This window comes from Lissotriton helveticus, chromosome 2_1 (assembly GCF_964261635.1).
Source record: "Lissotriton helveticus chromosome 2_1, aLisHel1.1, whole genome shotgun sequence".
In the NCBI taxonomy this organism is placed as follows: domain Eukaryota; kingdom Metazoa; phylum Chordata; class Amphibia; order Caudata; family Salamandridae; genus Lissotriton; species Lissotriton helveticus.
Genome location: NC_136059.1, coordinates 1,784,388,468 through 1,784,532,646, shown reverse-complemented (window position 1 = coordinate 1,784,532,646; position 144,179 = coordinate 1,784,388,468).

Here is a 144,179-nt window from a genome sequence, read left to right as displayed (position 1 = left end):
CCCTATGGTAGGCCTGAGGGCAGGGTGCATTGTAAGTGTAAGGTAGGACAAGCCCTGATGTGTGTGGCATGTCCTAATAGTGAATTACTGCCAAATTCGTTTTTCACTATTGTAAGGCTACCTGTTCCCTTTAGGCCAGATGGGCTGCTGGAATTATTACACTCTATAATCCCAGCAGGCTCAGGGAACATGGTAGAAATTAATGTTTAGTATGCCTGAACTCAGAATAATAAAATACTTCTTTTAGTAAAGTTTATTTTAATATCCTGTGTTTGCAAATGCTACTTTTAGAAAGATAGCGTTTGCTTGCCTAACCATTTCAGCCCGCCTCTGCTTTGTGTATATCTGACTGTCTGAGTTGTATGAGTGACAGGGCTGGGAGGTGACAGGTGGTGAATGGCAGGATGACACCTTAGTGGGAGGTGGGAGTTTCCCTGAACTATGCATCAGGCTGTGCTCTGCCACCACAATGCTGGCTCCGCCCCCCTGGGGAGCGACTGATGACTCAGCCTGCACCTGGCCCAGGAAGGACCGAAGCTTGTCAACAAAGTGCTCCTGGCTGCCCCTGTCCACACAATGCTGGCTCCGCCCACCTGGGGAGCGGCTGATGTGCCTGTCCTCACACTGAATGCAGAAGCCAGAAGTACCCACCACAAGTGCTCAGAGGCTGGGAGCAGTTATGCAAAGGCCCCCCTGGCCTGTAAGAACAAAAGAAACTGTGTATAAAAGTAGGAGCCCTGCTCCTTGTGAATTAGAATCCTGTTTTACCACGAAGGACCTCTACCCGACTAGAAGGAGAAGAGACGCTGGAAGGACTGGCCTGCTGCTTGCCTTGCTGAGAAAGGAGAGGAGAACACTTGTTGAGAAAAGACTTTGCTTCTTTGTGCTTTAAACATTCTCCAAGGGCTTGATTGAGCTTGCCCCCTGACCTTGACCCCAGGACTAGTGGGTCCTTGGTGCTTTTGCTCGTCTTGATTTTCGAGCCGTGTGTGCTTCCCTGCTGGAGCCAGACTGCGCCCCTCATCGCCCCCTCCTAGGGCTGTGGCACTCGGGAGCTTGCCAGCCTCTGCCCTGTGAGAGCCTCGCTCCAACCGGAGTCGCTCTCTGCCCCCAGGCTTGGCTTCCTGCTCCTCTGCCCCTTGCCTGCTACTGGAGTGCCTTGAAACGCTCTCACCCCTCCCGCCGGAATTTCCTTTGTGGATTGTGATCCACGCCGGGTCGACAGTTGCACAGTCCGTGCCCTGTGACCCCGCTTCGCAATCCCCGAGGTTTTGCCAGGCCGCGCCGCCCCCGCTGAGGAGACCCCCGCACCGTCGTGCCAAGGGTCGCGGGCCGCGCCTGCCTGTCTGCATACGCCCGCTGGCGTCAAGATCCGAGAGTGTCCCATCGTTGGAGTCGCACAAGCCTGTGCCAACTCTGATCCAAGTGACTGAGGTATTCTTCAAAGTCTCCCTCGGGCTCGGGGCCCGCAACGCTTTTCTTCCCCGTCCTCCAGCTGTTGCTCGACTGAGAGCCGAGCCGAGACGCCTCCGTGTGCCCGGAGCCCCCACGGGTGAGTCAGAGCTGAGTGCTCCGCCAGTACTCCCCGTCAGGGACCCCGAGCTGCCTCCTGCCTGCTGCACTGCTTGCAGAGCCCTCCCGCACCGCTGGGCCGGCCCGCCTTTAACTCTGTCCTCGAGCTGAGAGGAAGAGCCGGGGCCGGCACAGGCGTGCTCACGCCCGATGCGTGAGAGTTGGTAGGGGCTGTGTCAGTTTCACCCTTGAAGGCAGGAGAGGCGCTGCAAGGCACACTGAAGGCCCAGGGAGGGTCCCAAAGCCCCAGAACCGAGAGAGACATTCTTTGGAAAGGAAAGAACAGTGAGAGAACTATTGACTTTAAGACACCAAGAGAGATAAAAATGTAACAGAACTATTATTGGAACATTGAAGTTAAGAAATCCACAGTAGAAGCAAATTACTAAAGAACTTTCCCTTTTTGAACTGAAACTAAGAATAGTGCCTATTTACAACCTGTGGTGCAACAAAAACGTTATTTGGTCTTGTGATAAGTCTGTTGAGTTACATATATATATTTTTACATAAAGAAGCGTATTTTTATATATTTACAGCCTGGTGTCCCTTTGTGGGGGGGATTGGTATATGTTACTGTGTGTGTGATTACAAATGCTTAACTGAATAACGCCTGAAGAATAGCCTTGGCTGCTCACGCCACGCACCTAGAGGGTGAGCAAGGGTAATTCTAAGGGGTCATCCTTCGCCCTGACTTAGAGGAGAGGGTCCCTGCTTGTCACAAGTGCAGACTTGCGCCAACCAGAGACCCCCAATTCTAACATACTTTGTTCTATGTATGCCCAGAATGATAGCTTTAATATATTTTTTGTGTTTTGGGTTAATGTTGATGGATCATCCCAAAAGTGTGACAGACCGATCTTTAATAATATCTAGTTGTAGGATTGAGAAGCTACCCCGTGTTATTTCAGATCATAACCCCCTAGTGTTATCGGTTGAGATGGCAAAGGGAGGAAGACCAGAGCGGGTATGGACTTTCGAGAGAAGGTTGTTGAAAGATCAAGGATATGTAGAACATATGAAAGGATGGGTTGTGGGCTCCTGGGATATTAATAGAAGAAGTACCATGCCAGGGATAGTCTGGGACGCGTTTAAAGCTGGGGTGCGTGGGGAAACGCTGAGCTACAGCTTGCAGAGACAGAAACAAGAGGCACAGATAGAGAAAAGGCTATGCAAGGTAATAACGGATATAGAAGAGGAGCTGAATGTGGCAACTGCTACGGGAGCAGTGCTAGATGACATCCAGCTCAGATTGGCCCTTGCTAAATCTGAAGTTCAGAATATTATAGCTGCCAAGGCAGCAGTAACTTTCCTGGCGAGGAAAGAGCAATGCTACAAGCTTAGTGAATGGGTTGGGCACCCACTGGCGGTCCGCTTGAGACAGAAAAGCGCTGCAGGAGAGATTAGGGAAAACAGGAAGGAACAGGGAATATAACTGATGATCCAGTAGGGATCTGAGAGATATTCAGGCAATTTTATGGTAACCTATGCAATGCAGAGCGGGTGCAGGATCCCCTTGCAATCCAAGAGTATTTTGATGGTATATTTATGCAATCCCTCACTGATGAAGATAGGGAGGCATTGGAAACTCCATTGACTATGGAGGAGGTCTTTACTGCCCTAGGCAGCCTCACTTCAGGCAAAGCAGCAGGGCCAGATCAAATTCCTATAGAATTTTATAATACCTTTCTGGAGGTAATTGAACATGACCTAGTTATAACAGTGCTTTAAGCGCAAGCAGGTAGTTCTGTCCCAGAGTCGTGGGCAGGTGCAGATATAGTAATCTTCCTGAAAAAGGGGAAACCACCTAGAAAACCAGGGTCGTATAGACCAATAACACTTATGAATTGTGATGCTAAAATCTTTTCCAAAACCCTGGCGATCAGGCTAAGCAATATAATTGGTAAGATGGTCAGCTCTACGCAACATGGTTTTATTCCAGGGAGACGAACAATGTAGCATGTACGTAGAGTTATAATGCTCTTTGATGCTGCTGAAGTCTCAGGGGACCCTATTGCGGTCATGTTAGTGGTTGCTGAAAAGGCATTCGACCGGGTCTCCTGGGACTATCTCTGGGGAGCTATGAAGCAGTATGGCATTGGGGAGGGCTATGTCACTTCAATTTAGGCCCCATATAGAAACCCAACAACCCGTCTTAGAGTGAATGGAGGATATACGGCACTCTTAACAATTCAGCGGGGCACACAGCAGGGCTATATTGACCCCCATATTCGGAGGCTGGAGGCAAATTGAGGCATTACCTCTATAAGATATCATGACCTAGAATATAAAACCTTGGCATATGCCGATGACATCGCACTGGTCACTTCAAGACCGGAAGACGTCCTAGTAGAAATGGAGATAGAAGCTCAAATATTTGGTATCGGGCTATGCTTTAAATAGATCTAAGATCCAGATAATTAAGAATCAGCAGGCCGTGTGTGATGATATACGGGTAACTGACTCAGCTGTCTACTTGGGGATAAATATATCAGCAGATCTGGACAAGACAGTAGAAAGAAATATCGACCCAATAATTGTTCAAGCAAAAAAGGTTTTCGAAAGAATGCACAATCTACATATGTCACTAGTCGGACGATGTAATGTGGTGAAAATGGGTTTCTTACCAAAAATGTTGTACCTTTTTAGGTCTGTTCCGCTGGAATTTTAGAAAAAATGGTTTACTGCACTGGAGCATATGGTTAATTGGTTTATTTGGGCACATGAGAAAACCAGGAGGGCACTTAAGTTTATGTCTCTTCCAAAGGAATGAGGAGGATGGGCTATCCCTGATTTCAGTATATGAGTGAGCTAATTGGGCGAGATGCGTCTGATCCCTGAGTTGTCTGGATCAATTGAAATGTATTCAATTTCAGTGGGGGAAGATTCTGAGAACTGCTTTTTGAAATTCACGGAGCCCAGCTACTTTAAAAGAACCAGATTTAAGACCTTGATGGCTGCATATAATATCTAAGCAGCATTTCGCAAAAAAATTGATCTTGGTAAACTAATCGGTTATACCCAGCTCTTTAGGAAGCCCAGCTTTCCTGGGGAAATCTTTTCAGATACTATAATGGCGGAATAGGAGAGATGTGGGATTCGGAGACTGGGGCCCCATGGTATTCGGCAGTTCGTGGATATACTGAATAGCTACGGCATTAGTAAAAGAAACTTTTTTAAGTATCTTCAAATTCGCAGCTTTATTGGTGGGAGTTTAGTGAAAACAAGATTATGGATGTTATCAGAGGGGGAAAGATTGTACTATTCGGAGGATATATTCTGAACTCTCTTCATTCAAACATGTTGATTTGGGAAAATACGAAAAGAAATGGATGGATACACTTGGTGTAGACTTGGATAGTTTTAAAGTTGCATTAGAATTAGGCCAAACCCTACTTTGCTCTGCAGGCCTTCAAAAGCATAAAACAATCTTCTCTTTGTACTATACCCCTGCAAGGATAGCACAATGGGGGGACAGACGGGAATTAGATGTCCACGGTGTGATAGTTCGGAGGCTGACATAGTACATATGTTCACGTCATGTCCTCAATTGGAAACCTTGCGGAATGCAATTGAATTCTATTTGGATAAAACACTTGAAATTAAAGTTGGTCGTAGTCCATCTCTAATACTGCTGGGGATAAATAATGACAGACAAGATCTATCACAAAGTTTTCTCTTCCTGGCTGTGTCAGTATTACTCATATGTATCGCGAGAGCCTGGTTGGATAAAGTAGCCCCAGTGTTTCAGCAATGGCTTGCCAGGTTGCTCTCCACTTATAATCTTGAGTAGGGGATTTACGAGAGAAAGGGAAAAGAGGAGATTGCTCGGCAAACGTATTTGGGGGCCTATTTATAGATGGAAGGAAAATCAGCAGTAATGAGTATTTCCAAAGAAGGGCCTTTTTTCTTATTGGTGCCCTGGCATCATCTTGGCATCATCTTCTTCTTTTGCTTTGTTCTCGTTGTATTTCATTTTTCCTTTCGAGGTATCTGAATGAACTAATAACGCTTGATATTATAGATGTAAATTCTCTCTTTGCTTCTATCTCTTTTATTTATGGTTTATTGATATGGTACAAGGAAGTATGTGCAAGTCTCAGATATTCGATATTATCTGTATGTTTTTGGACACGTTGCTGTGGTAAAATAAGAAAAAAGAATAATAATGAAAATAAATTATTTACACAATTTACATAATTATCAATTTAATAATTAATAATATTTTTAAAATATATTTACTACCCACCCCATACCCCTAAAAATCCACAACCCACATCTCAAATCTTGACAAAAAATGATAGCACAATTAACATAGTTATGAATTAAACAAATATTATTATTAAAAACTAAATATAAATTCATTCAAATTAATCCACTTCCCACCCTTTACCACTATGAACCCCAGAACCCACACCAAAAATTAAACATAAAAAATATATTGAACAATTAAAATATATAATTGTTAATTAATTATTTAATTAAAAGTATTTAAAACTTAAATAATAATTAATTTAAATGACTTACTCCCCAACCTTTACCCTTATAAACCCCACAACCCATACCTAATTTTTGTTTTACAAAATTAACAGAATTACTTATCAATTAATTTATATCAGTTAACAACTAATTATTTTATTAATAAAACATAAAGTGCAGCACACCTTTTACCCCTATAAAAACCCCAACCCACCCCTAAAAACGAATTACTCAATTAACATATTTATTTATCAATTCATTAATTAATATTAATTAACAAATTAATTATTAATCAATTAAATATAAATTACTTCCATCCTTTACCTCATAAAACCTACAACCTGCACATAAAAGTTACAGTAAAAAAATAATAGCTCAATTAATATAACAAAATAAAATATCATTAAATAATAATATTAAATAAAAAAATTATCATTAATGTTTTATAATTAAATTACTTCCCACTCTATCCCCCTATAAACCCACAATCCGCTATAGCACAAAAATGACAAAAATGTATTACATTGAATTTAATAACTACTAAAAATAAAAATATTTAACAATATTTTAAACAACTATATTTTTACAAACCATATTAATGACTTCAATGTTTTAAAAATCAAAATTACTTACCTTAAAATTTATATTCTTGAGAACAATATTTTTGCTGATGATATTTCCATATCATGATATTTTGGACATGATATTTTGGTAGCGCGATATTTTGGTATGGTCTGAATACCATCTGTAACTATATATTGAGACTCATGAATGAATTTCCTAAAACTGATTATTGCCTTGAATGGTGAATTTCTTTAATGCAATAACTAATTCAACTTCAATTGTCTGAGTCATTTATAGATCTATTACTAATGTCCTTTCCTGCACATACAATATTTGGGTTTCTAATGCATACCGAATAATGTCATAGATTATTTTCAGAAAATCAAATTCTTCTATTATTGTTCTGCAAAGGAACAGCAGATCTATTGGTCTGTATGATCTTGGTATGGTTAAACTTCTTCAGAAGGTTTGGACTTCCTGTTGCTATCTTATAGATCTACAGCATGGTCTTGAGGGTAGTGCATTTGAATTTCACTTCTAATTTGTAAAGTTGGTTATCAATTATTGGTCCTCATTGGGTAACCAACATCAGACACCCTGGTTCCTCACCTCTCAAAGCGAAGAGCAACGTCCATCAGAGGACCAAAGCTCTATGGGTGTGCTTAGGTACTGAAACCCAGAACAAGCTATTAATTTAGTGTTTGAGCCAAGGTAAATGCTGGATCAATAGAATGCCTTTATGAAAGCACATTTTGGTGTGAAGGAGTCCATGGAGCAGAGCATTTCCCCGATCCAGATGTGAGACTACAGGTCTGAGTAGCAGTTCTGAAGTTGCTTTAGTTACCTTGATGATGTGTTCCCTGAGGATCAGATGGAATCTAAGTGACTTGGCATTTGGTGAGAGAAAGGGACCAAACTCATGCAGATACATATTGTTGGGCCAATTTTGACAGTTATTGCTTGTTTTTCTTAACAAATTGAAAGATTCCTGTTTTGATGGAATTAAGATTCCTGTCGGAGCTGGATATCCAGGTCTGGGTTAGTTGCAAGCAATGCTTGAGGCACTGCTTCAAGTTTATTTATGTTTCATATTGTGCCAATCGGCCTAAACAAACATTTATTGTATATCAGGGACATTCTGCCACATATATCTGCATATATCTGCACCAAACCTGGCACTTCTTCCACCACAAGATCAGGCAGATCTACAACACCATTGACACCCAAAGACTTACCCACCACACCTGACACCACTGCGTCCAACAACGCTGCACCCCAACAGATCCTGCTCAACTGGACCCCACTTACCACAGATGACACACTCAGGACCATGAAGAGCATCCACTCCGGAGTCCCCTTGGACCCTTGCCGGCACTGCATCTTCAATAGAGCAGCCACCTCCGTTGCACCATTTACTGCTCCATCGAGACCTCCACCTTCCTCGGTGCTTGGAAACAAGCCGAGATCTCTCCCTCCCAAGAAGCCACCCTCAGACCCGACAGACCTCAAGAACTTCAGACCCATCTCCCTGCTCATCTTCCCAACCAAGCAAGGTCACAAGAGGGCCATCAATGCGCTTTTCTCTGAGTTCATCAAAGTCAACCACGTCCTGGACATCTCTAAATCTGGCTTCTGATGCAACCACGGTGCAGAGACTGCCATTCTCACTGCAAACGATGACATCTGCTCCCTCCTCCACTGGGGAAAACAGCAACCCACTTCCTTTTTGACCTCTTGGCTGCCTTGACACCATATCCCACTGCACCCTAATCACAAGACTCCATGACACCAGCATCCGTGACAAGGCTCTGGACCAGATATACTCCTTCCTCACAGTCAAACACAGCAAGTCAGACTACCTCCGTTCCTCTAAGAATCTACAGTGATCAGATGCAGAATGCCTCTGGGCTCCTCCCTGAGCCCCACCTGCTTCAATGTCTATATGGCCTCGTTTGCAGCCATCAGCAGGAACCACAGACTCAACATTGTCTCCTATGCTGATGACACCCAGCCAATCCACTCCCTCACCAACAAACCCACAGCTGGCAGAAACAACTTTTACATCTGAATGAAGGACATCGCCACTTTTCTGAAAGTCTGTTGCCTCAAACTCAACTCAGACAAGACCAAAGTCCTAATCCTGGGACTCACCCACACAGCCTAGGACAACTCCTGGTGGCAAGCTGTGGCAGGAACCTCCCCACCCCCACAGACCATGCATGAAACCTCAGCATCATACTGGACTCCTCACTCACATTGAACCAACAGATCAATGTCGTATCCTCATCATGCTTCCGCATGCTTCACCTGCTTCAAAAGATATTCAGATGGATCCCAACCAAATCCAGACAGATAGTCACGCATCCACTCATCAGCAGCAGACTCGACTACGGCAACGCACTCTATGCCAGCGTCGCTCAGAAGATTCTCAGGAAACTACAGAAAGTTCAAAATGCCATAGCCAGAATGGTCCTCAACAACCCTGCCTCAGCCACTTCACTGAACATCTTCAAGATCTCCACTGGCTCCCACTCAACAAAAGAATCTCTTTCAAGCTCCTAAAACATGCCTACAAAGTCTTCTGTGATGCAGGACCAGCATATCTGAACAACCGCCTCTCATTCCATGTCCTCACCAGACCCCTCTGCTCTGCCCATCTGGCACTGGCCACTGTCCAACAAATACGCAAGACCAGAACTGGAGGAAGATACTTCTCATACCTCACCGTCAAAACCTGGAACACCCTGCCCCTCCACCTCAGGCAAGCCCCGTCAATGACAAAATTCAGGAAGGATCTAAAGACCTGACTCTTTGACTGAACCCCAGAGCCAAGATGGATCAGCCCTCCAATTTTCCCCCTCAGAGCCTTGAGACCATCAAGGTTGAGTAGCCATGCTTTACAAACCCTGGTTGATTGATTGATTGATTGATTCAAAATAATTTGTTTACACTAAAACACCCATTCCATTATGCCCTCTAATCTATTAAAAATCCTCAACATGTCACATGGTGCCAACTTTTACAATTCATAATGAGGAAAGACAGTTCAATGATTTTCCATATCTGGAGATATCTAAAACTTGGAAGCAATAATTATTTTTGCACCTGAAAAAAAAAGAGCACAACATATAATCAAGTGTGAATGCCCACAGATCTGTTGTTGTTAATTGTCCGGCTTCATGATGACAGTTTTTGAATGGAGTGTCTCACTTTTTAGCTACAAATCCATCAGATGCCCCAGTCTTAGCAGGAACTAAGATTCCCATCTTGATGTTTGCAGACAACACACTTATTATCTCTAAAACTCTGTGTGGACTGCAAGGTGCATTACCACGTTTTGAGGACTTCTGTAGTATGCAAGGGCTAGAAATTAACACTGCTAAATCTAAATGTATGGTATTTAACCAGCATCAACCATTTAGTGGCATCATTAACTTTGGCTGGGGGCCCCTGGAACCGACAGATATATTCAGTTATCTAGGAGTCACATTAGCAAGAAAAATGAGCTGGAGGCCCTAAGTTGAAATTATGACCATAAAGCATCTCCAGTTAGCAGGTATATTACCAAAACAATTTAAATCTCCCTGACAAAGCCAATTAGCCCGGTTCTGCAGATCTATGATACCAAAGTACTGACCTCATAAATTAAGTTATTTCATCAATACCTTCTAGTATTTCATCACCAACCGTTCTTGAGAAAAGTTCAGTGGTTTCAATGGGCTAACCTGAAAAAACATAGGTTTCAGGGATGTTATAGTTAGTTGGACATTTCATTTGTATAAAACCATGGAAATTCCCCCGTTATAGTTAGTTCAGCTACTACATATTACGTCATTCATGACATGGTCAGTAACATCACTGATGACATCTCAAATGACATCACTGATGACATCATCCAGTGACTGTGAGTTTCTGTAAAGTTTAAATATGTTTTTTATATATATATAGAGAGGCCGTCAATTATTTATACAGGAGGGGGGCCACTTGGCCCCCCTCCTGGGCTACTTCTGGCCCCAGGGACCCCATCCCCCGGAGCCTGGCCACATTGTTGGGGACCGTGGGGGGAGCCTCAATGCCCCCACGGTCCCTGCTGGCTCCCCGCTTCCTACGGGAGCCGGTATTGTTTTTCCACAATGGAGAGCTGCTGACATGCAGCTCCCGGTGTGAAAAAGCAATGTGGTTTGATTTTTGAAAGCTAAAACCCAAACTATAGTTTGCAACCACCCTGTCAAAGCAAACATCAGTGTCGCGGGGGTGGACACCCCGGCACATGCAGGACCCGGGCCTGGGGGGTGGTGGTCCCCAGGGCCATGAAGGGTTCCAGGAGGAGGGAACTTTACGATTCTGTTATCCTGAAATTGCTCTGAACCAGGCTTTGTAACACCTGTTTTTACCTACAGGTATTAAATATTTCTCACTGTATTGTATTAGGAAAGAGGATTTACTATTTTTATGATCTAGGTTTCTAAATCAGATCGAATAAAGTTTCATGAATTCTATGGCAGGAGGGAGGCGAGGATTATGCATATCTTTCCTGACTTTATTTGCATAGGATTTCAAAGAAAACGTAACACAACAATCCTTAAACGAAAGACTACACAAGCCATAAAACATTGGTGGGGTAGTCTCCAAGGCAACTATAGTCCAATCATATCACAGTCCATCGTATATAATATCGCGACGTCCCTTCTGCTTTCTTCACTGCTCGTCAGTTAAGTGCATTCCTTACATTCTTGGCTTAATCTGATGTTGCTGCTGTTTGTATAGCGGTTTCTTGTGCACGTTATTCTCATTATTGCCTTGGTATTGTGTCATATTCCCTGTGCAGCAGGCTCTTGCCGGAGCGCTTTCTCCCCCTTGCAGTTTCTCCCGCTGTGCGCTCTGCGCGTGGTGAGATCCTTTCAGACACGTCTGGTCCGAGCAATGCAGCTCCGTCGAGTGCTCCCGCTGGTCTTTGCGCGCGTTTGGGAATGTGGTCAATCCTTTAGTGTCCGCTTGATTCCCGACCAACCCTCGCCTAATTTTTACACCGTTATGCGGTGATTTCCCCACATGGCCACGTTAGTGGCCAGCGCAACTGGTGGTGGTAATTGGTGTTGCGCATAGTCTATTGTTATAACAGCTTCGAGGAAAGCCTAGCTGTTGGAGCTCCGGCGAGGGGGCTTCCTTAAGGTTTTTAAGGGCATTTGTTCTGTGCTCACACCCTCTGCTATCATGTCTTCTCCAGAAGACCATTTTTACTCATCCTACCAGGAAGTTGAGGAGGAATGCCCCCCCAACTTCTCCCTCCAGTAGTGGACCAAGCCCTCTCTCTGGCTATTTCTAGGGCGCTGGTTCCTCTTAGGGAACAGGTTGCTAAGCTGGCGAAAAGCAGATCTAGTGGTGGCGGGTCCCAGTACCTCCCAGATGGGGAATAAAAGGGCCGTTAAGCATAACGCGGGGCACTTGGAAGGATTTGATAAATTTACGGAGACCTTCCTAAACGCTAAAACATGCACCCTGCCCGGAGAAAATTGCGACACTGTTAACACTATTGTAGACCCCAACAGCGGCTGTCCCTTAGAGGGAGAGGGTGCATCAGAGGACGATTTCTCCTCCGATGAGGATAAGGACTCAGGGCGTCCCTGGCATCTCAGTCCTCTCAGTCTCTGGTCGGGTATGGGGTCCACTCGAACATGTTTGAGCCTATCCTAATTTACCATCCTAGGTCAGCGGAGTTGACCCCTGATGCCAAAGTGGCAGAGTATGTGGTGGGGGAAATCAAATCCATCAACCCCTTGAAAGGGAGGTCAGTAATATGATGAGGGGAGAATGCCCCAGGTCCCCACAGAAGGGGAAGGTGGCACAAATGCCTGAAATTGATGAGAAACTATGTACCTTTTTTTCCAAGTGTATGAGGGATCCCAAGAAAGGACGTGGTAGGGCCCTTGACCCAAATTATTCAATTGGCGGAGCGTTCAAAAGAGTCAGGATCCCCTATGCCCACGAATTGTGGCTGGTTGGGGGCGCTACCTTAAAACCTAAAACACTACCCCTCCACTACCCAAACACCACTGCTTACCCTAAACCCTAAAACACTACCCCCAGCACGACACCCTACACTACCCAAACATAACCTACTGGACCTCTCCACCGCCTTCGATACCGTCTGCCATCACACACTATGCACACAGCTCCACGACGCAGGGATTAGAGACAAGGCCCTGGACTGGACCTCCTCCTTCCTCTCCCGCAGAACCCAGAGAGTGCGCCTCCTCCCGTTCTAATCTGAAGCCTCCGAGATCATCTGCGGCATCCCACAGGGATCCTCCCTCAGCCCGACGCTGTTCAACGTCTACATGGCGCCTCTCGCACGCATCGCCCGACATCACGGCCTCAACATAATCTCCTATGCTGACGACACGCAACTGATCCTCTCCCTCACCAAGGACACCCTCACTGCCAAATCAAACCTACACCAGGGAATGAAGGTCGTCGCCGACTGGATGAAGGATAGCCCCCTTAAACTGAACACAGACAAGACAGAGATCCTCATCCTCGTGCCCAACCACTCAGCGTGGGACGATTCCTGGTGGCTCACATCACTGGGAACCCCCCCGCACCCACCAACCACGCACGCAACCTGGGAGTCATCCTCGACTCGAAACTCACCATGAACAAAAAAGTCAATGCTGTCTTCTCCTCCTGCTTCAACACCCTCCGGATGCTCCGCAAAATCTACAAATGGATCCCGACAGGCACAAGAAAAACAGTCACCCAGGCCCTAGTCAAGAGCAGATTAGTCTACCGAAACGCACTCTACGACCAAGCTCATCAACAGACTGCAAAGAATCCAGAATGCCTCTGCACGCCTGATCCTCGACGTCCCGCGCTGCGACCACATCCCCCCCACCTGAGGAACCTGCACTGGCTTCCTGTCAACAGAAGAATCTCCTTCAAGCTCCTGATCCACGCACAGAAGGCACTCCAGAAGAGCAGCCCAGCCTATCTTAACAGCTGACTCTCCTTCTACGTACCCAACAGGAATCTTCGCTCCGCAGACCTCTCCCTGGCTAACTTCCCACGCATCCGTTGAACCACAGCCAGAGGCAAATCCTTCTCCCACCACGCCGCCAAGACCTGGAACACCCCCCCCCCTCATCCTACGACAAACCGAAGACCTTCTAACCTTCAGGAGACAACTCAAGACCTGGTTGTTCGTAAAGAAGCAACAGCACCCCCTTCCTCCCCACCCCTCAGCGCCTTGAAACCCTTGCGGGTATGTAGTGCGCTTTACAAATTATATGATTGATTGATTGATTGAACAGGTGTGCCTCCCACCGCTGTACGACCATACCTCGTGACCCATGTGCCGCCGCCAGGGTACGGGAGGCAGAAGCGGCATCGCAGGACCTCTTGAAGACCGATGTAGCACTAATTCTACATTTTGATACTAAGGTGTTTTAACTTTGTTGTTTCTGCCAGATACAAAGAGAATATCCTGTGTTATTCAGTGACCTTGTTACCTTTTTTGTGGGTTGTGGTGCTTGTCACTTCGCTGCCCCGCCGGTGCACACGACTGGGCACCTCACCTTGTGTGCTATCTGCAGGGCCTCTGCCCTTGGATCAATAGTTTCGGTTTCTGGTGTGGAAACATAAACAGTTGCTCCCAAAGGATTAGCCTGAACACTTAGGTGAATATACCCTGCACCAGCCTTCCACAGAAATTCTTTCCTAGCTCAGCCTCTTCCACGAGGACGTCATAATAGCACGACTCCACTCGCGACACCAAATGACATCATCGGAGCCATAAGAGGACCTCGTCAGCATGCTGATGTCAATTCCACCCATTTTTTCCATGGCACCGAGGCAAACAGGTGGACCGAGACATTTTCACATGTATTCATAGTATAATAGATATGAGAGGAACTCCGTCTAGTCCAAAAAGCAATTTCGGAACAAAAAACGAATCCGGACCCAAATGGACAATTGCAAAATTATTTATTCATCCCAGTGCAAAAAACACACGCCGCCATGACGCGTTTCGGGACCTCGGCCCCTTGATCACATGACATGGTCTGGCAACCCACCAATGAATTTAAAGTGCAAGTGCATCGTCTGCTGACCCTTCAGCCTGTGGAAATAAAAAACAGACTTCAGCCTAGTTTCAGGAAGAAATACTCCATTGCATCGTGAATCACTTTTTCGTGAAAAAACAATTAATAATCATTGTCCACTTGTGTTAATCAGAAACATGTATAAATAAAATTTCCAACATTTGAGAAATTATTATTTTTTCTACACTTGTTGACTAATTTTCCTCAAATCGTGCCTGTCGTGTATTCCAATTGATTAAATTGACTCAAGTAAAATCAATTAAGAAAATAAATTACTATTGTATAATGCATGTTAAAATCATGACTAAAAATTATACATTCTCTTATATAAAGTGCAAATTCGCTATATAAAGTGCAAATATTGCCAATCGGAAAAATCACAGGTATCTTGATGAGGAATACATGTTAAGGGACCTATATAGTATAATAGATATATATATATATTCACTGAAAAAAACATAGGTTTCAGGCACGTTATAGTTAGAAATTAGCATTTAAAAAACCTTAGAAATTCACTGAAAAAAACATAGGTTTCAGGGGCGTTATAGTTAGTTGGACATTTCACTCGTACAAAACCATAGAAATCCCCCCGTTATAGTTAGTTCAGCTAACTATAACTCCCGCGCCCGCAATGCACGGTGGATGACATCACATATTACATCACTCATGACATGGTCAGTGACATCACTCATGACATCACTGATGACACACCATACTGGAATGCAAACAACTCAAGGCAGGTTTCATCCTGATTGGGCCTCTTCAGTGGGGTGTAGTTTGGCTCCTATAACACAATGACCAGTGGCCCATACTTAGGCCTACCCATGGCCACTAAGGCCCCAATTCCAGGTTTTCTTTGGAGCGTTGGCGCGGCATTGCCAACCAGTTAACTACCGCTCCGAGGAAATTATCCCTTCCCGTCCACCCTATTATGACTACACAGTATTCATCCAGGCAGGCGGAGGTCCCTCTGTTAAAGACAGCGCCACTATTAAAATAGGCCCAGCAAAGGGCCCATACTAAGAGGTTCCTGCACGGCATGGACTCGTAAGACCAATCAGGAACCTGTGTGCATCCACTTATGTATGAAACACAGAGGGGGACAAGGGGGGGCCCACATGTTTCCTCTCCGCTGAGCACTTCATGATATTGGAACTGCCATGAAATGCCTGGCATATAGGAAACTTGTAATATACTTGACAGGACCCTGGCGGTCTCGGCTAGCATATTTTGGCCTCTCACCACTGCTTCTACAACAGGGAACTACGGTTGGTCTTCTGGTGCACCTACTGACTGAGTCATAATAGTGAAATGAATGAGGCTTGGTGGCAGTCCTACAACGTAGAAGGAGCAATATCTTTTTCATTTGGTGTCAGAAATTGAAGTATACAAATCTGTACACTTCTATGATAGATTACAGTTAGGCGCAAACTGCGGTTTGAGGTGGAATCGGGAATTGCACCGGCTGCCACATGCTCACTCTCCTGTTTTATGAAAAGGATCATATCTTTAGGAATCCAGAATCAAGTTCTCTGTTGTTTTCCTGATGTGTCTGTGTTCTCTAGATTATTAGGTAGGCATATTATGGCCATAGGGCCGTTATAAGGCTATAAGAATGGTGAAAAGTGAGGTCTATTAGCTTTCATACACTATCAGTGATGGAAAGCAGAGAAATCCATTTGATGATTTACCTAATAACCTCTAAATTATGAAGAAATGCATGTAATATGTGCCATACTTTCTAAACAGAGTAAAACGTACTGTTCCACCGGAGTTCATTCCGGGCAATATAAATGTTCTTTAGTAACTAGTTTGAACAAAAACCTTTTTTCAGCATTAAATCTCTGCAGAGAAGAGAAATCACAGTAAATGTCAGAAAACTACAATCCGTGGAGGTTTTACCGCCAAGCGTCAACAGATAACGATCAAAGTAGCTGTTGTTACAAATAGGTCAGTTAAGGACAGATGCATTGTTAAGAACTGTGTTCTTGTTAATTATCTTAGCAGTGTGAAAACAGGACAGCATCCTCAGGGGTCTTTCAAGTGCAACCTAAAGAAAAGCAACGGAAGTTGCGCAACAAGACTCGGTACAGAATGAGGTAGAATTAGGTAGTATTTTTTGGCACCACTGTGTTTTTTAAAGCCAGTAAACGCAGTGTTATAACTAGATAGGTAATTGACGCACTAATGTGTCATGCCGATCATGTGTAAGTAAGTCTTATTTTAAAATAATGGTATCTAAATTTCTAGAACCGAGCAAGTTTTATGAAAAAACTCAGTAAATAATGTGTAGACAGGCTAATAACATTTGCTAAAAACATTTCAAAAGAAAGTTATTTGCATGCATGCATCTGATTCATACAACTCTGTAGCTGGTCTGATTCTGGTCAGTCATTCCTACAGTGAGGATAGGTTATCATCCTGAAAACTGACATGCCTATGTACTTTCGGCAGCAATATTTTTTTTTTCATTTTGTTTGAATTAGGGTATCAGAAGGAAGGGGAAGGGGGTGCAATATTCTAAAAGGCCAGTACTTTTTCAGGACACCCGCTCGTGATGAAGCATTTATAGATTTCAAAAGCCTGTCTTGTTTATTGATGAGGAAGCCGCTAATACGGTTAATACTACAAGATGTTGGCCACATCTGCATTGTCTTTTCTTTCCCTGAAGGACTTTTTTTAGGTGAAAAATCTAAGGGACAGAAGCATGTCTTATGGGCCCCTCCTTGAAGATTCTGACCTGTGCTCCGCTAAACCTTCTGCTATGCCTGCTGCAATGTAAGGTTTCCCCTTCTTTGTCTAAAAGGAACTTGGGTGTGTCCTAGTCATCAATCTGCTGGCACTGGGTTATGCATAAACTGTAACAAGAAAGATCACTCACTATAACGAAGACAACTAGTAGGAAAATTAACTCCTAGTCAGTTGTACTACTCATATCCCTTTTCTACACCTCGTTAAGGGCCCAATCTGCGACCGTTTTTTAGAGGTTGCAAATGGAGATTAGGGCTGTTTGCAACCAATAAAAAGGTTTGTAGTATGTATCAACCCTATTTTGTGAGTCAGTAACTTGTTACCCACTCGCAAAATAGAGTTTGCGAGTCGTTATTAGGAAGAAACATGACAAGGGCGTCCCTTCCAAATAGCGAGTCGCAAGGGTAATTTGAGTGGTGGATATTAGTTATTTGGAGTGAGAAGGGTAGCCGAGGGATAAAATGGAAGAAAGGTTTGCATCCATGTAGCACCTGTTACCCCTGATGGGTGTTGAAGCGCTTTTCTGGCAAGTAGGACGCTACTCTGGAACCCATAAAGGATTAGTGTTGAAAAAATTAGTATAGTGAAGTATGAAGTAATTTGAGTGGTGGATATGTTATTCAGTTATTTGGATAGAAGAGGAAAAGAGGTTTGTATTTATATAGCACTTGCTACCCCTTGATGGGGTTTTGAGGCGCTTCATTGGCGAGTAGCACGCTACTCTGGAACCCATAAAGGATTAGTAGTGAATTAGTATAGTGGAATACGGAACTTGAGAAGTGAACATGTTAATTTGTTATTTTGATTGCAAAGGATATTGGAGGGACAGAAGAGGGGGATATTGGAGGTCATAGCAGTAGGAGGAGGCTTTTGGATATGTAAAAGGGTTTTTTGAAGGGAAGAGTCAGAGGGAAGTGTTTATAAAGGTTTGTTTTGGGGGATGGGTATAGTAAAAAGGGGTGTCAGATGAAGCAAGGAGGGGTAGAGTAGGAGAGAGTCTAGAAAGGGTTATTTTGGGGATCATAGTAGTGGTATGCGGTTTGGGAAAAATGAGAGAGTGGATGTAGAAGATAAAATGATAGATGTATAGAGTGAGATATAGGGTAGTGCTTTGGAAATAGTAGTAGAAAGAAGATTGAGATGAGTCAGAAGGTTGGGCCAGAGGATATATTGAGAGAGGTGTAGGCTGAGAAATAGGGTAGTGCATTTGAAATGCTAAATTAGAAGAAAGTGATAAATATATAGAGCCATAAGTACATTGAAAGTATATAGATGCATAGAGGAGGTAAGTACATATACATTAAAGATATTGATAGAGATACAGGATGAGAAATAGGTAGTGCATTGGATATGCTTTTTCAGGAGAAAGGTAACACGCACACAGATCCAAGTACATGGAAGGTACATAGATGCACAATGGAGGTAAGTACATATTGACCAAAGATGATTTGTATATATTTATTTATTTATTTACAACAACATACTTATTCTACATGTTTATACAAAGCAATACACGAAGATAGGTACATATCTATAGTGAAAATAAATGCTTATATACAGAGGCATGTGCTGTAATTTTCTGTTTCCTTATGATGCTTATGTGGGAAAGAGCCAATTCTCGAGTAGTTTTCTGAAGATAAGGTGGTTGTTAGTTTGTGGTTAGTAGTTTGTGGTTAATTTAAGTGATGCACTCTCAATTTGGTTTCCTTTCATCTCAGGGGATGTGGTGAAGCATTGTTCAGTTCAGCTCAGTAATTCTTTATTCAATGATTAAAAAACATCAGAAAAGCACACATATATACAGAGTTAAAAAGAATTATTAAATTACATCTGAACATCTTAAATGCATCTAAAATCAGATTAAAAATATATATTCTTCCGAGATCCAAACGTTAACCCTCTCCTCTTGTATTTCTTAAGCTCACTGACATCTTAATAAAATTCATAATACAGCACAGTGTCCATGGGTCATTTGCTCTCTGCAAAAAAAGTAAGGTAATTTTAGCTTGACAAAACTTCTCTTTTTTTAAAATCTCCACCAGAAATTTACGCCTGGGATACTTATAAAAGGGACACAAAAGTACAAAATGAACGGTGTCCTGCGGAGACCGATTGTCGCAGCCGCAGGCACCCTTCTGCTCAATTGTCAAAGTAAAACCTGGTGGCACAGCCAGTATGTGAGGTAATAAATTGAGCCTAAAATGACACATTAAAAACCTATCCTGTGCGTTGTGCATCAGGTACAAATCTGGCTCCATTTCCTCGCTATTCTTTATAAGGTTGTGTGCAACTACAGAGTGTTTAGTCATCTCCCCTTCTGCTGTGCGTGAGGAGAACTGGTCGTACAGTATTCTTTTAATTTTCAGCTTGTCCGACGGTAAGATACTGCTGGGATTAGTAAAAATGATATTTGTAACCCTTTGTCCCTCTGCAGACAGTCTCTCACGATTTGTCTACTTAGGTCCGCCTCAGGGTTTACCCAGATTTTGAACTAGGCCATAATGGTTCTTAACTTGATCTGGTCTTCTATGAACGGTCTCCCCAGTTCTCTATGTGCAATTGCGGCCGGGGTACTCTGAGGGACTTTTAAAGTCCTTTGCATGAATTTGTTTTCCTCCAGTTGCAATTGATCCACATTAACATAGCCCCACACTTCTGAGCCGTATAAAACTTTTGAGCAGCCTATCGAACTATATAGGTTAATGACCTATTCTGGGGACCAGCGACCCAACCTTCTGCCAAAATTCGCTATGGCTCTATTTGCCGCTATTAGTTATGTACAATGGTGCTCCACTAGGGATCTAAATGTTAGTGCTTCATCAAGTAACAACCCTAGGTAGGAAAAAGACTGGACCTTTTCTAGTGTGTGGTTCCCTATTTTATATGTGAACCTCTTACAGGGTTTGGTTCCAGCCAACATCACGAAGGATTTGGTCAAGTTCACCAACAGATCCATGGTAGCCATGAACTTAACAAATCCGTCGATTAAGCATTGCAGACCCCTCGAGGTGCGGGCAAGCAGGACCGTGTCATCCGCGTATAAGAGCACCGGTATGTGGCGCAGTTCGACTCTGGGGCAATCTGTATTTAAATTAATCAGACCCTGCTCTAAGTTGTTAATGTAGAGCGAAAACAAAAAAGGGGCAAGAATGCAGCCCTGTCTCACTCCGCTCATGCAGGGGAATGGTTCTGTATTCCCCCCTCTGTGTTATAACGAACTTTGGCTGTCGTGTCTCAATGCAACTCTCTCAGGATGTTAATCAGACCTGGGTCAATTCCCATATCCCTCATCAGGCACCATAACTTTTTCCTGTTGACGTGGTCAAAAGAGGCTGCTAAGTCCATGAACCCTAGATACATAGCTTCCTTGCTGGCTTTGGTGTATTTTGCGACCAGCAAATATAGGTTTAGACATTGGTCGCTTGTGGACCTTCCTGTTCTAAATCCATACTGGATGTCCGTTATTATATGGTGGTCGTCAGTCCATTCCATAAGCCGCTGCAGAATTACCCGACCCAGGATTTTGGCTGAGACGTCAATCAAGGAAATTGGTCTATACCATTGGGGGTTGTCCCTATTACCCTTCTTGAAGATGGGGACAATAACCGCAGTCGACCAGGAGCGAGGTAAACCATGTTGTACAGCCACGTTCAGGACTCTGGTAAGAATGGGTGCCCAGAAATCTATATTGCTCAGATACAGGTCAGGTGGCGAGCCATCGGGTCCTGGTGCTTTATTACGTGTTAGGCCCTGGATCCCCTGTGTTATTTCAGCTAAAGAGAACTCAATGGCTGGGCCCTCTTGATCAGCCCGCCCCCTCTCCAGATCTGTATCTTGGTTATAGTTATATAGTCCCTCAAAATGTGAAACCCATTGCTCTGGTAGAATGTTCGTCCCGATCTCAGGGGTGTTACTATCCTGAAAGCATGGGTTATCTACAATCCTCCAAAAATGAGTCATGTCCCCTCTTTCCCCCGCCTCTCTTAGGTCAGCCCAAGCTTCGTTTTGGAGAGTGCTCTTTCTTTGTTTCTGCGCCTGTTTGTATGTCCGACGGCACTGCCCTATTCTTAAGTTATCCCTGTGCTTAGATTTTAGACTAGATTTTAATTCTCTCAAGGCTCGCTGGTGAAGCATTGAAATAAACTCAATGGGAAGTATTTTTTGACTTTTCTTTCTGAATGCTTCTGTAGAGTCACATTCTTGTCTCCAATGCCCTGGCCTTCAGCTTTCATACCAGGGTTATGGTATCAGGACCTAGTCTCCTGCCAAAACCTGCACCTAACACTCATGAACAGCGAACACCCACAGTGCACATCCTTTGGCCATGCACAGCAGGGTTAGCTGCAGGCCCTACCCTTTGGCCAGGCCCTGTACCCATCTCTCAGTGAGAGGCCAACACCTGCAGCACACAGATTTTGGCTGTGCACAACAGGAGTTTACTGCGGGCCTGGACTCTATTTAAACACTTCACCCAACACTTCAAGTGTGGTCAGCCCCTGTTGTGTATGGCCTTTCACTCTCCATAGCCCTTGGTGAAGTGCAGCAGTAATGCATTGATTTTTTTTTCCATTTTGTTAACAGGATTCACAAATTCTAAGCTGGCTCCACAAATGAGGCGCCGCTGGATCCAGGGAGGGTCCCTGAGGATTTGTGAATCCTGCTATAAAAATACATCTTAATAGGTATTTTATTTATTTTATTGTTAGGGGGTCCTGTTAGGGCCCCAAACATAGACCTGAGAGTTAGGTTAGGTTCATCCATGTTCAGACTCATTCACTTTTCAATATGTAACTATGAACCCCATAAACATTTTTCTGGTCTGTTGTCATGCAGCCATGACTTTATAAACACTGTGACTTCCATCAGGGTTCAGAGAAGAACACTATGTACCCCATTTTTAATCTATCTATCTATCTATCTATCTATCTATCTATCTATCTATCTATCTATCTATCTATCTATCTATCTATCTATCTATCTATCTATCTATCTATCTATCTATCTATCTATCTATCTATCTATCTATCTATCTATCTATCTATCTATCTATCTATCTATCTATCTATCTATCTCTCTATCTCTCTCTCTATCTATCTAGCTATCTAGCTATCTATCTATCTATCTATCTATCTATCTATCTATCTATCTATCTATCTATCTATCTATCTATCTATCTATCTATCTATCTATCTATCTATCTATCTATCTATCTATCTATCTATCTATCTATCTATCTATCTATCTATCTATCTATCTATCTATCTATCTATCTCTCTATCTATCTATCTCTCTATCTATCTATCTATCTAGTTATCTGTCTATCTATCTATCTATCTATCTATCTACATAGAAATGTCAAGAAAAGCGTTAAATAATATGTAATGCTGCCACATGACTCATGAAATAACGGTTGAAGCAACACATGCCTTCTGGGACAAAGGATGTAGCCAAAGCAATTGGTCTCCCCAACTCAGCTTAAATTTACATTTAACTAGCATCTCTAGATATGTTTTTAGAAATAAACAATATTGTGTACATGTTTTTCTATCAAATACGTCTTCCATTTTGGGGACACAAGCTCAATTTCTCCAATTTGTTTTCTGGAAGAAAAAAGTTTCCTTTAAAATACCAGTTTTCATTTTTAATAAATACAGATTCACTAAACTTCAAGTTGTCATGTTAATCAAATTTTAATTCTAAAAAGTACAGATTTTAAAATCATATGCCGTGAATGCTTCCAAAAAAACCAAGAATGCATCCAATAGGCAAACAATGCACCCTATTACACCAGAAGTACCACCGTGCCAAGGCTGGACATCATAATGCCAGGAGGCTCACAATACATCAGCCATGGCCGTTATTATGCCAGGGATGGTCTCAATTAGGTGAGCAATTTTCCCAAATGTCTCAATAATGATTGCCAGTGTGCACAACTAGATCAAGAATGCCCATAATATGTCAAGGATGACAATAATTACGTTTGGACCATTCCTATGCCAAGAAAGCACACAATTGTTCCAGAGACGAATCCCCATTTGATGGGAGCCACATACTTTTTGTGATCCTTGAAGCAAATCATGTCTCACAGGCTGCAACCATGCTTTTTGTGAAACGCAAAATGCCAACCAATCACTCAGACAGATGAAATGAAATGAAATGAAATGAAAGAGACATTTATAAATCGCATGGCTACCCGTAGGCCTCCCAGCGCCAAGAAAAGAGCGTTCAGGTATGAACTGATTATCTGGCTGGGAATAGATGAGTCTTCAACTTTTTTCGGAAGGAAAGGTGATCTTTTACCAAACAGATACACAGTTAAATGTGCACACATGCATAGGCAAATAACTGAATGCACAGTGAGGCTTGGATTTAGATCTCTGATCTGAATCTAGCCCCACTCTCCTCAGCTCCTGGCCTGGTCATGCATACAACTCACACACTTTCTTTCTAGCTCCTGCTGACCTGCTTTTACATACCTTTGCTCTTCTTTCCTGAACTATTGTTTACACACTTAGGGCCTCATTATAATGTTAGGTGGAAAGTTGCTGCCCGGCTAGTTCTTGGAATCGGTTCTGACTGACACGCGGTCAGCGATGGACAGCGACTTCAAGGGTGCTGGTGAGCTTTGAGTTACTCCTGAACCTCTCATTTGATACCCATTCTATAGAGATTGTAAAGCATTATAAAAAAGACAACCTTAGTGGCTATTCACGACAGCAGAAAACCCATATGTTCTCTGACATCACTCGTTAGCTGTCTTTTGTGAGAGCTGATTTTTTTGAAAACATGGTATGTTCTCTGCCTCAAAGCCTGACCTCTCCCCACTTGCACGCTCGTAAGGTTACTTCATCCTTACACCATAAGGTATCATCCCCAAGGATCCCAGCAATCCCAAGACCCCTCCAATCTTTCTCCCAGTTCCCAATTCCAGATGTAGGATATTCCACATATGATATTGAAGAACATATTTGGTTAGAAACAGAATAAGTCCAGTTATAGATACAGATAAACGTTGCCTCTGTGGAGTTGGGAAACTTCACCTGCCTTTACCGATGCAAAGCTTTTTGACCTCGCAGGTGAATGTTCTCTCTTTGTCCACGCATACAAATCAACGCAAGCAACTGTAACTCAAATAGATTAGCATTTATGGCAGGGCATAAAATAAGGACGCCAACCACCATCTTCCAGAGACTAAGCGCCACATGTACAACTATTGCCTTTTGCAAATCACAAAAGCAAATGTACTAATGTGTCCCAGACACATCTACTCCCAATGGGGTCACAAATACCCTGCCTTATCAATATTCATGAGGAAGGTTGCAATTTGCGACCCATTGGTAATGGGCTATACAGAGGTATGTTGGCCTGCTGGCACAGATTTTTTTAATGCAGTCCGTTTTCCTTAAAGCAAAATGGGAAGCATTTCAAAAACAAAAATGAAACATTTCAGTTTCATTTTTCAAGAGTAGGCCCCACTCTCCCAATTTTATTTTTACTGGCAATGACAAAGGGGATGTAGTCCCCTGAGGACCGCTTCCTGTTTGGGACTGGCTTGCCACCTACTTTAAGTAGGCGATAAACTGCAATTGTTTTTTTTGCCGCATAAATGTTTACCACCATGATTCTGAAAAGGGTTTCACTTAAAACAGTGCCTTTACTCATTGGTAATATGAAATTGTCTTTCAAAATTGTTGCCTATGCTCATATTAAGGTTACCACTCAGTAAAAGTCAAAGTCCAGTAACCTCAAGCATTTTGTTTTAATGGCTAAGATGTAGTCCAGGATTTAAATCCTGACCTAGACATCTGACTGGAATTTGTGCATCTACAAAGAAAATATGCAGTCTGCAACCCACAATATGAAAAAGCTTAAGATAAGCAAATTGTGCCAAAGCACTTAGGGCCACATGTATGACGGAAACATTTTGCAAGTTACCAATTGTAACTTTTTGTGACTTGCAATTAGGAACTCACGAAATGCGATGCACTGTGTCTCAGGCACATTTAGTGATTCCCAATGGGGTCGCTATTGACCATGAGGCAGGTCACAATTTGCAACCCCTTGGGAATGGCCTGTAATCTCAGACATGGTGGCCTGTTGGGGTAAGATACTATGCTGAGCCCATGCTGTCTGACGATGGCGGTGAGGGGGGCCATGATTACGTTAAAGAGCGTGGGACTGAGCAAGGATCCTTGGGGTACTCCACAGTTCATCTCTGTAAGTTCGGAGAGGAAGGGGGAAATCTGATCCTTTGGGCTCTGCAAGAGAGAAAGGAGCTTATCCAGTCGAGGACGGTTCCTTGTATGTTGGCGTCATGGAGTCTGGCTGCAGGAGTGTGGTGTGAGACTGTGTGGAAGGCAGTGGAGAGGTATTGTAGGATGATGGCCGCAGTGTGGCCCAGGTTGAGTAGCATGCAGATGTCATCGGTGGCTGTGAGGAGGGCGGTCTCGGTGATGTGGTTGCTGCAAAATCCTGACTGGGAGGAGTCGAGGATGGCGTTCTTTTCGATGAAGGTGGTCAACTGGGCGTTGATGAATCTCTCAGTGACTTTGGCTTCGAAGGGAAGGAGAGAGATGGGCCGGTAATTTTTCAGGTCGGTCAGGTCGGCCGAGGGTTTCTTGAGGAGGGGCTAGACCTCTGCTTGCTTCCAGTCATCAGAGAAGATGCCGGATTTGAGGGAGGTGTTGATGGTCCGGCCTAGTTTGGAAGCTATGGCGGGGGTGGCTCTGTTCTAGATGTGCAGCGGGCAGGGGTCTGTGGGGGCTCCTTAGTTGGTGTTCTTCATGTTTGAAGTGGTGTCTTCGGTAGTAGTGGTTTTTACAGGTGGTGATGGTCGGTTGGTTGTCGGTGATGTGGAGGAGGGTGGTGATCGGAGTCTGTTCGCTCAAGTTGTCATAGAGGGCCTTAATTTTCAGGTAGAAGTAAGAACTGAGCTTGTTGCAGAGGTCCTGGGAAGGTGTGATGTCTGTTCCTTCACTGGGAGGGTTTGGTGAACTGTTGTATCACATTGAAGAGTTCTTTGGTGTTACTAGCGTTTGTGTGGATTTTGTTTATGATGAAGGTCCTCTTGGTGGCTCTTATGCGCTGGTGGTGTTTGTCAATTGCGTTCCTGTAGTTATTCTGGTCTTCAGTGGTTTTCCTGAACCGCCATAGTTTCTTGAGGCATCTGCAGAAGCACCAGGCTTCTTGGAGTTCGGTGGCAAACCAGGTGGCCTTCAGGGGGCATTGTTCGATGGGTGGGGGAGCAGTGTGAGCTTGTCAGCGCAGCTGGAGATCCAACGGTGTACTTCTTTGACTGCAGTATCGGCGTCTGTCATGGTGGAGGGGTGGTGTTGAGGTGTTCCTCTGTGATATTGCTCCAGCTCCTACGGGGTGGGCGCGGTGCATGTTTGCGTGCGGTGGTGGTGTCTGTCCAGAGGGGCTATGTGGTGTGGCTGGAGGGGATTTTTGTCCCTCCTGCGAAGATGGGGTCGAAGGTGTGTTCTGCTCTGTGGGTAGGGGTGGTGACGAGCTGCTTCAGTTTGAGGTTTGTGAGGTTGTCAAGGAGGGTGGAGGAGTCAGGGTCGCAGTGGTTGCCAAGGTGGAAGTTTAGGTCTCCGATGAGAATGTAGTCCGTGGAGGCAATGGTGTGGGGTGCGACGGCGTCGGCGATGGTGGTGGCAGAGGAGGCGCGAGGCCCAGGGGGACCCATAGACGAGGTTCCCATGCCGTGTGGTCCTGGGGGTAGTTTGGATCTTAAAGTGGAGGTGCTCAGTGATGGAGAGGGGGTCGCTCGTGTTGGAGGTGGGGAGTCAGAGGGAGCTCTTGTGTGCAATGGCGAGTCCTACTCCTCGGCAGTTGGGGCGGTCCTTTATTTGGATCTATTATCCATTGGATATGGCAGTGGCGATGTCAGGGGCGGAGGTGGCATTGGTCATGTTTTGTAAAAAAGGCGACGTCTGCAGAGAGGGTGTCGAGCAGTTCCAAGATCTTTGCTGCGTGTTTGTGGAGGGAGCGTATGTTGAGTAGTATGCAGGTCAGGGCTTCGTTGGTGCGGGCATCCATTGTGGGTTCGGCGGTTGGGGAGGATGTTGATTGTGAAGGATTGTCGACAGTATTGGCAGGTGAGCTGGCCATGGGTGGTGAGGTTGTCAAGGAGGGTGGTGGAGTCAGGGTCGCAGTGGTTGTCAAGGTGGAAGTTTAGGTCTCCGATGAGAATGTAGTCCGTGGAGGCAAGGGTGTGGGGAGCGATGTGGTCGGCGATGGTGGTGGCAGAGGAGGCGCGAGGCCCAGGGGGACCCGTAGATGAGGTTCCCGTGCTGTGTGGTCCTGGGGGTAGTTTGGATCTTAAAGTGGAGGTGCTCAGTGATGGAGAGAGGGTCGCTCGTGTTGGAGGTGGGGAGTCAGAGGGAGCTCTTGTGTGCAATGGCGAGTCCTACTCCTCGGCAGTTGGGGCGGTGGGGCGGTCCTTTATTTGGATCTATTATCCATTGGATATGGCAGTGGCGATGTCAAGGGCGGAGGTGGGATTGGTCAAGTTTCGTAAAAAAGGCGACGTCTGCAGAGAGGGTGTCGAGCAGTTCCAGGATCTTTGCTGCATGTTTGTGGAGGGAGCCTAAGTTGAGTAGTATGCAGGTCAGGGCTTCGTTGGTGCGGGCATCCATTGTGGGTTCGGCGGTTGGGGAGGCTGTTGATTGTGAAGGATTGTCGACAGTGTTGGCAGGTGAGCTGGCCATGGGTGGTGTTCGGCATCGATCTATGGCAGTTGTTGTTTCTTCTGTGTTGAGTGCAAGAAGGGTAGTGGAGTTGTAACGGTGGACGGTCATAGAACCAGGGTTTCTGGATTGCCACGGTTGGGTAGGGGATGGGTACAGATGGGCTTGCCTTTGGCGCTCCTTTGGAGGCAGGAATCGGCGATCAGGAGTTGGGCGTGGTCTAACAAGCATCGAAAACAGAGTAAGGGAGAGAGAGGCAAAAAACAATAAAACAATAAGGCAAAAACTAGGACTTTACTTAACTAAAACCAAAAAAAACAATACCAAGGCAGTCAGGCAATGCAGGCAATCAGGTCGGGCACAGAGAGCGGTTTAAGAGCGGGTCTCAAACCCTGCTCTACTAGGTCAGCGGTGGTGACAGCCAGGCGGAGCTACGTGGAGGGAGAGCGATTCCCAGGCCAGAAGGTCATATACATCAAGAGTCTCTATCCGGGAAAGTGTACAGTGGACTTTTAAGGATTTGGCCAGTTGCATTGTAAGAATTGAAGTACAGATATACCAAGGACCTTCTAGGTTATTCCAAACCCTTGAATGTGTGCTTTGGACACGTTGCACCCTCAAAGAGAGCTTCTGGAAGAAGATACAGAAGTTTGGTGAAGTTTTCTGCACAGTAAATAACATACTAACCTTCACACAATGTACTTACTGGTTAGTGGACAGCAAATTTAAATCTTGTCCATCACTTGTTACCCAGATATACACAAGTAACACGCAGCACCACATCACTATTGTAACACAGATTTGCCCAATAGAAAAATAACAATATCAGGCATTGTTAACAACAATATAGGAGAAAAGCAAAGTATACTATCCCAAAAAAATGGTTATCAAACAATTTATGATTCAAACAGTATGTAATAAATATACTCTCAAAGCAAAAAAAAGGTTGTGCATTTGAGCCGGGCTCCACAAATGCAGATTAAGGGGCAGATTACGATCAGGTTAGGAAACTCTTTCCACAGAATCGGTTTTGGAATAATTTCTGAACTAATCGGGTTCGTCAAGTATGACCGACAGATTACAATGCATCCGGATGCTTGGGGATACAATTCGGTCAGACTTCACATTGACTTCAATGGAAGCCTATGTTCCAACCAAATACACAGGCTCCCATTGAAGAAAGGGGTGCTGGAGAAAATTGTGCACCATGTGGCGGGCACCTCTTAGTGCCTGCCACACTGTTCATGGTTAGGACCGATTCGGAAGGCCCAGGGTGAAGAGGGGTCTGCTACAGGCCCCCAGGGACAGATTCCAACAGCCGTTTTGTTTCAGGCAGACGAATCTGAAAGGCTGTCCGAGCCGGTCATTATTATCGCTCACTCAGAAACCGTGTCCAAAGAGCTGTATGATTCGGCTCTGAATGCCTTTTGGAACCGAATCGGACAGCCTGTATGGGTTCTGGGCATCGTAATTGATTGTTGGAAAATGTGTACGATTCATTCAGAAACAAGGGTTCTAAATCGGATTCTGCAAACCCAAATGCAATTTAGAGCCCTTCAAATTGGCATCATAATTGACCCCTAAGCATTGACCACTTTCCCAATGCTTAAATTTGCCTTCAATCTAAAATAATATAATTGTCCTAGCATAAGCATCACCAACAGAAGTGACATTATATTGTGATTTACTGCTAGAATACTTGTGTTAGATGCATGCATGATGCACGTTCCAGGATACAGATGCAAAAAAGTTCCTACATACCTTGGTGGCATTTGTACAGTGGTATACTATTTGAGAGAACCTAAATTAATAGTGTTTTAGAAGGGTGGCATTTTTTTATCGGGGGCTCTCTTGAAGGAGCCAGCCTACCCCATACTAATCATGGAAATCCTATAAACAAGGAAAGATTTATCAAGATCAATGCCAAAGCAATGGCCTTGTGTAACAGTTATGGTCAAAGTATCTAAACAGGATCAGCAAACGCATAACATGCTAGCTAGCAAAGTCCATCTATTCCAAAACAATGAAAGACAACACTACCTAGAAAATGTTGTTAATACACCACTGTACTCTTTTTGACTATACACACATCAAGCTACAACACAATGCAAACAAACAAAACAGCCATATAAAAATTCCTATATAGTTAAATATGTTTGAACTACTACAATAAACTTTATGTGTTATCATGCGGAAAGAATAAGTAGTTAAATAAGAGCCTAACTAAAAATCAGAATGGGATAACATAAATAATATTTATTGATTTATAGATGCTGATTCCCAAACCGCATTTCTAGTACACTTTAGGGTCTCATTACGATGTTTGTCGTAAAGCATTCCAAATGAATCGGTCTTGGAAAGGTTTCCGACCAAATTAGATTTTGGAAGTCCGACCGACTGCTTACGATGGTTCTGAACATCATTTGGCTGAACTCCTATTGAATGAAATCCGACCAAATACAAAAGACTCCCATTGAAGATGGGGTTGGTTGGGAAAACCTGGCACCCTGTGGCCTGCACCACATGGTGCCTGCCACAATTCACATGGTCTGAAAAAGGGGACCCTTGGATATCCCCATGGGCCATATTAAGCATGGGCGTAAAATCCGCTCCGCTCGCGGATTTTTCGGATTTTCGGCAAATTCGCAATCCGAGAACTTGCGCGAATTTGATGAAAATCCGTGAATCCGCTCGCGGCGGATTTTTTGCTTGGTTGCGGCGCGCGGCGTGGTGCACGGCGTTCACTTTCCGTCATTAAGCGTTTGCCGAGTTGTTTTTCTCGATCATATTTTGCGAGTGCCGCGCCATTTTAGATCTTGCTGCATGATCCCGTGGGAGTTTGGCGCCCGCGAATACGTAATCGCGGCTTGCCACCTTGCACAGCACACCTCGCGAGAGTTCGCAATTGCGAACACGTAGTTGCGGCGGAAAGGAACAATCTCGCACTCGCGAAATAGAGATTTTGCAATTCTGCACAAGAAAATCACCGGCAAACAGGATAAACCTTCAGAAAATTATGATTTTTATCAGAATCACTCCTTAGGTTGACATTTGCATGGCCTTTTTTTTGCAAGGAGTCCATTTTTGGGGGGGGGGGAGGAAGGAAGTGCCCCACAGTCTCCAACTTCCTGTTCCTGTCCAGCAGGCTCCTCCCAGTGCTTTGTCCATCTCCTGGTCACTTTCATTTGGATCTGGAGCTGGAAGGATTACTTTTTGTGGGTGCTGCTGGATATTTGGATTTGAGGCCTTTTTGACTGTCTTTGGATCACTTTTGGATTAGAAATCAACTTTCACAAGTAAGTTTGTTTGGGGCATTACAGTTGCTGCAAGTACAATTTTGGAACTTTTTCAGAGCATTAAATAAATTATATTGTGGGTAGCCACAGTATCCAGTAGGACCAGGGTTGGTTAGGGGTGCATGATACAACTGTTTTGTTGAATTTAAACACCATTGAGGCCATGGATGGGCTGGGATTGTGCTGATTTTTGTCGTTTTTTTGGGCCTGCTGGTGTGGCCCTTTGCCCAGGGGTGGTGAGTGTTGCATGGGCCTAGTCTTTCTGTGGGGTGTCTTCTTGAATTTAAACATCATTGAGGCCATGGATGGGCTGGGATTGTGCTGATTTTATTGTTTTTTGTCATTTCTTTGGGGCTGCTGGTGTGGCCTTTTGCCCAGGGGTGGTGGTGCATGGACTGAGTGTGCCTGTGGTGTGGTCTCACTCTCTTTAATGTAAACATCATGGATGGCATTGGATTGTGGTGATTTCTGGCTGGTTTACTGTTTTTTGGGGGTGTACTGTTGATGTGGACTGGCCATGTGGGTGGTGGTGGTGGCCATCTTGAGTGCTGGCTGGTACAGGCAACATGTGCTTGCGGTGTAAGGGGCCATTTTGAAGAGAGGCAGTGTCTGAGGCCTGCACTTATTTTGCCTACTTTTCATCCATTATGCCCAGGGGTAGTGAGTGTTGCATGGGCCTAGTGTTTCTGAGGGGTGTCTTCTTGAATTTCAACACCATTGAGGCCATGGACGGGCTGGGTTTGTGCTGATTTTATTGTTTTTTGTCGGTTTTTTGGGGCTGCTGGTGGGGCCCTTTGCCCAGGGGTGGTGACTTGCATGGGCCTAGTCTTTCTGTGGGGTGTCCTCTTGAATTTAAACACCATTGAGGCCATGGATGGGCTGGGATTGTGCTGTTTTTGTTGTTTTTGTCGTTTTTTTGGGGCTGCTGGTGTGCCCTTTTGCCCACGGGTAGTGGTGCATGGACTGAGTGTGCCTGTAGTGTGGTCTCACTCTCTTTAATGTAAACATCCTGGATGGCATTGGATTGTGCTGATTTTTGGCTGTTTGTCTGTTTTTTTGGGGTGTACTGTTGATGTGGACTGGCTTGGGGTGTAAGTGGCCATTTTGAAGAGAGGCAGTGTCTGAGGCCGGCACTTATTTTGCCTACTTTTCATCCATTATGCCCAGGGGTAGTGAGTGTTGCATGGGCCTAGTCTTTCTGAGGGGTGTCTTCTTGAATTTAAACACCATTGAGGCCATGGATGGGCTGGGATTGTGCTGAATTTTGTGTTTTTGTCGTTTTTTTGGGGCTGCTGGTGGGGCCTTTTGCCAAGGGGTAGTGGTGCATGGACTGAGTGTGCCTGTAGTGTGGTCTCACTCTCTTTAATGTAAACATCCTGGATGGCATTGGTTTGTGGTGATTTTTGGCTGTTTTTCAGTTTTTTTGGGGTGTACTGTTGATGTGGACTGGCCATGTGGGTGGTGGTGGTGGCCATCTTGAGTGCTGGCTGGTACAGGCAACATGTGCTTGGGGTGCAAGGGGCCATTTTGAAGAGAGGCAGTGTCTGAGGCCTGCACTTATTTTGCCTACCTTTCATCCATTATGCACAGGGGTAGTGAGTGTTGCATGGGCCTAGTGTTTCTGATGGGTGTCTTCTTGAATTTCAACACCATTGAGGCCATGGATGGGCTGGGATTGTGCTGATTTTATTGTTTTTTGTCGTTTTTTTGGGGCTGCTGGTGGGGCCCTTTGCCCAGGGGTGGTGACTTGTATGGGCCTAGTCTTTCTGTGGGGTGTCCTCTTGAATTTAAACACCATTGAGGCCATGGATGGGCTGGGATTGTGCTGTTTTTTGTTGTTTTTGTCGTTTTTTTGGGGCTGCTGGTGTGGCCTTTTGCCCAGGGGTAGTGGTGCATGGACTGAGTGTGCATGTAGTGTGGTCTCACTCTCTTTAATGTAAACATCCTGGATGGCATTGGATTGTGCTGATTTTTGGCTGTTTTTCTGTTTTTTTGGGGTGTACTGTTGATGTGGACTGGCTTGGGGTGTAAGGGGCCATTTTGAAGAGAGGCAGTGTCTGAGGCCTGCACTTATTTTGCCTACTTTTCATCCATTATGCCCAGGGGTAGTGAGTGTTGCATGGGCCTAGTCTTTCTGAGGGGTGTCTTCTTGAATTTAAACACCATTGAGGCCATGGATGGGCTGGGATTGTGCTGATTTTATTGTTTTTTGTCGTTTTTTTGGGGCTGCTGGTGGGGCCTTTTGCCCAGGGGTAGTGGTGCATGGACTGAGTGTGCATGTAGTGTGGTCTCACTCTCTTTAATGTAAACATCCTGGATGGCATTGGATTGTGGTGATTTTTGGCTGGTTTTCTGTTTTTTTGGGGTGTACTGTTGATGTGGACTGGCTTGGGGTGTAAGGGGCCATTTTGAAGAGAGGCAGTGTCTGAGGCCTGCACTTATTTTGCCTACTTTTCATCCATTATGCCCAGGGGTAGTGAGTGTTGCATACTTGCATGGCCCTAGTCTTTCTGTGGGGTGTCTTCAATGTAAACATCATGGATGGCATGGGATTGTGCTGATTTTTCTGTGTTTTGTCGATTTTTTGGGGTGTATAACTGAACTGATGTTCCTCTGTCTTCCATTGCTTTTAGGTGCACAAGACTCAAGAGAACCACCAGTGCCAGGAAGAAGTCCTGCAGCGGTGTGTGTGTGCAGCATAACGTCATGCGACGTCACGTCTGGACACAGACAACTCTGCAACTCGTGCAACTGCTGCCTGCTGTTCTGCCCTGCTCTGAAGAAGATGGCACCAAAAAAAGTTACCCGTAGCTCCTCTAGCAAGAAAGGTGCCAGTAAGGAGCAGAAGAAGCAAGTTACCAAGGAGACTGGTGTGCCGCCCGCCCCTTTTTTTGGGAGTAAAAAAAAAAGTATGCCTGTAGCAGCAGCGGGATCTGCTGGGGACCAAGCTGGCATCAGCACCCCCGCTCCATTGGGCTCAGTGCCACCACCACCACCACGCCAACTTAAGTCCAAGCCCTTGAGTGCTGCAGAGGCAGCCAGTATAGTTCTTCAATCACCATCGACCAGTGATGTTGGCTCATCGCAAGAAAGCAGCAGCAATGTCCCTCAATCAACACAGGTTGTTGTAGCTCATCTGACGAGTGTTGAACAACCACAGCCGCAACAACAATCACATGTGCAAGTACAAGCCCAAGTACATGTGGAAGGAGAGGCAGCGCAAGGAGATGCGCAAGCAGAGGTGCATGGAGGGTCACAAGTGCCCACAATAGTTGTTCCTCCCGAAGTAGGGGCACATCAGGAAATCGACAATCAAGGCGAGGTATCATTTGAGGAAGCCACTCCTCCTGATGATCCTTCATTGTCTTCCACAGCAAGGAAGAGATCAAGGGTGGTGTCTACATCTTCTTCAAGCACACCTCCTTCTGATGATACGGATCAAACTTGGGAACCAGCACCACTGCCGTCTGAGAGTGAGGCACACCATGATCCGACAAAGGTAGTTAAGCGTAAAAGGAAGCTCGTCCAAAGTCTCAGAGCTATGGAGTGTGATGAGGCTCAACAAGAAGTGGCGGATACTGCTGCTGATGAAGACTCTGCCAACGACGACCCAGTCATCATAAAGGTCACTGCAGCCCCAGCGGGCATGCAGCAAACAGACATTTTGACCCTAGCCCGAAGAGCTGCTGAGCGTGATGATGATGATGATGTTGTCGATGAGGAGGCAGTGGAAACACCACAATCATTGGAGTTAAGTAGTACACCAACTCGTCCCGCTTCCATATTACTTTCTGGCAAGAAGAGACCTCCATCCACCTCGACCTTAATTAGTGGCGGTGAAAGTGCACAACGTACAAAAGTTGGGCAATCCAGATCCTCCACTTCATCTGGCATTAGCTTCATGACCACCACCACCCACCAGTATCGCCGCCTCCTCCAGGTCCCACAGACACTTCAAGTCCCCAGTTTGGGACTTCTTTACTGTTTGTCAAAAAAATCCAAAGTTTGCCATTTGTACCATTTGTAAGCAAGCAGTTAGTCGTGGTAAGTCAGGTACCAACTATGGTACCGGAGGCCAGAGAGGTCATCTTAGGAGACAGCACACTGTCCAATGGTTTGCTCACCTAGATGCGATCAAGGAAGCCCGAATTCAAGAAAACGTTGATGTTGCATCTGATGATGATGACGAGGAGGAAGAAGACGTGTCAAACACTTCCCTTACACCCAGTACCCCTGTCAGCAGCACACCCAATGTGAGGCACACTAAGAGTGTTGGAGCGAGTGAGACACCAACGCACAAAAGTTCACCAGCGAGCAAAATTGGGTCAACGAAGTCATTATCAGCCCGTAAATGCTTGGTCCAGGGCAACATTAGAACCATGTTTTCTTCAGACGTGCCATATGAACGCAACCACCCACTGACGCGTCTGTATAACACTAAGCTGGCTAAAATGCTAGCTGTGGACCTTCTCCCTTTTTCTTTTGTAGAAGCGGTAGGTTTTCTAGAATTAGTGGCAACGCTCTGCCCTAAATGGAAGGTTCCTAGCCGGTTCTATTTTGCCAGAGTTGCGGTTCCAGCACTACATGAAGATGTGCTGGAGGCGATTGGGGCAGCTTTGCAGAAGAGTGCTGTTCACACAATACATCTGACAACAGACATGTGGACCAGTGGCGCAGGCGCTGATTACATGTGCATCACTGCACACTGGGTCTCTTTTTCAGGTGTTAAAGCAAAGCTAAACGCAGGTGTTGACCCGGACCAAGTTTTCAAAGTTGCTCGGAAACATGCAACACTAGCCATGTTTGGCTTGGAGAAAAGTCACACATCCGAAAACATTTTGGACGAGTTTAACAAAAAGGTCTCGAAAATGCTATCCCCAAAAAAACGCCAGATTGGTTATGTTTCCACGGATAACGGCGCCAATGTAGTTAAGGCCATGTCGCTGGGTGGCTATTTCAGAGTGCCGTGTTTGGCGCACTGTATCAACCTGGTAGTTCAAAAATTCTTGAGTGATAGAGACAGTGCAGCGTTCGCGGTAATGGCCACCTGCCACAAAATGTGCAACCATTTCAGCCATTCTTTTAAGGCCCGGAAGCATCTGAGGAGGCTGCTACTTCAAAGTCGAATACCAGTGAAAGCACTCATCCAGGAGGTGGCAACACGTTGGAACTCAACCTTCTACATGCTTGAGCGTCTGTTTGAGCAGTATACGGTACTCGATCACTATTTCTTAACAGAGGGTACATCTCAGAAGGATGACCTGCGGATGGGTGCGGCGCAATGGGACATAGTTAAAAGCCTGACAGACATGCTTCGTCCTTTTGAGTTCTTCACGCGTGCAGTCAGCCATGAGGACTGTAATTTGGGAAAAGCTATCCCATTGTTGTGCATGCTGGAGCACCAACTGATGGCGGTGTCTTCTGAGTTTGAAAAAGATGTAAAAAAAAAGACCATTTTATTTTGTCTGAGAAATTATTAGAGCGCCTACGTGGTGATGAACGTCTTCAAAAGATCAAGTCAGAACAGCATTACATTTGTGCTACTATTCTGGATCCACGCTACAAAAAGGCGCTGGCAGGCGAAGCATTCTTTCCTTTTGCTGATGAAGATGTTAAAAATTACAAACATTGGCTAGCCTGGTCAGCCAAGAGGTTTGAAAAAGAACGGCAGGTTATTGAAGGAGAAGGCAGTACATCAGCATCAGCAGGCCATCCCCAGTCACAAGAATCCACTTCTGCACCTGTGGCTGGGGCACAAGTGACCTCTCAGCCATTAAAGACACCGGCAAGTGAATCATCTGCTCCACACACAACACTAACAGTGGTTGCGGAGGAGGATTGGCTAAGTTTGATGGGGTATGGTTCTCGAAAAAATGTCACAGGCACAGCAAAAAGTAAGCAAAGTGGAGGAACCGTTGATGACCTTGAGTCGATGGTGCAGGACTATCTGAATGACTCAACAGAGGTCTTTCTTAATGATGAGCCATTGCAGTATTGGCATGGCAAAAAACAATTGTGGCCACAGCTCTCCAACCTGGCTATAAACTATTTGTCTTGCCCACTCGCAAGTGTGTCTTCTGAACGTGTTTTCAGTGCTGCTGGTGGCATTGTAACTCCCAAACGAAGCCGCCTCTCGCCCAAAAATGTTGAGCGGCTGACAATGATCAAGATGAATCAGCACCTCATACCACCAGATTACAAAGTACGAGAAAGCACGCCGCATGAAGACGAGGAGGACGGCAACGTAGATGAGGGGATTTGTTCTCTGTTCGGTGGCACTGACCTAATCCTGCCTGAATTCGCAGAGTATGATGACGAAATCTTCTTCTTATTCCCTGACACCGAGCCCTGAAAATGAGACAATGAATCAATAACTTTCATTTTCGTCCTTATTCACTTTTATTCCTGTGTGTCTCTCTTTCTTTGTTTTGCACAGTTAATTTAATTCAAACTTTAATCACCTAATCCCAAAAACAAGACCATCAGCAGAACTGTCTTCACTTGTTTGCTTATTGATTTGAAGGTGCCGCAGTCTACATTCCTCACGTTCACAAGTTCTGAAGAACATGCTCCTCTTTCCTCCTCCTCCAGACTGCGATTTCCCTCAAAGCAGAGTGCTGGATTACGCCCAATGAAGAAAGACTCAGCACTTGTGGGGGTGTTCTACTTCTTTGCGGGTGAGTTGACGGCTTTGGGCCCATTGCTGTCAAGCTCTAATAATGGATAAAAGTGTTTTGGACCAAATATGAGGTGGAAATTTCTTGCAGTTTTTGCTGACTTGCTTGCCTTTGAGGGGCTCTTTGGTGGGGTTCCGGGTGTTTGTGGGTGAGTTTTGGGGTCTGGGAGCACTGCTGTGACAGTCTCATCTTGATTGCATTTGCTTTTCAGGAAATCCGTGGTGGAAAACAGGAGTTATGATGATTGGTGAGTGGTGACCTAGCTGCACAGCGCGTTTGGACCGAAGGCCGAGAGATATAGTAAGTATGAGATTTAGCTTTTTCGCTGTTTGGGGGTGTTGTCGCGTGCTTTTTTGCAGGTGGGTTGGCGGGTCTTGGCTGGGGCATTCCTGGGAAGGTCTAATACCGGATAGAAGTGTTTTGGACAAAATCCTTAAGGAAAAGCCTTTTTTTTGCTATTTCTTCTGACATCTTGCTCAATGTAGCGTTTTGGGGGGCTTCCTGCTGTTCGTGGGTGGGTTGCGGCCGGGGTCTCTGTCGAAGCACTGCTCCGACAGTCTAATCTTGATTGCATTTGCTTTTCAGGAAATCCGTGGTGGAAAACAGGAGTTATGATGATGACCTAGCTGCACAGCGCGTTTGGACCGAAGGCCGAGAGATATAGTAAGTATGAGATTTAGCTTTTTCGCTGTTTGGGGGTGTTGTTGCGTGCTTTTTTGCGGGTGGGTTGGCGGGTCTTGGCTGGGGCATTCCTGGGAAGGTCTAATACCGGATAGAAGTGTTTTGGACAAAATCCTTAAGGAAAAGCCTTTTTTTTGCTATTTCTTCTGACATCTTGCTCAATGTAGCGTTTTGGGGGGCTTCCTGCTGTTCGTGGGTGGGTTGCGGCCGGGGTCTCTGTCGAAGCACTGCTGCGACAGTCTAATCTTGATTGCATTTGCTTTTCAGGAAATCCGTGGTGGAAAACAGGAGTTATGATGATGACCTAGCTGCACAGCGCGTTTGGACCGAAGGCCAAGAGATATAGTAAGTATGAGATTTAGCTTTTTCGCTGTTTGGGGGTGTTGTCGCGTGCTTTTTTGCGGGTGGGTTGGCGGGTCTTGGCTGGGGCATTCCTGGGAAGGTCTAATACCGGATAGAAGTGTTTTGGACAAAATCCTTAAGGAAAAGCCTTTTTTTTGCTATTTCTTCTGACATCTTGCTCAATGTAGCGTTTTGGGGGGCTTCCTGCTGTTCGTGGGTGGGTTGCGGCCGGGGTCTCTGTCGAAGCACTGCTGCGACAGTCTAATCTTGATTGCATTTGCTTTTCAGGAAATCCGTGGTGGAAAACAGGAGTTATGATGATGACCTACCTGCACAGCGCGTTTGGACCGAAGGCCGAGAGATATAGTAAGTATGAGATTTAGCTTTTTCGCGGTTTGGGGGTGTTGTCGCGTGCTTTTTTGCGGGTGGGTTGGCGGGTCTTGGCTGGGGCATTCCTGGGAAGGTCTAATACCGGATAGAAGTGTTTTGGACATACAGCATACATACACACAGCGTACATACGTTTTATTTATTTATCAGTTGTATTGTAATAGCACTTCCTGTTTTCCGTTCAATCATTACAGGCCGGGTTTCAGTCAACATCCGCCAGGCAGGCAGTGGACACAGGGTGTCTTCTGTCAGTGGTCACCAACATTGATGGACGAAGCGTCAGCTGGAATGGAGGAGTGCCGCTAATAAGAGGAATTGTTTGCTGCATGCAACTTACTTACCAAATTCAACAGGACAACTCCAACAACATACAGAATACAGATACAGTATCCATTGTTTTCTTCTATGAGTGTGACTGCATGTGCTTAGCTTTAGTTTGTACCCAAAGATTTCTTTATCTTCAATTATTGTTTGTCCAGGCTGTGCATTCTTTTTCTTCTCTCAACAAAACCTACCCAAAAAGAAACCCCCATTCCCATCCATTTTCCAAACCCTAACCCTCTTCCCCCGGGCTGTGTTGTTTTGCTTGATGTCTGACTAAAATGACATCAATAATTCCACACACTTGCTGGGGAGGATAAGGTCATAGCAACAGGCTGGTGAAGGAATACGAGGATATCTTCTAGACTTACTCAGCTTCAGTACTATTTCTTCTAGTAGTAGGAGCCAATGTCAAATAAATTCAACGCAAGTACTAGTTATACTTGCAAGCAAATACTTTACCATTTGTTAGGCTACATTATGGCCCTGTTCTAGTGTACTGTCACCTGCTATATTCTCGATCGTACCGTAACTGTCGTAATGCTACAGTAAGGACAAACCAGGAAACGTTTTATTTTTTTCCATAGGCATGCAACTGCCACTGTGTCACACCACTAGTACCACCGCAATGAGGAAATTTCACCCGCCCAGGATTGCCAACGTTAATCCCCATTTCACGTGGAGCCAGCCCTGGGCCTAGCCCTAATTTCTAACACAAATTACAGGTAAGATAAGCGTTTGGTGGGAGGTAGTATAATGGAGTATTAGGACTAGACGAGAGATTGACGGTAGTACTACTAAAGTCCTACGACTGTTCAGGAAAACAAACTTACTGTTACACCCCCGTCCCCCACCCACCAGACTGAAAAGCAGTAAAAAACAGGTATGGTCAGATAAAGTGCAAAAAAGTATATTTATGTAGCCCTAACAAAATAATCTCCCTCAAGACCCTCCCTAACCCCAACGATTGTCTTTGAAAAGTCCCAAAAAGAACCCAACTCCCAAATCCCACCCCCCAAAAGTCTCTAAAAAAAGGGCAAGGGACACTCCACTATTGGAGGGTGCTGGTGAATTTTGCGGCCAGGGCATCATACTCCTTGCGGAGGGTGGCAAGGTCGAAGCGGAGGCCCTCCACCAAGTTCTTGTACCTAAGGACCTCCTGCTCCAGGTAGGACATTCGGACTCCTAGGCGGCGCTGGCGTGCCTTGCAGCTCCTGTGGGGGGCAGCTGGTCTTTCTGCTGCTTGGCGGTGGCGGTTGGCTTTCTTAGCCCGGCTCCGTACCGCTGGAGCACTGCGCATGCTGGCGGCCCGTGGGGTCACGGAGGAGGATGCAGCTGTCCCAGTCGAGGATGTTGTGGTTGCACCGGTCGACTGCGTGTCCTCCTCCTCCTCCAGGGCCACCAGCCGCCGATATTCGGCGACAGTGGCATCCAGCCTCCGTTGCCGGGCCATTCGAGCCTGCTCCCTCCGTGATGTCGATTTTGAAGGAGCAACTATATGAAGAAAGAAAGACATAGTCTGTAACCAATGCTCCTTAGCATTAATAACACAAAGTGATTGAGCCGAAAGTTGGGTCACAGTACAAGTAGCAAATTGAAAGCACAGTACATAACTATTGAGGACAGTATCTATTTAAACCTCCCACTTCTGCATCCTTGCTCTAACATTAGTGGTAGTTTAATGAACAAATTCTACGACCACTATGGACTTCCATTACAGTCGACTATGACAGTACACCAGTCTTATTCTTCTTCTTCTCTCTTGTTTAGGAAAATTGGTACGTTATCTTATGCAAGCCGGCAGAATGGCAGCACAGTGAACTTGCACCCGAGAAAAACAGTTGCACACCATGATGAGTGAGACAGACTGGCGTTACTGTACCGGTCCAGTACATGCAGGTGGTGAAGCTATTACTTTTCTATTACGGGTGGCACTGAGAATACTCTGTTACAAGGGCTACTGCTTAATTAATTTACCTTTCACCCTACAGTGCAAATGAGTACTAGAAAAGGAAAATGAAGAAGCTAAATAATTTGATTATCTATCACTTCACATGGGACATATTTGATGACATATGGGATGACTTTAGGTGCTTTGCTTAATATTGAGTGAACAGTGATACACCCACACATGAATGACGTACTACAACTAAACTAAAGTTATTAAGAGAGGTACGGAGTGTCCACCGTAATAACCGGATATATGCTGTGCTTGCAGTTGCAATACAAAGTACTGCTACTATTCATGGTAGTATTGGACACATTTACAATTTATTTTCCTTGCCTTCCCTATACTGGAACGGACGTGCGGGTGCGGTGGTACATGCTCTTCAAGGTAACACTTAGTTCATCCAGCGACCATCTACTCTCTCTAGATACACATGTGCTATCTAAGAGTCAGAGAATACCATGCTCCAGGCATCCATTCATTCAAAGTATACGCACACATACAGTTTCTGTTTCACCCACCCAGGCTGCTGTCCTTCCACCCATCCTTGCTTCATCATTGACCCAGCCATGCACCATACCATATTCTTTCCTTCCCAGCCACCTCGGGGGCCAAGCAAACACATATCGTTCTTCTTTGCCAGCCATCATAAAATTTCGCGTCCCACTTACTTACACGTACACCCTTCTTTCGTTTTTCGTTCATCCCATCCATCACGTTCATCTAAGATCTTATTGGGATTCTTCTCACCAAAAACTTCACAGCTAAGTCGGAGTACATTTCGAGGAGGCTACTACCTGGTTGATTTGTAATACACCCGTGCAGAAAGCACACTATGCAGTCTTCAATCTCAATAAGTAAGGAATATATAGCTTACCTGTTCCCGCCACCACCGTGCGAACCCCCACAGGACCGTCCGCCGGCTCTTGCACCGCTTCCTCCCCAGAGTCCTCCGAGTCCTCGCCCAACACCGCCACCTCCGCGCTGGCCCCGCCACCAGATGTTCCACCTACAAAGTACATTTAAGAATGTTAGAATACACCACTCACTACTATATAATATTTGGTCTAGGAGTAATAAAGAAATGTTAAAATAACAGAATACAATGTAATAATTTGTGACTGTCTACTCTAAAGTAAAAATGTCCCTTTTTCCAGGGAAGGCTGTTGTCTTGCTGCACTTTTATGCACAACTGATGAATGCTTGCTTTTTATTTTTAACACGCACCACTTTTTCTCCTAACAGACAGAAGCTTGACTTCTAAGAACACGAGTCCAGGATCAAGTTCAAACCAGGTGGGAGCTCGGCTCGACCACAAGAAATGTGTCCAATTAATCGTCAGCACTAAGCACTTTTCCGTTTTCAGTTAAATAGTTTTATGACAAAGTTGATTTTAATAAATGTGTTTACTTTTAATAAAGCTTTTAAACTTAATTAGACTCTGTGGTTTTTGGTCCTCCAGACTAGAGTGGATGAGCTAAAGGTTTTGGAATTTTTGCAAGCATGAGTGCCTCTGACACTTCTTGACTGTGACTCCGTACTCTTGTCCTGCGTAGGATAATCTAAAGATCATTGTGGATCAATCATCGGTGACTTCGGGAGCTAAATGACTCTGCCACACTATCTAGTCAGTAAGGAGACAGTGCATAGAGCTATTGCTGAATAGAATGGGAGTCCAATGGAATTGCCAAATGTCCAATCTTAGTTAGCTACACAGACAGACTAATAAGAATAATCTAGTCATGGAGTCATATTCGAGGCAGGATAAGAATTTATATCCAGTGTACAAGAAGATGAAAGACGATTTAGAAAAAATCGAATGAGGAACGCTAGGAAAAAATAGGTACTCTTTATTAAAATTTAAACTTACTGGGGCCAGCAAAGGAGCCCTCGCCTGCCCGATCCTGGCCTGCATCCTCCTGAACAGCACCCTCCTCCTGTGTCCTCTTGCCCTTGGGGGGAGCTGATGTACAACATGAAAGAAAGAAAGACCAGAAAACATGGATGAGATTTGTCAACCAAATCAAACATTTCAAAAGAACAATAACAAAATATTTTGGAGAAATAGCAAATAGATAGACAACTATTCCACGGGATCTATCTCATGTGGTATACTACGTTATTCGTATTGCCTGATTTGCGGACCGTTGACTTAGAAAGTTCCTATGTAACTCAATAAACAGACTACTAAAGAGGTTTGCCTAGGCCTGGCAGGCAGCAGTCCGCAGCACGCGAAGTGACAGACAAAGTCCATCCTGCTTGCAGATCAGTGAATACTCAAACTATCAATCCACCGACCACCGACACTATTTCTTCTTATAGCCATGTGTCTAAAGGAAGGACTGGACTTCAGTCTGTTGGGGCTGATTTAGAAGTCCCTTGCGGCTCATTTCCTCCATTGTTGCGTGACTTTTGTGACGCAGCGGCAGAAAAAAAGACTCGCCATGGTGTTGGTGTGGCGTATATATGCATCACGTTGTAAAGCCCTGCGCCATCAGGGGGCGTTCCGGCGCAAGGGAGGGCGTACCTGCGCAGGAAAGAATCCTAAAAGTGGCTGAGGGAAATCTACAAGTTGTCAATCAGTCACTTTTAGGACAATGATGCATGACTCAAACCCTGCGCGCTTGAAGCCGACGTACGGCTTGATGCAGCATTGGGGAGATAGGGTACCCCAGAGCATTGCTGGAGCTGCGCCATCGTTGGCACGCAACTCCAGCAATGCGCCGCCTTTACGGCACAGATGCGTAAGGCTTCTGTGACGTTTTGGGCCAATGGGTGGTGGTGGCATGGCACACAATTACTGCCGCACCCCTGCTACTTTGCAGGGATGCGCCGGTAATTGAAAATATGACCCTTAGTGTCTAGCATTACGCAGTTCTTATCTTTACACTACACTCATACATAATTTCTCAGGCCAATGAAATTAACACAAAATACAAAACAAATAAGCATAGTAGCAAGCAAGGCTACTGAGAAGGAGAGCAGTGCACCTGAAATGCATAGACGATTTTGAAATATAATTTACCTACAATGTAATCGGCAGCATTATTGCTCTTGGTAAAGAACAAAGATTTGCAAATGACAGAGCCGGATAAAACAGAGTAGTGATGAATAGCTACTACTACTCACCCAGCCCGGGGACCTCTACGCCGAGCGCGTCCAGCAAGTCCCGTTCCCGGTCCATGACATCTGTCCAGCGGTGGGTGGCCTGTTATATGTGCGCCGGACCCCAGAGAGCTTAAACATGGCCCGGCACACCTTCTCCCACCGCTTCCGGCGCTCCCGGATGCCATAGCCGGTTGCGATCTTGCCGCCTCCCAGAATCGTCTTGGGGAGGCGGCGCTGGACGTGGAAGATGAGTGCGGCCACCTCCTCCACGCTAAAGATCTCCCATGGCACCACTTGCTCCCCCCTCAAACGCCCGCACGGGAGCCGGGCACGGGGTGCGGCACCCTTCCCCTTCTCAGGGTGCTTCCCGGCTCCCTTTACCATGGTCTGGGCAGAAATAAAGTTAAATGATAAAGAAGAAATAGAATAGTGAAGAAGAAAAGAAAAGAGTTTAAAAAAGTAGTTTAAAAGTAACTAAAAGCAGCAGAAAACACAAAAATATAGAGCTAGAAAAATAGAGGGATAGATAATAAGTAAAATAGATCAAATAAACTTCAAACAAGCAAAGGATGGCAGAGATTCAGAGAGGATACAGAAAGCATGCCCAGAACCATAGCAATGAATGAGAAACAAGATGGCCGCGCCCGTTCACGACCGCGTGGGTAAGTTCGCGCGAGATTTTCCTCGCGAGCACGCGCGAAATTGTACTAGCGAGCAGCACAGTTTGCGAGATTACACATAGCGGCCGGAAACGGAATTACGTCACGCAAACAAGATGGCCGCGCCCGTGTACGACCGCTAGGGTAACTTGGCAAACGTATAGCTACAAGCGCCTTGCGAACACGCACAAAATCACGCGAACATACATGTCGGAAAGAAAAATTTAGTGTATTCGCAAGCATTCGCGGCTTCCGAAATCGATCTCACACGGATTCGCGCCCCAAAAAACGTGCGAAATTGCAGAAAAAACAATTTTTGCTAATCTGAAAGCAATGAGCAGGTGCAAAAGTTCAAACTTAACATTAGTAACATTCACTCTAGTGCTTCCTGAGGGGCCCCTCCAGAGTTTGCAACTATTCTATGACCCTGCTATGACCCAAACAGCAGGCTCATAGAATAGATACAAGTAGACCATAAAGGTCCTGTGAAAAAAAATTGAACTGCAACAGAAAGCAAATTACAGATAAGGAAGGAAGCAGGTGCCAGCCAGACTGGAACTTTCAAAATAACTGACACATTAATCAACCCCAAATTAATTCATGGCAGTTGAAGTAGGGGAGGTGTGCTTGCTTTTTTCAACCCCCATAAACTACAGTGATAAACAAACCTAATGGGTGGCAGTGAGGATGTACCAGAGGGTGGCATGGGTGTCCCAGAGGGTGGCTGTGGTGAAACAGAGGGTGCTGTGAACCTGTGATGATAAACCAGATGTAGAAACAACATAGTCGCGGCCGTTGCGAGCCGAAAAGTAAGTTCGCAATTGCGAAATTGTCCCAAAATCCGCGCGAACGCTCGCCAACACAAAAAACGGGAAAATCCGCGAGAGTTCGCGGATTGTCGCGGATTGCGAATCCGTAAATACGCAAATTTGCGTACGCGAGATCCGCTAGATCCGCCCATGCTTAGGCCATATTCGGAAGGCCCCAGGGGAAGGGGGGCCTGCTACATGCCCCCAAAGTCATATTCTGACAGCTGGTCTATATCGGAAGCAACAGATTTGGAAAGGCTGTCTGAATCTTATATTGTAATACATCTGTCGGAAATGCGGTCCATAGACCTGTACGAGTTGGTTCCGAAAGACTCTGTTTCTCCGAATGCCATTTGGAACCGAGTAGGAACCAAGTCAGAAATTCCGTATGATTTCCGACTATCGTGATTGCTCAGTTGGAAGGCTTTCTGAAATGGTCGGAAATATGGGTTCCCAATCGGATTGGGCCAACCCGAATGCCATTCGCAGCATTTTGACCGACATCATAATCTGCCCCTTGGTAGCACTACAATATTCCCGAAGCTACAGATGCAAATCTCCACCTCCTCTTCTAATATATATACTTATATATAAATATATTCACTGGAAAAAACTAAGGTTAAAGTAACATTATAGTCAGGTGAAATGTTCAGTAACAATGTAATGTTTTAAACTGAAAAAGCCCCACAGAAATTCACCAGTTATAGTTATCTTAATTAACTATAACTTGTGCCCCATGGTAACTGTTACTTGCGCCTCGGACTTATAACATTTTCACATGAAATGTTGCAGTGATATTATCAATGATGTCATAGAAGATGCCATGAGTGATGTCATATGTGGGGTAATTTGAAGTACATGCACATGGGACAAGTTATAGTTACCATTGTGCATGAGTTATAGTGATTTGAGATAACAGTAACTTGTGCAAATTCTAAGCTTTTTTTGTTTAAAACGTTACAGTATTTCTGAAAATTTCACCTAACTATAATGTCATTTTAGCCTTTGGCTTTTTAAGTGTATTTCTAGAGTTTTTTTAACATAAAGTAATATTTTGTTAACATATACAAAACCAACCCCACCCCTCGCAGATAGCCAAGCCATGCTTCAAAGTTGGCGGCCAACCCACCCAGAGGCAGCCAACCCTACACTACTCATGGCCCTTTGCCATGCGTGCTGAGAGGTTGGTCGATCTTTGGATAGATAAGTAGATAGATAAGTAGATAGATAGATAGATAGATAGATAGATAGATAGATAGATAGATAGATAGATAGATAGATAGATAGATAGATAGATAGATAGATAGATAGATAGATAGATAGATAGATAGATAGATAGATAGATAGCCAGTGGCGGGTGCCCAGGAGCCAGGATAAATAAACATTATATTGAGAAAACCTACAAAAATCGAAAACAAAACATTTCTTAGAATAATATTGATTGCAACATATTCACCAAAGTAAAAAAAATTATATTCTTTTTAGAAGTCACAATATTCTCGAGTCATTTGAGGTAAAACACCCTGAATGAAATTTGCCCTTAATGGTTTGGTTCCTAACTCTCACAGAACCATTACAGTCAAATATCATACAAACTAGTCAAGAAACGAAATTAATGACTTAAGAAAAAGTGCCTTTGTCTAATATGATTGTCCATGACTGGACAAACAGGCCTTGTGCCCAACCTTCCATGAGAGGCCAACCACCATAGTATACAGACTTTAGCCACCATGATCTATAAAATATGAAGAGTCAGGAACTCGGCAAACTGTTTTGTTATCCAGTACTAAGTTCCCAAATCAGGAGTTTGTCCTTGAGAAATACAACATCTATAACCATGACATTGTCTCCCTGTGTGTCACTGCCATTAATTTCCCTGCCGAAGACCTCTATGCCTCTAATGGTGTTCACCAGCAGGGACATCTAGTGATATTTTCCACTGCCTAAATAGGGGAAATATACCATCACTGTAAGCTCGTATTCCAGTGGTGGTTGCACTGCCAAGTCACTGGCTTCTGTTGCCAGAGCTGGCTGAGTGTTAGAAATTGAGGCTCTAGTTGGGACCATAATCCTAGTCAGAGTAAATGAGATATACACCATAAAATAACCTGTGCTCACCCCCTGGTAGCTTGGCACAGAGCATTCAGGCTTAACAAAGAGGCAATATGTAAAGTATTTACACACTACTTCAAATAGTAACACAGCTAAAACACAACAAAAAGACTCTACACCAATTAAAAAAATAAACTATGATTTTATAAATAAAGCGAGACCAAAAAGACAAAAACATAATGAGTAGACATCGGGATATGAATTTTTTAACATTAAGTTAAAAAATTGCACATAGAAGCAAATAGTGCTCAGAGAGTTAATTTGATGTTTTGGATATGGACAAAGTCAAGAGTTCAGGCCGCCTGCGACGGAGCACATGCCAGGTGCAGGACCCACTCAGGGCCTGCTGAGCAAAAGTATCTTAATCCTCGTCACAGCACAAGATGCATTGATGATCCCCATGCAGTTGGGGTGTTGTGCTGTATTTCTCCATGTACTTGTAGCGAAGCTTTAGTTATGTTGAGCAAAGTGCCGGTTACAAAGGCAATGCACATGGGTTAATTCACACTGAAGGGGCAATGCATCCATATTCCTGACACAGTGGTGGTGATGCATTGGTTCAAATCAGTGGTTCCGGAAGCGATGCAGTGGTTCTGAGTGAGATTCACCAATTCTGCTCTAGCAACAGGGACGATGCATTGGCCCTGCTTTCCGCAGACAGCAGATATGCTGGTTTGACTGGAGCAAGCAACAGGATCCACTTCCAATGGACCAGATACAGAAGCAGGTGGTGATACGTTGTACCCCTGAGCCTCATGGACAGGAGGCAAGCCAACAAGCCCTTGGACATCACCCTGGGTTGAAGCAGAGTTAAGTTCTTTCTCAGTAGGGGCAGAGGGTAGCAGGCAGCAGGAACGCATTGCAGAAAGTAACTTTATAGTTAGGTGAAATGTTCAGTAACAATTTAAGGTTTTAATATGAAAAAAAAGTTTCTTTACAAGTCCAAATATGTCTGCTTTGGTGGGGTCAGAGACCCAGTGCTTACACCCAGTTAGGCCTTTGAAGTGGGGTGAATTCAAAGAAGGGTCTTTGAAGTGCACAGAGGTCCTTCTTTCCTAGTCCTGGCTCCATACTCACTTTGCTATTTTTAATAAAGGAGGTTTATATATTAGAGACATCAACTTCAAGAGCACAATTTGGGGTGCTGCACTGCATGTCATGAGCTGCAGCCCCCAGCCAGTGTTTATGCCCCAGGAATATTTCTTCTGGTTGTTAAAGACACACAAAGGATAGTTTGTGATACATTTTCACATGCCTTGCCGTGCGAACCTTTGTCTTAGCTATACGGCCTGGCAACTAGTCTGAAGGTGTCCTGCAGTAAATTAATAACTTTGCATTATTTTACTTCTGTTGAGCCACACATAAAATAGCACATGTCTCCTGAGTTAATATGGCACTATCCTTAGTCTCCTACTTATACGTTTGACAGCAGAGGATAATTCCCTACATTGCCAGTATGTATCCTTGAGCAGTAGTTGGGCCATGTGTTCCGATTGAAGAAAAGCAGTTTCAAAGTTTGCCAGCAGCACAGGAAATGAGTTCCCCACCTCTTGCTTCTCCTGCTAATTCTATGGGGAGTTTTTGTGAAAGTTGCCATCGATCAACATGATTATATGCCTCAAACTGCACAGCGGGATTTGTATTGCCCATTTCACATGCAGGGCAGTATTGCGCCCCAAGGGCAGAATTTTGACATTCCAAAATCAGCCACAATGCAGATGCAGCACCGTGGCCTTTTCACCCTCCTCCACACCATTAGCTGCAACTCAGAATCCTGGAACAAGGCCCGGGTTTACATACAGTTTGCAATGGGATTGCTTCACAAAAGTGATGCAAACCTGTGCAAATGTTTTTGGGAGTTTACTTTTGGAAATCTTGTTCTGCGCTATAGTTGCCTCAAAGTAAAGCAAAGCAGTGCAATGTGCAGCGTTACATTACTCTGCATCAAGGGCGAGTTTCATGGTGATACCTGGGTGTGACCATGGAAAAACCCATGGTCTTTATGCAAAACCTTGTCAACAAAAAATAGTAGACATGGTTTTAAACCCAAAAATAATGAAAAAAATTCAAAAAACGCTACTTTGAAACAGTGGTAAAAATAGAAATGCTTTTATTTCGCCTAATATTTCCCACTTTGAATGTCTGCTGCACTGTACAACACACTTCTGAAATGGTAGAAGTTTCAAAGTTAGTCTAAGCACAGTATTTTATCCTGGGAGGTACCCTTCCAGTACAAAATCTATGCTAGAAATGACTCAGGCACCTTTGCAGTATAGTGCGTAGTTGCTTTCCTGGCGTTGATTGTGCACCAGAGCTAGGGAGAGAACAGTATGGTGTCATGTCTTAGTAGATATGGAGCTATCCTCTCTCCCTCACATGCAACACAGCCCAGCACCTTTGGTTCCTGCTCTGCATTGCGTGACAAAATCTGGGCCCAAATGTTTTCAAACACCTCGCAAAGGAACGCATAAATTAATTACTAATACCGTTCGTTACTTGATTTTGCTTTCCCCTCAAAGATTTTACCTTTGCCATATTCATTTTCACTTCAGTGACATTTTGCAAAGTTGTCAGACACTTGACTTCTTTCTCTTGAATAATTTCCTGAAAGGGAAACATGTGCTCGTTTTCCACATCCTTTATTTATGGCACACCAGAACCATCCCCCTTTTGAACTGGGATTGCAGACCCTGGCACAGCTTCTAAAGAGGCTACCGCAATTCACTGTATTGCATGAGAGCAGCATGCCAATTATTTACAAATACATTTAAAACAAACAAGCACTGTTGACTTCAACAGTTGGTGTATATGGAAATGACTTGCCCATGAACTTTTCTGATTTTAGGAAGTTATATAAGGATAAAAGCTGAGAAGAATAGCTTCTCAAGGCAAGAACCCTTGAAAGTATATTATGTAGATTTCAAATTAAATTTAATTAGGCCCCAGATGAGATGTGCTGGATTAGATGTTTGCTTTGTTGAAGAAATAAAATTGCTCATCCGTGATGCCAACAAATGAACTTAATACTACAGTGGTTAACACGAGTGGTTAACAGAAAAAAATGATGACATGTAGCATTGCCTCAGTGAACAAGTCTCTGGACTGTGTTTAAATGTAAAGAAATACATGAGTGCAGAGTGCCTTCCGAATACAGAAAGATAATGACTTGCTCGTAAGCCAGATACCGGGGATAAGGGGGCTGGTCGACCACAGACACCCTCTATTGTAACAACTGGTATAGTTATGGGCGTGCCGGATAATCAAGGGGTTCCCGAAAGTGACATTTGTAGCTCTTGCCACCGACCTGTGGCTGATGAGGATATATCGGAGGGAAGTTCACGGGACTCTCTGGTACCGGCCAACGGCTTGCTCAGCCAGTCTGAGCCATCTTCTTCTATTGCTGTCCCTGTCCCGGTCCCCCAGATGGAAGGGGTACTCGGATTTCATCCCCCCAATCTCTGTGGCTTATCCACTGTGGCGCCTGACCATTTGAAGCTAATTTGTTGGAACATTGCGGGTCTGGCCAACAAACTGGGGGAGCCAGACTGGGAAAATTACATTAAAACGGGGGATATCTGTATGTTCCAGGAAACTTGGGCACGCGAGGACTATGGTCACCAAGGCTTTGCATCTTTCTACATTCCAGCACAGTGGGAAGGTAGGGGTCGTCCGTCTGGCGGGCTTACGACCTGGATAGCTTCTCATTTGGGCTGTGTGGCCACCCGTCTACCATTTAATTCTAAAGACATACTTGTGGTCTCATTACTCTGGCCAAATAACGTTAAACTTGTGTTGGTTAACCTGTATTCCAGGCCGATGGGAAGGGCAAAGGAATCACCAACCATTGATGAACTTTCGAGCCTTTTATCTGAACTGTCGAATGATTCATACTATGTGGTGGGTGGGGATTTTAACTCTCACTTTGAGCCATTACCCGGCCTTCTGGAAGGGCTTTCAGTGGAAGAAGACGCTAGGTGGTCAGTTCCCGCGGTGGAAGCACCGCCTGCGAAAGCTTGGTCCCCTCTAGTATTACAAATTACTGCTCTTACCCTAAGGTTCGGAATTAGAGCCTGTAATGGGCGGTTGGAATCCGATACTCCAAGCAAAATTACCTACAATAGACGGGGGAGAGAGTCTCGGTTGGACTATGTTATGGTCCAATTAACGAGGTGGGCTGCAATCCGGGACTTTAGGGTGATGGAAAGGAGTGAGAGCGATCATAATGCCCTGGAGCTTGATTTGGTGCACCCAGGCCCCATAGTTTCGAGGGCTATAGTGGAAGGGAATAAACCCGCACTCCTCCTAGATAACACCAGGAGAAGAATTAGGTGGGAAAATATGGTTGCAACCAAGGACAAACTTCCTCTGCTGTACGCTGAGATTGTCCCTATTTTGGAAGCTGTGGGGAGTGAAGACATGAGGAATAATAATAATAGAGACTCCCAGACCAGAGTATTTAATGCCCATGAGGAACTCACAAAAATTGCGGCACTACATTTCACTAGTAGCGCACGTAAGACCAGAGAGAGGCCTCGAGGTAAAGCACGCTGGTATAATCAAACATGTAGACGGGCTAAACTAGAACTGCTCAAAGTAGTAAAGGAGGGGGTGGGAGGAGAACGCCTGAAACATAGCAGGCAAGTCTATAAAAGACTTCTGGATCAGGCTAAAATAGAATGGGAAGAAAATCAGTGGGAAGAACTCACTAAGGCCCTAGCACTCCAAAACCAACGGCTGTTTTGGAGGATAGTGAATGGGGGGTCAGGGAATCTGCAATCGGCACTGGAGCCAAATATAGCACCTGGGGTTTGGAAGGCCCACTTCCAATCGCTCTATAGCTCTGAACCAGGTGAAGTCCCTGAATCTATCGAGGTGGAGGGGCCGGGCCACCAAGGGGAGGCAATAACGTTGGGGGAGGTCACTGCCGCTATCTCGGGCCTGGCTTCTGCAAAGGCGCCAGGTCTGGATAGCTTACCGGGGGACCTGTTTAAACAGGAGCCCGTTGTCTGGGCACCCTATCTCACGGCCCTTTTTAATAGTGTTCTCGGTGGGATGGAAATCCCTGGTACTTGGCTGGGGGCAGAGGTGGTCCCTATCTTTAAAAAGGGCTCCCCTCTTCTCCCAGCCAACTACAGGCCAATCAGCCTGATCGCTGTACCGCAGAAACTGTTTGGCAGGGTCTTGCTGAATAGGCTTCAGGACTGGATAGAGGAGGCGGATGCCCTTAGTCCTTATCAGGCGGGGTTTAGGAAGGGGGTATCCACAGTGGACCAGGTTTTTAGACTAAATCTGATATACTGGAAGACAGCAAAGTTCGATGGCGGCAGTTTGTACACAATTTTTGTGGACTTACGGGCCGCTTTCGACCTGGTCCCCAGGGGGAAATTATGGAGCGTCCTGGCTGAGATGGGCGTCCCCCCGGACATCCTGTCAATCTTACAGAGGCTGCATCATGGGAATTATGCCCGAGTGAGGTGCGGGAGGTCTGGGGAGCTTACTGATAGGTTCCCCGTTGGCCGAGGGGTAAGACAGGGCTGTGTGCTGGCGCCGACCCTGTTTTGCCTCTTTGTCAACGGGGTAATCGCCCATCTCAACGACACTGAACATACCGACGCCCCTAAATTAAACGGCCGCAGGGTGCCCGCAATCATGTTTGCGGATGACACCCTGCTGCTCTCAAAAACCCCTATGGGTATTCAAAGGATACTTGACTCCTTTTCCGCATTCTGCCTGGATAGAGGGTTAGAAATTAACGCCACTAAAACCAAATATATGGTTTTAAACCCGAGTCACAAATTGCGCCAGAGTCCGTTACTGGGAACCGCGCGGCTCGAGAGAGTGGCCACCTTCGAATACCTGGGTGTAACCCTCAATGAAACCATGACTTGGGGATCCCACCAGAGCAGGGCAAATCTCAAACTCGTGCAAACTACTGGGGGCATTGCACGAATTATGACCGGTTCGACGTACCGGCCGTTGGGCGCCTTAGTTCAGATATATAAGGCCCAGGCGAGGGGAGCAATCATGTATGGGGCTGAACTGTGGGGGCACATGCCTTGTCATAGCCTTTCTGTAACAGAAAACAAGTTTATAAGAAGGGTGGCTGCTCTGCCCCCGAGCACTCCGCTTCTTCCACTGAGGCTTGATTTAGGATTACGACCTCTAGCTGATGAGATAGGCCTGAGACCCTTAGCCTTCTGGCGCAGGCTATGGAGTAGCAACGATCTTACGGATTACAGGGCAGAATTGGTCGAAATACTGAAACATCCCAAGGTGCTTAGTGTCCCCTGGGTTAAAAATATCCAAGCCATCTGCATGGATTTGGGGCTTCCTGATCTATGGACAGACCCGGCCACGGCAGCACCTAATATTTCTAAGAAGTCTCTGTCGAATTTATACCACGAACATAAATTGGCAGCGGCTATAGCTGCCCAACCAGACGGGTCTTTGTCAGCCGTGTTCCTGCAAAGCAAGGATACTTATAAGTTTGAAAAGGTTCTGGACCCTATTTTTCCCTTACTGGCAAGAAGACTGTATCTCCAGTGGCGGTATGGTACACTACCCCTCCGGTCTTTTACTAGTCGATGGTTGTCGGCTGCCCCCAGCAAGTATTGCCCTGTGTGTGAGGATAGGGAGGAGAACGACCTGCATGTGGTCTTTTTTTGCCCAGCCTATAGGGCAGCTAGAAAGTACTGGCTGCTTCCGTTGATAAGGAACATGGGTGGCAGGGAATACGCACCAATGTACAGGGTTTTAAAAACTGATGTCACTGGCCCAACTGTTTTCGCACTGTCTAAGTTTTTTACCAATGTGTGGTTTACACGAAACCGTCTTTTAAAGAATGCTGGGTAGTGACTGAACTTTTTTTTAAATTCATTGTAAAGTTGTTTATCCCTGTACTGTACTCTTTTACGCATTCATATTTTAAATGTAATGTTGTGTGGATATGTGTTTTTTATTCTTTGTAGTGTGTATCTTTTATGACCAAATGGTCGAAATAAAGATTGAAATTGTTGTTGTTAATGACTTATCACCATGCATTCAAAGCGGTTTTCTAACACAAAACCCAGACTCAAAATAAAATGCATGAACAGGCAGGTCATTGTTCATGTACGAGTGAAAGAACATTTGTGAGGAAGAATTTCTATAAATATAAAAAAGGAAATATCTGTGAACAAGTCAACAAATAAATATGTTTGACAATATATTTTGTCATTGATTAATATTTATCGATAATGTTTTTCACTCAAAGCTTCTACTTATTGTTAATTTAAGTAAGCTTTATCTATGTAGTTGCATGATTTTTTTTCCTGTAAACGTCGCTCGCTCAGTAACGATAGAGCAGAATACCTGGGCGGATTAAAGACACATGAGGTGGATTTAAGGCTACCAGTCGGTATTTGGCGATTCCTCGTTTAATTTACATGCTGCAGGTTTCTAAGCAAAGCTTCGGTCACCGGCACTCTTTGTTTTCCAAATAAAACGCTGGCAGGAGGAGAAGAGTGGAGTTATGAGATATAGATACAGAATTTGGGTAGGCGTTAACGGTGTGCCTTGAGAATTTATGCCACCAGGTTATTTGGGCTGAGAATATTAGAAGTGTGGGTGCAAGTATTCATATAACATCGTAGGATGGACATAAAACATGCCACAAAGAATGCGGTTCAGTATAGCAGTGCTCCCTTTAAAGCTGCAAGGAGTATGTTTGTGGAAGCTCTGTTTGATTAAGAGATGTATGAGTGAAGCTGCTTACTCACACATGCAATGAGATCAGTGAGGCAGTATAAAACCCATATTACCCAGTAGATAATATAACGTGATGTGACAAGAATTACTAAGAATTACTGGTGTCATTCAATGTATGTGTGTGTGCATGTGCATGCATTTTTGTGTATGTCTGTGTGCATGCTTTCATCAGGAAAAACTTGCATCAATACAAAATATAGGGCCTGATTATGAGTCTGGCAGTCGTAAGACCGTCAGACTCACGTTGACGGTGGTCCGTCCGCTGCATTACGACTTCAAAAGTCGTTGCGGCAGGGGACCACTGGCAGCGTCAGGGTACAATCGTTCCAGGCAGTGGCGGGGCTGCACCACAATGTAACATGCTGAGCAGGACTGGCGCAGTCCCACTCAGCATATTACAAGTTCCGCCATCGCCAGCTATTTCATGGCGGGAGCCCCACCATGAAAAGGCTGGCAGTGGAGGAATAAAGTGGGCCATATAGGGCCCCCATGTCAAAACCGCCATGGGAATACGTAATATGGCTGGCGGTCCTAGCGGGGCTTTGGCACCGCTGTGTCGTCGGAGAGCTGGCACAGCTGTGCCAAAGTCATAATTAGGCTCAAAACTCCTATGTTAATTTTTCTATGGTGTTTGAACAAAATATGGAATTAAAAATATTGGAAGACAGAAATATCAGAAACTAAATATCATGATACACAAATATTGTGATGCGCAAATATTTTTTACAAGAAGATCACTTTTTGAAGTAAGTAATATTGTTTAAAACATTGATTTAATATCAGTTTCAGTAATATTGGGGTTAAAAATATTTTGTTTTAATTATTATGATGCGTTTTAGTTGATCAATTAATTTTTTGTGTAACTATTGTTTATATATCATATACTATATTTATGTAATATTATGTTATTCATTTATGTAAAATACATCTCATAATATTAAGAGATTTGGAAATCTTTATTTAAATTTTTAATAGTAATTTATAGTGTAGTTGAGGTTTGTTGGGTTTCAATGAGATAGAGTGGGAAGTTAATTAGGTAACAATTGATTATGACAGCACTCGTCACTTTTGCCGTACCCTGCCAGTTCCTGGCCCGAAGCACCAGCAGTTTACCCCGACCCCTGCCTGGAGTAGAGGAGGGGAGGGGCCGAGAATGCCTGAAAAGGCCAACGCCGGTCCTGCAGCATGGGAGACAGCGCTCGTCACTTTTGCCGGCCCCTGCCGGTTCCTGGCCCAAAGCAACAGCACTGTACCCTGACCCCTGTCTGGAGGAGAGGAGGGGAGGGGCAGAAGATGCCTGAAAAGGCCAAGGCCAGTCCCGCAGTGCGGGACATGCGTGGGGCATGCCCGTTCTTGGCCTGGGTGAAGACAGGGCCAGGACGGGCCTGTCTTAGCCTGTCAGAGCCCGGAGGAGGCTGGGCTGGGCCCCCCCTTTTGGCTGTGTGCACAGGCATCTCAAATATTTTAAACATTGCTTTGAACTTACCCCGGGACAAAAGGTGCCCTGGCCGCCTGAAAGAAGAACAGTAAGACATCTAAAGTTATACTTTATGAACTGAGGGTCGTTTGGCACAAAGTCCATATCAGGCTGGTAATGCACATGAAGATTCAGTAGATTCTGACACTCAATTGTACTGTTGTATTGTCATTTTAGTACTGGTGGCTCACTCTAAACGAATATCTTTTTCAAATTTTTGTTAATATATCTGACTGAGTTGGGGTGTTAGGATGGGGAAAAGAAAGACCACAGTTAGCTATTGACCAAAAGCTTTGGTAAGCCCAAAAATGCAAGTCTGACTCTGCTCAACTCTCTCACTGGGGCTGTCGATGCTATTGAAAAGTAAATCTCCTGGGTGGAAGAGACTTTGTGTATGGATCCTTTAGGATCAAAAATTAGCGGCAAAGAACAAAGCGTGGCTGATAAGGGGGTGGGTGAAAATTGTATTGTGGGAAACAAGGTTGGGGCATCAAAAAAGGGTTGTATCCATATTATATCAGATGACATCTCAACTAGTGACATGGAGTTGGAAATGTTACCTCCCCTCAAAAGATCATGTAATTCTCTGGCAATAGCTAGTCCTGAGATGAGCATGAGTACCACGCATGCCATCCCTACAAAGTCCAGAATGCCCAAAACATACTTGAAAAAACAGCAGGGCAAAAAAGGAAAAACACAAACTCGATCGAATACTGATCTTACTGATCTGTATTCCCCAGTGTGTTTGGGAATGTGACAAATGTATTAACCAAATTAACGAATTTTGTAATACAGTCTATTTCTACACTGACAGACAGGCTGGACAAGATTGAGGCCAGTCTGGAGAAAGTGATTGGTAATCAGAACCCATGCGATCCAATGGGAAATATACAGAATTATGAATTAACAACTGCTCCCTCTAAACTTCATATCATGAGCTCAAAGGATGTTTGTCAAAGCCCGATGATGGGAGCAAGGCTAGGGGGTCCAGGTCACATGCAAAAATGCAAGTATGCTCACATAGTAATTCATCAGGTAGGAGAGAGTTGCCTATTTATACGGGGGTAGGAGGGAACAGAAGACACATGGGTGAGAGACAAGTACGTGAGTCATCAACAAGAGTCTCCTCGACTACTTCTTCTTATAAGGAAGGCACAATGAGCACACAACATTTAAACCTACCTCCTGCTGCAACACCATTTGTTGTAATTTTAGCTAATTTTCCGCCTCTTTGCCCAGGGGAAAATGAATCCTGGGTTACATTCCTGAACACAGTCATACATTGGCTGGGCAATAGGATAGGATTGGCCAATACTATGTTTAAGGAAGTTAAGAAGGTTAGGAGAACTGGGTGGGTTGGTAACAGCAGAAAAACTTTCCAATGAGACTTGTTGTATAGCATTTTAGGACCCTTGTATAATTTTCCCGATTCATGCCCTTATATGGGAATAGAGAACCTTGTCCTTATATAGGCATAGAAATCATAACCATATTTAGACATAGCCCATGCAGTCCAAATACGGCATGGCTACTTCCACTAGTTCTGAAAATCCACAAAGATTTCTTGGAAAACTCAGCTTCAGGAGTTAGGGACTTCCCCTTGCTTGAATATTGATTTGTCTAAGAACTCATGGAGTTTTCAAAGAACTGAGACTCTTTGATGACGTTATTATGTTCACCTTTACGTCAAACTCAGCACCTTCAAGGTATAAATATGCCCACACTTGCCCAAGCAAACACACGGTTGTTTGGAGAAGTTCGACTATCTACTTGCCCGACGCATCTCGCTACAGCAAGTGCCGAAGGAAGCCGACCCTCCAGCAGACGCACTGAGAGAGACGCTGTCTTTTCTTTTGCCAAGAAATCCAGATCCAGTGTTTCCAAGCCCCCCTTGCGGGGTGTGGGGAAATCGAGTCCTGAGCCAGAGAGATACCACACCTCCTTGATTCTAAACCAAGGTACGGAGCTGATTAGACCCTAAGAGAAATCTTGGATAGATTCTTGGCAAAAGAATACTAAACTTATGCTACACCACCCTTACTTCTTCCCTCGTACTAGACTTAGGTTAGCTACATTGGGGTAGGCGTATTTTAGAAGCACCAGTTGAGTACTTTTAGTCTTTATTTATTTATGCATGTATTTTATGGCTTTGAAACCATACCATGCTTTTAGAGTATTATTTTATAATACTATACTTGCTGTACGCATTATACTTTACAGCCAGTATTACGACCGTAGCAATTCATTTCTTCTGCATGAGAAAGAAGACTGTTCAATAAATACTTTTTATTGAAAACGCCCATCTCTCTATTTCTCTGCACCTCTGGTGAAACGAAGCATGCACGAATGACTGAGTAAAATATCTATCTATTGTTTCCACGACTCTGCAGATCAGTTTTATCTTGGGAAAACAAAGTTGTCATGTTTATGCGGTTGTCAGAAACTAATCCCTTCTTGTGAATTCGAGAATGTTTCTAGTGACCTCTGAGCTAGCTGGCACTCACAATTAGGTCTAATATATTCAATAGACACCTAGTAGACCTAAGTCCTACGTCACATCTATAGGATATATTATTCCAATGCCAGAGCCTATTGGGAATATAGGAACTATACTACATGGCGCCCAACGTTTGGTAAGGCACTAATTTAACGCTAGATACTAGAGTAACTCAGTCGTGCTTTTCACAGAGACCCCTTTTTCCCATAAAATACTCCAACAGACGTCTGGAGTGGGTTAAAGGATAAAATATCCACCATAACTGAGTAGGACAAAAAATACTATGTATTAGTTTTTGGTTTTATTCAACGTTGAAGGATACAGTGTTCCGAAAATGTTGTGCACCTTATCTTTGTTTCCTTGAAACTTGCTCTGCAAAATGTCGAATAACGACAACAACGCAACTGGTGGAGCTGCAGTAAATGCAACCCAACCGGGTTTAGACGTTACAGGTTTCCAACAAGACGATGTGGATGCTATAATCACCCCGGAAAATGTACGGAAAACAATAGCTATAAAGATTATGGAAAATGGCCTATCACCAAGAGGTGGTAGAGGTATAATTGTCTTAGAGGCACACGAATATCGGCAGACAGAGGTATTCTATGCATGGATTATCTTCCCTGAAGCAAATCCAAGAACACATGTGTTCCACTTCTACAAGATAGAGGAAACTCCAGCAGAATACGTTCCTTTCGAGGAGATTGAAATTCCACTAACTTACCAAGATCATCAGCTCTGGTTTAAAGGCGCCGTACAACATCAAAATCACATTACCAGGCTCGGTCCACTAGGTAGACCAGGAGCAACATGGCCAGTACTAGCCATCTACACACCACATCCTGACATTGAAAGAATGACAGATGTAGAACTGCTAGCTCAGCTAAAACCAATAATTAAAATACATAGACAATTCATTCAATATGTCATGCGGACTCTAACAGTCCAAACGACTATCAGAATTCCACAGCAAACCCTTCATCAAAGGAACACAAACAAAATTACACCACAGACTATATAATCAGTCATTGGTAAATTACCCACAAAAAGGGAACAAATTCCATTCTGGTTAGCTCAAAAAATTACTCATATCGAGGCAGTATTTCCAGATAGTACACCTCATGAGAAACACAGGATTCTAGCAATCTGTTTACCATTGGGGATCGCACCACGCCTGGAGGACTGTGACACTTGGGGTACATTCTTTGCTGCAATCTACACAAAAACACATGGTGTTCCATCCATGGCGGTAATACCAGACGTCCTGAAACAGATTCAAAATGAATACGGGGCAGAACCTGCTTTAATTCTCGGTATGAAGTTACTGAAGGATTTCAAACAGGTCTTAGCTATAATATTAGCTAATATTAAAGGCGAAGCAGAATCCGTGGCAATCCGCCAAAAACTAAAATAACTTGATGTAACTGAGCAACCTTATGAACTGGCCAGAATAATAAAAAAATCCTATGAAGAACTAGGAAGAGATAGTTTGGGTGGGAAACCAGTAAAATCGGAACTAACAGAAAATCCTGATTTTTTTTAATTAAAAACACTCTCACTACTCCTAAAACGAAGTGGGAAAATACTAGACAGACACTTCCTAAGGGGAAGCGTTCTCAATCCAGAGGTAGGTCTCCTCAAAAGGAGCCCTCTGAAAAAAGGTATAACCTCAGATATAGGGATAATTTGAGAAAACCTGATAGATATCAAGATACTGATACATGTTCCTCTCGTACCTTTCAGACTTCCTCACAGAAATCGGAAAGAAGAGGACGATCAGAACAAAAGCAAGAACTCGTGAAGTCCAAAGACGATCAACACGTTCTATAAAATAAGAAAACTCAATTCACCATAAAGAAGGTAGCAAGTCTAAAAATCAGACATGCCGAGTATCTTGAGGACACAACTCAAGAACGGGGAGTGGGCCCAGACAATGCTGGCAGCAGAAATTACCATAGCTCGCAAGATCCTGAAGGATCATATGGAGACAGTGGACCTGAATGAATACATTCAAGTTGAAACTGCCAATACCAGGGTTAGTATACCCCATAAGCTATATTAAGTAACACTCCGGATAGAGGGGGACATAACTAGAAAAATAAAAGCACTCTTTTGGGAAAAAATATTTAAGGGTTATGACATCCTTCTGGCTGAAAAAGACTGGCCACCTGAATTTGTCAAGGAGTGCCCACATGGCGAAGAGATCATTATGCCAGCCTCCTACAATCATATTCCTATTCATAAAAAATACACCTATGCCATAAAATGGGCTGTGGCTCAGGCTCCAGCATTATATAAAAATCATGTGGGATGGGATGAGGACTCTCCACACCATAAGATCCAGTTAAAAAATCAACCTACTGCTCAGAGGCAGTATCCAGTTAAACAAGAAGCTAAGAAACAGGTCAGGGAGATCTTAGATCAACTTGAATACCAAGAGGTGATTGAAACATGTACCTCGTCCATGAACAATCCTTTTTTTCCTGTCTCCAAACCAGACAATACATATCGTCTAGTTTTGGACTACAGACATTTAAATTCTTGTAGCAAAACCTTTGCAGTACAAAATGCACACAGTGCAGCGCTGATAAATAACATTGTGCGCAAAAAATATAAAACAACATTAGATATTTCAAACGGTTTCTTCTGTCAAAATATCGCACCTGAAAGCAGGCATTTGACCGCTTTCTCAATTATGGGGACATGAATTCAGTTCTATCGTCTCCCCCAGGGATTCAAGAATAGTCCAGGGTTATTTTCAGCCAGAGTAACAGAGTTACTACAAACGTATGATGATGAGGCATTATCTTATGTCGATGACATCTATCTGACAGAAGATGATTTGGACAAGCACTTGAATAGGGTGAACACCATAATACTTGGCTTCGCCTCTGAAGGGTAGGGTTTAGAAGCCTTATTTAGAGCCTGCATCATCCCAGAACAAATAATGTTTTTAAATGAAACTGTTCAACAGACATCTTGTCTTGGCCTGGCTAAGATAAAAGACTTAAATAAACCGTCCATACCTAAACTGGCATCTGATAGTAATGGAACTACAGATGAGGAGGTAGAGGTGAAATATGTTTTACAACAAAACAGAACTAATCCTGATGGAAAAAATGGTTAATCTGGCCCACAGAAACGAATAACTGTCAAGACAGATTCCTGAACAAGACACAAGGGTTCACAGTAACTAGGCCAGAGCCAAGATATGTCCAGAGACAACATCCAGGGATAATAGCAACTTACAGTGTAGGAAAACTGTGCCTTGAGTGGCTACAAAAATCTGCACTCCCAGATATAAAACAACACTAAACTTTACTTAAAGAGGGCATTGATTTGAGATAATTCTTACTAGGACCTCGCAAACAACGTCATAAACGTTTCATATACGTTGGTATTTACGCTGCTTTTAATGAAGCATGGAAAATCACGCAAATGAAAACTGCAGTATGAATACGAGAAATTGATCGTACTCATTTAGAGAAAGCTCTCTCTGTAGTTGACAATGAGTTAACAACTCTTTCATCCAGAATGTATTCTTTGGACAGCATTTTATCCTCTGCCATAGAATGAATGAATGAATGAAGACCATCTTATATAGCGCAACTTAGCCAAACGGGCGTTAAGGTGCCTAACAGAACACACATGATGTAGGAGCCAGGTGCAGATATGCCTCGGCAAAAAGCCATGTCTTTAATGCTTTCCTAAAAAGCCCGATAGAGGGTTTCACTTTTAATTCAGACGGGAGGGTGTTCCACAGCTTAGGGGCCACAAAGGAAAAGGCCCTTCCTCCCCACCTGATTCTGCAAACCCGAGGGACAGCCAGGAGGTTCTTGCTGGAAGAGCGAAGCTTTCTGCTGGGGGTGTATGGAACCAGCAGAGATCTTATGCTTTCTGAGCTTTCGGCAAAGAGGGCTCCATAGACAAGGCACAGGATCTTGAAAGAGATCCTGGCCTGGATCGGGAGCCAATGCAGACTCTTCCTGGCTGATGTGGCTGAAAAGCGGCTGGGGACATTAAGGACAAACCTAGCTGCTGCATTTTGGACGGTCTGCAGGCGTTGTATCAGGCCTTTATTGATGCCCGCATAGAGCGCATTGCAATAGTCTAACCGTGCGGCGACTAAGGCAACAACAATCTGTTTCCGGGCTTGCAAGGAAAGATAGTGGGAAATTTTCCTTAGTATCCTGATAACACCCCAGCAAGTGGAGACCGTTCTGTTTACCTGCTGGACTATAGCAAGCGAGGTGTCAATCATCACGCCCAGATTACGAGCGGATTTCGTGGGTAGAGGACAGGCTCCAAGTGATGGGGGCCACCAATCGCTTGACCATATGTCCTGATCTCTACCGAAGATCAGGACCTCGGTTTTCTCTCCGTTCAGTTTCAGTGAGTTCAGGATCATCCACTCTGAGACTGCCTCCATGCAGTTCCTGAAACTGGAAGCGGAGGTACTCACCGAGTGGGAGAGAGACACCATAATTTGTGTGTCATTGGCGTATGACACCACCTCCATCCCATGCGATCTTACTAGCCTGGCAAGTGGGGCCACATAGATGTTAAAAAGGGTAGGGCTCAAGGCCGACCCCTGCGGGACCCCACATTGCACAGGTGTAGCAGGGGAGAGGTACTCTCCCAGCTTGACCTTCTGCTCTCTCTGATTGAGGAAGGAGGTCAGGAGGCTCAGCGCTGTGCCCTCCACACCCATATCCCTAAGACGAGCTGTTAGAATAGAGGAGAGGAAGACAGGGTGTCGAAGGCTGCTGTCAAGTCGAGCAGGACCAGGAGGGTGGTCTGTCCCAGGTCAACCTTCGCACGAATATTATCTAAGACCACGGTAAGAGCAGACTCGATGATTTGGAACTGCCGGAAACCATGTTGTGACAGGTCCAAAAACCCAGAGGTATCAAGAAAGGCTGTCAGATGCTGGTTGAGGTGAGTCTCAAGCATCTTTGCCGGGGCTGGTAGCAGAGATATTGGACGAAAGTTCTTTAGAATCTCCGAATCAAGAGTCGGCTTTTTCAGCAGAGGCTTTACAACTGCCTTTTTCCACGAGGATGGAAAAATGCCTTCGGCCATAGCACGATTCATCACCTCGAGGAGGGAAGGCAGCAGGACTTCCCTACAATCCTTCAGGGTCTTCAGAGGGCAGGGGTCCAGCGGAGACCCCGATTTCGTTTTATTCAGAACCAGGTCTAGTTGCTGGTAAGTAAGGGGAGGGAAACTAGACAGACTCGGGAAGGGATCCTTTGGCTGACAATCTATAAGAAGCCGGGCCAGGGGGAGAAGAGAACCCCGTAGATACCTTTGCGATTCAAGAGTGGCGTAGATATCAACTGTTTTTGAATGAAAAAACAGATAGATCTTATTGCACAACTCTTGGGAACCTACAATGGGGTCGGGAGTTTGCAGAGTACACAGAGAATCAATAATCTTAAAGAGTTCCCTGGAGGAAGTAAGGGAGGCCGTTAGATTGGAAAAATGGGCCTGTTTTTCCTTGATAACCTTCGCTTTATAGTCTCTAAGAAGGAGTTTGTCCTTTTCTCTTTCCCTAGGATCCCAGGTCGTTCGCCAGAGCCTCTTCTGTTTCCTACATCCCTGCCTTAAGAGCCTGAGTGTTTCTGAGAACCAGGGGGCCGAAGGTCTCAGCCTAGCTGAGAGAGATATGAGGCAGGGGCCAAGAGATCCACTGCTCTTGCAATTGAGTTAGAGAGTTCCAGCGCAGCATCACTGGCATCCTCCGTAGAGGATATGCTGGCATTGGCAATGAGGGGGCCAAAGTGTCATTGGAAATTCTCCTATAGTTCCGCTTAGGTTCCCTTTTCCTAAAGTCGCGCACCAGAGTGGAAGGAAAGGGGAGTTTAAATTCCAAGGGGACAGCCAAGTGATCGGACCATACCAGGGGAATGGGGGGACCCTTAGTTAGTCTGGGGTCGTTGGAGAAGACCCCATCCAGCGTGTGACCGGCTAGATGGGTGGGGCTGTCTACCAATTGCCGGAGACCTCATGCGGCCAGGGTGTCCACAGGGAGAGAGTTTCACTAGAGCTTAGGTCTTCTAAGTGGAAGTTCAAGTCACCCATGACAGTCAGATGGGGTCTACCAAAATAAGGTTCTAGAATTTTAAGAAGATTATGGCTAAAACTTGATCTGGGGCCTGGCGGTCTGTAAATGAGGAGACCAGAGAAAGAAACTGAGGGAGAGGAGGTTAAAAGAGAAATAGATGGCCTGAAAATAGTCTGAGGGGGAAGAAAGGGTTTTAATGCGACAGACGGAGGAGACCTTATACAAGATACCCAGACTTCCTCCCCTGCGACCCGCTCTGTCCAGTCTGGCTAACGCGTAGCCCTCTGGAACAGCGTTCACAAGTTCGGGGCCGGAGGAATCAGAAGCCCAAGTTTCTGTAATGAAGACCCATGTTGGCTTCCTGGCAGTAGCAAAATCGCTGAATGCAATGTTGTTTTTTACTAATGATCTTGCATTAATACGAAAGCCCCCTTCCGAATTTGTGATGGGCGTGAAAGATGTTTTAGCAGGATCCCGAAGATCAGAGTGGTCAGATATTATGGGCTCAATGTTTCCGGTATAGCAGCAACAAGCGGGGGACACAAAGAAGGCCTCCGGGGGGAGTCTGTGGTGGCATGATAAAGTAGTAGATTTCAATACAGCTAGGTCCTGATAAGTATAGGTCAGATTTACTTACGGGCCAAAAGAGGTTACAACTTCCTCCCCGTCCATCCCATCCCCCAGCCCGTCCTCGGCGCGGATGGGCGCAGACGTGCTGAACTTAGGCGCCTGTCCGCTGTGTCCGTCCGCTGATCGCTGAGAAAAGCATCCGGTTGAAATAAGGGTTGACCTAAAAGGCAGAGCCCACGTGACCCTCTACAGCCAGTCAGCAGGGCGCTGGCAGGGGCGGTGTAAGGGAGGTAGGCAACACGAAATTTACACAACGTTAAAAGCACAATTTAGGCAAGTTTGTAAAGTTGCAATTTACACGAAGTTAAAAGCACAATTAAGGCAAGTTTTTAAAAAAAAGACAATTCTAAGGCTTTTTACAGCAGCATATTAATCATGCAGCACACATATATCAAAATGCCAAAGCATTAAAATGCCACAGCTTAGGAACGGGGCATCTAAGTCATGCACCCGGCACCATCATCTAAAAAACATAATGGAACAGGACTTGCTCATGTTACAACATGGACAGTCTCAATTGCGTTCTATAATGCTGCTAGGCTGGACGTTACAACACCTTTGTTCAGGCTATGTGCCTTGGCGTCTAATCAACACCACGTCATTGTTTACTGGATCTAACCTTACAGATAAACTAATCTCTTTGGCACAGAGGGGAGCAGACTATACGGTGCTGAGCATAGAAAAACTGGAAAGATTACCATTAACCGTTTCTGAGAAACCAGCCGTGGAATGGATAATACATGGCACCATCACGATACCAGTGACAATTTTCCAGTTTCAGTATTGCTTAAAACACATACCAGCAGGCCTGTATGAAAGGTTGGGTAAAGAATACATAAAGTCGACCTGGGATTTACCATACACAAACAAATGTTGGAGTCGGGAAAAGGAGGTATTTCTTAGAGGTAAAAATTGCAAAACCACATTGAACGGTACACTTCTATGTCAGGGTATTAATTTACATGGAGCCTGTGATGGTTCTTCAACCAACTTATCATGCCACCTGCAGGGTTTGCCGGCAGCAGTGATAGATCCAATTCTTAAGCAGCTTTCTAATGGGAACTACATAATGTTGAATGATCACAGATGTTGTGGAATGATGCCAGAAATAGCCTATCTAGTTAGTGTGTCAGCCAGGGTCACTTGCTGTATGCAAGTATTGTTTCCAAAAACTAAGACAGACGGGGAGTCGCCGCTATGGCCTTCACTGAACATCTCTTCTATACACATTGATACTTTAAGCAGAATGAAAGCCATTCTTTTGCAAAAAATTGTGCCACTGACCTCGTCCAGAGAGTTGTATGATCTGCAAGTTGCAAGGTCCTCTGCAGAGATGCATGCCTTATTATCATCAAACTGCCCCATACATTTCATGGAAATGTTAGGTCGTATCTTATACATGTCTGATACCAGTGGTATTGTATATGTATTTAAGAAGATTTTTTCGGGGCTGTTAGCACCCTTTCAAGCAGTCCTAGGCATTTTTCCAAACTTCATGCACTCTGTGTTCGGCAGCCTGCCTCTCATCTTGGGATTCGTAGCAGGGATACTATTTTTGTTCCTTCTACTCCGATATGGCAAGTCCAGTCACCAGCGATATCCAGATTACCATGAAGAACACTCTTCTGGCAATGCAGTATCGTGAGCGCATAACATGGATTCTTGGCTTGGCTCATTTGAGAGATCTGAATACCACGTGGTTCCTATCGTTCAGACCAATCTGGCAAGAATGCATCTCACCTGTTCTACGATGCCTGCTTTGTGGAGAGGAATGCGTGTTGGATATTTGTCTGACACTTCCATCAGCACTACCAGCGGATGTTGACGCTTTGCTTGGTTTGGTAATGGCTTATGCATTGTGTTGTCCCCAACGGCTACCAATCCTGATGACGGCATTCATTGAGGTCTCACCGGCAATTCCAGCTGAGGGTGAGATACACGGACCAACAGGTACCATCTACTACGAACATTGCTAATGCGACTGATGCTGACGGCGATGCTTCTCATCTGTGTACGATTGATCTACTTAATGAAGTGGTTCAACTCTCACCTACTGTGGTAGACGATTTCTTTGCCAGCTTAGAAGATTTAATGTTTTCTCCTAACACCAAGAATAACTTTTGAAATTAGCACACAGCGTTCTATCAACTTTGAATTCAACCTTCATTTTTCAAAACAAAAAACTTCTAAGTTTGCAACTCTATTTTTCTACGATTTGATTTGACTTTTATCCAAAATTGAACTTTGGCACAAGGTAATCTGCTTAAAGTAGAACTATTCTTAGAGAACAAGAATTTTAGAATACTTCCTAGAAACAATATTGAATTTATCAACAAACCAAAACAGTATATATATTCTGCTATGGGATGGTCTTGACCTTTTTTCTGTATTTAAGAGCCATTTCATAACTGTAAATTTAATGATTCTTTCAGTTAGCATTGCCAATATCATACTTTATGCTTGATTTGAAATCATTGCTTTTAAATGCATAGAGTACAAATGCTCATTTTATGTTTAGAACCATTTTCAAAAGCATTTTATGTATTTTTGGGTGGAATTGTAAACACATGCTTTAGATATGTTTTAGTGCTTAATTTTAGTATGTCGAACCTAATGAAGTGGAGTGGGTGTTGTATAGCATTTTAGGACTCTAGTGTAATTTTCCCGGTTCATGCCCTTATATAGGTTTAGAGAACCATGTCCTCATATAGGCATAGACATCATAACCATATTTAGACATAGCCCATGCAGCCCAAATACGGCATGGCTACTTCCACTAGTTCCGAAAATCCACAACGATTGCTTGGAAAACTCGGCTTCAGCAGTTAGGGACTTCCCCTTGCTTGAATATTGATTTTTCCAAGAACTCATGGAGTTTTCAAAGAACTGAGACTCTTTGATGACGTTATTATGTCCACCCTTACGTCAAACTCGGTACCTTCAAGGTATAAATATGCCCACACTTGCCCAAGCAAACCCACGGAGGTTTGGAGCAGTTCGACTATCTACTTGCCTGATGCATCTAGCTACAGCAAGTGCCGAAGGAAGCCGACCCTCCAGCAGACGCACTGAGAGAGATGCTGCCTTTTATTTTGCCGAGAAATCCAGCTCCAGCGTTTCCAAGCTCCCCTTGCGGAGTGTTCGAAAATCGAGTCCTGAGACAGAGAGATACCAGACCTCCTTCATTCTAAACGAAGGTACGGAGCTAATTGGACCCTAAGAGAAATCTTGGACAGATTCTTGGCAAAAGAATGCTAAACTTATGCTACACCACACTTCTTCCCTCATACTAGACTTAGGTTAGGTACATCGGGATAGGCGTGTTTTAGAAGCACCAGTTGAGTACTTTTAGTCTTTATTCATTTATGTATGTATTTTATGGCTTAGAAATCATACCATGCTTTTACAGTATTATTTTATAATACTATTCTTGCTGGTCGCATTATACTTTACAGCCAGTCTTACGATTATAGCAATTCATTTCTTCTGCATGAGAAAGAAGACTGTTCAATAAATACATCTCTCTATTTCTCTGCACCTCTGGTGAAATGAAGCATGCACGAATGACTGAGTAAAATATCTATCTATTGTTTCCACGACTCTGAAGATCAGCTTTATCTTGGGGAAACAAAGTTGTCATGTTTATGCGGTTGTCAGAAACGAATCCCTTCTTGTGAATTCGAGAAAGTTTCTAGTGACCTCTGAGCTAGCTGGCACTCACAATTAAGTCTTATACATTCGATAGAGACCTAATAGACCTAAGTCCTACGTCAAATCTATAGGATATATTATTCCAATGTCCAGAGCCTATTGGGAATATAGGAACTACACTACAGACTGTGTTGTTCTTACTTTCGAGACCGCCCTCTCTAGTAGGAGAAATTCTAAGTAGAGCACGGGATAAAAGTATATCCCAAAACGGTATTAATGTTTTACCGCTCGGTTTCGTTTATCAGCCCAATCATAGTACCAGGCAAAATGAAAGCCATCCATTTACACAGGGTTCTGACTTTCCAGCTTTCCACAATTTAGAGGTCTCAAACAGATTTGCGCTCCTTCAAATATTGGACGAGATTCACTGACTACCTAATCAAACAATGCAGAGTGCGCCAAAAAGAGGACACAATGCACAGATTACTTGTGGCCCTAACCTGACTGAAAGGCTACTATATCAAGTATCGAAAAGAGGAGACCTCACTGTAGTGGTCATCAGACCTTTGAGACAGGATGTACAACTAGTGGTACACAGGTACAGAGTCGGAAATGTAAACTTAGTAGACTTGCACAGGCTAGGTTAGAACCCTTGTGCCAGACCGAATTTGTCCCGGGTTCAGTATTACCTAAGAGCATCTCTTTGAGAGTACTTTTTTGGAATGTGGCAGGCTTGCGCAATAAAATTAATAATTCTGTTTGTGCGGATTTCATTGAGAAATTTAACATCATGTGCATACAAGAAACTTGGGCTGTAGAGGAATTTCATATAAATGGATTTAAGACGTACCGCACTCCAGCACTCCATTCTATGTATGGGAGATCTAAGGGAGGAATTTGTATTTATGTTTCAAATCTCGTCAGGGTACTTAAGATTGAAATATTAAAATCCGAAGTCTTGATTCACATTGACTGTAAGTGTACTCTGGTTCTGATTAACTTTTATAATTATGCATCAAAAGAGCAATTCGGGGTAATTTTGAAGAAGCTAAATAAAGACATGGTTAAGATAAAGGAAGCTAAGGCCTGCGATATGATTATCATGTGGGGAGGTGATTTTAATATAGCTCAATGTCCTCTATGTGGGGCGGGCAAATGCGGTCTAATACTAGAAGATAAGGACCCCTGACTCGATTTCTGCATTCAGACCAGGTGGACTTATTAAATAATATGTTATTCAGACATGAGCTTGGTTTTGCTAACTGTTTATGTTCCCCTAGAGTGTATTTTGAGAACTCTTTCATTGGTTGGGGACTGGAACCAACAATAGAATTGTAATCCGTCATAATTGTTTTGCTACCTACATCTCAAAGTATAAAATCCATAAAAATGTAAGAAGCGATTATTTAGCATTAAGCATTAGTATTACATTAACTACTATGAAATCACCAAATAGCGTGGACCCAGAATAAATCATTGGGAAAGTTAAATGGATGCACTTTACGATGGTCTAGCTGTAACCCAGAGGAGTTTAACCACTTGGATGCTAAGGTGTTTTATGGCTCCGCATGCACTTTCCATTGAAATCAATGGAAACTCCATGACGAGTTACCCTTGTCATTAGCACTGAAGGGGTTAATAAACAAATTGCTACCAAGGCCTATAATTCAATCCTAACACGCTTAGAGGAAAGGGCCCCACATGAAGACACATTAGTAGCATGTTCTTAAATAGAATCAGTTATACAAATCTGCTCTGGGTGGAAAGTTAAGATACACATACCCGTAGTCAGGGATGGTTTGACACCAACTTTACTAGAGCTTACACAAAGCTAAAGATGACCCTACATAAAGCAGTGAGGGTCAAGGAAGAAATAACAGAGAGCAGCAAGTCATATAATCATGCATGGAGAACACAAAGGAAGGAGTTAAATGAAAACGCCTATGCTAACCTTTGTGAAGCCTCTCTGACTAAATATAGTACCTCTTTCTGGCGGGCAGTAAATGCACCGTTTTTTAGTAAGTCTAACAGCTCGTCGGTACACGTTACAATAGATGAGAAGAAATGGGTCAATTTCTTCTCCGGCGTTTATAATTCACATGAAGACAAGGAAAGGGAAACAGCTCCTCTGGGTCAGCTGGGGGGATGTTCCCATGTTTTTTTCATCTTTGGACATCCAAATCACACATCAGGAGGATATTGGGGCGATAAATGCAAACAAAAACGGAAAGGCCCCCAGTCCAGATGGGGTGCCAATTGACTTGTTTAAATCTAATCTCCCACTCTGGACTCCGCTAATAACACGGGTCCATCAGGGCTGCTGTATGAAGGGTTTTATTAAAACATGGTCAGAGTAAATAATCGTACCCATCTTTAGGAAGGGGTATCGGGACAATCCGGCCTGCTACCGTCCAATATCTCTATTAGATTCTCTGAGAAGGTAGCAGTAAGAATTGTTTTAAACAAACTTCAAACATGGGGAGTGGAAACTAATATTTTAACAGATGTGCAATATGGTTTTAGGCAGGGGCTGGGAACTACGGAGCAAGTTTTAAATCTCTGGGGCCTCATTTATTAAAAGTGACGCATCGCTGCGTGAAAACAGCAATGCGTCATTTTTCATTGCGCCCTCCTTGCGACACCAATGATGCGTCATATTTACACTATGACGCATCATTGTGCAAGGAGTTACAGATACGTCAGTATTTCTGACGCATCTGTATGGCGCAAAAGTGGCGCATTGCTGGAGTGTGTCACAAAAGTGACGCAACTCCAGCAATGTGTCCTTTCACATGGGGCAAACCCCATGTGAAAGGGCCTGCGTCAGTCTTACGCCTGCTGTGAGGCAGGCGCAAGAAATTGACGCATTTGTGTCCTAGAAGTGACGCAGTGAAATCTTATAGATTTCACTGCGTCATTTCCATGACTCTTTCTTGCATCAAAACGCCCCCCTTGCATACATTATACCCGGCGCAGGTATCATGTGGCGCAGGGGTTTACAAAGTGACACATCTACCTAGATGTGTCACTTTGTAAATATCGCGCAACAAGGCGCATTTTTTACGCCACTGGTGCGTCACAAAAAGTGACGCACCGGCGCTGTAAAAGTGGCGCACAGCCTCATAAATGAGGCACCAGGATTTTACTAGGAAACTACACCCAGGCTAAAGCAGGGACTTTTTATCTGGCATTTGTAGACCTCACAGCCGCTTATGACTGTGTTATACACAGCAAATTATGGGACATTGTGGTGGAAATGAAGGTGGACCCATTACTGGTTCAGTTTCTAAGATAATTGTATAGCGGGGCGACTGCTAATGTTCGAGATGGAACCAAAGGGGAATGTACTGCATCACTTAAAGTAGAGAGGGGGAGCTGTGTCTTGGCACCATTCTTTTTCACCATATATACAAACACCTTGGAAGAAGAATTGGTGGAAAGGGCGAAGCTGCCACCGTATATCAACAAGCGCCCAATAGTCTCCCTTCTCTACGCAGACTATGCAGTTCACATGGCCCACACTCAGATGGTCCGACAAAAAGTCCTCACTTCTTCCTCCACTTTTAATGATAACTTGAGCTTAAAATTGAATGCCAAAAAAACATACATCATGATCTGTGGTAAAGGGAGACTGAAATGCAGAAGCATACCTCTTGAGAGCAGTAGGGTAGAATCCACTAAAACATTCACGTGTTTAGGAATTTTATTTGATCGCACTGGTTCATGGCGCCAGGCTGTCACAAGTAGGAGTCTTCTCTTTATGAAGTTGACTGCTGCAGTGGCCAATATTGAAAAAAAGTTGGGAAGAAGACCCCTGAGATACTTTTGGTGCGGGTGTGTTGTTTTTTATGATTCATATCCCATTCAGTCTGTAGAGAATGCCTTTTTGAAGTTTATTTTAGCAGTACCCGGCAGTACCTCTGTTTACAACTGTCACAGTGAGCTGGGCATTCCGTATATTGCTGATGTTATTAAGGCACAGCCAGCGTTACTTTGGCACAGGGTTTGCACCTCTAGCAGCACAGGTCTGAATCAATAAATAATCAAAGATTCAATTAACCTGGATCACGCTGCCAAGATTTCCTGGTTGAAATACATAAAATGCTTTATGTATGATCTCGGGCACCCTGAATATTATTACCGCACTGAGACAATGAATTCTATTTCTAGGAAGGCGTTTAATGAAACCAGCATGAGTCATCTGAAGGCAAATAGATTTTCCCTGGAGGTAAACAACCCAACGGTGGTACAGCATCAACTGATTTTAACAACATATGACATTCAACCTTATCTACTATGTAGTTTAAGTGGATACGACATTTATGTTTTAACCCGTTTTAGATTTGGAAAATTTAATCAATTAATTAGATATCCAGAAGTGAATAACTGGTCTAGAGAATTATCCTGCTGTTCCTGAGATGACTTATCTCCACAATCAACGATACATGAGATGCTTTTCTGTAAAGTTTACACAAATGAGAGATTGTGATGGATTTTGCCTCTTCTACGGTCAGGAGAATGGAAGCAATGTTGACCAGCTTTCCTATAGTTGCAGTTTTTAGACAGTGTATGCTGTATTGGAGCTATGGCCAGTTCTTGAAAAAGCGTACTTAGAGCCAGGAAACGCCACGGGAAACCAGACGTAGGATTGCAACGGACCGGGAGTGGAGAGACGATTGCTGCCGTATTGCAAGATTAAAAGACGGCGCAGCCAAGTATCCACTTCTCACTTGACACTGCGACTTAATGAGCAAGATACAAGCCATTTTTAAACAAGGCGGGACGTCCCTTCCAGCAGACGCGACCAGTGGGTTACCGCCAAATAGATAATAATAAATAAAGATAACCCCTGCGCAGGACTTTTGACTTGATTTTATCACGTGGAAAGAATAAGCAGCAAGGAAATCCCTAGCAGGTATAAAAGATTAGCCCTGCCCTATAATATGCCTGTGCAGGACAAACAGAGAAATTCATCCTAAGTATGAAATAAAAGGAACTTCTAATTTAAGGCAACCATCCAGTGCCGCTGATAAAGAGAGACGAAAATACAACAGTCTTGAAAAAGATGGCAAGAATGTGAAATAAGCCATCGAAACGCGTCGACGCAAAACGAATTGCACAACTGAGTAACCGTGTCAATTTTGTAAAGTACAATAAGTATATGTACCCAAGATTGCCAGTCTGAGATTTATACACCCGGTGTGCCATAGCTGGAATGACAAAACTGTATTGTCTCTATGTGTCTCTCTTTGTTGTCGTGTAGTAGAATTTGATTTATTTATCTTGTACTGTCTATTGAATTCGTCATTGATTTTCCTTATGATATTGTGTTGAGTTTTATTATAAATTGTTAGAAGAAAAGGTCTTTTGCTTTCTTCCCTCTGTTTTTATCATTTGCAATATGGTACCACCATATTTTTTAAATTTGTGACTTTCTATGTTTTTAAGAACAATAAATTTATATCAGCCTTTTTATACACGTATTGGTTTGTTTTATAGTGTTTAAATGTTCAAATATCCAAAATTAACATGTGGGCTTAACGAATAAACTGTGCCAAGGGAAACACTCTATTCCACTTTGAACAAGTACCTCATTCCCCTGGTTTAAGGGGTCTCTCTCTTTCAAATTAAATGTTTAAGTGGATACGACATTTATGTTTTAACCCGTTTTAGATTTGGAAAATTTAATCAATTAATTAGATATCCAGAAGTGAATAACTGGTCTAGAGAATTATCCTGCTGTTCCTGAGATGACTTATCTCCACAATCAACGATACATGAGATGCTTTTCTGTAAAGTTTACACAAATGAGAGATTGTGATGGATTTTGCCTCTTCTACGGTCAGGAGAATGGAAGCAATGTTGACCAGCTTTCCTATAGTTGCAGTTTTTAGACAGTGTATGCTGTATTGGAGCTATGGCCAGTTCTTGAAAAAGCGTACTTAGAGCCAGGAAAAGTACAAATGCTGAACCTCTGTTACGACCTGGAAATAATCTAAATTTGCAAGTTTGAATTATTTGTGATACATGTTCTGCAGAATAATCTCCCCTTTTAACTTTTAGGGCTATGTGAGTCTCTTTAAAAAAATGTAATTATGTAGAAAATTGATACTTGGATACATTGCATGTTTATATCCAGACTTAATAATGTTTAAACTGTCTTCCTCTTTTATCTGTCACGTCTGCTATTGTGATTTTATATGACCGAAATTGAATAAAGCTTATTCTGATTCTGACTTATTTAATACATTTTACATTTTATTTATTTTAATAATTGATATGTATAATGTAAGTTATATAATACTGATCTATTTTTGGAATGTTATTTGCAGGCTTTTAGGTTTTTAGGGATATAGGGTGGGAAGTTAAGTAACAATTATTTAACAATTAATTATTCAAGTGTTAATGAATTATTTAATTTACTTAATTATGTCATTTATTGTATACTTATTTATTTTACTGATATATATATATTTTAGTTGCAAGATGCTAAGTTTGTAGGGGTCTAGAATAGGAAGTTATGCGAGCAATAATTTATTAACAATTTAATATTAATTAACAAGAAATTATTTAAATATGTAAAATATGGAATACTGATTTCTTTTACTCATGATGTAGTTGTGGGTAGCTAGGTTTGTTGAGGTATAAGTTAGGGAGTTAATTAAGAAATAATAAAATAACTATTAAATATGTGTACAATTAACATTTAATTGAAATGTACATATACATTTTGGAATACTTATTTATTTTAATTATATTTTAGCAGTGGCATGCTAGGCTTGTAGGGGTCTAGATTTGGGAAGTTAATTAATAAATATTGAATTAATTATTAATTGGTAATTACTTATTATTTTGATGTTTAATATGTAAGCTATGGAATACTTATATATTTTTTTATATTTTAGATGCGGGCTGCCGGGTTTGTAGTGGTGTAGGAAGGGATTTTAATTATTGAAGAATTGAATAACAAATATCTATTAATCGATAATGAATTATTTTATTCAACAACAATTATGTAAATTGATTCATTCTTTTTTCTTATGTTAGTTCATATATTTTTAAAGTTAATTAACCATTTTTATATTAAGAGTTTAATATTTTTTCCACATTCATGGGGTTGCTTAAACTGCAGTAGGAATAGTAAAATAATCCTCTTCGCAGTTCAACACCTTCCCTACTGTTGCTCTATTTCGAGTGGGAATAGTAAATTTCAACCCTCTGTAATCTAGCGTTGTTCCTAATGCTGCACTTTTGGAGGGGAACTAGTGACTTGAAACCCTCCAAATTCCAATACTTCCCCTACTGTTGTGTTGTTTAGAGTGGGAATAGCAAATTTCACCTCTCGGAATTCCAACTCCTTCCATACTGTTACACAGATTGGAGTGGGGGGGAATAGTTAATTTAACCGCTTTGAAGTCCAACATTTTCCTACTGTGGTGCTTTGGAGGGGAAATAGTAAATTTAGGGAGGGCGCACGCACATTTATTAAACAAAACTGGTTTTCTGCTTCTTTTTAAATAACCATGGATCGCTTACAGTGACTAGTTCCCGGGGGAGCTGATTCCATGCTACTGCCCCAAGCAAGGTAAGCAATCTGCTGCCAGTTATCTGTCTTCGAATCCTGGGGGAGCATGCCAAGAATGTGTCCGAAGATTGCAGTTGCTTAGATAGGTTGTAGAAGCTAAATCTGGTATTCAAGTAGGTAGGACCTTTGCCATAAAGGGGGGCGTGAACCAGCACCAGAAACTTGAATTTCACTCTTTCCCTGAAAAGCAGCCTATGGAGATCCTGAAGATGTGGCCTTGTGTGCGCCCTCCTAGGAAAGTTGAGCAGAAGCCAGGCAACTGCATTCTTGATCACCTGAAGTTTGTCCAGGAGATATTCTGGAAGGCATGCACACAGAGCATTGCCATAGTTGATGCAGGCCATGATGAGTGTTGCATGACTGTTTTCTTAGCATGGAATGGAAGGAGCAGCAGAGATCTCATGATCCTGAAACAAGTTCCAACCAGCCTTTTGCTTTGGAGCCCAAATGACAGCCTATCATTGAACCAGACCCCCATATTTTTGGCCAAAAGGTATGCCAGAAATGAGAGGGGAATCCCTCTAAAAGCAGAAATTCTGTTTTGTCCTCATTGAATTTCAGTTGTGCTTTTTCGAGCCAGTGAAATACAGATTTTTACATGAGAGCTATCCACCTCATTCCCCTTATTCCAGTAGAAGAGCAACTTAGTGCCATCCGCATACGCACTCACTTTTTTTCTCCAGATTTGCCTGCTAACTGGATTATAGAGGTAAGATAAATATTAAACAGGAGTGGTAATAGTAAATTTAACCCCTTCGAAGTTCAGTAGCACTTCCCCTACTGTTGCACTGACTGGAGTAGGAATATTAAATATTACTCCTCTCAAGTCCAACACTTTCCCTGCTATTGCAATGACTGGAGTAGGAATAGTAAATGTAACCCCTCCGGAATACAACACTTTCCCTACTATTGCAAAAACTATAGTGGAAATATTAAATGTAATATTCTTTAACTCCAATTGATTTCATAGCATTGGTTAAATAGATTTTATTGCATTCATTGTTTTGTTAATATCTATTATTATTTGCTTTTTATTTTTTATTGTATTTGAATGTTTATAGTATTTTTAAGTATATGTGTTTTTAGTGGTTTTAAATTTGTAATATTTATCCTCTACATTAATAAAAATATTAATTCTCATTGAACTGTTTATATTTGTTATGGTTGCACTGAATATGTATCATATATCTATATATATATAGTGCAGAAAACTCTGCAAACTCCACAAGAGGAGCGGAGTTCACCACCCAGACTAAGGGGGTCATTAGGATGGTGGGTGGACTTTTTCCGCCCGCCATCCCGATGTAAAAAGGGTCTGCCCGCCATAAGGGTGGGGATCCTGTGGTGGCCACAGTGGCGGGCTCATCCCACATATTTAACTGTTAAATATCCCACATATTTAATATTGCTACGGTCGGTACTTTCAGCACCGCCCGCCGCAATGCTAAGAGGCACGTCATGCATGTCCATGCACAACGTGACAGGTACTGCGCGGTGCCTGCCACATTGTACATTGACATGGTACCCCCTCATGTACACCCACCACCCCCAGAATCCCTGGGGGCCCGCAACGGGCCCCCGCAAGAGATTCCTGGATGCCTTTTCGTGGTGCAACGCCACCACAGAAAGGCAAATGTCTGCCCCATTATAGTATGGATGGTGGTGTCTAGCAGACACTGCCACCATATTAAACTCTTTTCCGTCCTGTCCACTTGTCAACCGGGTGGAAAAGCGTTGGACGGTCTTTTCGTCTACCATGGTCGTATATATGGACTATGTACATTCAGCCTATATATTTGGGACGTCGATATATATATGGTATGAAGTTAGCCGGTCAACTGCACCTACTTCCCTATTTATATGAAGGATCGATAGCGTGGTTACCTTTCAAAGATGGCGCCTAGTGTTATGATTGGTGTAGTCCTCTTTTACTTTTTATGGCGTGTTGACCGAGTGATGCATTCCGTGTGCGTAGTAAACACATGCATCCACATTGGGCGGTTAGCAGTGACTTAAGGTAGGTGCTGTAGCATTGATTTGTGTAGTCCTCTCTCATTTGTTATGCCGGTTCGACCAGGTGTTTCGTTTTTGTGGTGGGAGATGCGTGTATTTAAATCGAGCCCATTTCAGGTTCTGCCTCCGTCTGGGCGAATGCGAGAGCATTTTGGGCGGCACTCTAGGAAGACATTGGACCATTTTTCAGAGGTGAGGTGTCAGTATATCTTCCCAATGGGTTGTTAGGCAGACACACCTTTTGACAAGTGTACTTCTTTGGTTAATGGGGTGTTTGGTTGCATTCTCTGGAGCATTAATGTTATCTAATGTTAGTTCACTCCCCTTGTGGACTCTGCTGAATTCAGGTTATCATTTTTTTTCGTGCATGGATCATCTTACTGCCTGATAATTTCTTGTGCAATCATTCCCTTGGCGCTCGTGTTTGGCAGGACTTTAATGAGCATGTACATTTTGGCGATTGTGGCATTTTGCTTCCTTCATTACATTTACGTGCATGCTATTGTCTGGTTGTCTTATCTTTTACGCTGGCTTGTTGTCAATATGAGGTTACTACTGCATTTCGTGAGTTGAGGATATGACTGCTTATAAGATCCACCGTACAATTATTTTCATCAGCACTTATGTGGGTATTTGTTAAGCGCGGGGCATCCGGTGTTAGGGAAGGGTCCATAGATGGTGCATTGGGAGTTTAGAATATAATGGAATCTGTTTATCATCTATGCCAGCAGTAAGGCTTGATTACATTTTGTTTGATGCTTCCTTTTGTACAGTTTACTACATATTGAAGCATAAATATTCTTGAAAGATTGAGAAGGAGGAGGACTATTGGACCAATTGTAGTCTCTGAAGGTAACACCCGAGCATTGTGGATAACTTATAGATAGGAGTGCCAGTATTGATATATTTAACTGAGTGGTGGTTTTTTGCCCACTCTTTTTTCACTATTGGATATGATTCAACTAAGATCAGGGTGTGCCCTAGTTTGATCTATGGTACATTGTTAGTTATCTTGTGTTTTTCTTTGGGGCTTTTTTGTCTTGCAGTATTGGATGCTCTTTAATGGTTGTTGCGATATCATCCTCTCGCCATACTGTTCTGGTGTCTAATACATCCTGTAGAAACAAAGAAAATGTGTGAGGTCAGTAGACTACAGATTGTTTTGCTCCAACTAGTGGCACAATTCTTTGTGATAGTTGATTGAGGATGGCTCTTTGATATATATATGTATATATATTTTGTTTGCCCTTCCTTTCTTCTTCTTCTTGTTGGTATGTAGAGACAGGAATAGATGCTCCCGAATTTCGAGTAATTGTCACCCTAGGAATGATTTATGGGTTTTAATTCCCTCAGGTAAGACATGTACTCTCCGTGCTTTTGAATCTCTTCACAAGGGCTCCTCTCATAGTTCCATAACCATGAATTAGATTACCTGCCCGTTTGAAACATTGGTATACCATGGATTCCCTGTTCAACTGGCCAAACTTGATAAGTTGCAGGCTTAGCAGTACTGCATACCAGCTGGATATGGAATAAGCTTCCATGTATATTTTGCCCCCTAGATGCTGAGATTGGTGTTAGCACCTGGCTGAGGGTTGTTTTGCAAACCCGGACTCTAGATCTAAAGACGTATATCGGCATCTATTAAGAAGGTGCTTTTACCTATTGTTGGAGTAAGTATGCTTATATGAATATATAGGCACGTTTTATAATTTGCTTGGGCACATACATGATGGGTATGTCGGTGATGGTTAATCTGCACTCTCTGGGTGTTGTCGTTGTTTATTCCATGATGGTCTTGAGTAGGTAGGGGCCATCTGGTTGGTGGTGGTGATTTGCTGTCTATCACACCTGTGTATTTCAGATGTAAAACGTCAATGCATATGAATATTGTTCTTCCTATTGTTTTCATTTTTCTTGTGTTGTTGCTTTAAGTTATACTCTGTGAGTTCGCTGGCCTTAATACAACTGTTTTGACTTTTTGGGTGTATGATTTTACCTTTCCCGGGTGGAGTGGCTTTTTTACCCCCCTTCTTTGGGGCATTATATCTGGCTGGTCCTGATGAAGGTGGCATTCTATCAGCTTGCATCCACCGAAACGCGTCGACCATTGCCTTCATACCTTCCTGCCCTTGAGCTGTTTTTGTCTTTGGTCATCCCAGTTATTTTGTCATTCTGTAATTGTGTTCCCCAGATATATTATGAATGTGAAGGTGTGTCTGGATATGTGTGAGTTGGTTGTGAATGGGGTGTTGAGATGCTTCTGGTTGTCTCTTCCCGGGTTTTCATGATTTGATGATGTGTATTTTGTTTTAATTTATGTTGACCTGCATCCTTATTATGTTGAAACATTTTATTTGCAAAAATATTTAAGGATTTGTATAGGTTATAAAAAGTATTTTGATAAAATGAAATGAAAATAAAAAGTGTGATTTTTTCAGGTATGTTGTTATAATTTTCTGAGTGGGTTCACATATTGGCTTGGGCGCTCACATTTGGCCACTGGGATTAATTCCGATGGATAAATAACTCTGGTCATGAGTGAGACTATTTTTTCGGTTTGACTATTTTCCACTCTTCTCCCTGACCTTGTTCTGTAACTTTGAGGGGGTCCCCTTCCTTTTTTGCATTGACATAGCGAGCAACAATAATTAAATTATCTGCAACATACTGAATATCTATGTTTGCATTCCACATTTTCAGAATAGTTGGATTGTAGTCATTAAAGCAATTTGAAGCTTCTGTTCTTTTTAAGTAGTATGTATTCTTGGAAGATTTTCGAGTTATTGTATGTCTTACTGCTGATAAAAAATTATTTACTCTTCATTTAGAAATGATAGGACATGGGAATCCAAAATGACAATTTGTATAAAATTTCCCTTTACACTTATATTTTTGTCGGCAGTATTTCCCACATAGATGAATTTGAAACCGTAAAACTTGTCTCAAGTTCTTTTCACCTCCATCTGCTGGAATGGCACATGTAACATACTGTTCGATGAAAGACAAAACAGTTTCATCAGTATCAGTTTGAAATTTTGGTGCATTCTTTCTCCATAATAGCATGTGTATATGAGGAGCACCACTGGCTTGGTACTCTTTTCGCCAAAAGAAATCAGTTACTTCTCCAAGAGGTGGAATGCTTTTATTGCAGATAAATTACATCATAGATTGAAACCTTTTATTAAAATACCTGCGGTCATTTACAGGATCAAAGGAACAGACTTCTCCAGGTGTCTTGAATTCAATTTTTCTAACATTTGAATTTGCTTCTCGTAGAAATTCAAGTAAATCCTCCATGCATATTCAGCACAGCTAAGTGTTACAAACCATGTTGGTTACCTAATTCTTTTAACATGCATTTAAGTTCACCATGACAACAATACCAATATTCATTGATACTATGTTGACACATCATCAAATTAATTAACTGAAACTCCACATTTTCATCTGTTTGTTGAACTTTGTCCATGAATTCTTTTGCAGAAGCATGTTGAAGATGAGCTCCTGTTTTTAATATGTGGTTTACTGCATCTGAAAGTGTACACAAATCATTTTCAAACAAAATATGAAATATATATGAAAGGCACTGCCGAAATCTTAGATCTTCAGAGTGCAATCTTGTGGAGCGGTATTTAGAATCTGGAATACATATAACTCGCTCATCCAAACATTCACCTTCCCCAGTGGGGAATAGCTGTGGAAAACAACGAGCTTCTAAACTTTTTTCCGATACAATCATGGGAGTTTCCTCTGCTTCCTTCAGTTGAAATAATTCATTACTGTTTCCTATGATTTATTTTGAATGCAGAGGATGTATAGTACAATTTTCATAAATCTCTCCTGTCCTGGACTTGTCCACTTTTTCTGTTAGGCTAGTTGACATTAGTGATTTATCTTCTAAACATATTACTTCTTCATCAACATTTAAATTCTTATAAAAAATATTATGTTGCATGAGGTAGAATGTAGCCTTCTGAAGTTTAGTAACATCTACAAACTCTTGCCAGATTTTTCAACTCTTTGCTGGAATCCCATTTACTAGAATAACTACTGGCTCATTTTCCTCCCTGTGTGCACCAACATGTTCAATGTTTTTTCTAAAATCTAAAGGTACGTTTACAACTTTTCTTTTCAGACCTCTCTGTACATCTGTTGGTGGCAGCTTACCTGTTGTAGGTTCCCTATAAACTATGGCATGGAATACGTGTACAGATTAAACAAGAATAGACTCATATGCATTTAAATCTTCCAGTTCCTAAGGAATAGGTATCAACTCTAAGTTGTTATGTACTGCTCTAGCTGGCATTTTGTTTTCTTCTCAATTGTTGTACAGTATTTACAAATAACCTGATCAATAACCAACTCAATCTGAGCTTCTACCAACAAAAAAGCACCAAATTGCTGCCACTTATCATTGTTTTCCTTTTCACTTTTTAAATATGAATCAACATTCCTAGTTTGAGTTCAATAGTGAGTAAGTAGACAACAAATACATACATAGTTTGGTTTTTCAGACTAAACTGTCTTAAACTTTGTAATATCTTCTGCAAATCGATCTATAATAATCTCTTTCCCGTGTTCTTCAACACCTACACTTATCTCTCTCACTTTCTCTACACTCCTCTTGTGAACCAAAAAAACGAAACTCTATATCATCACAAACTTTTTGTACATCTGATACTGAATCATGCAAAAGAGCTTTGTTCTTTTCACTTTAACATAATGTTGGTGTTTTTACATGGTAGAATCTCCTTACTAACTTCCACATTTCAGAGTGTTGTACAGCTAACATTCTTAAATGATAAAAAGTTATTCGGCACACTTTTCTTGAAAGACAAGCCAGAGAATGACTTTGCAACTCAGTATATTTTCTTATTTTACATGGATCTAGTCCTTGTAACATCTTAATCTTCTGTTTAACAATGTTTTTGCATATTGTCATACATTTTTTTTAATATGTCAATAGATTCCTGTTGAATACTACAAATACTGCTACAACCCCACTTATATACAGGAGCTTGTGCATGCCTCCCTTGAACTTCTTCAGCCATTACTTCTTCCACATTCCTAGGAACCATTTTTTTCTTTTGGAATAGGAGAACCATCTTTCATCTCATAGCATCGACCACTATTATCAACTGCGTGTACTAATGTGTTCTCTTGAACATAGCTTTCTTCATTAAACAAAGGCTCAGTACTGGAAGTCTGCTTCCATTCACCAGTAAAGGTTTTATAAAAGTTACTTGTACTAACCAGTCTTTTTCTTTTTCTTTTGTCCTTCATAAACACCATTGTTTTATCCAATTTTCTCATTCACTTCAATTTTAATATAAATAATTTTCGTTTCAATACAAAAGTATTATCTACTACATTTTTAATATGTTGCTTTTTCTTATACGCTGCTGATCTTTTATATTTTTTTGCAATCTTTTAACACATGATGAATTATTCTACCTCTAAACATTTGCATACATAGCTCCTTATATTGTTTTTGCATTCTTATAATAGGTGTAATTTTCCCATAAACTAATGTTTTTTACAATTACAGTTCTTCTTTTCCTTCTGGTTAGTTGTAAAACTTTTCTTTTTGCTTTCAATATTATTGAATTTTTCTTAAATCTTTCTACAACTGTTTAAAGAAACTATTTAGTGCTCTTATAAGAAGAGTTTTTTTCCTGAATAACATTTGGGTCCTTTCAAATGTACTCTTTTTACTTTTCTTTAGGCAGTACTGTTTTCTTTGTTCTCTTCTCTATTCATGTTTTCTTGCCATCTTCAATTTTTGATCCAAATAAAATAGATTTAAAAAAAACAAAGAACAGTTTCAAAAGTTTCTTACATCAATTAGAATGTTTAAATACATTACATATCAATATTCATAATAACCACTAAGCAATTGCTTAGAGTTACATTGCTATTCTCTTCATATAAAGAAAGAGAAGTATGGAAATAAGCAAGATAGCTGCAGAAAGAGAAATGAAGATGCCGAAAGACAAAGAAAGTTGGAAAAAGAAAAAGAAAGGTGCAGAAAGAGCCAAGAGAAATACACAAAGAAACAACACAGGTACAGAAAGAAGAGAGTGAGGTGCAGAAAGGGGCAAGAGAGCTGCAGAAAGACACAAGCAGGCTGCAGAAAGAGGCAAGAGAGGTACAGAAAGAGGCAAAGAGGTGCAGTAAAAAGGAAGAGAGGGGTTCAGGAAGGAACAAGAGACATGCAAAAAGAATCAAGAGAGGTAAATAAATTGGCGTAAGAGGTGCAGAAAGAGGTTGGGGAGGTGCTGAAAGAGACAAGAGATGTGTAGAAGTAGAAAGAAGCAAGAAAAGTGCAGAAAGAGGCAAGAGCGGTGTAGGAAGAAACAAGAGGGGTGTAGAAAGAGGGAATAAGGGTGCAGAAAGAGGCAAGAAGACTCCAGAAAGAAGCAACAGAGGTGCAGAAAAACAGATATAAGCTGCAAAAAGAGGCAGAGGGTCCAGAAAGAGGCAAGAGCGGTACCAAAATGGACCATAGAGGTGCAGAAACAGGGAAGCGAAATGCAGAAAGAGGAAAAAGGGGTACAGAAAGAAGCAAGAGATGTACAGAAAGAACCAACAGAGGTGCAAAAACAAGAAAAGTGCATAAACAGGCAAGCGAGGTGCACAAAGAAGCAAGAGAGGTACAGAAAGAGGGAAGAATGGTACAGAAAGTGAGCTGCAGAAAGAAGAAACCAGGGGGCAGGAAGAACTAAGAGAGGTAAAGAAAGAGGCAAGACAAGTACAGAAAGAAACAAGAGAATTGTAGAAAGAGACAAGACAAGTATAGGAAGACACGATAGAAGTCCAAAAAGTGGCAACAGAGGTACAGAAAGAGGCAAGAGGGATGCAGAAATAGGAAAGAGAGGTGCACAAAGAGTGAAGAAGGGTGCAAAAGAGGGAAGGGGAGTGTAGACAGAAGCAACTGAGATACAGAGAAAGGCAAGAGACGTACAGAAAGAGGCAAAGGTGTGCCGTAAAAGGCAAATGAGGTGCACAAAGGGACAAAAGATGTGCAGAATGAAGCAAGAGAGGTACATAAATTGCAGATTGAGTTGCAAAAAGAGATAAGAACGGTGCAAGAAAGACAAGAGAGGCGGAGATAGAAGTAATTGAAGTGCAAAAAGAGGAAAGAGAGGTGCAGAAATAGGCAACAGAAGTCCAGAAAGAGGCACGAGAGCTGCAGAAAGAGGCAAAGAGGTGCAGAAAGAGACAAGACAGGTGCAGGAAGAGGCAAGGGGATGCAGAATGAGTCAAGAGAGGTACACAAACATGCAACAGAGGGGCAGAAAGAGGGAAGAAGTGTATAGAAAGAGGCAAGAGGAGTTCAGAAAGAAGCAACAGAGATATAGAAAGAGCCAACAGAACTGCACAAAAAAAGCAACGGAAGCGCGCAAAGAGACAAGACAAGTACAGAAAGAGCCAAAAGAACCCCACACTTTTAAACACAAATCCTTTCCATGTCACTGTTGTAAGTCTCAACGTATTATTGAAAGCATGCATGCATGTGTCTATGCCTTTTGCTTGTGGCATCAAACATAAAAAACATACAACTGGTTGTGTACCGGTGTTTCAGATATCTAGCATCTTCAAATCCATAAAATGTGTGAGAATACATGTACAAGTGGACACATACCTCGGTCACAAGAGCATGCAGACCATTAAACTTGACAGACTGCACTTCCCATTTCAAGCAAACACCAAAATGTATACGCCTACTTCAAGTGTACCTTTCCAGAGACTTATACAAAGTACCCTAATCACTAATCCCTCTACCAATATGTCTTAAAACTCACTTTTCTTTTGTAGCATCAGTTTTCACCGACTCCTGAGAATGTTGCTCCTAGCCAAATTCAAAACAGCAATCCTACCCATGTCACTGTTGTAAGTCTCACCACGTTCCTGAAAATATGCACGCATGTGTCTGTGCCTTTTGCTAGTGGCGTTATGCATAAAAAGAAACTTACAAGTAGTTGTATACCTGTGTTTCAATCACCTAGCATATTCAGATGTGTTAGAACTGGCACCATCGGCGTGGGTCTCCCTTCCATTTTTACTGTTGCCTCCTGTATTTTTGCTGGTATTAGATGCTTTGGGCACTGTGCCACTGCTATTCAGTGCCACAGTGCAAGTGCTCCCTATTGTAAATTGATGTATTCATCAGTGGTTCCATGTTTGGCTATTTTGTTTACTTGTCAGACCCTAGTCAGGGCACTGAATGTGCCCAGGGCGTGTAAATCCAAATGCTGCTGGTGGGCCTGCAGCACTGGTTGTGCCACCCACAGAAGCAGCCTTGTAAAATGTGTCTAAGGTCTGCCATTGCAGAGCCTGCGTGCAGTCTGGTACTGTCATGCTGACAGGACAAGTGCACCCAATCCCTAAACCTTCCCTTTTCTTCATATCAGTCACCCCTATGGTAGGCCAAAGGGCAGGGTGTATTGTAAGTATAAGGTAGGACAAGCCCTGATGTGTGTGGCATGACCTAATAGTGAATTGCAGCCATTTTCGTTTTTCACTATTGCAAGGCTATCTGTTCTCCATTGGCCAGAATAGGCTGTTAGAGTTATTACATGTTATAATCCTAACTGTCTCAGAGAACATGGTAGAAATTCGAGTTTAGCATGCCTGAACTCAGAATAATAAAATACATCTTTTAGTAGAGTTTATTTTAATATTCTGTGTTTGCAAATACCACTTTTAGAAGTAGGTATTTGCTTGTCTAACCATTCAAACCTGCCTCTGCTAGGTTGTGTATTCCTATGTCTGGTTTTGTGAGTGACAGGGCTGGGGAATTCCAAGAGACAGGCTGAGTCACCCAGTGGCGAATAGAGAGATCTGCATCTAGGTGGGAGGGAGGAGTTGCACCTGAACCTTGAATAAGGCTGTGCCTGCCTTCCACAATGCTGGCTCCACCTCCTGTGGGGTGTCTGATGTGCCTGCCCTGCACTGTGAAAGGAAAGGAGAAGTCTGGTAAACAGAGTGCTTCAGAACTGGTTTGGACTGGGCAAAGGCCCCTCTCCCCTCAGAGAACAAAGGATTTTGGGGTATAAATATTGGGACCCTGATCCCATGAAATTAGATCATTAGGAGAGGAACCTGAAGAAGCTGAGGAGAGACTATTCCCAAGCTGATGTGCTGCTTGGGGGATTGGCCTGCAGTGGTTGCCTTACTGCCAAAGAAAGGAGAAAGGAACTGTGTGTACTTTGCTTTCAACTTGTGAAGGATCTCCAAGGGCTTGGAAAAGAGCTTGCCTCCTGCTGAAGTCTCAGAGACCACAGACTTTAACCCCCAGCTCCCCAGAGTTCTTTTGGAAGTGCCTGCTGCTGTTTTGGGCCTTCTGAGGAACTGCGTGTCGCAAGGAGCTGGAAGCGCGACTCAACGAGAAGAAGCCTGCCGCCGTCACTGTGCCTGCCGTCGCAACTCCGAAGGATGGTGTCGCTGCTGGAACTGTTGCACTGCACCGCATCGGAGAGAAGCGTGCTGCAACGGAGAGGAAGCATGTTGCAGTCGCTGCTGCTGCTGTCGAAACTCCGAAGGAGGGCGTCGCTGCTGTAGTTGTCGCACTGCACCGCTTCAGGAGAAGAATCTCACAATGAGGTCGTAGCGTGTCGCCATCGCTGTGCCTGCCGTAGCAACTCCGAAGGAGGGTGTCGCCGCTGGAACTGTCGCATTGCACCGCATCGACCAAGAGCACCTCGCATCCTCGAGAAGCGTGCCACCGTCAGAGCTGCTGCCGTCGCATCTTGGATGTCGCCGCTGTAGTCGTTGCATTGAGCGGTAGCTTCATGCATCGTGGGAGAAGAGCCTCGCCGCTGGAGCTGTTGTCGTCGCATCATAAGGGGTTCGCCGCTGCAGTCCACGCATTGAACCAAGGACTTCTCGCATCCCCGAGAAGCGTGCCGCTTCTGGAAGATCTTCACATCTGTATTTCTTTGTATCTGAACTTTGCCGCATTTCCCATCGCTACGACATTGCTTGTCGTGGAAGCGCAACGCAACTTAAGGTACATTGACGCAGAGTGTCGCATCTAAGAACTGAACTGAACTAAGCTTAAATCTACCATCTTAAAGTAATCATAATGTGTATTTTTGTCATTTATGGTCTTGTGGTACCTCTATATAAAGTCTACTTATTTTTTTTATATAAAACCTGTGTGGTGTCCATTTGTAGTGTTGTCACTGGGTTACTGTATGTGGTCACAACTGCTTAACTTACAACGCCTCTGAAGTAAAGCCCTTCTGCTTGTGCCAAGCTACCAAGGGGGTGAGCAGGGGTTATTTTAGGAGTGTAATCCCTTTATCCTGACTAGAGGAGAGGGTCCCTTTTTGTCACAAGTACCTACCTGTGCCAACTAGAGACCCCCAAATCTAACAAGATGCATAACACCTGTCAATACATGTACAAATAGAGACATACCTCAGTCACAAGTGCATGTAAACCTTTAAACTTGACAGACTGTACATCCCATTTCAAGCAGACACCTAAATGTATATTGCGTACTTCAAGTGTACCTTTCCAGAGACTCATACAAATTACCCTAATCACTAAGACAAGATGGGTGTAGAAAGAGGCAAGAGGTTGCAGAAATAATCAGGAGAAATGCAGAAAGAACCGAAAGAGGTACAAAAGGAGACAAGAGAAGTGCTGAAAGGCGGCAAGAAAGGTGCACATAGAGGTAAGAGAGGTGCAGAATGAGAGAAGAAGTTTGAAGAAAACAGCAAGAGAAGTACAGAAAGAAGCAAGTAAGCTGCATAAAGAAGCAAGAGAGGTACAGAAAGTCCATAATAAGTGTACAAAGAGACAAGAAAATTGCAGTAAGTGGCAGGAAAACTGTAGACAGTGGCAAGAGAGGTGCAGAAAGAGGCAAGAGGGGTAAAGAAAGAACCAAGATAGGTGCACAAACAGCCAACAGAGGTGCAGAAAGAGGGAAAAAGGGTACAGAAAGAGGCAAGAGTGAGAAGTGAGTTCAAAGAGAAGGAACAGAGGTCCAGAAAAAAGTAAGAGAAGTGCAGAAAGAGGAAAAGAGCTGCCGAAAAAGGCAAGAGAGATTCAGAAAAGGACAAGAGACATGCAAAAATTGCATGAATGGTGCAGAAATTGGTATGAGAAGTGCAGAAAGAGGTGAGGAATATACAGAAACAGGCAACAGTGTACAGTAAGAGGGAAGAATGGAAGAAAAAGAGGCAAGAAGAGTGCAGACAGTGCCAACAGAGCCGCAGAAATGGCAAGAGAGGTGCATAAAGAGGCAAAAGGGTGCAGTAAAGGCAAGAGAGGTGCAGAGAGGGACACAAAATATACAGAAAGAAGCAAGAGAGGTGTAGAAATTGGCAAACGAGGTACATAAAGAGGCAAGAGAGGTACAGAAACAGGCAACAGAGGTACAGTAAGAGGAAAGAATGGAAGAAAAAGAGGCAAGAAGAGTGTAGAAAGAAGCAACAGAGGTGCAGAAAAGGCAAGAGAGGTGCATAAAGAGGCAAAGGGGTGCAGTAAAGGCAAGAGAGGTACAGAGAGAGACAAGAAATGTACAGAAAGAAGCACGAGAGGTGTAGAAATTGGCGAAAGAGGTACAGAAAGGTAAGGGAAGTGCAGAAAGAGACAAGAGAGCTGCATAAAGAGCCAAGAGAGGTGCATAAAGAGGCAAGAGAGGTACAGAAATAGACCAAAGAAGTGCAGAAAGAGGCAAGAGAGGTCCAGAAAGTAGCAACATACACACAGAAGAACACAAGAGAAGCCAAGAAAGTGGCAAGAGAGGTGCAGAAAGAGGCAAGAGGGGTACATAAAGAGGCAAAAGAGGGGTACAAACAGGCAACAGAGATGCACAAAGAGTGAAGAAGGGTGCAAAAAGAGGGAAGAGGAGTGTAGAAAGAAGCAACAGAGGTGCAGAATAAGGCAAGAGAGGTGCCGAAAGAGGCAAAGAGGTGCAGTAAATGACAAGAGAGGTGCAGAAAGATGTAGGGGAGGTACAGAAAGAGACAAAAGAGGTACAGAAATAGGCAAGAGGGGTACAGAAACACTCAAGAGAGGTGCACAAATAGGCAACAGAGGTATAGAGAGAGGGAACAAGGTGCAGAAAGAGGCAAGAGGAGTGCAGAAAGAAACAACAGAGGTGCAGAAAGAGACAGGACAAGTACCGAAAGACTTAAGAGAACTCCAGAATAGTAAAGCACCAATCCTTCCAATATCACTTTTGTAAGGCATATCACATTCCTGAAAGCATGCATGCATGTGTCTGCGCCTTTTTCTTGTAGCATCATACATAAACGAAACATACAAGTAGTTGTATACATGTGTTTCAGATGTCTAGCATCTTCAGATGCATAACATGTGAGATTTTATGTACAAATAGACACATACCTCAGTCATGAGAGCACGCAGACCTTTAAACTTGACAGACTGTACTTCTCATTTCAAACAGACACCTACATTTAGACGGCCTACTTCAAGTGTACCTTTGCAGAGACTCATACAAAGTACCCTAATCACTGTTCCCTCTACCAACATGTCTTAAAGTTAACTTTTCTTTTGTAGCTTCATTTTTCACCAGCTGCTCAGAATGTTAGACCTACAAAATTAAAAACAGCAATCCTTCCCATGTCACTGTTGTAAGTCTCACCATATTCCTGAAAGTATTCACACATGTTATTGTGCCTTTTGCTAGTGCTGTCATACATAAAAAGAAACATACAACTAGTTGTATACCTATGTGTCAAATGTCTAGCATATTCAAATGCATAACACATGTGAGAATACATGTACAAATAGATACATACCTCAGTCACAAGAGCACGCAGACCTTTAAACTTGACTCAGTGCACTTCCCATATAAAACAGAGACCTACATTTATATACCCTACTTCAAGTATGCCTTTCCACAGACTCATACAAAGAGCCTAATCACTAATCCCTCAGCAAACATCTATTAAACCTCACTCTTTTTGCTGCACCTTCATCATTAACAGACTTCTCAGAATTTTAGACCCACCAAATTTAAAACAGCAATCCTTCCCATGTTACTGTTGTAAGTCTCACCACGTTCCTGAAAATATGCACGCATGTGTCTGTGCCTTTTGCTAGTGGCGTTATACATAAAAAGAAACTTACAAGTAGTTGTATACCTGTGTTTCAATCACCTAGCATATTCAGATGTGTTAGAACTGGCACCATCGGCGTGGGTCTCCCTTCCATTTTTACTGTTGCCTCCTGTATTTTTGCTGGTATTAGATGCTTTGGGCACTGTGCCACTGCTATTCAGTGCCACAGTGCAAGTGCTCCCTATTGTAAATTGATGTATTCATCAGTGGTTCCATGTTTGGCTATTTTGTTTACTTGTCAGACCCTAGTCAGGGCACTGAATGTGCCCAGGGCGTGTAAATCCAAATGCTGCTGGTGGGCCTGCAGCACTGGTTGTGCCACCCACAGAAGCAGCCTTGTAAAATGTGTCTAAGGTCTGCCATTGCAGAGCCTGCGTGCAGTCTGGTACTGTCATGCTGACTGGACAAGTGCACCCAATCCCTAAACCTTCCCTTTTCTTCATATCAGTCACCCCTATGGTAGGCCAAAGGGCAGGGTGTATTGTAAGTATAAGGTAGGACAAGCCCTGATGTGTGTGGCATGACCTAATAGTGAATTGCAGCCATTTTCGTTTTTCACTATTGCAAGGCTATCTGTTCTCCATTGGCCAGAATGGGCTGTTGGAGTTATTACATGTTATAATCCTAACTGTCTCAGAGAACATGGTAGAAATTCGAGTTTAGCATGCCTGAACTCAGAATAATAAAATACATCTTTTAGTAGAGTTTATTTTATTATTCTGTGTTTGCAAATACCACTTTTAGAAGTAGGTATTTGCTTGTCTAACCATTCATACCTGCCTCTGCTAGGTTGTGTATTCCTATGTCTGGTTTTGTGAGTGACAGGGCTGGGGAATTCCAAGAGACAGGCTGAGTCACCCAATGGCGAATAGAGAGATCTGCATCTAGGTGGGAGGGAGGAGTTGCACCTGAACCTTGAATAAGGCTGTGCCTGCCTTCCACAATGCTGGCTCCACCTCCTGTGGGGTGTCTGATGTGCCTGCCCTGCACTGTGAAAGGAAAGGAGAAGTCTGGTAAACAGAGTGCTTCAGAACTGGTTTAGACTGGGCAAAGGCCCCTCTCCCCTCAGAGAACAAAGGATTTTGGGGTATAAATATTGGGACCCCGATCCCATGAAATTAGATCATTAGGAGAGGAACCTGAAGAAGCTGAGGAGAGACTATTCCCAAGCTGATGTGCTGCTTGGGGGATTGGCCTGCAGTGGTTGCCTTACTGCCAAAGAAAGGAGAAAGGAACTGTGTGTACTTTGCTTTCAACTTGTGAAGGATCTCCAAGGGCTTGGAAAAGAGCTTGCCTCCTGCTGAAGTCTCAGAGACCACAGACTTCAACCCCCAGCTCCCCAGAGTTCTTTTGGAAGTGCCTGCTGCTGTTTTGGGCCTTCTGAGGAACTGCGTGTCGCAAGGAGCTGGAAGCGCGACTCAACGAGAAGAAGCCTGCCGCCGTCACTGTGCCTGCCGTCGCAACTCCGAAGGAGGGTGTCGCTGCTGGAACTGTTGCACTGCACCGCATCGGAGAGAAGCGTGCTGCAGCGGAGAGGAAGCATGTTGCAGTCGCTGCTGCTGCTGTCGAAACTCCGAAGGAGGGCGTCGCTGCTGTAGTTGTCGCACTGCACCGCATCAGGAGAAGAATCTCACAATGAGGTCGTAGCATGTCGCCATCGCTGTGCCTGCCGTAGCAACTCCGAAGGAGGGTGTCGCCGCTGGAACTGTCGCATTGCACCGCATCGACCAAGAGCACCTCGCATCCCCGAGAAGCGTGCCACCGTCAGAGCTGCTGCCGTCGCATCTTGGATGTCGCCGCTGTAGTCGTTGCATTGAGCGGTAGCTTCATGCATCGTGGGAGAAGAGCGTCGCCGCTGGAGCTGTTGTCGTCGCATCATAAGGGGTTCGCCGCTGCAGTCCACGCATTGAACCAAGGACTTCTCGCATCCCCGAGAAGCCTGCCGCTTCTGGAAGATCTTCACGTCTGTATTTCTTTGTATCTGAACTTTGCCGCATTTCCCATCGCTACGACATTGCTTGTCGTGGAAGCGCAACGCAACTTAAGGTACATTGACGCAGAGTGTCGCATCTAAGAACTGAACTGAACTAAGCTTAAATCTACCATCTTAAAGTAATCATAATGTGTATTTGTGTCATTTATGGTCTTGTGGTACCTCTATATAAAGTCTACTTATTTTTTATATATAAAACCTGTGTGGTGTCCATTTGTAGTGTTGTCACTGGGTTACTGTATGTGGTCACAACTGCTTAACTTACAACGCCTCTGAAGTAAAGCCCTTCTGCTTGTGCCAAGCTACCAAGGGGGTGAGCAGGGGTTATTTTAGGAGTGTAATCCCTTTATCCTGACTAGAGGAGAGGGTCCCTTTTTGTCACAAGTACCTACCTGTGCCAACTAGAGACCCCCAAATCTAACAAGATGCATAACACCTGTCAATACATGTACAAATAGAGACATACCTCAGTCACAAGTGCATGTAAACCTTTAAACTTGACAGACTGTACATCCCATTTCAAGCAGACACCTAAATGTATACGGCGTACTTCAAGTGTACCTTTCCAGAGACTCATACAAATTACCCTAATCACTAAGACAAGATGGGTGTAGAAAGAGGCAAGAGGTTGCAGAAATAATCAGGAGAAATGCAGAAAGAACCGAAAGAGGTACAAAAGGAGACAAGAGAAGTGCTGAAAGGCGGCAAGAAAGGTGCACATAGAGGTAAGAGAGGTGCAGAATGAGAGAAGAAGTTTGAAGAAAACAGCAAGAGAAGTACAGAAAGAAGCAAGTAAGCTGCATAAAGAAGCAAGAGAGGTACAGAAAGACCATAATAAGTGTACAAAGAGACAAGAAAATTGCAGTAAGTGGCAAGAAAACTGTAGACAGTGGCAAGAGAGGTGCAGAAAGAGGCAAGAGGGGTAAAGAAAGAACCAAGATAGGTGCACAAACAGCCAACAGAGGTGCAGAAAGAGGGAAAAAGGGTACAGAAAGAGGCAAGAGTGAGAAGTGAGTTCAAAGAGAAGGAACAGAGGTCCAGAAAAAAGTAAGAGAAGTGCAGAAAGAGGAAAAGAGCTGCCGAAAAAGGCAAGAGAGATTCAGAAAAGGACAAGAGACATGCAAAAATTGCATGAATGGTGCAGAAATTGGTAAGAGAAGTGCAGAAAGAGGTGAGGAATATACAGAAACAGGCAACAGTGTACAGTAAGAGGGAAGAATGGAAGAAAAAGAGGCAAGAAGAGTGCAGACAGTGCCAACAGAGGCGTAGAAATGGCAAGAGAGATGCATAAAGAGGCAAAAGGGTGCAGTAAAGGCAAGAGAGGTACAGAGAGGGACACGAAATATACAGAAAGAAGCAAGAGAGGTGTAGAAATTGGCAAACGAGGTACATAAAGAGGCAAGAGAGGTACAGAAACTGGCAACAGAGGTACAGTAAGAGGAAAGAATGGAAGAAAAAGAGGCAAGAAGAGTGTAGAAAGAAGCAACAGAGGTGCAGAAAAGGCAAGAGAGGTGCATAAAGAGGCAAAGGGGTGCAGTAAAGGCAAGAGAGGTACAGAGAGGGACAAGAAATGTACAGAAAGAAGCACGAGAGGTATAGAAATTGGCGAAAGAGGTACAGAAAGGTAAGGGAAGTGCAGAAAGAGACAAGAGAGCTGCATAAAGAGCCAAGAGAGGTGCATAAAGAGGCAAGAGAGGTACAGAAATAGACCAAAGAAGTGCAGAAAGAGGCAAGAGAGGTCCAGAAAGTAGCAACATACACACAGAAGAACACAAGAGAAGCCAAGAAAGTGGCAAGAGAGGTGCAGAAAGAGGCAAGAGGGGTACATAAAGAGGCAAAAGAGGTGTACAAACAGGCAACAGAGATGCACAAAGAGTGAAGAAGGGTGCAAAAAGAGGGAAGAGGAGTGTAGAAAGAAGCAACAGAGGTGCAGAATAAGGCAAGAGAGGTGCCGAAAGAGGCAAAGAGGTGCAGTAAATGACAAGAGAGGTGCAGAAAGATGTAGGGGAGGTACAGAAAGAGACAAAAGAGGTACAGAAATAGGCAAGAGGGGTACAGAAACACTCAAGAGAGGTGCACAAATAGGCAACAGAGGTATAGAGAGAGGGAACAAGGTGCAGAAAGAGGCAAGAGGAGTGCAGAAAGAAACAACAGAGGTGCAGAAAGAGACAGGACATGTACCGAAAGACTTAAGAGAACTCCAGAATAGTAAAGCACCAATCCTTCCAATATCACTTTTGTAAGGCACATCACATTCCTGAAAGCATGCATGCATGTGTCTGCGCCTTTTTCTTGTAGCATCATACATAAACGAAACATACAAGTAGTTGTATACATGTGTTTCAGATGTCTAGCATCTTCAGATGCATAACATGTGAGATTATATGTACAAATAGACACATACCTCAGTCATGAGAGCACGCAGACCTGTAAACTTGACAGACTGTACTTCTCATTTCAAACAGACACCTACATTTAGACGGCCTACTTCAAGTGTACCTTTGCAGAGACTCATACAAAGTACCCTAATCACTGTTCCCTCTACCAACATGTCTTAAAGTTAACTTTTCTTTTGTAGCTTCATTTTTCACCAGCTGCTCAGAATGTTAGACCTACCAAATTAAAAACAGCAATCCTTCCCATGTCACTGTTGTAAGTCTCACCATATTCCTGAAAGTATTCACACATGTTATTGTGCCTTTTGCTAGTGCTGTCATACATAAAAAGAAACATACAACTAGTTGTATACCTATGTGTCAAATGTCTAGCATATTCAAATGCATAACACATGTGAGAATACATGTACAAATAGATACATACCTCAGTCACAAGAGCACGCAGACCTTTAAACTTGACTCAGTGCACTTCCCATATAAAACAGAGACCTACATTTATATACCCTACTTCAAGTATGCCTTTCCACAGACTCATACAAAGAGCCTAATCACTAATCCCTCAGCAAACATCTATTAAACCTCACTCTTTTTGCTGCACCTTCATCATTAACAGACTTCTCAGAATTTTAGACCCACCAAATTTAAAACAGCAATCCTTCCCATGTTACTGTTGTAAGCCTCACCATATTCCTGAAAGCATGCATGCATGTGTCTGGTCCTTTTGCTAGTGGCGTCATACATAAAAGAAAAATACAATGAGTTGTATACCTGTGTTTCAAACGTCTATCATATTCAGATGCATAACACGTGTGAGACAAGTACAAGTAGAGACATACCTCACTCACAAGACCATGCAGACCTTTAAACTTGACTCAGTGCACTTCCCATATCAAACAAAGACCTACATTTACACACCCTACTTCAAGTATACCTTTACACAGACTCATACAAAATAGCCTAATCAATAAACCCTCTGCTAACATCAATTAATCCTCACTTTTCTGCTGCACCTTCATTTTTCACCGACTACTCAGAATGTTAGACCAACCAAATTTAAAAGAGCAATCCTTCCCATGTTACTGTTGTAAGTTTCACCATATTCCTGAAAGCATGCATGCATGTGTCTGAGCCTTTTGCTAGTGGCGTTATACATAAAAGATGCATAACATGTGTGGGAATACATATACAAGTAGAGACATACTTCAGTCACACCACCACACAGACCTTTAAACTTGACAGACTGCTCTTCCCATTTCAAGTAGACACCAAAATTTGTACGGCATATTTCAAGTGTACCTTTACAGAGACTTATACAAAGTATCCTAATCACTAACCTCTACGCCAACATGTGTTAAACTTCACTTTTCTGCAGCACCTTCATTTGTCACCGACTGCTCACAATGTTAGACCTACCAAATTTAAATCAGCAATCCTTCCCATGTCTCTGTTATAAGTCTAACCATATTTCTGGTTTTTGATAATCTGTGTTTTAGCTCTATTGAGCTTATAACCGGAAATGTTACCAAAATCTTGGGCCTCGTGTTCTATTACTCCTATTGCCATACAAGGATCGGAGGTAATTATCGCCACGTCATCTGCGTAGGCCAGAACCTTCACTACTAAATCGTTTACACACAATGGGGAGATGCTGGGATTAAGTTCGAGCCTACGCAGATATGGATCCATATATAGTGCAAATAAAAGAGGGGAGCTAGGACAGCCTTGCCTAGTTCCTCTCCTAATCCGCACCGCCGCTGATAGCTCCCGATTAATTTTAATTCTAGCCGTAGGATCTCTATAAAGAACCTGGATTGCTTTTATAAAATTATCCCCAAACCCAAAAGTTCTCATTAGCTCCCATAAATATTCCCAAGCTACCCTGTCGAAAGCTTTTTCGGCATCTAGAAATAGAGCCGCGACAGGGCCGCCTGTAACCTCCATAACATCAAAGCAGGTAATCACAGTCCTAATATGTTCAGTAGTCCCTTTCCCCGGGATAAAACCATGTTGGACAGGGGTAACCAACTTTTCTATTACAACGGACATCCTTGTGGCCAAAATTTTTGAGTATAGCTTTACGTCGGCATTCATTAAAGCAATAGGTCTATATGACCCAGGAGCTGTAGCGGGCTTCCCTTTTTTCAAAATAACAATAACCTCCGTCTCGCCCCAAGAATTAGGGATTGAGATACCCCTCTGGGCTTGAATAAGTGTATCCAGAAGTTCTACCCTAAAGTCTGAAATAAAGGTTTTATAAAATTCAATTGGTATCAAATCTGGTCCTGCAGCCTTCGATGAAGGGAGATCTGCTAAAGCTAACATCATTTCTTCTAATGTTATGTTGGCATCAAGTAAAGTTTTTTCCTCTGTCTCTAATTTTTTGAGTTGGATATCTCCTAAAAAATTCCTGATATTCTCAACTTCTGGCTCTATCTCCCTATCATATAATTCCGAATAGAATTTCCAAAATTCTTTTCTTATTCCCTCAGGGTCCGAGATTAAATTGCCTGAACTGTCAACTATATTTTTAATGTCCCCTGCATTAGCTTTCTGCCTAGCTCTGACAGCAAGAATGTGACCAATCCGTTCACTAAACTCACACGCCTGCTCTTTCTTCGTTAAGTAACTAGCTACGGTCTTCTTAGTAATACAGTCCGCTATTTCTGCCTTTAAAATCATGATCTCCAGTAACTGATGATCCAAAGGGAGCCCCCCCAATATTAACCTGCTTAGTTCGGACTCAGCATTCAGAAGGGAATTAACTTGTTGATCGAACAACTCTCTTTCCTTTTTTCGTTTATAAGTTGAGAAGCTTATTGTCTCTCCTCTAACGCCTGCTTTGAACGCATCCCAAATAAAACCACTGCTAGTGCTACCCCTGTTGTTTAACCAAAACTCCCTAATCCATTTTTCCATATGCTTACGATAACCCTCGTCTTGTAACAGAGCTCGTTCGAAAGTCCATTTATATATTTTCCTGCCTACTCCAGATAAGCTCAGTGACAATAATAATGGATTATGATCTGAGACTAACCGAGGGAGTTTTTTGATCTGTGTATTACCTAGCAAAACATTAGATATTAAAAAGTAGTCCAGTCTTACTGTTATATTATGGGGGGCTGAAAAATATGTATCTCCATCTAAATGCGGGTGCAGGTTGGCCCAGACGTCAGATAAAGCATTGTTCGAGGCCAAATTCGCGATCGCTCTGTGTACCCTTTTCTTCCTCCCTGTATAAGAATGACCTGATTGTAACTCAATGTTCGCCGGTCGACTAATGTTGAAATCACCACAACAGACAATCGGTTCTGCCCACATTGGGAGTTCATCATCTAGAAATTGAAAAATATTTGGGTCATCGCACGTTGAACCATACACAGAAACCAAAGTGAACCTAACCCCTCTGAAACTGATCTCTATAATCACCCATCTACCCCAATTGTCTTCTTTACTCCTATGTACAGTACAATCTGCGCTTTTTCCCAGAATCGCCACCCCACGAGTTTTGGAGGCTTGTTTCGTATAAGCTAGAACTTTAAATCCAGTTTGATCTAAAAGAAAACCCTTGCCACCCTCCACATGAGTTTCCTGTAAACAGATCAGATCAGGAGATATTGATTTACAAAAAGCTGAGACCCGCAGCCTTTTTTGGAGATCATTAAGACCACAAACATTAAATGACAAAATTCGACAAGACATCAAAAAACATCAAAAGTTAGCACCAACTTCGAATTCCATCTCTTAATCAAGCCCAGGGCTTCCTTTGTCCTCCATTTAAACAAAACCTGAATCTGCTGCAACCTGTATTTCGTTGTGTATAGTGTGTGCTTTTTCCTCCCACCCCTTAACCCTCCCGCCTCCCTGAACCCTCCCATCGTGCCCCTCCCCCCTCCCCCCCTACAGGCAAATAGGCCACGCATGACCTATATGTGGACGCCGGGGACGCAGCAGCCGCCACACCTCCCCACTGCCAGCCGATATTGCAAACATATCAAACTGAATCCATTACATTTTCTCCTTATGACCCAAAACTTCTATCATATAAGCTTTTGCCTTAATCTCTGAAAAGAAAATTTTAAACTGGCCCTTGGTCACAATTTTCAGCTTTGCAGGGTAAAGCAAATAGGCTTCAGAACCCAAAGCCTGGATATGCGGAATCAATTGCCTCAGCCTCCATCTGCGTTCAACTGTGGCGTGGCAAAAGTCTGGTCTTGCAAAGAACGTAATGTTGTTATAGGTACGTCTTGACTCTGGCTTTGCTTTGTCCAGTATCAGCTGTCTGAGAAGGAAATTCCCTACATATATTAGCAAAGCCCTTGGTTGCCCCTTCTGACCTCCAGCCTGGCCCCTTTTAACAAAAAAAGGGAAACGGTGGGCTCTTTGAATTTCTATTTCCCACTGCCAACTAGCTAACTCCGGGAAAGCCCCCTTTAGCAAATTCACAACAAACAGCCTGGGGTCCTCCCCTTCCAGTCCTTCCTCCACACCCAGCAGTCTTATGTTATTCCGACGCTGCCTATTCTCGAAGTCTTCAAGCTTCCAGTTGACGTCCTCTGCCACTTTTTGATGCTCTTCCTTATATGATTTCAGACCTCTCAGATCATCCTCCACCTTACTAGTCCTTTCCTCCACATGTACCACTCTCTCAACCATCTCATCTTGTCTTTTACTTATACTTCTGAGTTTATTTTGAATCTTCCTAGATTCCTGTCTAGCCCTCCTACTCTCTCCTCTAGCCTCAGTCTGCATTAATTTCAGGGTGTTAAACAGCAGATCCAGCGTAACAGGAGGCTGGGAGGATTGAGCAGAGCCATGATCCCCAGTCAAAGTTGCTGGACTGTCCTGCTCCATGAAAGAAAAGGTGGTGGTTGAATAGTCCCATGCCAATTTTTTAGTAGGATCAGTGGTACTGCTTGCAGTGGAAGGTTTCCTTTTGAACAGGCGTTTCTTTTGAGAGGTTTTCCTTGCCGGAGAGCTGCTAAGTGAATCAATATCTGTGGACTCATCGGAGCCCACATCTTCAGAGGGCAGAGATTGCGACTGAGTGTCTTCCTCCACAGAGTAAAACCTTTCTGCCGAGGCGGAGCCACTTGCAATACCAATTTCTGCTGAGGTGGAGGAATCACCACCTGATCTAAACCCCCCACTCTCTGCATTTAGATCCATAGTCTCTGCCCATGTTAGGGGTTTATCGTGCGGTAGACTAGCTGCATTAATGCCACCTGTAGCAGCGGTCTCCTTACCCTCAATTATCTTTGACTCATGTAGCTCACCCCCCTGCTCTGCATGCTCTAATATCACAGCAGAAGAAATTGCATCTGAAATATCCCCAGGAAGCTGAGTGTGCAAAGCACGGCAGTCACTCAACGTCGACAGAATTATGCCTTTGCCTAAGCATATGCTTGTTTTTTTCCGGCTCCGTTCCTGCGCCTCTAACCCCTGGTTCAGACCGGTCACAGTACCATCACTTGTCTTGACCTCGATAATCCTCACTCCTGCAGCGCTTTTCTCTCCCAAGGAGGACACAGGCATTGCAGTGGCCGGCTTACCTGCTGCTGCTGCTGCCGGTCTTCCTGGTTGCCTAGCAGCCCCAGTATTGAGCAAGGCGTCTGCATCCACGTTGAGAACGCCAGCCCCACTGGCCCCACCGGCTCTCTCAGCGCTGAAACCGATAGTCTCTAAAGTCTCTAAAGCCGTATCTGAAGCCGTACCTGCTCCGTCTGTTCTGCCTGCGACAAGAACGCCAGCGAGAACGCCAGCGCCGGCTCCGCCGGTTTCACCGGCTCCCCCAGCGCTGATCCCATTAATCGCTGAAGCCGTGTTTGCTCCGCTGCTACTGCCCACGCTGGAGTCCAGGATAATGCCAGGTTTGACTGCGGAGGGTCCGCTGCTTACAGACGCACTTGCAGGGATGTTTGCAAAACTTTCCGTGACGGTAGGCTGGCGGAATGCAATCTCTTTGGTCTTTGAACTGACAACTTGGCCTGCATCTTTTCCAGGCGCAGCGCCTTCTGCTTCGTTTCTTTTCACCGTTATTTTCTTAACACTTGTCACCCTTTTCTGCGCCGTGGCTAAAACCGGAGCTGGACCAATAATTTTATGCTCTGTCTTTGTTTTCTCTTTATCTTTTACTGTGGCTTTCAGTCCTTTAGCAGGCGGCATCCTGTAGCAGAGTGCTACTACCAGATGTAGAACCTTCGAAATAGCTTTTTTAAGGTGACAAGCTGTGTGTAGAAAAATGTTCCCTCATTGTAGCCAGAGAGGGAATAACGCCGAGTTGCCAGACAGAGGCATGCATAAACCCTGCAGTTCTTAGTTTATTCAGCCATTGATAGTAGTCTGGCAGTGGAGAGGAAGAGAGTGCGACTCACTCACTGCACCCCACGGCGGCCATCTTGCCTCCACTGCACCCCACGGCGGGTCTAACCATATTTCTGAACGTATCCATGCGTATGTCTGTGTCTATTGCTAGTGACATGATACATTAATAAAAACATAGAAATACTTGAATATCTGTATTTTAAACTGCATACTCTTTACATTTATGTAGAAGAATGTGTATGTATTCCATTCTTATCATAATACAGGGAACATGGATATAGAATTATATAGACTGGGATATAGTTTAATACATCTGTCAATATGAATTAAAATCAGTTTCTATACTACTTTCATTAGAGACTCAGGAAGCACACATATAACTATGCACAACCTATTTCAATCTTCATTTCAGTACAATAAAACAAACTACAATACAGTTTCGTAAATTTGGTACCATATTTCAAACATCACACTTCTCTAATACTTTGCAAACTTTATAAATAATGCTTTTCATAGTTAAAAATATCACTACAAAGACTGAAGCACTACTACACCATACATAACATAACTTAGAAATGTGTAACTCACCTCTTAAATAGTATTGCAGAGTATGAAATATCAGAAACTCATAAAATATTTTCTTTCCCACACAATAAATGTGTGTGAGGAGGGACTCCTGGAGGTAGTACCATGGGCAGACCCTACCTGTTGTCAGCCGGAGATACGAGGGAACCAGGTCGAGCAAAGGAATCCTGCTCCTGAGTCTGAAACTCCATACCGTGTTTCCATGTCTACGCAGCATACCAGCAGTCGGGACCCGGAAGGGATTGGGAGCAACCCCGGAACTGGATACCAGGAACGAATGAAAAGCCAGCATGACGAAAAGGAGGGCGGGCAGTTGTGGAAAGAGAAGAAGGACGAGAGGACCCCAGGAGAGAACGCCGAGGAGAGGAATCATCGTGACCGGACCAGCGTGAAGGGACCCCAGAGAGAAGACGCCGCGGAAGAGGAGCTGGACGAGCCGTGGTGTGAGGACTGGTGGAGTCCCCCAGAGGATGCTGGAGAGCGGCCGTAACTCTGGAGAGTTACGGCAGGGGCGGTGAGTGAGGGTGTTAGGGGAGTTGGAGGATGGAATTCGGGAGGTAGAGGGGAGGAGGTAACAGGAGGGGCACGGGAGGGTGAAAAGAGCACTGAATTATGCTGACGCTTACCCTGACTATAAAGCCTGCCTGAGCACAACTTAGTGTTCCCCCTGTCTGCACTAAAAAACTTGCATGTACAACCTAGTATTCTTAGCCTTGTCCTGACACGATACCTGATTTCGGGATTTTCTGGGTTGCTCAACCCGTAGGTGGTTTTTGACCTGTTTTTCATCTCGTTTCTTTCATTTCCTTTTTCCTTCCTCAATGTCTTTTGATTCACATGCCCAAAGGAAAGCCTCTATAGCAAGCACTGTCTGGTGTGGTGACGGAGTTCTACCTTAGGTCACTTTAGGGACTAGTTTCTGACGGCCCCTTTCTTTTTGCCTCTTTTATGAGCCTCCGGGGACACCCAGTGGACTCTGACGACGAGGAGCCTGGAGTAACAGCCTTAACAGCCCTGGTCCAAGAGGAAAAATCGCCGGAAGAAGAATTCAGTGACGCACAAACCTTTGTTTCCCCTGAACTTAAGCCTATCATAAATAAACAACCTATTCGCACCTATCTCCAGCCTCCGCGCCTGTGTATCAGACCTGCGCTCCCACAAGTGGTGTCAGAAGTGGGATTGAAAGGCGCAATGGAGGTCGCTCTGGCGAAAATGGCGGAAAACCAGGAACACCTGGGGAAAGTAATGGAGCGTTTTTTGACTGTGGTGGAGGAAGATCGGGGTAAAATACAGCAAGTACTATCGGGACAAAGCCAAACACATGAGGCAGCAATGGGTAAATTGACAGAGGTCTTGGGACAGCAGAGAGGCCCTACCACCCTACCCTCAGTTGTACTACAATGATATGTAAGCGGAGAAGACCCGGATTTCTTCTTCAACAATTTCGAGAGAATGGCGACGGCAGCATCATGGCCGATTGATAAATGGGGACAATAGCTAGGATCCCTATTATCGGGCGACCTGCAAGCTGCCTATCAAGCTGCAACAGTACAAGGGGGTATTACATATGCAGACATAAAAAAATGCATCATGGAATGCTCGGGATTGATGATGAATCCTATCGGCAGAAATTACGCCAGATGAAAGAGGGACCACAAGAGACACCCTGAGCTTTGTACTTTAGAGTAAAGGACATGGCAGATCGCTGGTTGAAACCAGCTACCACTGATAAAGACGGCCAATATATTTGGAACAATATTTGACCTCTCTTCATCCCCCTATTCAGAAGTGGGTACGCCAGCAAGCTAATCTTACCCTTGAAACAGCCGTAGAAATTGCTAGCGCTTATAGTAGGGCCCATACCTGCAGAAAGGAAGGGATGACTTTACGGGGAAGCCAAGTGGGACAGTACCACATCGTCCACCTCGACCACCTCTGAATAAGAAACCAGAACCTTTGACCATTGTGCCAGGGACTCCAATGTTTAGGGCTCCGATGGGTCCCCAGTGTTTTCAATGTGGAGGTATGGGACATATTGCCCGATTTTGCCCACAGAAAGAGAAAGAGGAACCCATGGAAATCGGAGTGGTTCGCAATTACTATTGTTCCTCATCAGAAAGAAAGCAACCACCGTATCATTGCACGGTGTCGGTAAACGGTCAACAAGTAACTGCCCTTACAGATACCGGATGCCTGCATAGCGTCGTCCGACCCCAAGATTTAGGTTCTCACATCGGTCCTATTGACGGAGTGTCGCTATACGTTTTGTACATGGAGATACAAAACCATATCCTACTGCACAAGTGAGGATACAACACCCTAAAGATGCAGGAACCACCTTGACCGTTGGCTTAATACCCCAACTGCCCGAACAAGCTATTTTGGGCAACGACTATCCAAAGTTGGCGCAGTTGTTACAAGAAAAACCTATCCAGGAGTAAGACTGGTGGTCTACTGCCCCATTTGCCCAAGAGGAAAATAAAGAGTGACCATCGTCCAAGATACGGAAAAGTAGAAGACAAAGGAGAATGGAAAATAATAAACACCATGTGGTGCTACCTGCACTTCCAGAAGAAAACCCCTGGGAAACTGATAGAAGCTTCCATGCAGCCCAACAAGAAGATCCTGTCTTACAGGAAGCCTGGAATCAAGCGCTGGAAAAGGAAGATCCTCAACATGTAGGTCCTTATTTCTTTAAGAAGAATGGCCTGTTATATAGGAAAGGAAACCCTACCCAAAAAGCCCAATTGCTGATTCCTGGTCCTTTTCGGGAGAAGGTTTTATATCTAGCTCACAACCACTTGCTTGGGGGACATTTTGGAGCTGATAAGACGGAAAAACAAATCTTGGAACTCTTCTATTGGCCCGGGATTTACCAGCAAGTAAAAAGATATTGTCGGGAGTGTCCCGTATGCCAGCGAAACAGTAGATACCGACCCCCTAGAGCTCCCCTACATCCACTCCCTATTATAGGTGAACCATTCAGCAGAATAGGTATGGACATAATAGGACCCTTGTTACCCTCACGTAGTGGATGTAGATATGTTCTTGTGATGGTAGACTATGCCACCCGGTTTCCAGAAGCCATACCGCTACGCAGACCAGACACCACAAATATTGCTAAAGCTATGATTACTGTCTTTGCAAGAGTAGGATTAACAAAAGAGGTCCTAACTGACCAAGGGACACCTTTTGTGTCCCGAGTGATGAAACAGGTGTGTTCCCAGTTAGCCATTAAGCAAATACGCACATCGGCTTATCATCCCCAGACAGATGGATTAGTCGAAAGATACAATGCCACCATAAAAACCACCTTAAAAAAACTCCTGTCTTTGGAATCCAGGAAATGGGAAGACATGCTCCCTTTGGCCCTGTTTGCTATCAGGTGCAAAGAACAGAGAAGCACAGGATACTCACCGTTTGAATTATTTTATGGTCACAAACCCCGTACATTGTTAGAAATGGCTCATGAAAAATAGGAAACTGAACCCCATAACTCCAAACCCATCACAGAGTATGTGTCCAATTTACAAACCCATTTCGGACAGATCAGTGCGATTGTCAGAAATAACTTAGAAGAAGCCCAATTAGCCCAGAAGACACAGTACGATAAAGGGGCTAAAGAGAGAACCTTCCAAATAGGAGACCCGGTGTTGCTGATGATGACTTCATCGGACCATAAGTTGTTAGGACAGTGGCAGGGACCTTACATTATCATAGACAAAGTCACTCCAGTGATATATCGCCTTGAATTGGACCCCATCAGACATGTAACCCGGTATATCATGTTAACCTATTGAAGAAAAGGGAAGGACCTATCCCGACCACCGTGAACCTAACACAGGTAACGGCATCCTCATTCGACCAATGTATAGATACAGATTTGCCTGATTCCCTACGAGAGAACCTCACACAGGTTTTGCAACCTTTACAGGCTACGTTTTCCACCTCTCCGGGTAGAACATCATTTATTGAACACACGATAAGAACAACCCCAGGGAAGCGGGTTCGTCAAAGACCATATCGCGTCCCAGAAGCACGTAGACAAACCATATGTGAAGATGTACAGAAAATGTTACAGATGGATATAATTGAACCCTCTATGAGTGATTGGAATTCCCCGATCGTTCTGGTACCAAAACCCGATGGGTCGGTACGCTTTTGCATCGATTTCAGAGAAGTCAATAAAATATCGGAGTTTGATACATATCCCCTACCCAGGGTTGATGAGATGGTAGAAAGAATTGGGCGAGCTAAATACATCAGTACGCTGGATCTTTGTAAGGGCTATTGGCAAATTCCCCTTCGCAAAGAAGACCACGAAAAAACAGCATTCTCTACACCCGATGGGTTATACTAGTTTAAGGTCTTACCCTTTGGGTTACATGGAGCCCCGGCTACGCTTCAGAGAGCAATGAATGTAATCTTACGACTCCATGAGCAATATGCTGGTGCATACATAGATGATATCATCATCTATAGCGAAACCTGGGAACAACATTTAAGTCATCTCTTCAAGGTGATACAGGCCTTAGGGAAATATGGCTTGAGGATAAATCCAGCCAAAAGCCATCTTGCAGCCCAAACTGTCCGGTATTTGGGTTACTTGTTAGGAGAAGGAGTGATTAGGCCACAGGCATCCAAACTAACAGCAATAACACAAATACCCCTGCCCCAGTCGAAAAAAGACCTAAGAGCCTTCCTGGGATTACTGGGATATTATCGAAGGTTTATCCCGCAGTTTTCCCAGAAGGCAGCTCCTTTAACCAACCTGCTGCAGAAAAACTGTAAGACCGAAGAGATTCTTAAACACCCACCAGTATAGATAACACAAGCCTTTGAGTCCCTTAAAAGGGCTCTGACTTCGGATTCAGTATTAACCAGTCCAGATTATTCATTACCCTTTATTCTACAAACCGACGCTTCGGACCTGGGTCTCGGGGCAGTCCTATCCCAGGAAACACCACAAGGTGAAAAACCCATCTTGTATACTAGTCGCAAACTGTTTCCAAGAGAAAAAAATTATGCCACCATCGAGAAGTAAGCCTTGGCAATCAAATGGGCCATAGAATCCTTGAGGTACTATCTTGAGGGCAGAGACTTCACCTTATATACTGATCACGCTCCTCTAGAGTGGTTAGCTAGGAATAAGGGTCACAATGAGAGAGTACTAAGGTGGTTCCTTTCACTACAACCTTATCGATTCCACACCAAGCACAGAAAGGGGAGTGACCAAGGCAACGTGGACTACTTATCTTTATTCCCTCAGAATCCAACCCCAAGTAGTAGGACAGCAAGGGAGAGGGGATGTGAGGAGGGACTCCCGGAGGTAGTACCATGGGCAGACCCTACCTGTTGTCAGCCGGAGATACGAGGGAACCAGGTCGAGCAAAGGAATCCCGCTCCTGAGTCTGAAACTCCATACCGTATTTCCTTGTCTATGCACCATACCAGCAGTCGGGACCCGGAAGGGATTGGGAGCAACCCCGGAACTGGATACCAGGAACGAATGAAAAGCCAGCATGACGAAAAGGAGGGCGGGCAGTTGTGGAAAGAGAAGAAGGACAAGAGGACGCCAGGAGAGAACGCCGAGGAGAGGAATCATGGTGACCGGACGAGCGTGAAGGGACCCCAGAGAGAAGACGCCGCGGAAGAGGAGCTGGACAAGCCGAGGTGTGAGGACTGGTGGAGTCTCCCGGAGGATGCTGGAGAGCGGCCGTAACTCTGGAGAGTTACAGCAGGGGCGGTGAGTGAGGGTGTTAGGGGAGTTGGAGGGTGGAATTCGGGAGGTAGAGGGGAGGAGGTAACAGGAGGGGCACGGGAGGGTGAAAAGAGCACTGAATTATCCTGACACTTACCCTGACTATAAAGCCTGCCTGAGCACAACTTAGTGTTCCCCCTGTCTGCACTAAAAAACTTGCATGTACAACCTAGTATTCTTAGCCTTGTCCTGACACGATACCTGATTTCGGGATTTTCTGGGTTGCTCAACCCGTAGGTAGTTTTTGACCTTTTTGACCTGTTTTTCATCTCGTTTCTTTCATTTCCTTTTTCCTTCCTCAATGTCTTTTGATTCACATGCCCAAAGGAAAGCCTCTATAGCAAGCACTGTCTGGTGTGGTGACGGAGTTCTACCCAAGGTCACTTTAGGGACTAGTTTCTGACGGCCCCTTTCTTTTTGCCTCTTTTATGAGCCTCCGGGGATGCCCAGTGGACTCTGACGATGAGGAGCCTGGAGCAACAGCCTTAACAGTCCTGGTCCAAGAGGAAGAATCGCCGGAAGAAAAATTCAGTGACGCACAAACTTTTGTTTCCCCTGAACTTAAGCCTATCATAAATAAACAACCTATTCGCACCTATCTCCAGCCTCCGCGCCTGTTTATCAGACCTGCGCTCCCACAATGTGATGCACCACTCTCAACAAGGTAAAATCAGTAATGGCCAACTTTTCCTCTCTTTCTGCACACAAATGAATGTAAGTAACAAATCAAAATGATTCCTTGATTATTTCAAATTCTGAAACCTATTTCTATTGGTTAGACATATTAACCCTTTATTAGTCTCTTCTAAAAGTGCTTAAACTGGTTCTGTAATTTACTGGAGTCATGACTCCATTGTGGTGCCGCAGTGTAGCGTTGCGATGGAGCGGCAGACCCTTACGGTCATTCAAAAACTTATTTTCAAAAATACTAGTATTATTTTTTAACAACACACCACCTCTAAACATAGTACTGATTTGGGAGAACTTACTTTCGTACCATCTCACTTATATATAAGTTAACATTTCATATTTTAAAACCACAGTTAAGTTTCAACCCTTCTCCCATTCTGTTTAATCCTAGTTTCCATAGTAACACTTTCTGCAACATTCAATTGTACCAGAAGGTCGCCAGTTCACCATATTTTGAAGTTCAGCACACTAGCTTACAAATGCAAATAGCATGTGTGGTTGACTTTTGCAAAATATTACCCTATGTCCCTGTGCATGCATGATTGAAACGTGGATGGCAATTGTGGAGAATTAGGAAGGAGCAACAAGCAGTCACAACCATGCGCTCTGGATGCATACAGTGTTTGTGTCCCTAATATTACGATATTTGAAATGCTTTTCAGATGCGAGATAACTTTCAATCTAATTATTGCCTGATTTGAACTCTGGAGCTTAAGGATGATGTAGGTCCCGTTTGGGTCTGCTGAAGTTGGAGGGACCTTCAGAATCTGGTGCTGACAAGTGAGCTTCCTCATGACTTTGATGTAGTGCTGATCATAATCTGAAGATGAGAAGCCGCCCGCAGCCATAAGGAAATCGTTAACCCCTTACCTAGAGGGTTATCCTGCTACAACGTAACCGTCCCTAAGCTATAAGGAAATCATTAACCCCCTACCTACAGAGTTATCCTGCTGCAACATAACTGTCCCTATTGGCCTGGCAGAGGTGAAGAGGAGCACAAATGGCCGCTGTGGGCGCCACAGCGACGTGGCTGCCATTTTTTACTTTTTTCCCCTCAGCTGAAATCTTCCTAATAATCCTACCAGGACTGTGCCTGATCTCAAGATGGCATCTGGAATTCATTCAGTCCATGGTTCCCCTCCCCAAATCTGACAATCTCTAAATACTCCTGATCTCCATCCTGACAGCGAAGTCCGAACACTATGACTGATGCCCGGTGGAGCTGCTCCGTTCAGCTATTGAGGAGATCGGCCTTGGTTCATGCCCTGACCATCACCTACCCATCCGGACTTTGGGCACAGTTTTTTCGCTCCATCTCCCTGTCTGGCCCACCCCTCTCATCGTATTTATGTAACTCTGCTTTTTTCCTCATCTCCTATCTATCTATCTGTTCCCATTTAGCACGTTGTCCTACTTCCTTTACTCCTATCCCCTCTCACCTGAATCTTTCCCCTCTCGCAACTGAGATGGGGAAATGATACCACTTCCCCTGGGATCACAGCTTACTGGACTTTGGACGCAGCTCTGACTCATCTACCAGTTTGTGTCCCAGAAAGAAAATGGCTGCGTTACAGAAGGTCAGAATATTGTCCGTATGAAATGTCCAGGTCTCCATCCGCTATTCAAATGATGCAATCCCATCAACAATTCGGTAGCAGTGTGTATACATCTGGTTTTTTTTTTAAGTTCAAAAAGATTTTATTTAGGCAGAGAAGTAGGCATAAAAAGAAATAAAAGGGGAGGAGAAGAGGGGGAGAAGGGTTGACAATAAGGGGAAAAAGTATTAAAAAAAAAAAAGAAAAAAGGGAATATAAATACATTCGCAAATACAGTAAATATAATGATACAAAATAGTCATGAATAAGAAAAAAGCGCAAGTAAATCTAGGCATAAAAGGGATTACTGGATTAACAAAATGCAAAAAGGAGAGAATGAGTACATATGGAAATATAACAATAAGGGAATGATAAGGCAATCAAGGGGGTTTGAGAACTTCTTGCTGGGCAGGTAAAGGACAACGGGAGGTAGCAGAGCATCTGTCCAGGTACAGAACAACAGGAAGCCATAGAGTCGTTCTCTTCGTAGCTAGCTGGGGGGGGGGGGACAAAGGTAGTGTCCAGTCTGTGATTATGACAAACATTATTCCACCATGCTTGGAAGGAAAGGTTAGATGAGGATTTCCAATGAGTGGTAATCTGTTGAAACGCAACAGCCAGCAATAGATCCACAATACGTATATCAAACTGAAATATGTCCCAGCAAGGTGAAAGGCTGCCTAGAAAAATGTGAGCACGGGAGAAAGGAATGCATGTTTGAAATATTACATTGATTTGAGCCCACACCCTAAGCCAAAAAGCGTGAACAGAGGGACATAAGAAGAGCATGTGGAACAGGGTAGCGAATGGAGCGGAGCATGACCAACATATATCTTGGGTGGAAGGGAACCTCTTATGAAGGATAGAGGGGGTAAGGAGTAATCTATTGTAAATGAAGAACATGGATTGCGTGAGAGACGCCGCTCTGGATGATTTACGTATCTTGAGCCACAACTTGTCCCAGGTGAGCAAAGGCCAAATCATGTCAAAGTCGTGCTCCCACTGTAATTCCTCCATGGATTTGGGTCTAGGAGTGTCTGCCATGTGAAGGTGCTTATAAATGGCCGAAGCTTCAGGAGTTGTGCGAAGTAAAGAGTGTAGGCGTGAAGCAGGAGTAGGGGGAATGGAGGATGTCTGCGTCTGCGCAAGTGATGTGTACATAGTCATTACCGCCGTTTTGAGCCGAGAGTAATTAGGAGCGAAAGAAGCAGGTAAGGCGTATACTGCTCTAAGGTCTGAGAAAGAGAGAAATGTAGAATGGGAGAACAATTGCGAAACCCACAGAAGACCTTTCTGCCTCCAGGACTTCCAGTAGAAGGGTTTAGAGCAAATGAGGAGGTGAGTGTTGTGCCATAAGGGGGAGGAGAGAAAATCCGCAATATTGCTAGGAGGGGTGAGGGAGGAAGCTAAAAGGAGTTTGGTCGTAAATCTGTGAATGGGTGTGGAAACAGAGGAGGGTTTACGAGAAAAAGCGAGATACTCTGCAAAGGAGAAAGGGGAAAGGAAGAGGCGCTCCAACTTGACCCACAAGGGGCATGGGTCGTCAGGATCCTGTAGCCAGAACGACGCTTGCCAGAGTAGGAAGGCTCTTTGATATGAGGGGAAATCTGGAAAGTTGACCCCGCCCTCAGAAGTAGGGCGAATCAGTCGTGCGATGGACATTCTTGGCTTTTTATTGTGCCAAAGGAAGGCTGACAGAACGGAGTTAATCTTTTTAAATGACTTTGCAGCGATAGGTACAGGAATATTGGATATGGTGTAAAGGATAATTGGGGTGAGCATCATTTTAATCATGTCGAGGCGACCCCACCAGGAGAGGTAGAGAGGGTGCCATCGAGCAGTGAGATCGGAGCTTTTCTGAATGCACTTATTTAAGCATAAAGAAATCGTATCGGGTATGGAGGGAGTGATGTGCAAGCCGAGATATTTGATGTGAGAGGAATTCCAGACAAAATTTGAGGCAGCGTAGTCTGCTTTGAAAGTAAATTTGGTCAATGGCAATATCTCACACTTATCATGGTTAAGCTTGTATCCTGAGATTAGGGAATAATCCTGCACCTCTTCCAAGAAAGCAGGAATAGAGGAATCAGGATCAGAAATGAACAGTAAAATGTCATCCGCGTATGCAGCAAGTTTGACGTAGGAATCAGTGGAATAAAAGCTGTGTATATTGGGATTTTGGCGCAACCTGGAGAGAAACGGTTCCAGGGCCAAATTGAAAAGAAAGGGAGAAAGGGGGCAACCCTGACGTACTCCTCTACCTAAGTCAAAGAAGGGAGAGACCTTGCCATTAGCACAAACTGCAGCACGCGGGCGAGAGTATAAAAGGGAAACCAAGGAAATGAAATTAGGGCCTAATCCAAACCATGTGAGAGCATGAAAGAGGTAAGACCATTCCACCCTATCGAACGCTTTTTCTGCGTCTAAGGCAATCGCAGCGAGTGAGGATTGCATACGTGAGGATTTTGTGAGAATGTTAAAAAGTAATTTGGTATTATCTGTGATAAAGCGGCCCTTAACAAAGCCGGACTGTTCCTCACCCAAAAGATCAGGGAGGAGGGAGTCCAACCGAGCAGCTAAAGATTTGGCAAAGATCTTGTAATCTATATTCACAAGCGAGATTGGCCGGTAGTTCTTGCAGTGTTGGGCATCTTTACCTTCCTTGGGAATCAGGCAGATGTGTGCTTCTGAGAAGGTGCCAGAGGAGCCTCCACAGGCAGAGAAGGAGTTAATAAGTAAATAGAGCTTGGGGAGGAGAAGTTTGGAAAAGTGGAGATAGAACTTGACGGTGAAGCCATCAGGTCCGGGAGCCTTATTTAATTTGAGGTATTTGAGCGCTGCAAGCAGCTCTTCGAGAGTGATGTCAGACTCTAGAGCAGAGAGATCAAGGGGGAAGTGAGAGGGCTTGTGAATGGTAGAGAAGTAGTGCGTGAGTGATTGGGGAGTGGGTTGGGATTCCGAGGAGTACAGGGTCTTATAGAAGAGGGAGAATTCTGAAAGAATGGTGGTGTCAGTATGCTGTAGAGTGGAGTTAGTGTCATAGATAGCAGCAATATTCAATTTATTGTGTTTGACTTTTAAATAATTAGCAAGGAGCTTACCCGCCCTGTTCTTACCCCCATACATTTTTGCACTGGACTTAAATGAGTACAATGAGGCATCATCAGTAGATTTCTTATTGAAACGCATTTTAGCAGCTACTAGAGCAGTAAGGGAATCCTGGGAGTGGTAGGTAAAATAGGCGTGCTCCAGTCTCTTAATGTCCAACAAAATTTGTTTGATGGATGTACGGGCGAGTCTGCATATTTTAGACATAAAACAAATAATTAAATCTCGCGCAGCTACCTTGAAAGCATCCCAAATATCTGTGGGTGGGAATAGTGGGAGTATTGTTGAGTAGAAAAAAGTCATCAAAAAAGGTGGTAAATGAAGAGGTGAAAGTGGGGTCTAGAAGGAGAGCATTATTGAAACGCCATCTCTTAGGACCATCAGATGGGGGAAGTACGTCAATAGTGATGAAGACAGGGGCATGATCTGAAAATAAAATTGGGCCAATTTCAGCAACAGCGAGAGTTTGGGTGCGATTATGGGAGAGGAAAATGTAATCAATCCGGGATTGAGAATGATGGGAGGGGGAATAAAAGGTGAATTCTCGTACAGTGGGATTGCAAATCCGCCAAGCATCAACAAGTTTGTGCTGAGAAATTGCCTGGCGAAAAAGCTTGTGAGGTTTATTGGGGATGTAGTGAGTCGTGGAGTTCCTATCTACAAAAGGGTCTAGGGGATTGTTGCAGTCCCCTGCAAGGAAGAAATTGTCATCAATAAATCGTGTGATGTGACGAGAGAACTCAGACCAAAAAAGAGGTTCGCCAACAGTAGGGGCATAGACATTGAGAAAAGAGACTGGAGCACCTCTAAGTAGCAATGTAACATATGTCCATCTACCATTGGTATCTGACTCTTGGGAGGTGACAGAAAGGGGAAGCGATTTCCTGCAGAGAATAGCAACACCATTTCGTTTCCCATCCCCAGGCGAGAAGAAAACCTCACCCACCCAACCTTTTTTAAGTTTAAGGGATTCAGAGTCAGATAGGTGCGTTTCCTGCAGGAAGGCTACATCAACATTCAACTTGGCAAGATGCGATAAGATTCTCTGACGTTTGATGGGGGAATTAATGCCTTTAACATTCCAGGAGACAATATTCAAAGCCATTGCGTGTAAATAAGCTTAAACAAAGTACAATAGGAGAGAGAAAAAAGAGAGCCCATGGGGGCAAGGTAAAATAGGACAATAAGGGAAATAAGCAAGACAGAGGAGAAGGAAGAGAAAGGGAAGAAACCGTGGAGGAAAAGGGAAGCAAAAGTAGAGGCCACAAAGAAGATATAGAGGGGAAGCGAGAGAATAACAGTGAAAAGAACAGCAGCGAAAGCAGGAGGGGACAACAAGGAAATAAGAATGGCAACTAAGAGGGAGAGTGTCAAGGGGCCTCGAACAAAAATAAGAAATGAAGAATTGAGATAAGAAAAAGAGCATAGTAAAGGAATGTGAGAAAAGGGATGAAATATGGAAAAAGTGTACCACGAAGATAAGAAAGGATGAAAAGGCCCAGAAAACAGTAAAAAGAAGAAGAAAGAGAGTAAGGAGTGAGAGAAAAACACTGTGAAAGAGAGTAACACTGAAGTAAACGAGATAATCAAAAAGAGCATAAAAGGAAACACAAATGTTTCAAACGATACCATGTCAAAAAGGGAAAGGGGGAGGGTACTTATAGAAAATATCAGGGGGGAAGGACGATCAGGGAACAGGACACAAGGAATCACGACGGAGGTAATGGGAGGGAGGTAACGCTAACCAATGAAGGGTGAGCACGCGGAACAACGAAACGTCCAACCGGAGACACATGACGGAACGCTAAATAATATCTGTAAAAGGAGAAAAACAGGTTAGGAGAGAATAAACGGCAAGACTACAATCAAATAACAGGTGAACAAACTAGAAATGAGTATGAACAATAACTACGAATAACCCAAGGGGCTAAGAGGATATCAAAAGTTACGAACTCAATAACAGATAAGCAAATGAGAACAGTAAACCGAGCAAATCGGATTAATCATCAGTGATAAGAACAGCGACTAAGGTGGAAGTGAGGAAGAAGCACAGGAGAAATCCATATACATCTGTTTTAATTGTGGGGCAAAACCTCCAAATCGAATGCTGTGGGCTGTGATGGCGGTGTCAGAATGATCCCTCTGAAGTTCGCGGATCGCAACCATATGCGCGTGTGTTCGTGCGGGCAACCACAAGCTCTGAAGACTGGTTCTTCAAACCCTATGCAGAGTCCAACCCATGCTTCCATACCGCCAATGGAGGCTGGGATGGTGCCTTCCATAATTGTGCTATGTCACGCTTGGCTGCAGTCAATCCTAGGAACAATTAATGACGTTTATATCTGTTGCCCCAATTTCCTCTGCAATGTGTAGTAGCACCAGCCGTGGTGTATTTGGTATAGCCCAACCCAGCACCTCAGCCAAACATCAATTCACACCCCTCCAGAACCTGTCCAGAACTGGTCATGTCCACACTGTATAAATAAAGGTGGCCTCTTGTGTGACGACAGGATAAAATTCAACTCATCATATTTATATTTCTCAGGTTAAATATACACATTTTTTCTTAAAAGAACACCCTGACTGACACACACCTATCACCATACATACATTACTCATACACACATCTAAACACACTTCACTTCACAACCAGAATAATCTCTTTTTTCTGTAACTGAGGTAGCACAGATAGTATTTGTGAATTTCCACGCCAGGTCAAATTGAGTAATAACCCATCAACACAACCGCAAATCTCTCATTTGATCCCGAACACTCAAAGGGACCACAAATATCCATGGCAAGTTTTTCCCACCCTCTCTTGGGCCATCCCATAGGATTAATCGTAGTCTCTTGTATTAGATGTAATTGGTCACTACTAGTACACTCAACGCAATCCCTAACAAGTCTCTCTATCTGCCAGTTCATTACTGGCCACCAGAAATCCATCCTTATCTTTCTTTTCATGGCTGACATTCCCCCATGGCCCTCGTGCATCATTACAATTAATTTACTGCGTAGGGCTCACGGTACTACCAACTTGTCACACCTTCTCACTATGCCATTTCTCACTGAGAACTCTTCCCACACATGTTTATACGGAGCTAAATCCTCATCATGCTTTCTTGCATCAACTCTGGTTTACCTTTCTATTACTTTCTCTAGAACAGGATCAGCTATAACTGCTTCCTTCCATTCCCTTTCCACTATATCATGACACACTTCTGAAATCTCAGCAACTTTCCACTCATCTTCCTGCTCACACGGTCCATTATCAAGAGGTTGTCTAGACATGCAATCGGCATTTATGTTTCTAATTCCTGGAGCATACTCCACAGAAAAATTGTATTCCTGGAAGCAGTGTAACCCTCTTGCTATGTGAGTTGTGGCCCTTCTTGCACCGGATGTGGTGAATAAATCCACCAATGGCTTGTGATCTGTTCGCAATTCGAACTGAGCACCCCATACAAACATACAAACATTCGGAAATGTTGCACCCCCCAACAACATGCCAGAGCCTCTTTTTCTATAACTGAATAAGATTTCTCTGCTCCGTTTAAGGCTCTTGAAGCAAATACCACTACTCATTCCTTTCCTTGATCCGTTTGCATTAATACAGCACCCAAACCATATCTACTAGCATTTGTGACAACAATAGTTTTGTGATCAGGTTCAAACAGTTTAAGAGTTACAGCTCTAGCTATTTCTTTCCTTATAGAGTCAAAAGAGTTTTGGCATTCTTCTGTCCAAGCATATGCAGCACCCTTCTTAATTATATTTCGTAACACATCTACTATTTTGCAAAGTGATGTACAAATTTTGCGTAATATTCTGCCGGCCTAAAAAACGACCTAAGTTGATCCTTATCACAAGGGGCAGGAGCCATCTCTATGGCTTCCACCAAATTATGATTTGGTTTCACCCAACTAAGAGTCAAAGTATGCCCCAAATATTCAACCTCCTCTTGAGCAGATTTACATTTCTCTAATCTGTACTTTATCATGCTGAGATCTATCCTTGCCTCACACCAAAACATCTTCTTGAAACACTAAGACATTCCTCATAACCCCCAATATGGTCTGCATCACTCTCTGATTTACAGCTGATACTGATGCCAAGCCGAATGGCATACGCTCGAATTGGAATGCTCCTTTGAGCGTGATAAATGAGGTCAAATTCTTAGATTGTGCATGTAATTTTACCTAGTGATAAACATTAGATTAATCTAATGTGGTGAAATACCTACCCCCAGATACTCCTGCCAACATCTCATTCAAACGGGGTAGGGGATGGCGATCTACCCATATGCATTTGTTTAGGTCTCTCAAGTCCACACACGTGCGGATATTGCTGCTAGGTTTAATGGCAATAACAATGGGACTAAGCCATTCAGAAGCCTCAATTGGCTCAATTACATCATTATCACATAACGTTTTCAACTCACTTTTGAGTGCCTCCCTCATACTTAATGGAACATTCCTCACCCTGTGAACTACTGGTTTAGCATCTTGTTTGAGAATGATTTTGTGTTTGAATCTTTTCAGGCAACCCAAATTCCCTTTAGATAATTTGGGAAATTGTTTAACCCATTCACAATCATCTTGAGTTATTAACACTTGTTGTGGATGATTTGGATTTAAAATTATCCCTAAAGCACAGTGGGGCATATTATCAAGGGGGTTTATCTCCGCTTTTTTGGCTTTAAAAGCCAAGAAAGCGGAGATAAAATTATCTCCCTATTACCTAGCTGTCGCTAACACCAGTTAGCGACAGCTAGTAGGAGATAGCGACCATCTTGGGCCCCACTTTGCATGTCAGTGATATTTATCACTAATGATATGCAAAGTGGGCATGCCAAGATGTTAGAGACTGGAAACAGTCGCTAACATCGCTATCTCCTATTACCAACATTTGGAGATATTCGCACTAAGCGCAAATATCTCCAAAAGCTAACACCTGCCCTGAGCAGTTCTTAGCCATGTTATCCAATGGGAGGTGGATAACATGGCTAAGAGCATTAGCTCGGTAATGCATGAATATCGCTGACTTTTCAGCGATATTCATGCATTGCGGCCGTTTTTTATCGCATTTGCGATAAACCTTGGTAATACCAAGGTTTATCTGCGATAAAAATTGCCGCAGCTTAGCGGTAAAATTTTATCTCTAACCAAGCAATAGCGATAATTATCACTATTGCTTGGTAATATGCCCCAGTGCTCTTTCCAACCCAAAAGTGACTTTCCTTTCTCAACATCAAATCAACGGTTCCATGTTTAAATATCGATGTAAAACTATAGTTTACAAAAATATTGATGTAAAAATATTGAATACAAAAAAATCGACTCCCTATACTTAAACAGGTAAGTACAATATTATTGAATCAAAACATATCGAAGTAAAATATATATATAACAAACTAAATATATTAATTAATATTAATATTTTTAACAAAATAAATTACATTTAATATATATTTTAACTAAATATAACAAATAAACGTAATTTAAAAAAATATAAACACACAAAAAATATGTACATATACATATATTTATTAACTATAATCTTTTTTTAATTTATAACTGTTTTAAATTATATAAAAATAAAATATGTACATACATCAATAATTTAAAATAAAATAAAACATCCTATAATTAATTAACACATTAAACTATTAAAAAAACATAAATTTCACAACACAATGATTAGTAGAGCAGGAAAAATGTAGGCTAGCAGAGGGGTACAAATTACTGTTCCCACTCCAGTGAGTGCAACAGCAGGGAAAGTGCTGGATAGCGGAGGGGTAAAAATTACTATTCCCACTCCAGTGAGTGCAACAATAGGGAAAGTGCTGGATAGCGGTGGGGTAACAATTACTATTCCCACTCCAGTTTGTGCAACAGTAGGGAAAGTGTTTAATAGCGGAGGGGTAAAAATTACTATTTCCACTCCAGTGAGTACAACAGTAGGGAAAGTGTTGGATAGTGGACGGGTAAAAATTACTATTCCCACTCCAGAGAGTGCAACAGTAGGGAAAGTGTTGGATAGCGGAGGAGTAAACATTACTATTCCCACTCCAGTGAGTGCAACAACAGGGAAAGTGCTGGATAGCGGAAGGGTGAAAATTACTATTCCTTCTCCAGTGAGTGCAACAGCAGGGAAAGTGGTGGATAGCAGAGGGGTAAAAATACTATTTCCACTCCAGTGATTGCAACAGTAGGAAAAGGGTTGGATAGCGGAGGGGTAAAAATGACTATTCCCACTCCAGTGAGTGCAACAGCAGGGAAAGTGTTGGATAGTGGAGGGGTAAAAAATACTATTCTCATTCCAGTGAGTGCAAAAGCAGGGAAAGTGTTGGATAGCAGAGGGGTAAAAGTTGCTTTTCCCCCTCCAGTTCCCCCTCCAGTGAGTAAAACGCAGGGAAAGTGCTGGATAGCGGAGGGGTAACAATGACTATTCACACTCCGATGATCTTAAAGAAGGGTTCCAAAGCTATTTGTTTGTGGTAACAAGAGCATCACACCGCTATGTGTTAACGCGTCTGAGGTTGGGTACCATACACCACCTTGTCAATTTTCCTGTTAAGAAACAAGGTTCTACCCAACCCTGCCCATGTGATGGAGTTTCTCGCCAAAGTTGTTGCCATATGTTATTACTCTGTAACCTGTATTCTAGTTTTAGAAAAACCTATTTAAAACCGTTTTTTTATGCCTTAATATTAGATCTACAAAAGACGCAATGAATTTGCTTTTAAGACTAGAGGACCCAGGATTGTGCTTTTATACAGCAACATTTCTCCTAAAAGTGATTCACACTAGGAAATCTATGATCTTTGACACATGACCGCACGTTTTCTTAAGTTATTGTTGCACTCGCACTTTTTTGAAAACGGACTACCCATGCTCATACCAATCCATGGGGTGAATATGAATAATGTACCCAGGCTGTAATACTCCTCTTGTAAGAAATGTATATTAGGATATTAATGTTCTTTGATGATATCTGATCGTATGACTCTTTGTCTTTTTTGCACTTGCACTTTCTTGGAAATGGACTACCCATGCTCACACTAATCCAGGAGGAGTGAATGAATTGTGTATCCAGGCAGTAATATTCTTCTTGTAAGAGATTCATATTAGGATATTAATGTCTTTTGTTATTTCGACTGTATGATCAACAGGGCTTCCTAAGTAATCTTCGCACATACACATTAAAGGTATGGTCGTTTTATGTTTGCATTAATATGGGGGGAGTATATGAATTATGCATTGGTGTCTATTATAGTGTCCGTTTTTATGTTTAAGCTTTTTCGCTCGATTAATATTTTACAATTTTTATGTACAGGCAACTCTTTTACTATTACTGTGTATTTGTTGTGATTTATGAAGTATGTTTGCCTTGCTTATATGGTTGATTCATTTAACCGAATAAAAGCTTTGAAATTGAGTGCAACAGTAGAGAAAAAGTTCTGGATACCACACCAATGAAAAAAATCAACATTTTTATTCAATTTAATTTTCATTATTAACATAAATAATATTGACATTTAAATATATTATTATTAACATAATAAACATTCATTAATTACACATTGTTTAACACTATAATATCCTCAACACACACCTAGAATTAATTATACAATTCCAATTAATAATTACTAATTAATTAATACAAATTATTTAACAAATAATTAATAATGTGTCAATAACAAATAAATGACTTCCCACCTTTCCCACCATTTACATCTATAAACACCACAACAAACACCTAAAATTAAATAGACAAATACCATAATTAATTAATAATTTATTAATTTGAATTAATTAACAACTAATTATCAAACAATTATTAATACATAAATGTACACATTTCACTCAATAACATCACCATTATACAATTATGAATACATATACATTATTAAATACATTTCATATACTTAAATTAATTCCCACCCTATTTTCCTATAAACCCACAACCTGCTACAGAACTAAAAATACAAAATTGCATTAAAAAGAATATATATTAACTACTAACATTTTAACACATATACTAATAATACAAACAATTGTCATACAAAATACTAAAATACATAACATTAATAATAAATTGATATTTTTAACAACTATGTTTTTGTAAACGATATTTAACACGTCAGTATTTTTGCAATCAATATTACTTATCTAACAATCGATATTCTTGACCACGCTATTTTTTCCATCGATATTTCTTTTCTAAGATATTTTTACCTCGATATTTCTGAACATCGATATTTATACATCAATATTCTAGCTCCGTAGTCAAATCAGCAATGACATAACCCATTATGGGTTACTTGTCCCCATTATAACCTTCCGGTTCATCATCCTTGGGATTCATCCTGAGTTTTTCAAGCCTTTCCCATGTGCATTAGTCAACAATAGTGAAAGGTGAACATGAATCCGCCCAAAACGGTACCTTCTCACCATTTACTAATATAACACATTTAGGTGGAGATTAATTTCCACCTGTCACTTTAGAAATAATGCATGGTTGATTTGGACATTCAGCGATCATCATCACTTCATCATTTGTGGTGTCATAATCTCTAGAATTAGAATAAATACAATTACTAGCCACTGCATTTACGGAACTTCTTCCTTTTTTGTAATCAATCATTTTGCATGCTCTTGCAAAATTATCTGATTTTTTGCATATAAAACATTTGCTAGCAGTAGCAGGGTAGTTGTTTTCCTCTGATTTGTGTCTGTCACTACCACATCTAAAACATATTCTTTTTCGTCACTAAATTCTGTCTCCCTTTCACATCCCTATTTTGAGTTGAGGTATGAGCTTGACCTTTTGTTTCACAAACTTCACACACTTTCTCTGCATCTACATTAGATTTGTTTGCTTTTCCACCCAGTTCCTTGACTTAACATGAAGTATTCTCCATGATTTTGGCTACATCAACAGTTTTCTTTTAATGCGCAATCTTTAAAATCAAGTAATTTCTCTTGTATTTTCAAGTTGCTTAATCTATTTATCATTTGATCTCCTATGATCTTATCTCTAAGGTCTTTAAATTTGCAAATGACTGCTAATCTACGCAATGTAGCAACATACTATTTAATTGATTCACCAGATTCTTGACCTCGAGAAAATAATTTATGTCTTTTAAAAAGCAGGCTCAACTTTGCTCCCTCTTTCTCTTCCAACGCCAGCAAAGCATCCTCATATACATGTGCTTCATCTCCCGACTCATCTGCACCTGCATCTTTGTTCACAGGTGCCGGCAATGGGCCAGATTCACAAAAGTAATCTGAGACAAATTCCTAACTTTACGGCCTATGGTATTCACAAAAGGCATTTAGTAGTAGTAAAGTTAGGATTCCTAACTTTACTGCTACTAAACAGAGACAAAGTCCTAACTTTACAACTTTCGATATTCACAAAAGGCATTTAGTTGTAGTAAAGTTAGGAATCCTAACTTTACTACTACTAAATGCCTTTTGTAAATACCGAAAGTCATAAAGTTAGGATTTTGTCTCAGTTTAGGAGTAGTAAAGTTAGGAATACTAACTTTACTATTACTAAATGGCTTTTGTGAATGCCGTAAGTCTGTCGCACCGAGGGGGACTCCAACACCTCCCTCCAATCATCACTGTCGATAGGACCCAAATCTGTCTGCCAGGCTTCCCTGAGGGATTCCAGTGTCGATGCACTATGAGTGACTAAGGTTTGATATATTTTGTGATCATCCAGGCCACCAATATGGAGCTTCCCTTCCACTGGGCTGAATTTGGGGAAGGCAGGGAGATCTCTGAGGTAGGGAGTAATAGCATGACGGAATTGGAGGTATTTGCAAAACTCTGTACAATAGATGGAGTATTCTTTTTGAAGGTCTGAGAAGGATTTGAGATATAGAACCTGGAGAACGTCTGCTAGTGTAGAGAAACAGATTTGGTCCCAACCCTGAAACCCTTGTAACTGATGCAGCTGGGGAAGTAGACGCTTACACCATAGCGGGGCCACGCCTGTCAAACGGTTCAGCCATCCTATGCGGCGAAGGGACTGTGGCCATAGTGCCAATACCACTTTGGTAGCCGGGGAAAAGGTTTGGAGACTAGCACTGCCGTACAAGTATTTATAGAGAAATGAATAGCCTAGTAGCCATCGCTCTAGCACATAGGCCGGTTCGTCTCTGCGGCAATAACACCAATCATTAAGCACCTGTAAGTGGGAAGTGGTGTAGCAAGAATGAATGTCAGCAGTCGCAATGCCCCCACAGTAAGTAGAGCGGAAACATGTAAGGAGCACATTTCTAATCGCACCTCAACCCCAAAGAAACTTATTATGCATAGTGTTCAGCTGCCTGAATCATGTCTGTAAGATAGGGTAGAGCGAATTGTGCAGCTGATATAAAAGCCGGGGAAGGGATATCATTTTGAAAATGGCCAAGTGGTTGTACAATGATAAGGGCAAACCCGCCCACGACTTAAGCTCCATTTTGACCCTATCGAGGACTGTGTCACTGTTGCGTGTTCTTGGTATCTTCTGTCATGCGGTTATAAAGACCCCCAAATATTTCATGCTCTCCCAGGTCTGAGAAAGGTCAGTGGCCCATGTGTAATTAGATGCGGTTCCGCGCAGAGGTCACAGTGTAGATTTAATAATATTCATAAAAAGCCCTGAGTTCTCACCAAAAATTTGCATAATCTGTAGAATGCGAGGGCCCGATCTCCAAGGGTCACACAGGAAGAAAAGGACGGCATTGGCATACAGTGCAATTCTGTCGGAGACCTTTGTTGACCACTCAAAATCCCTGATCTGGTCATCTATGCGAACCCATGCCGCCAATGTCTCAATGGCCAAAGCAAACAATAACAGGGACAGTGGGCATCCTTGTCTGGTGCCTCGAGTAATTGGGATTGGGAGGACACCCTGCTAGATATACGTACAGCAGCGGTTAGTCCATGATATAACATGCAAATATATGACAAAAAAAGTGGGGCCTAAGTTGTCCAGCTGACCGAATCAAAGGTGCGGTCAATGTTGGCCAACAGAAGAGCTGCAGGGTGACCAAGACAGTCCATGGCAGCTATCACATTACGAGCCCAGCAAATGTTGTGATGTGTGGCTTGTCGAGGCATGAATCTGGCCTGATATGGGTGGCCCAGGTTGAGATGGTGCACTAGCAGGCTGGGGGCAAGGACCTTGGCTATGAGCTTTGCTTCTATATTTAATAAAGAAATTGATCTGTAGGAGGCAAGGAGTTCTGGCGGGCACCCCGGTTTATGGAACACAACAATTTCTGCGTGCTTCCAGTATGGTGGCATGAGTGCAGCTTCTAGTATAGCAGTGGGGGCCCAATAGAGCCATGGAAGCTTTATAGAATTGTCAGGGGAAACTGTTCAGGCCCAGCGCTTTCCCCAAGTGTAGGTCGGCCATAGCAGTGGTTTGTCCTTCCATAGTTAGTGGAGCCTCTAGTGAGTTCTGAGCCTCCTCAGAAAGGGCATGTGGGGGAATATCCACAAAGAATAGCTCAATTTCAGAGGCATTGAGAACTTCACAGGCCATATATAGGGGCCGATAGTATTTCGCAAAGCTATCTGCAAGCACCAATTGATCTGTTACCAGGGATTCCAAGGAATTCCGGAGTCCCGGAAGGGGAGTATGCACCTGTACTTGTTGACATAATCTATATAGGAGTTTCCCAGACTTATCGTCCCACTGATATATTCTGCTTTGTGTAGCGAGCCATGCCCCCTGCACCTCATCCATCAGCAAGGTATGATATTGCTGCTGGAAGGGTATGCCCAGACGTGGGTCCCGTGCTCACTAAGCCACTGGAGTCAAGCTATCCTGGCTGAAGATGGCTGATAGCCAGAAACCGGTCCTAGGATGCTTGATTCCGGTCCAGGGAAGACATGCCTTGGCAGCTCGGGCTGGACTGTTCCCATGAGGCACTGGGTCAAGACTGATTTGCATATGGCCATGTCTGAACTGGGGTGGCTTGGTGAGCAAAATAACGATGGATTAAACCCAGATCTGTGACTGGGGGTGAATGTTTTGCCATTGTGCAATATTCTGTCCATCATCATGTGTGTTTTGCTGGAACAAGTACAGCTGCCGGCATGCCACAGCCCCGCTTTCCCGCAGGCCAGACATTCCGTGGTCATAATTTGTGCTTCTAGCTGTATAAGCGACTATCTGCGCTGTCTGCCTTCAGCAGTAAAAAAACTATTACCGACCCCGCACAGTATGGGCTTCATGGCCTCCCAGAAAGTACAAGCCTAGGTCACCGATCACTCATTGTGGGAGATGTAGTCTGAAAGCGCTAATGAAGTTGGGAACAGTATGTTCGATTCTGTAGATTCCAGATCAAAAGCTTCCACCTGAAAGGGGCCGGTCAGAAGATGGATGGCTACAGATGAATGGTCCGACAAGCCCTGAGGTAGGATCGCTGCCGCCGGCAATCTATGAACATGTGTGCCTCGAACAAATATATAATCCAGCCTAGAATATGATATGTGGGTGTTATGTACCCGCCATGTATCAACCCTTCCCACCATGTTCACGAAGGTCCGTAGATTAGTATTGGGGGTCCCGGCGATCCCCCCTGCTGGACGCCATCTATCTATGACTGGGGACATGACATCATTCCAATCACCACCGATCACAGAGAGTCTCCCCGGTAGAGCAGCCCACACCCCAACTAGATGGTCTACAAAACTCTGACCAAGGGGCAGGGGGGCGCAGACACTGCCAAGTACAACGACCTCCCCAGCCACCATCCCATGCACAAAGATATAGCGACTGTGTATATCAGCCCATTTCTGTATTAGTGTGAAGGCGACCCTATGAGGAATCAAAATGGCAATCTCTCTAGAACCCCTACTAAATCCTGCATGAAAGGCATGGAAAATATGTATATGGTTAGACAGGGGCCCTAGTGCCAAGCATATGTGTCTCCTTTAACATAAGGACATAGGCACCAATATGCTTTGCCTGTCGAAGGACCGCACCCCGTTTGATCTCATCCAGCAAGCCTCTATTGTTCCAGCTCACTATGAGAAGTACTATAGACTCTGCCACCATTGTGTCGTGATGAGGTGACTCATTGTGTCAAATGGACCCGGACTAAAGAATCCTAAGGGATTTTATGGATCTGCAGCACTAAAAGAATGACGCAAAACAGAACATAAACAACAACCCCCCCACCCTTCCCAGCCCAATATCTCAAAACAGCAGAAGTATCTGTTGCAGGACGTAATGCATCCCACCCCCAACAGGGGAACGGGGTGCAACCTTTCCAATGGATCCCAACTGGCCCTAAAATTTCCCAAGTCCTACTGGGGGGATTGGAGCAAACCTATTCAATCGGCCTATACTACACCTGATCCCTAATGTATAGATGAGGGAGGCACCCAGGCTGTCCACCTTGGGGATCCGAACAATACAGATCATAACATTATTTCTTGGGGGGGCGGCATGGTCTCTGGATCTTGTTCATTGTTTTTGGATCGCCATGTAGATCTGGATCTGTGGCGTCTTTTGTCTTTGAGTTTTTGGCTGCGTGCGGCCTGAATCGCCAGTCGAGGAGTCAGAATATCTATGTGGTGGATAGTGTGGTTTAACAGGTCATCGTTCATCCATCCAGATGAAAGCCTCCTCCGGAGTGTCGAAAAAGATGGTGCAAAAGCTGAAGACCACTCTCAGACAGGCCGGGTACAGAAGCATATAAGGGATTTTGAGGCCTCGCAGCGGTGAACTACTGGCGTTGCTGTTGGAACATTTTAGTATAGTCCAGAAAGACAATGGTTCTGTAGAAGTCGTATGTAAGATCCACATTAAGCCGTGCCTGCTGTACAATCACATCACCATCATGGAAATTCAGGACTCGTGTCATCAAGGACTGCGGAGAGGCACCTGGTGGGTGCTTGGACTGCAGGGCCCTATGGGCATGCTCGACCTCAAAGCATGAAGAAAGGAGGTCACCTGGGAAACATGAGGTGAATCAGTTTGTGAGAAACCTCTCTGCATCGTTTCCCTCGCAGTTTTCAAGGAAGCCCATGAAGCAGAGATTGTTTCTTATCGCCCGTCCCTCCGCATTGTCCATCGGCAAGGCCATGCTCTTGGTCAGCTGCTCCAGGGAATTAACTTTGCGTTGTAATGTGGACACGGAGTCTTCAAACCAGGAACCCTGGTTTTGGTTTCAGTTATACAGTTGACTGCGTTGCGAAGGTCCTGATGCAGGAGGGTGACCTCAGATCCCACTGCGCCAAGCTGTGTCTCTAGGATCTGCCTGGACTGGGTTATGGTCTCCAGGAGGGCGGCATTATCTGGCAAGCTAGGTGAGGCATTGGAACTGACCGCTTGTTGTGCCATCATGGCTGTGAAGCGGTCAAGGGTGCTCTGTTTTGGACAGGAGCCAGATTCTTTTTGTTTAGACACAATGAGCCGTCAGCATCCTGAAGGTCTGAATAGTAAGTTCCTACTGTATATTTGGCACTACAACAGTTCCTGTTGTCCACTCCAGTATAGCTTGTTACTCCTACCCCGCGTATCAGTGCGACCTGGAACCGTGCTGCTTATCACAATGCCGGCTTCACTGTAAAGCCTGAGCCACTCCCAGTCTGCCCATGCACCCTCCCAGCAGGGCCCCCAGCTCACTTCAATAAGTCAGGACCAGATAGGTGCCCCCCCAGTATCTATCCACAGGCCGGGGTCCTGAGCAAAAAGCAAAGGCCAAGGGAGGGTCCCCACCCGGCCGCAAGCCACACCAGAACCTGGTCTGGCCGCCTCCATGACCAGAAGCTCACCCCCCACCCCTAATGGGCGCCTTACCCGGATGTAGCAGAGATTCCCTGGAAAGGCCATCCTAGTTGCCTTTGGTAAGGTCGCCACTGTGTACCACTGCTCCAGACAGCTCAGGTTCCAGGCCCCAGTGCTGCTCCACACATAGGGCTCAAACACTACTTGGGCCCAATGGCATCACAGGCCACACCTGGTCACAGGTAGGCCACCACCACCAAACCCCCAGATGATCAATGGCAGGGGATCAGGCAGTAGTGAGTCGCACTCTGTGACCTCACGCTGCCTGCCCGAATCTCTTTCATGGCCAGAACAGCCAGTTTGAGCCACTGCAACATCCTCACAAATGCGCGAGTCTGTTGCCCTAGGCCCCAGGTCCACACCACTCTCAATGCTGAAGATTACACACTGGCCCGCAGCCGACGGCAGATATGGCCTGCGTAGTGGGCCTCGCCCTCAATGCTGCGTTGACTCCAGCCTCGCAGCCTTCCTCCAGAGCCTCTGGAGTTTTCATGGGCGGCTGCACAACCCATCCATCAGCAATACGTCCCAGGTCTACCGGTCACTGGCTGATCAGGCCCGTCCAGTCAATCCGAACAGCAGCTGGCCCAGCTCACACTTCTGGGCCCGTGAATCGGAATGCTTGTCATCTCCAGAGTTCAGAAGGTACAGGTTAACATCGCAGTGGTGATTCCAGGGAGATATCAGTTCGGATTGTGCAGGATTATGAACAGGCCAACTGAGCTCTCTCAGAGCACATCTGCCATGACGGGCTACTTGGTTTCGCCCCATGGATCCTATTTTATAAGTACACAATGTTCCTGACCAACCAATAAGTCATCTGCTTTTTCTAAAACATCACCATCACCATAATTTTAGATACCTCTCATTTCACCAACTAATTTACTCAGCTGCAGACGTCTTTTGATTCCTTCGACACATCCCTTCAAGATGCTTACAGTATGGATTGTAGGCCACAGCTATGTTTTCCGGGGCAAAAGGTATGCTGAACACAGAGGTATTGACAAAGACCTAGTTTTGCAAAATGTGGATATTAAATGGTGTGGACAGAGAAGATTAAAGTGCACCAATTGCTGCCTTTGGTTAAAACCTTTTTGCATCTCCAACCCCCTGACCTCATGATGGTGCACTGTGGTTGCAATGATCTGGGCATATTGACTGGGGTAGGGCTGGAAAACCTAATGAAGGATACCTTTGCACAACTGATGTTGCTTTTCCTTCAAACTATCTATGTATACTGTAACATATGCCAAAGACAGAAATGAAAGTGGTCAAATCAATTCTGAAACCAGATTAAGAAGGATAGGAAGAATGTCAGTAAAGCTTTTTTTGCTTACCTCAGAGACCTTAGGATGGGCTTCATCTATAAAAACAATCTATGTTTTGATACGCATGACATCTACAGAAGTGAGGGAGTTCTCTTCACAGATGAAGGGAATAGAATGTTTCTCAACAACCTTAAGCTATGCATCCGCACTTACATGTCACTCCAACAAAGTCAAAATGAACACAATGGCTATTATTAGAGCCACCCTATAACCAAACTGTGAAACTTATAGATGTTTTAACATTTTTACTGTTTTTAAATCTTTTCCGGATTTGCGAATCCGCAAAACAAAAGCACAAATTCAATGTACTACAACACATTTCACTTTTAAAGTTTAACTTTGAATTTATATTTTTTTATATAGTTTCTAACACTATGAATTTAATGTAATTATTAACTTTAATCTCACAAGCTCTATTAAAAAGTTCACAACTGCAACACTACCTACTGAATTTTATGCTATTTATTTATTTAAGGTGGATCCGTGAATCCACTTCAAAGTTACACTGGGGTGCCTTGTAGAGAGCCAGGGTCGCGACTCCTATCATGAGAGAAAAAAAAATTGTAATGCCCCCAACTTCCATAGGTCGATTTCAGCCCTGGGGACCCAATCCCCCAAAGCCTGCCCTCAAAAACAAAAACCCTCCTGAGGCTTATATAGCCCTGGGAACCCCATCCCCCGGGGCATGGCCTATCCTTTATTTATTTTAAAAATGGTTAGGGGGGCCTGCTGATATAGCCCCGGGAACCCCATCCCCCGGGGCATGGCCATCCTTTATTTATTTTAAAAATGGTTAGGGGGGCCTGCGCAGCACCCCTACCTGGGCCATTTTGGGCACCAGGTACCCCATCCCCAGGGCTTGGCCTCATGCTAGGGACTGCGGGGGAAGCCACAATGCCTCTGTGGTCCTTGCCAGCTCCCCGCCTCCTGCGGGAGCCGGTATTGCTTTTGGGCAAAGGGAGTTACTAACATGCAGCTCCCTTCGCCCAAAAGCACTTCTGTTTTACTTCATTGAATCAAAGCAGAAGTTTGCTTTGGCATGGTGGGAGCAGTGATCCTGCCTTGCCTTTGCAACCTGCGATGTCCCGGGGTGGGCACCAGGAGACATTGCGGGAGCTGGCCCTGGGGGTGGTGGTCCCCAGGGCCATGGAGATCTCTTGGAGGGTGGGGGCTGCGCTGCCCCCTCCTATCCTGTACCCTGCCCCAGGGAGGTGGTGGTCCTTTGGGCCGGGGGTCCGCATCGAACCCCCGCATTTCTTTTAATGTATGTCCCGGGGAAGTGGTGGTCTCCGGGGCTGCATGGGGGCAGGAAGGAGCCCCCCACAACTTTTAAATACAAAATGCCCAGGGCTCCGGGGAGGGGGCTCATGTTCCCCCGCATTTATTGAATACTGCCCCAGGTAGGTGGCGATCTCCAGGGCTGCAGGCGCACCTGCGGGCCCCGCTTCAAATTGCAGCATTGTTCCTGGGACCTGGCCCATCCATTGGCTTAAAGAAAACAAAGCCCTGGAGCCCGCACTTCGTTTTTAAAAAATATGTTCTGCTGGATTCAGGCACCCACTGGGAATCATTTGAAAAATATGTTATTTGGGCTCTGGGGGGTGCCTGTGAGAGCCCCTGAGCAGGCCTACGGGGTCAAGGTATTTCTACCTGCCCCCTTTTCTTGTTTTTTCACTTTTTGTCTTGTGACTCGGTTCAACCGAGTCACAAGATTGCTGCCAAAACTTACTAGTTTGAAATGTTGGCAGCCAATCACATTGCAATGCTCAAGATCATGTTCTCAGTTGCATATCTATAAATATTGAATTTTCTCAAAAACAGAAAGAGCGCACTCTGGACCAAGAGCTATCTTTTTGCCAAATTTGGTGTAATTCCGTTCAGCAGTTCATGCTGTAGCTGTGTCAACAGTTTCTAATGGATATTAACATGGAGAAAACGCATTTTGGGACTCCCCTTTTTTCTTGGCCACCGCTTGATGAATCATCCCGAAAATGTTAACACAGCAGCTGAATTGAGCGGGCCATTAGTTTAGAAATTATCGCGAAGATTCGTTAAATGGCGCCAAAGATATTAGCAAAAGAAAAAACACTTTTTGAATAGAAACAAGGTACTAACTATAACAACCTATTGGCAACCATATATATGTATGTATTCCCTATTGTAGATAGCCAGTAGGTAATTATAGTTTGGACCTAAGTATCCATAGGGAAAGCTTTTATTATTTTGCCTATAACTGTGGCTCCGCTTAATGAATGTTCACAACATTTTCAAATAACTTCCTCTTTTTGGTTCAGGGGCAATGTTCAAAGTTTTAGGGTTATCCATCAAGCTGGGGGCTTAGAAAAAAGGCGGGTCCCAAAACTTGTTTTCCCCATCTTGTGAATATAGGGATTTTTCATTTTTTGAACACGAGTACCGACAGAACCACTGAACGGAATAGTTTAGCAGAAAGCTAGATGTTGGGCTAGCAAGTGTGCATTTTGTGATTTCATGTAAATCCATTCAGTAGTTTCAGAGATATTTAGATTTAAAAAAATATAGATATCTGGGGACGCGAATCCTTGCCGTAGACACGTTGACCTTACAAAAATGTGTTTGGGCGCCATCACTTCAGCCAGGCAGTGTTGCAGCCATCTTGGGACTCGGCTTGGAGCAAAGTCCCACAAAAAGTAAAAAATAAAGAAAAGGGGGCCGGGTACTAATACCCTGACACCCATAGATGGTAGGGGTGGATTCCCACAGGAACCCCAACAGAGTTAATAGTATTATTTTACTTCCATTTTTCTGCAAATTCATGGGTGGACTCGCTGATCTGCGGCAACATTTATGAAAAAGACAAGCAGAATACTGCATGGCTTTTAGAAGAAGCCTCCTGTGTGCCAAATCCCGGGGGCATACGAAAAGTAAATGAGGGGGCGCATGACATGCCTGTTCAAGGGTTTAATAGGACCCCCGGATACCACAACTTCCCTGAGTTTTTCTTTTGAACTATGCAGGGGTGCCAGCACGGCGCTCCCTGTGGCCGGGAACCACCGTCTCCCCAGGGCTTGTTTACTTATTAAATGAGAGGTCCTCTCAGACCCCCTCTTTGCCCCGGGCATTGCCACCTACCCAGGGCTTCCCCCAGAAATACAGGGGTCTGCGCAGACCCCTCCACAGCATCGGAGTCCAGCACCTCCCCAGGGCTTTAACTTTTAATAATGGGGGCCGCACAGGCCCTTCCAGCCCGGGTCTTTACCTTACATTGAATGGAGAGACAGGATGCGCGTTTGCAGAGTGGTGGAGAAAGGGGGCCTTTTCTATTCTTTTCTTGTTTTAAGGAAAAGTGGCAGCATAATCTCCCTCCCTGGGTCGATTACGGCCTCAGGGACCCCATCCCATGGGGCTCGCCCAGCTTTATCTTTTATTAATAAAGGAAGGGTGCACAAGGCCCCCTTCCCAGGGCCGATTTTGACTTGGGGGACTCCATTCTCTGGGGCCTGCACCATCCAAAAAAACGTATTTAAAAAAAAGGGAAGGGGATATGCGGTCCATCTCCGGGCTGATTTTAGCCCTGGGAACCTGGGACGTGGCCTTTATTCTGGATGTGCTGGTCCCACCCAAGGCACCGAGAAACTTTGTTGGGAACTGTGAGGGGATTCTCAAGTCCCCAATGGTCCTTTCAATCATCTCACCTCCTGCGGGAGCCGGCATTGCTTTTGGACAGAGGAAGCTCCTGAACATTCAACTCCCTTTGTCCAAAAGCAAATCTGCTCTGCTTTGAGTAATTAAGAGCATTTTCTGCTCTCGTATTTTCAAAGCAAAGCAGAGTTTGCTATGGGTTGGTGGGATTGGTGTACCCTGCCAAGCCATAGAAAACTGCAATGTTGGCACCCAGGACATTGCTGGAGGTAGCCCTGTGGGGTGGCAGTCCCCAGGACCATCTAGGGCTCCATGAGAGTGGCCGCGCTCCCCCTCCTCAATTCTAATTTGCCCCAGGGAGGTGGTGGTGCCCGGGGACGGTGGTTTGCAAACAAACTCCCTGCATATCTAAAGTATATGAGACCCCGGAAGGTGGTGGTCCCTGAGGCCACAGGTGGGGCCTAGAGGGCCCCCACATTTCTCTTAGTGATTGCCCCAGGGGAGGTGGCAGTCACCTAGGGTGTGGGGGGGTCCGTGCTGCCCCTGCATTATTTAAAATTAAAAACCTGGGGAGGTGCAGGCCCCCGGGGCTGTGGGGGGCTTGCATGCCCCCCCCACATTTGCTAAACAAAAGGCCCTGGGGAAGTGGTGGTCCACAGACAGGGGGGCCAAGAGGTCTCGCCATTTATGAAATAAAAAGCCCGGAAGGTGGTAGTCCCTGGGGCGTGGGGGGAGGCTGTACAGGTCTCCCCCACATTTTTGTGAAAAGGAAACCACAGGGAGGAGGTTTTTCCCAAAGCATTAAGAAGCTCCAGGAGGGGGGGCCCGTGTGCCCCCCTCCTATGATTACAAATACCCCCCGACCAGGCCCACCCGGAGGCCTATACTTAACAAAGTGCGGGATCCCTCTGTTTATTTTTCAAAAATATTTTCGGCGGGATTCCCGAATCCGGCGCAACTTCAGCCGAAATTCTTTGAAAAAATGCTTTTTGGACTTGCAGTGTCCCTGTGGGACCACCCCCCTCCCTCCCCCATCCAAGAGGCCTAGTGGGTCAAGGTGTTTATACCCTGCCCCCTTTTCATTTTTTTTAATCTTTTTCCTGCGACTCGGTAAACTGAGTCACAAGCTGGCTGCGAACACTTCCTGGTTTGAAGTGTTGCCAGCCAATCAGATCTCAGTACGAGATCAGGAGAGGAATGTGGATGCATGTATGATGTCTCATCAAATGCCGAAAACCATCATTAACTCAAGAGCTTTCAGTTATTTCAGGAGTATTGACATTGGCAAAGCTTGCTAATGGGCTTGGTGGGTGCATTCTGCACTTATCTTTTCATTCTTGCAGCTTGCGTAATCGGACCGACAGCGAAATTCTGCAACTAATTTTCCCAGGTACCATGCTGATTCAGACATGTCAGGCAGTGCTCAATAGAGCCGGTGGTTTCCGGTGCTCGGCATAGACACTTAGAGGCCGATTCCGATCTCGGTCGGAAGGGCTCCAAATCGGGTTTGGGATTAGAGGGTCAGATTCGGAGTTTGAATTTCCGTCCGGTTCGTACACAGGTCCGGACGGCGAAGTACGATGTGAACAAGTGCGAAATCTCCGGCCGAATTGATTCCGGGTTCGAACCGCTCCGTACGTCTCGACAGTAAGCTACCCGTGGCGTGCAATGAAGGCGAATTCCGACCGAGCCACTACGATGCGCGATTCGGACAGCCGGATCGAGTCGGAGCTTCCGGCTCGCAACAGCTCCCGGAGACGGTCTCTGGGGGTCCGCATCGGACCCCCTGGTACCCGCAGCCTTACGGCACGTACATAGGGGTAGACCCATGGGTCTCCCCAACACAGGCATTTATGATGCGTATGGCACTGACGCGTACACACTGTAGGGGGCGCACTTGTCCGGAACGTACCCATTCAGTCAATGGGAGCCCATGTACGCGTTATACAACCGGCTCCCATTGACTTCAATGGGAGTCCGACCGAAACGAGTCCGACAGCATACGGCCACATTGTACTCGCTCGGTCGGACACCAGGAGTCCGGATCGGTCAGAAGACACCCCGGATCCGACTTGGTCGGAGTGATTTCCGACCCAGATCGGAATCGGCCACTTAATTGGAAGCAACTGCGCTTATGGCAGTCTGCTACTTTGAGGACTGATTTAAAATAAGTACAACAGTTGTTTACTAAATCAACATACGTTAAATATTACTATTATATGCCGCCCATCCTAATCTTGTAGCTTTGGGGGCCTGGAACACTTGTAGGAGTGTGATGGTTAGTAGCTGGTGTGGTACTGTCATTGACAGCGGCGGCAGGCGCAATGGGTGCTGTAGTCTGCAGTGTAGAATCTCAAATAAAACAAAGAGAGTCAGGTCACTTGAAATTTCACACTATCTCTTAATTAAAATCCAGGACTGGGAAAATGTTTGATAATCAGCCCAATGATAATTAAATGTCACCCTCTTTCCAACAGGAGAGATAAAATGGGGCATTCCAGGCTGCGGTCCAAGCATTTCTCTCAGGCATATTTTTAGACAGTCAGCTGCATCGTTTTTGCACCTTTCCGCATGGCAGACCCATTAAACAAATACCTGTTAGGGGAGCAGTACAAGATGTAACAGACAACAAAAAAGAAAGATGCAGCGAACAGCTGCTCTTAAATGGCCAGACACCGGCCGACGTGGGAACCAGGCTTGATTCGTGCACAGCAGGGCTCTACCAAAGCTGACTGGAAATTCCCAAACCCTCTGAGAGCAATGCTTCTGCAAAATTAACCTTGCAGTGGCTGTTTTACACTTTTGAAATACAGTAGCGTTTTAGAAACCTGCAAGGAACCATGTTAGTTAGCACGTACCTTTTGGGAGAAAACCCTCTTTTTTTTATCTTTGTTGGCAGCGCAGATTTAAACCGATCGAACTACCCGGAAGGCATACGCATGCATCTAAAACCTCTGATGATTACAGTCAGATACTGAGTCTAAAATGTGATTTCAGTGCCAATGGTGGCACTGGTAAAGTAAGCATGAGGGAAAGCTAACAGATAGACATTTGCCTAACTCTAATAGCTAAGCGGTTCCACCGTGCAGTTACAGGTTATTCAGAAAGTAGCCCCTAAAAATATTAGATATAATATAGGAGCAGGGAATATCTATGTATATAGTAGGGTAAAAGTGTTGTTTCTGCCCTAATGGCAGTACATCCTGAAAAACGCGTTTGCTTTCTAGAGTGGTTCACCTTTGAGTGCCATTAAGTATAATTTGGTGTATGTTCCAGCATTGCAAATGTGTGTATTGTTCTAAATTGTTCAAAAAAATACAAAAGCATAATCAGCTGAAAATGCATTTGGATTTAACATAATTATATCTTCCATTGCACAGCATGTGTGCATTGTATAGTTCTTTATTCTCCTGATAAGTACTCCTGCAAATGATGCTGAACCTCTGCTTTCAAACTGATGGTGTTCTCCCAGCACCCCTTACTGTGAATTAATCAAACAATTCTAAGAAGCCTGCCATTTCCATGTTATTAGGTGATCATGTTATATGCGAAAATTAAAAGCACTTTGTCTTTTAAATGCTCACAGATTGAAAACTGGAAATGGCATATCTCCCACTATGCGAATGTAAGACCATTTTTCTATTGAGCTTGGATTTTTATTATGTGTCTATGTATTAACTCTTTTTTACACAGTAGGTTTATATATTTATTTATTTATGCATATATATGTATTTGTTAAGTGTTTTAAAAAGTTAGAAACCTGTCCCATATTGCTGATGCACTCACACATATTCAGTGGTTTAGTGGGCCAGTGTGGGAGGGTATACCAGGGCCTGCCTCCTCTCAGACAGCGCTTGGACGAAACTAAAAGTGCTTATCGCCCCCGCTCGCCATTCCGAAAATGCAGGAGTGCACCGTATTCATAATAATACAGCAAACCCATGCATTTCTCCCTGCGCTGGTGCTAAATCCAGCTGCCTAGCACCAACGCGAGCACCCTTGCACCATAGCTCAAGGGTGCCTGCATTGAGGGAATGATTGTTTATGTGCAGGAAGGTGCACCTTCCTGCACATAAACAATCCAGAACAGTGATTTGTAACTTCTATGTGTGCTGCACACATAGAAGTTGCAAATCTTCATTTTTTAAATGATTGTTTATGTGCAGGAAGGGACGCCTTCTTGCACATAAACAATCATTCATTGCATTTTGCTGTTTCTATGTATGCTGTACAATGTAGTACACATAGAAACAGCAAAAACGAGAGAAAGTACAGCATTTCTCTTTGTTTTGCCATGTTAAGGCCAGGTTTTCCCTGGTATTGATTTTGGTGCTGCCTCCTGTTTACACAAGGGGGTGGTGATGGACGGAGCATCTGAACCAATCAAACACTCAAACCCAGTCAACAGATCTGGGTTTAAACCATCACCGTTCTTTAGCCCACTCTGCCACCCCAGTTCAGACATGGCCATATGCAAATCAGTCTGTTCCCATAAGGCACAGGGTCAAGGCTGATTTGCATATGGCCATGTCTGAATTGGGGTGGTGTGGTGAGCAAAGAAACGATGGATTTAGGCCCAGATCTCTGTACTGGGGTGAATGTATGACATTGTTCTGCATTCTGTCCATCAACTGTTGTTTTTGCATTTGCACCCCGAGTGGGACGGGTATGCTCAGACATGAGTCCCGTGCTCTCTACACCACTGGAGTCAAGCTACCCTGGCTGAAGACGGCTGATAGCCAGAAACCAGTCCTAGGATGCTTGATTCCAGTCCAAGGAAGACTTGCTTGGCAGTTCAGGCTGGACTGTTCCGATGAGGCACAGGGTCAAGGCTGATTTGCATATGGCCATGTCTGAATTGGGGTGGTGTGGTGAGCAAAAAAACTATGGATTTAGGCCCAGACCTATGTACTGGGGTGAATGTATGACATTGTTCTGCATTCTGTCCATCAACTGTTGTTTCTGCATTTGTCACCCCGAGTGGGACGGGTATGCTCAGACGTGAGTCCCGTGCTCTCTACACCACTGGAGTCAAGCTATCCTGGCTGAAGACGGCTGATAGCCAGAAACCGGTCCTAGGGTGCTTGATTCATTTCCAAGGAAGACATGGCTTGGCAGTTCGGGCTGGACTGTTCCCATGAGGCACAGGGTCAAGGCTGGTTTGCATATGGCCATGTCTGAATTGGGGTGGCGTGGTGAGCAAAAAAATGATGGATTTAGGCCCAGATCTCTGTACTGGGGTGAATGTATGACATTGTTCTGCATTCTGTCCATCAAATGTTGTTTTTGCATTTGTCACCCCGAGTGGGACGGGTATGCTCAGACGTGAGTCCCGTGCTCTCTACACCACTGGAGTCAAGCTATCCTGGCTGAAGACGGCTGATAGCCAGAAACTGGTCCTAGGATGCTTGATTCCGGTCCAAGGAAGACATGGCTTGGCAGTTCGGACTGGACGGTTCCCATGAGGCACAGGGTAAAGGCTGATTTGCAAACGGCCATGTCTGAATTGCGGTGGTGTGGTGAGCAAAAAAATGATGGATTTAGGCCCAGATCTCTGTACTGGCTGGGGTGAATGTATGACATTGTTCTGCATTCTGTCAATCAACTGTTGTTTTTGCATTTGTCAACCGAGTGGGAAGGGTATGCACAGACGTGAGTCCCATGCTCTCTATACCACTGGAGTCAAGCTATCCTGGCTGAAGACGGCTGATAGCCAGAAACTGGTCCTAGGATGCTTGATTCCGGTCCAAGGAAGACATGGCTTGGCAGTTCGGGCTGGACTGTTCCCATGAGGCACAGGGTCAAGGCTGATTTGCATATGGCCATGTCTGAATTGGGGTGGTGTGGTGATCAAAAAAACAATGGATTTAGGCCCAGATCTCTGTACTGGGGTGAATGTATGACATTGTTCTGCATTCTGTCCATCAACTGTTGTTTTTGCCTCCTGTTTACGCCACCCTTGTAAATAGGGGGCAGCATTAAAATCAATGGGTGTTGTGGCGGAACACCCACCGCAACACCCATTGCCCACTCCTTTCACACTAAGTATAGCGTGAACGGGTGCCTTATTTACAAGGCGGCGCTAAGTGGCTTAAATCTGCCTTGTAAATATGGCAAAGCCTCTATCGCCACAGGAATGTCATTAAATGTGACCTTCATGTGGCGATAGGAGCTGGTAAATATACCACTAAATTAGATGCCCGTCATAATCCTCCTCCTCCACTCCTTTCCCATCTGCCCCTTCCGATTGACGGTCCTAACCTAGCAGGGGGGGCCCCACAGGTGCTAACAGGTCTGAATACTTCAAAGGAGGGTGTTGCATCGCATGCCATGGCTCAGCCCATGGTGCTGCCCCCCCTACTAGAATAGGATCGTCAATGGGTAGGGGCAGATTCATAATTTACAAATGTGTGTAAGAGTGTGTGAAATAGTTCCACAGGATTACCCATTCACATATACATACAGAACTTTGTCAATTGATCACTTAGGGCCCGATTACGGCTTTGGCAGTGGAACGCCGGGTCCGCCACTTGCCACACTGCCAAAGCCGTAGTTCAGACCACCCACCAGTTTAAGGAGTTTCCTCCACTCTGGTGGAATGGTTTTTGGCGTTTCCATGGTTGTGCCTCAGAAAATGGGCACCGCAATGGTAACGCCCAAAAAAGTTATTGCACGGCATGGACTGAAAAGTCTATGCCATGCAGGAAGTGGGGCGCATGTTATGCCCCACTGTGTGCATACCCATGCGGAGGTTGCACCTTTGTTTCCTCCCCGTCTTCGTGTTTATAGAGGAGGTGTAGTATAGTTCCTATATTCCCAATAGGCTCTGTGCATTGTAATAGTATATCCTACAGATTAGACATAGGACTAAGGTCGACTAGGTCTCTATTGAATATACTAGACTTAATTGTGTGTGTCAGCTAGCTCAGAGGTCACTAGAAACTTTCTCGAATTCAAAACAAGGGATTAGTCTCTGACGACCGCATAAACATGAAAACTTTGTTTCGCCAAGATAAAACGTATCTTCAGAGTTGTGGAAACAATAGATAGATATTTCACTTAGTCAATCATACATGCTTCGTTTCACTAGAGGTGCAGAGAAAGTAGCAAGACGGGCGTTTTCAATAAAAGGATTTAGTGAACAGTCTTCTTTCTGAAGCATAAGAAATGAACTGCTACAATCGTAAAACTATTTATAAAATATAATGCATACAGTATAAAGAGTAGGATAAAATAATATTGTAAGAGCATTGTATGGTTCCTAAACCATATATAAATACATACATAAATAACAGAGGCTAAAAGTACTCAACTGGTGCTTCTAAAATACGCCTACCCTGGTGTACCTAACCTAAGCTTAGTACGAGGGAAGAAGTAAGTGAGGTGTAGCATAAATGTAGTATTCTTTTGCCAAGAATCTGCCCAAGATTTCTCTAAGGGTCTAATCAGCTCCTTACCTTAGTTTAGAATGGAGAAGGTCAGCCACGGGACTCGATTTCCCAACAACCCGCAAGGGTAGCTTGGAAACACTGGGGCTGGATTTCTCCGCAGGAGAAAAGACAGTGTCTCTCTCAGTTCGTCTACTGGAGAGTCAGCTTCCTTCGGCACTTGCTGTAGCAGGGTGGGTCGGGCAAGTAGATAGTCGAACTGCTCCAAACCACTGTGTGTTTGCTTGGGCGAGTGTGGGCATATTTATTCCTTGAAGTTGCCGAGTTTGACGTACAGTTGGACATAATAACGTCAACAAAGAGTCTCAGTTCTTTGAAAACTCCATGAGTTCTTGGACAAATCAATATTCAAGCAAGGGGAAGTCCCTAGCTGCTGAAGCTAAGTTTTCCAAGAAATCGTTGTGGATTTTCGGAACTAGTGGAAGTAGCCCTGCCGTATTTGGACTGCATGAGCTATGCCTAAATATGGTTATGATTAAAGAAAGAGCACAAAGAATAATAGCACAGCTCCGTACTCAGACTGGGGAGGTGGTAGCCGCCCCTGAAGACATAGTTGATGCCTTGGCTGGTTATTTTGCATGAGTATACACAACTGACTCCCACATGATGACAGAGGAGGCGCAAACATATATTAAAGATATTAAGATGCCTGCCCTGTCGGCAGAGGCTGCTCTAGCACTGGAAGCCGATATCTCGACTGAGGAACTGCAGGCTGCCATCCACTCCCTGCAGTCTGAGAAAGCCATGGGACCCAATGGTATCCCTATTGAGCTCTATAAATGTACTTCTGATCAAACTACCCCACATCTCTTGTCTATGTTTAAAAATAGCTTAGAGGCGGGTGCACTGCTGCGTGACCAACAAATGGCTACCATAATCACGGTGCCAAAACCTGGTAACCCCCCGGATCAGTTTTCCTCTTATCGCCCAATATCTCTGCTTAACGCTGCGGCCAAGATACTAGCTAAACTGATCGCCATCCGACTAACCCCACACCTCGACACCCTGATTCACCCGGACCAGTCTGGATTCATGCCCAATAGGAGCACTGCGCTTAATCTCAGGAGGGTGCATGCAGTAATGGCGCGTATATCCTGTCTCCAAGAGCCTGCAGTTATCCTCTCTCTCGATGCCTGTATGGCATTTGATATGGTGGAATGGCCATATTTGTTTGCAGTTCTCAGACACCTGGGCTTTGGCCCAAAATTCTGCACTTGGGAGAAATTACTGTACTCAGGTCCACTTGCGCATGTGGTGGCG